We start from the raw sequence: 126860 nt of genomic DNA on the forward strand, positions 1-126860 counted from the left end.
GTATCCCTAAATCAATCCCTGATCTGGCAAACCTTACAGCAGTTCTCAAGCATGCCTACCCGTCCAGGATCTAGAGATTACCCAGTCGTGTCTAAGGTGTTTTTAGAAAAAGAAAAGAAAACAAAAAAAAACCTTAGACACATTTGGGTAATCCCTAAATCCTGGACTGGCAGGCGTGCCTTGAGGACTGGTTGGGGGAAACCACTGCCTTAGAGGCTTCTACTTGAGATTGGTGAAGAAAATCTTTTAAATTAAACATCCCATCAATTTTATGTAGAACTGGGATTATTTAAATTCAGTTCAGTAATGTTGTACATGTGGTATGTGGTATAATCTCAATGAATGCATCATATTTAGTTACTTTTGTACAATAACCGGGGGAGCAACCTTTTCACCATCCCTTTCCTATACGCCTTTCCGTTTCAGTTGGCTACTTTAACATGAAGCATATTTGAGGCATTTTATATTACTTTTGTACTGCTAAATTATGCTCTTCACTTATCCACCTATGGCATGTATCTACACAAAATGTTTGGCTTACAATTGTCTCTCTGATTAAAATATCCGATATTTGCACTTTTAGAACATCCCCATCCAACTCTACGGATATTGTATGTTAAATTTTAATGTTTTTCATACTAATTCACTTTTTTTTTATTATAATATATAATGGTATGCATCTACACCCACACAATACTGTTGTAACTCTGTTTATGTACTGTAAAAGCCTGAATTTACTGTATATAATCTTTGTGTACATATATAAATTGTGAATTTGACATGATTGTAAAAATTTAATAAAACTGTAAATATTGTAGTTGGATTTGAATTAAACAATTCAGTTCTTTATTTTTATTTTTTATTGTTGGAGATAGAACATATCAATTATCTTTGTAAAGCCTACATGGCTATACAAATCTCTAGTATGCTTGGTAAGGAAATAAATTTGAGGAACGGTGAAACCTTGTAGACCATATCAGAATCAAAAGGTTTTGTTGACATGCAAACATTTTGTTATATGATTTGTAACATGATCATTGAATGTTAGTTTCATGCTGTATAATGGGCCATACTGCCGGTCTCCAAAGAGGGCCAGTTGTATTTTATTTATTTTTCAATTTATTGGGAAGAGGTTTTGATATTTTTATATATAGATTTATTAAAGACTAGGCCAAATCGGGTATTATTCACTACTGGTGGGCAAAAAGGTCTGGTTCTTATTTATTATGAACCATAATCACTGGCGCATGCAAAAGGGTACACCATGCTTACTCATGCCTTTATAAGCAGTGGTGACACTGGCAGCTTTGCTCTATTGAACTTTTTTGTGCAATAGACAATCACTTTTCCATGAGCTGGAATGTTTGCCTTTTTACAGGGTTATTGAATAAAGTGAGAATTCAAAGTGAATTTAACATTTTAGCCCAACTACTTTTTCCTGTTTGGCCATTTTGGTCTTAAAAAGAAACTATATGCTCTAAAACAACTAGCGTAATGATGCCATCTTGGTGTAAAGATCATGCCCCTGCCGTCTCATTGCTCAATTCTCTGCCATTTAGGAGTTAAATCACTTGTTTCTGTCCATGCAGCCATAGCCACACCTCCCCTGGCTGTGACTGACCACCTACATGGAAAAAGAAAAAAAATAACTTTCAATCAAATGTTAATTTGCTTTAGAAGTTTTTATCTCCTGCTCTGTAAAATGTAATCACACAGAGGAGGCTCCTGCAGGGACTAGAAGCTTATTAACAGAGCAGAAGATACATTCTAAATTACCAGAATGTGCAATGAAGGAAGTTGAAATATAAGATCTCTTTTTCCAGGAAGTGTTTAGGAAGGTTGTGTAAGTCACATGCAGAGAGGTGTGATTAGAGCTGTTAAAAACATGTGATTTAACTCTTAAGCAGTGAGACTTCAGGGGCACGTTTAGGTTGCAATAAAAAAAATTATTATAAAAAGCATAATGTGTTGTCGGTTTGGTAGCGAAGACGTAACCTTAAATGAAAACTAAGCGGTATAACCTCTACAGCATACAGTTGTGGTTACCACACTATATATTGTTACCTTAAAGGGCAATTGTCACCTAAAAATGTTTTAATATAATAATCCTTTCATCAATGTTTCATTTATAAAAATATTTTTTTTTAGTATATGACGTGATGAGAAAACTACATGTCTACCTTTAGTATATGACCGGATCCTTCTGCCATATACATACATACATCTTGTGTCGGACAGTGTTTATGGTCTCCCCTGATTATGTGCCCAGAGTGAAGCAAGGAAGACCATAGAGACTGAATCTTGGTTTTCAAACACTGACGCATATTTATGGCAGAAAGATCCTGTCAGATATTTAATGAAAGTATTATTGTATTAAAATACAATTTTGAGGTGACATTTGTCCTATAATGTGGATGGATGTCCATAAAGTAAATGAGAGCGAGAGTGTGTGTATATCTCTATGAATTGAATCAGAAAGTTTCAAAATTACAGTAATTAGTTAAAGGGACCCTTGAGCTCCAGAACTACAAAATCCTAATTTTGGTGCAAGGACCATTTCCTGCGGTCTGAAAAACATAGGCATTCCTTGTTTGTGAGAAACTGCAATGTTTACCTTCAGCATGTCTATAGTGGCTGTTAATGAGAAACTTCCTTGAATTGCAATAACTGAAAGTGTGTGTGTTGGTCATTGCATTGCTTCTTATAGAGAAATAATGAACTGCACACATGCCCTCTTAGGCACTGGATGGCTCAAGGTCATCCATCAGGATGATCTCAGAAGAGAACTTTTTTTTTTTTTTTTAAACCAAAAATGTAAATGAATAGGGGAGCATTAACATTCTGAATAAATATTTATAATCGTGCATTTTTTTTTGAGTATGCAACAAACCACGATTTAGATTCAAACAGCTGATGATCTAACTAGCTCCCTGTTCAAAGAAGAGGAAATGAGTGATTGTGTCGATGTCCTATGGGGGAGGAGGGTTGCGGTGAGCCCATTAATCAGCTGTAATAGTTATTTTTTATTTTATATATATATAAATACAAATCTGCTGAACAGATTTTAGAAGCATTATCCACAAGATGCCAGCCAATTTTACACTAATAAAGAATAACAATTAAACAGTTGTTCAAATAAGACCCAAACTCCATGAAAAACATACGAAGCAAGTAGGATTTTATTTTAAAGTAACTCTTCAAAAACAAAATAGATGGTTTAAATTCTGCTTTATGAAAGCAAAATAGCGGTCAGATTTTCAGGAATACATTTTATATGCAGTTACTATCTGTATATAATCCGATATACTGCAATGAATAAAAATACACTAAATAAATTATCACAGTGCAATTAAATGTACAAGACAGTCCATACAAATAGTGCAGTAAATGGAAGATCGGAATACAAAATATTACAAGATTACATTTTTATTTTTTTTAAATTTAAGTCTTTTCCATCCTAAAGCTTTCAGGTTATGTACAATTTATATATATTAAAATATATAATTTTATTTATTATATATATATAATTTTTTATTATGCCTGAATTTAACACCAGCATCGGTGTGCCTCCATCCACACTTATTTCGCCCTTTTAATTATTTGCACATTAAAGTAACACTCCAAGCACCACAACCACTACAGCATCCTGTTGTGGTTCCAGGGCTGCAGGGCTTAGCTCAGGACAGCAGTTCCAAAGCAGGAGGTTTTAAACTACTGTTATGATGCTAGGTGGTCTTGGCCAAGCTGCGCGCACTCTTGGCTGAGAAGCAGCTGCAAGCCTAAGAACTGCGACTTTTGCAAGCTACTTTTCAATGTACCCCCAATGTTAAAATGCATGCATGTTTTCATTGGCGGTATAACTACTCAATAGTGATTTATTTTTTCATTTAGTGTGGAGTGTTCCTTCAAGGAATTAAACAGTTTACCAATACTTTAACCCCTACGATGTGAAGACGTCTCCTGTCTGCTCTGTCCCCTGGTTTCTGGCTATCTGGCTATGTCATTGAGATAAAGTTATGGTGGCCGGAAGGTACCTTTAAAGTAGAATAGGCTACTATGCTGCACATTCTGCGGGAGAAGAGGAGTTCCAGCATAAGCATACTACCTGGACATATTACTCGTTTAACTTGTGTGTAGGAAATTAATCTATTGCAGTAAATATCATGACACAAGCAGTCAAATAAATGTGGGGATTGGTCATTTTCTTTCTTCTAGAGGGAGTGCGTGAGCGAAAATGTCATACAAGTAGTTCAGCTTTTCTGAGCTTTCTGGGAGAGCCTGTATATATAGACATAACGTTCAAAGGTTTCATTCATGAAAAAGCATGAATGAAACTGCACAGTGGATAGAATATTGACTAGTGCAACAAGCATGAGTTTAAGGAACCTGAATTGCACTTCCGTTGAGAACACTGGAAGAACTAGATGTGGCTGAGAATCTCAATCACGTCACTTCCAGGTTCACTACAAAATAGAATGGTTTGCACAGATAATTCAGTGATGTCTCTTAAAAACTTACTACATTTTTTCTTTTTTTACATTTAATGAATAATATATATATTTTTTTATCTCTATAATGCATTCCTATGATGGCATTGCTGCAACTTGTACTGTTCGACTAAAACAGCAATATGCAATGTAATTCATAAAATTATTTTCTTGTTTTGAGGATACAATTACCCACTGTATAAAATACTAACGCAATTCAAAATGCTAAATGACTCTTTCCTAAGCGGCACATGATGTAGCTGTTTAAATACTAACAGAGGAAGGGCATAAGATATTTTGGTAACAGATGTATTATCATCAATGATTAATCGAATATAGAAATATAAAGTAATTTAAACAATGTAACTTACTGCTGACGAAAGTCTCATGATAGCTTAACAGCAGGATACCGATTCTCTACTTAGAGCAGGTTTACCCAAGAGGTAGATCTGCAGATATTTTAAAACTACAGCTTCCATGATGCTTTCACACTCTAAGCCAGGCTTCCCCAAACTCCGGCCCTCCAGATGTTGCTGAACTAGAACTCCCATGATCCTCAGCCTATTTCATTAATAGAATCAGCAACATCTGGAGGGCCAGAGTTTGGGGAAGCACTTTAACCACTACAGCTTAATGTATTGCTTCTGGTGCAAAGAGACTGTTCCTGTAGTCCCAACAATGCAAACGGTAATCATTCTGTGAAAAGTATTAACATTGCTTACTAACGCAACCTCTAGCGGCTGTCACTTACAACTAGAGGGTCTTCCTGGTGCTGTCCTATAATGTTTCCAGAACCAATGTTCAGCATCTCCATGCTATAATGAAGCATCAGATCGATTGAGATCATCAGCTGTTATTTTGGGAGCAGTCTAAATAAAGGGACACTATAGTCACCATAGTTGTTCTGGTGAGTATAGTCAGTCCCTGCAGGCTTACTAATGAAAAGGCATGGTTTACATTACAGCCTAGTAACACCTCTAGTGGCCACTACAGGTGCTTCCTGGATCAGTGCTGCACAAAGTCTCCATGTTTCCCCATAGAGATGCACTAAATCAATGCATCTCTATGAGGAGATGCTGATTGGAGCAGCGTGGCGTTTTGCTGTACATACACAATAGCCTCCCAATGCTTTCCGTTGGGAAAGCATTGGACTGGCTAAAATCTTCAAATCTGATGATGTCAGCCAAGGAGGCAGATCGGGAGTGAGGCCAGACATGAGGAGCCCCGTGTGGCACAGTAAAAAAATGAATCACCTTTCTAACCTGAGGTAAGGTGGCTGGCCACCTAAATAGTGGTTTCAGAACTACAGTATCAGGAAAACACGTTTGTGTTCCTGACACTATAGTGCCCCTTTAATATAACACCAAGGTTAGGAATACATGTTTTCTCCTTTAAATGTAATTCCTTATTATCAAAGGTGAAAGGGTGACCACGTGCCAAGAACAGCCCTCCATTTATATCAAACTGCTCTTAAATTGTTTGATATTAAACTACAATATAATCACTGACGCAAGCTATACATCACCATGACAAGTGTAAGGTTTGTTTGTTTTTTAATCCTAGCTGCATTTCAAAAATACCAGCAATAACCAGGATCACCTTGTACACACAAGACAAAAGAGCTCCATCAGCAAATTATTCCATTCACCTTAAAGTAAGCAAATGTTGGCTTTCATTTTCTGGTTGTTAAGTAAAGGGTTTAAGCTTTTCTTATATTCGTTTTCAGTCGCACCGTTCCATCTGTCTCTGAACTAAACAGTTGCAAGCTATACAGTCTCTATAGGTTTCTGGACTGTATTAGACATCCCCACTCCACCATACCTATACTTGGAAAACTGACACTGATGTGTCAGAGGAACAGCCAATAGAAACGGGGAGTCCAGCATAAGTGCACGATTCATTTCGCCTTCATTCACTATTCAGGTTTTCAGTTCACTATTAAACAGTGATTTGAAAACAATCTTGTAAAATTCAGACTATAATAGTCAAGCTGTGAATATAGGGAAGCTGAAGATTTTTTTCAGTACAGCTATTTTAGCCTTAATGTGCCATGGTTATAGTTGCTGCATTTTACTGAATAGATGTACAGTTGATATTTGGTGAACCAAAGTTAAAAGTTAATGGTGATCTAACAAATACCAAAAACTAAAATGAGTTATTTACTTAAATTACTTAATTGAATAACGTTTGAACATATCTGGCCATTTGCTAGTCTAGATCTAAGTAAAAGATCACTTGATGTCAACCTCTTCATGACAAAAGGTTAAAGGAACACTATAGGGTCATGTATTCATGACCCTATAATGTTTAACATATCATCTAGCCCCCCTCCCCCCACATATAGTACATCCTTACTTTTATTCCAGTCTGCTGCTGCTGGCACTGCCTGACCCTTGAGACCCCAATCAGCATCTCCTCATAGAGATGATTTGAATCAACGCATCTCTACGAGGAATGTTCAGTGTCTCCATGCAGAGGGGGGGGGGGAGACACTGCATGGCACACTGTGCAGCACTGCCCCAGGAAGCACCTCTAGTAGCCATCTTAGGTTTGACCAGTGGCTGTAATGTAAACACTGCACTTTCTATGAAAAAAGTGTTTACAGCAAAAAGCCTGAAGGGGATGATTATACTCACCAGAACAAATAGAAAAAGCTGTAGTTTTTCGGGTAACTGTAGTGTCCCTTTAAGTATTTCATACCATGACATTCTTGTTCAAATTCCTGTCGTTTAAAGGGACACTGTAGGCACCCAGACCACTTCTGCCCATTGGAGTGGTCTGGGTGCCAACTCCCACTACCCTTAACCCTGCAAGTGTAATTATTGCAGTTTTTTTTTAAACTGCAATAATTACCTTGCAGGGTTAAGTCCTCCCCTAGTGGCTGTCTATTAGACAGCCACTAGAGGGAACTTCCTGCTCTATAGCACAGGTTTTCTGTGCTAGAGTGTCGCTGGACGTCCTCACGCTGTGTGAGGACCTCCAGCGTCGCTCAATTCCCCATAGGAAAGCATTGAAAATCGCTTTCAATGCTTTCCTATGGGGTGCACTAATGCGCCGGTGGGCGGGATCAGTCTCGCCCACCGGCCGACGTAGGCAGAAGGTGGAGTGGCGGGGGAGGAGCAGGCAGCGACGTGGGACATGTCGCTGCCTCAGGTAAGTCACTGAAGGGGTTTTCACCCATTCAGCAACTGGGGATTGGGGGGTGGGAGGGAAAGGAATCCTGTAGTGCCAGGAAAACTGATTGTTTTTCTGGCACTGGAGATTCCCTTTAAGTTTTCAAAAACTGTTTAAATATTAAACACAAAAAAAGGAAAACACAGCATTTACTTTCTAATTAAAAGAAATAAAACATTTCACATGTACAGTCTCTATATACACTCTCAAATTAGTAACTGTAATATACATATATATATTTGCTGCAAAACAAGTGTATTATTTTAAAACTGTCATTTTTACACAAATTTGAAAAAAAACAAAAAAAAACGCTCTTATGAAAATAGACCTGAATGGTTGTTGGAGCTGAAAGGATTAAAAGGAAAACTATAGTGTTAGAAATACAAAACTGTATTCCTAACACAATGTAGTGTTTCGCTGCCCCTTTCCTCCCCAGCAGCAAATAAAGGGTTAAAAATTTTATTACACTTTCCTGATTCCACAGCCAAGATCCCTGGCACTAGTTTGGGCTCCTCCTTCGACTTCAGCCAATGAAGGGAACCTAATGCACATTATGACATCCCCATAAAAAAAAATTTAATCAATGCTTTCCTATGTGGATTTAGATGCTAGCGTCATTTCAACGAAAAAGGTCAGGAAGCGCCTCTAGTGGCTGTGTGGTAGACTGCCACTAGAAGCAGGCTTAACCTGCAATGTAAACATTGCAGTTTCTCTAAAACTACAATGTTTGTAGCTGCAGGTCTAAAATGACAAGGACACTGCAACCAGACCACTTCAATGAGATTATGTGGTCTGGGTGTCTATAGTGTCCATTTAAACATTCATCAAACCAACCCCAACAGACCTGGGATCAATTATGTAGAATTTATTGAGGTCTTTCTAACATTCTTAGGCACAGGGGTTACATAGCTGCAGTTTTCCCCTTCCTACAACCATTATTGTGCACTAGATTAGTGTTTCTCTCCCCCCCCCCCCCTCTTTCTTTTTCAACCTCCTTTTTAAAAAAACATTTGGCTAAATATATTGACTAGATACAAAATATAAAATAAATGTTTACAGATATAGAAAAATATTTAATTCATGATATTCTATTGAACTGTGTATGTGTTAAAGGTAGGTTTTATAAATCACATTTAGGACATAATGGTAGAATTTATCAACACAAACATGGTTGGACTGTCTTTCTGATGCCTTGCCTCTACATTCACAAGTTAGCACTGCACCTGCAAACATTTTGGAAATAACATATATACACACACACACACACACACACACACATTGACTGTATTCGTACACATATACACATTTACATATACATGTGTAGTAATTTTGATATACATTTAGTTGCAGGAAATTACATATGTTACACAACACTGTTCTCACTGTACGTGTAATATATATATATACATACGGTAATAAATAAAAGGCAAGGACTCACAAAAACATAAAAACTCACTAACTTTTATTTTAGTAGAAAAAAAGGGAGGATTCAAATGGTCGCGGACACTTGTATGTGCAAACAGAACAAGCTGCAGGTCAAACATCATCAGTATAACATCCTATGTGTACACCTCTTCCTAAAACGGGGGGGAAAGGACCAAAAAAAAAAAAAAAAAAAAGAGAGAGAAAGAAAGAAAAAAAGAGAATCCACCACAGTCCTATTGATAACTGGACTAAAAATAAAGTTTGGCTCAGCCAAGTCACCACTCACTCCCATAATTCATTGCACAGCCATCTATTAACGCCCCATTCTGCCAGCAATGCTTGCAAAGAGGGCCCCTTGAGCACTGAAGGGATTAAGTTTTGGAAGCAATTAAATCTCTTACCACAGTATGCCAGCTGCTTTGTCAGGACAGCCATATCGAAGATCCAAATCAATAAGCGTTTGCAAAGATATAGCATTAAAGTCAGCAGCAAAATGATTATAGAAGTCCAATGTTCATTAGTTTTTTTTTGTTTTGAATACTGCATTTTATGATGGTAAGTGAGATCTATTTGTTGTTTATTGTCTTATAGAAAATATCCAGCGGCATTCATCAGATTATTTCACCGTAAATCGAAGCTATGTGATATCTTCCTCTTCTGAGCAGTAATCCCGACCCTTTAAAAAAAAAAAAAAATTAAATAAAATAAACATTGGTTTATTTTGTAAAAAAAAAATAAAATAAAAAGTCCACAACATAGCGTCTGCTACAAAAAACCTAAACCAAAATTAAAACACAAACAAAAAAAACAGAGCATTTAGAGTCCTAGCCTTTTATCTTCAGCTGACACTAGCTAGCTCTGCCTTTTTGTCAAGCTTTGTGTAGTGAGGGAAAACATAAAACAAAGTTTTAAAGGGAAGTAGTAAAGCTATGAAACCCGTCGTCTCTGGTCCGTAAACTTATGGATCAGAGGGTAGGGTGAGAGGTCAGGGTGGTGGTTCCAGTTCCACCTGAATGCGGGCTTGAACCCTAGTATATACATAAAAATAACAGAGAGAAATGTAGATTGGTTAGCTCCCCCTTAAAAAGAAGAAAAGGAGAGCTCGCCAATCAGCCTGGTATTTAGAAAGGAACACTGATTGATACAAAAAGATATCAATAGGTATATCAAAAGATACCACACATCTCTACAGGAAAAGCATATACTGGAAACACTCGATACAAATGTATCCTAACATAGACAGTGAAACACTGTAACTTTATTAGACAGACTGTAGAGAGGATACAAAGTGTCAGTGTCCAGAGAAAGATGCTTAAATCCTTCTTTTTAAGGGGGAGCTAACCAATCTACATTTCTCTCTGTTATTTTAAAGTTTTAAAGGGACATTATAGTCACCTGAGCAACTTGAGCTTAATGAGGTTGTACGATAGCTCTCTGAAGCCTTTTTCATGTAAACACTGTATTTTCTGAGAAAACACAGTGTTTACCTTGGAAACTAGGAACACCTCCAGTGGCAGTCACACAGACTGCCACCAGAGGGACTTCCGAGTAAAGTGCTGCCTAATTTGCATTCATCACGTTTGACGTCTTCACGCTTGGCTGAAGACATCAAACGTGCTATCAGGACACAGGAGGCACTGTGAACGCGCCTACTGTGTCCTGTAGTAGCCCTGAGCCTGTCAGCAATCATAGCTGACAGTGTGAGAGATAAGGACCTCCTGCACACAGCATGGGCTCTGGCAGACAGGCTGACAGGCTGAAGCCAAGAGACCCAGCAGGAGGATCTACTGACTTCAAACAGTAAGTAAACTTATTTTAAAAATTGAGAGAGAGTGTGAGAGATGGTGAGTGTGAGACAGAGAGAGTGAGTGTGTAAGAGAGAGAGAGTGAGAGTAGATCAAGATAGATAGATAGAAATAGATAGAAAGATAGATAGAAATTGCTAGAAATAGACAGAAATAGATTGATAGAGATAGATAGATATAGATGGAGTGTGTGTGTTTACAATATTTATTCAATGTGTGTGTTTGTGTACAAACACTATATATAGAGATTTATATATATATATATATATATATATATATATATATATATATATAGTGTTTGTATACAAACTTTGGGCTGGAGGGTTGCTGTAGGAGGGGGGCGGGCATAGACAGCAAGCTGAGCTCTCAGTCAGCTCAGCTCGCGAACACCGCGCATATGTGCAGTAGAGTGTTCAGTGTTCATTCATAGGGCGGCATTCAATGCCGCTCTATGAAGAACGTGACTGGTGCAGCGCGAACTCGTGCATGCGCACCAGATCTCTATGACGCTTCTTTAAGAGAAGTGGCTGATTGAGCCCTGCTACTTTGTCATTTTGACGAAAAAGGGGGCGCAGCCTGCCAAGGATCTCGCCCTGGAACGGAGGTAAGTTTTAGCTATAATAAGGACTCGAATATATTTTTGATTAAGGGGAAATATCTAATATATAAAAGCAAGAAAGAAGGCTAGGGGACCTGTCTTATTTGCTGACTATAGTACTCCTTTAATGTGAATTAGGGATTTAACCCCTTAAGGACACACGACGTGTGTGACACGTCATGATTCCCTTTTATTCCAGAAGTTTGGTCCTTAAGGGGTTAATGGAACGGCATTTCAAAAATTAAATAATGGGCTAAGACGGACAATGTTATTTACCAAATCAAAAACAGTCAGGAAATGACCAGGAATTGCAAGTTTTAGGTCAAAATAGCTGCGCTGGAAAAATACTCCGCACACCTCTCAACAATGGAGGTTTGCTGATTGTGAAGGTATGCCAATGGGGGGGCTACTCAGAAAGGAAAGCATGTTAGCCTGGCATTAAGGTGCATTCCAGGCTCACTGACAGCCTCCAGGCCGGCCTCACTCACAGAAGACCATGCTCAGAGCATTATTGAAGCACTCCACTCATGGTCCTAGTACCCGCCATACAGTGCAAGCACGTCTAATGATGTTGTGACGGCAAACCGTTTCCTGGTGTTCACAGAAGTGGGACAGCGGGGAACAAAACAACGACAGCAGGAAAGAACCTTGAAAAATTTGTGAGGGCTGTTCTTTAGCTAAACTATGTTTACAGCACAGATATTTTGGTCAAGGATTTGCAATTCCCAGTGCTTTGAATAACCGTGCAATTGCCCATAGTTATGAATCAGGAAGTGTTTATGCCCGATGATAAACTATAGTCAACATACCAATGTCGTTTTGCAAACAGTTCCTCTTAGCAGTCCACACTATATGTGTTCCTGCTTGTCACACTACCTGGAAGAACAGAAATCTATACAACTTCTGCATTAATGCTGCTCAGGCCCATTTCTGTTGATCAGGCTAATGCTTCCACATGAGCCAAGCAGGAATGGTTGGCAGTGATAGATTCCCATAACTGCTATGAGTTGGTATGACTAAGGCGAATTGTAACTTTGTCTTAATCCTAACTCTAGTGGAACCAAGCTGCATGTAGTGGGGGACAATTATTCAATTAAACTGCTCACCGTTTTCGATCAATTTAATAGTTAACATAAACTCTTCAATGAAATGTGACTTCATGATATACTGATAACCATTAATGTAACAGATAGTGGAATTTAAAACAAGAAGAATGTATCTTATTTCTAAGCAGATAATTTTCAAGGTTATTCATTAACCTTGTAAATACTTTTATTCATTAACCATGTAAATATTTTTCCATATTGACTCTTTGGATCTAAAATGTTAAATTCGTAATAACTTTGTATGAGGAATACTGCTGCTCAGACACACCAAGAAAGTGGAGCTTGTAGGATAGGAAAGAGATTTGGGTCAAAAATGGGGATTATTTATACCAAAGGTAGACACTTGGTAAATGTAAAAGGTTTTCTTGACGTTAACACCAAAACAATATTGCAGTCATTTTTTTTTTTTTTTTACCTTATCCTCTCTCAATTCCTTGTGTGCGTCTCTCCATTATGGGTCTCTTTTTACCCCCTCACTCCCTTGTATGTTTCCCCATTTTCCCTTTGCCTTATTGTGTTGTCCCAACCCATATTGTAGGGTGGAGAGCAAGACCGCGCCACTGGGTCTTCTTGTTCCTCTGCCAGGACTCTCAGGGCTGCAACAGGTTCAGAGCAACAAGCAGCATACAAGGTAATTAGAGAGAGGGCAGGACGTGATGCTCAGTCATACTCCCATCCCTCACACTGCTGCTTAGAGCCTGGATCAGCCCCGACAAACCAGGAAGAGGAACATGAAGATGCAAAGATCATCTGCCTTGGTCCTGCTGTCCATGCTACAAAGAGGGACAGGTTGGGAGTGGTTGCTCTGTGCACCCCGTCCTGCCTGTCAACTGGGAAGACCCCTCCCTCCCCCCATCCCCAATTTGTGCACTACTGGTTTGCTTGCATGGCTAATTTGTGTGTTTATTTGCTTTTGTGTTTTACATAGCCGTGTTTATCATGCTTTCTCTATTTTAAGACGTTTGTGAGGATACCCACTTAGAAATTGAAAGCAGCAAATAATATTGTCAGAGTAGGACTCCTCTAAGAAGTTTGCCTTGATATTGGCAGATGAGTTCACACTTTAATTACCAACCAATGTTATTAAAGTGTGTATGGGGTTTGGAATAGTGTGCAGCTAGTGGGAGGATTATATACAGTTATATTTAGGAATTTACCTTTTCAATTTTCTCATCCAGCATTCTGAAAAACTCCTGCTGACTCTCCGAGATGTGTATGCTGGAGAAAAAAAATTACAAGAATCGTCAAAGTGTTTTTCCTTTCATTATTGAATTACAGTCAGCCAGACACAGCAAAAGTATGTTTTAGTGATATTGGTGTCAGAGTTAATAAGTCTTGCACAGATAAAAGGTTCCCAGTTCACAAGAAGTACATGATTCGTTTACAAACTGATGAGACATAACCAACATGACTTTGAATCAGCAACCTAATTGTGAAGCATGTAGAACGTTAATCTGTTTAAAAGGAAAAGGGCAAATGCATTATACAAAATAGAGAGCTTTAAAAGAACACGCGTATTCTTTTTGTTGGGAGTATCTGCTGAATGTTTAAAGCTAGTGACTGGACAGCCGTGCTCCGACCGGTGGGCGTCAAGTGGGGAACTTTAAAAAAAAAAAATAATGGTGGTGGACAGCTATCCCCACCCATGGCTAGTGGATGGGGCTATTTAATACAAGAAAACAGAGGTCATTCTAATGTCACATACATTAGGTTTTGTAAATATACACAATTTTAATTTGCAGGACACCCCTGACCTGTAATCTACATGTACACACAAACAAACAAAATTAAAGGAACCTATAGTCTCAAAAATAATATTCTTCTTTTAAGCACTATAAGTTTCCTTCCATTACAGTGACCGCTGTCCACCCCTTTTCTGCTGAAAATATAATAATATATTTTTACCTTGTTTCCAGTGCTGAGACACTGTTGTTGCAGCCACTCGCTCCTCCACCTTTATCATCAGCAAGCATGCGGATGTCTTCCATCTTCTCGTCCAATACAATGCTTCTCAAAGAGAAGCATGGAGGATAAGAATGGCCTCACTCCTCCAATCAAATCTCTCCATGAGAAGCAATGAGTGAAGAACTAAATCAGACTATTGCAGTGGAGGCAACCTCTTGTTGTTATCTGGAAGAGGGGTGTTTCTCCTTGCAATGAAAACATTGCTATATATACCCAACATGGCAATGTTTTACACTGCGGGACTAAAACTACATGGCCACTGAACCTAGACCATTTCATTGAGATGAAATGGTCCTGGGGCATATAGTATTCCTTAAACTTGCGATTTGTAAATCAAAAGAATGGTGATTCATTAAACGTTACCATGCAAGTTAAATGATTATTTTAGGGCAAATTCTACAGATTTAATTACAAAAGTTTAGAACATACATATTCATTTATTTCAGACTAGTGCTTATCTTAGGTACTTATGAAGTTGAAGTTAAGAAAAAAAATGAGATTTATTTTTCCATTCTCTGAAATATCCTTTTGGATGCAAGACCTTGAGCTCCCATGAGATGGCGTCAGGAAATAAGAAAGAATCATCAAAGAAGTCTATTCTGAAAAAGTACTTTTTTTTTTTGTACACATACCAAAAAAGCATAAGGTAAAAATATTAACAAAAAAAAGTATTTTTGGGGTCGGGACCGGACCGACTGGACGCCATCCACATGGGCTCCAGAGCCAAGCAAGCAAAAAGGCACTGAAAATAGCCCCAGACCGCTCATAACTGTGATTCCACGCCATCCCTGAACGGAGAACGGCACCAGCTCACTCCAGATGCCCGCACAACACTTACCGCACGTCGGGCAAGCAAAGAGGACCGGGCCTGGCCTCCATACGGCCGAGAATCAGCGGCCATTACATGCAACATGGCGCCGCGGAGCAGCATATCACCGAGACACCACGCCACGTGGAATTCACCCCGGTATGGGGAGGCCCTCGGCCGCCTCCCCCCTCTTGGCCGGCGGGGGTTATCCCGGTCCCATGGCGGTGACATGTGCCATAGCGGGAATCCCCGCTTGAGTTGGATGCCGACCGCCTGCACTGGTGAAGGCCATGTGAAGGTCAGCCAGCAACAGCAGACACAGTCACGGAGGGGAAGCTATACCCTCCAGAGGTGACACCCTGATTGGGATTAAAAGAAGCCTGAGCTTCCACAGAGGTTACTGAAGCTAAGGACCGGGAAGGGCTGCGCCCCACAACCTGCAAGCACACTCCTTAAAGGCACCTTGACAACACCAGAGAAGGAGTAGCTGTGCAGAAAATGAACCAAGGGGAGCTGATCTGGCCGTCCTGAGTGGACTTGGGCGTAGCCAAGCGCTGGATGGATCCTCCACGGTGACTACCCGCCTGCTGGGAAAGTGAGTGCCCTGGCCTCTGGGTCTGAGGGGTCCCCGGAGCGCCAAGTCCCTGGTGCCGTAAGCCCGGTGGGGCGGGCCTGTGCGGCCCCTCTGGCGGACCGGTGGCCGGGGGGGGGGGATGTGCGCCGGCCCCAAGTATGCGGCCGGCACCAGGCGAGACGTCGGGCCACGCGCTCCCCTGAGTCTTGGGTGGTGATGGGGAGGTGCAGGGAGAGGGAGGCCCGTGGACTCAAGGTGTGGGAGTCGTATGGACTGCCTCTGCTCCCGAGTGCTCACAAAGCCACGGAGGACTCTGGCGATGGGCTGGGGTTGCTGCGGGGAGGACAGACTGAGACTCGGCGGCCCAGGAAATACACGGCAGCTGTGCCATGAGGGTTCCCCACCGAACTGATAATAAGGCCAACCTTGCTCCTGTATTGCTAAAAGTTTTAAACGTTTACAAGATTATTTTTTACACATTCATTTATATTGCATGCCTCTCCCACTGCCTTACCAGGCATTAACTGTTTTAATTTGATCAATAATGCGCTTAGTGGTACATGCCTCTGACGTATGATTACAATGCAAATGAGCGGTCTCACTAACACAAATCAGACTCATATTTTCATGCTTCCAAATTTGTATAAATGTAATATGCCCTTATAAGTTTTCTTTATAACTCTGCAAGATACTAGGACCGTGTAATAAGGGTCTTCACATATGGTGATAATAATAATGCAAGATCCGCTTACCAGCCTTTAAGTTGACTTGGTACATAGCTACTAGCCAACATATATGCATGTAGTAAGGGATGATAAGACTAGGTGCATACTTTAACATGGGCATAAGACATTGCAATGCTATAGACCAGGCAGTTATGAATTCACTTCATGCTGGATGTAGAACATTTTCTTGCTCTACTTAAGATTGGCCCGGTAATGCAATAATATATAAACCTAGGCCAAGGCTTAGGTGTCAACTATATTTGCAACTATGCAGTTATAGCAGCTGGGACACAGCGTTTAAACGCGGCCTCCCCATGTTCGATTCAAGTTAAGAAACATAAGTTATCGTAAAGTTACTATATGTTTAATATACAAGACAACAGCATTTTATATAGGGTGTCCAAGTATATAACCTTTACCAGTACTGCACTGTTAGCAACAGACTATATCAGACCACGCATTATAAGTTAATTACTTTAATTAAATGAGCATTCACACGTTTACATGCCTACAGATTAATATATTTTATTTGGCAATAAATATGCAAGATAGACAGATAAGAATCAGGCAAGGCAGCAGGGACTCAATGATATGTTATCATTCAATGCCAAATGACTATTAGATACTGCAAAGTCTGAACAATGCCCTAATAAGAAAGACGACAAAAACACGCTCAAATGTGATATTATAGTAAACGCTGTAGAACAATAGACATGATTGATGAGCCTCTGCGCAGCCAACGATTTGAATTTCCATTCATGCAATGAAAACCAGGCCTCTGCGCAGGCACTAACCCGCTTTAACACCAATACATTTGCGTTGGAATATGTTATGAAACAAATAAACATATTTAAAACAAAAGCTTTCAGCAAAGAGAATAAGTGTGGGAGTCTGTACGCAAAAGGTACAGGTGTATTGATTGTCACACATCAATGGACAGATAGGGCTCATATTGATCATCTGTCATCAATCTTGTTTTGTTTAGAGATAAATCTATAGTAGAATCCCAATACTGTATATTGCAGTGAATACAATACCGAGAATTGACACTTATATGGAAATAAATGCTTTACACATTTAAAAAAAAAAAAAAAGTATTTTAGTTTATTTTATTTATTTTTTTCTCAATACAACACTACCTTATTTTAAAACAGTGATGACTAACCTAGAAACATGAATGTTTTGTTAACTATGTTTTAAATGAAGGTCAGCCAGCCAGAAGGGTTAGTATTTACAGGACCACAAAATGCACCCATTCCACGATGATGTGGTCTGGGTGTAGTAGTTCTGTAGGTTTAATCGTGCAATGTAAAGCACTGCCGATTTATAGAACGGCAATGTTTACGTTGTAGGATGAAGTCACTAGAGGTGCATCCTATGCATCAATATACACATGACCAAATGCAGCTGATATAAAAAGCACTGAGGGCAGCACAACCAAGGGAGTCAGCACTGAATAAAAGGTAAGCAAAACTTTTTTATTTTTTGTAAATAATTGTTAATGTGTCATCTGGGGGAACCTAAATCTAATTCGGGACAATGGCACTGTAGCATTGGGAATACAGGTAATGTCATAGTATTCCTTAAACATATCAAAAGATAGTAAACTACACATACCCGTGAGAAAAGGCTAAATTAACAAACCTATTTCGGTTTTATGATGGTGGCTTAAATTTAGAAATAAATGTCTGTACCATCTGTGTGCATGGAATTCACTGTTGGAGAGTAACAAATGTATAGAGCAGGAAGGCAGAAGCCTGACACTTTCGGCTACAGTTTTCTCCACTAGAGTTATAATTTGACATTATCGGTATCGTTTTTTTCCCCCAACTTGGGCTTTAATTTAATTCAGTAAGCAAAAACAAATTAAATTAACAATCAACTGCTTTTGGTTGAACATTTTCTTGCAAGTCTTGAGAGAAGTGAGGCTTGCCTGTCAGAGCGCTCGGATTGGTTGGCAGACAGAGACTGCATAACAAAAAATAAAGAGCATCAATTTAGGTGGGATAAGAGGAAAATAAATGTGAAAGTAGGGGGGTGCCCAATCATGTAACCCATATGGAAGAAGGATAAGGGGAGATACTTTAAGAACAGCTGCTCCAGAAGTACAGCAACAAAAGCCAGTAGTCTGCATTGTTTATACTTGGGCTACGTCATGTTCCACTTTCTTGTACTTTGCATTTTCGGTTGCTAGCACTTTATTACTTTGACTTATTCACTAAACCGTGACTTGTGAAAACCAACAAGGGATTTGTATATTTTAGGCGAACCGGAAACAATCTAAAATCCCAGCTTTTTCCACTTGTCTATTTGTTATAAATGTCCATTAAGTTATTGGCAATTCATGAATAATCTCGTAAACCAGCAATCTCTGTTGAAGGGAAACGAGAAGCTTGCTAATAAAGGGAGTGGAAATGGACATGACCAGTATTTGAAACTTTATTGTAACCAGCTGAAAAAAGCCTTGTTTTCCCCAAACTGAACATTTTCTATTTTATGTACGATGACCTACTTTGCAGCAAAGAATCACAAGATACAAGAATACGAAATTTGCTCCAAGGTTGGATTCAGTGTTGGATACACTTTTGTGATGTCCATGTAGTGTATAAGATGGCTGCTATGAGCTGAAGGCTGATGATTATCTTCCAACTTATGAAATTAATAAAAAAAAAAATCAAAAGAAATACACTGTGGTTGCTGAAAAATTGGGATAGACTGATCATCAGTCCCACAGTGTATCAGAGCTTATATTCGGCATCTTTAATATCTTCGGCATCTTTAATATCTTTAATATCCCGATAACTTACTCACCTCTCCCAGTCTTTGCATGCAGTCTTCCAAATCCAGAAACTCCAGCAGCCAGCCAACCAGGCACCACGCCATGACGCCACGTCCATGTGAATCTCCACATGCAGGCAGTGAGGTGAGACAGTGAATAATCTACTGTAATGTACTGGGCTGGCTGACAGAGTTATAGGAGTGTGATTGGTGACCGCAATCACATTTCTATCAGTAACAGCACCGTACACACTGGATCTCCCTGATCCCAGCATGTACCAGATGCCTGAGAGTGACAGGAGTAGGATTGCGGTCAGCATGTTTAGTTAATGCCAAAATGATGTAGAAATTGTTACTTTTTCAAAACTTTAAACGTACAGAATATCGGCACCGGTAATTGGCAATCGGCCTAAAGGCGGCCGATAATGTGCATCAGCATCAGCTATGTAAAAATGATAATCAGTCGATCCCTACTGGAAGATGACTGGCAGTGCATGGCACATGGGTCGGACCATCCATACAGAAGCATTGTGGAAACACAGGACACGGGAAGCATTGGACATGCACCCAGTGTCTGCATTCTTGCGTATCGATGCCAAACGTAAAAATAGATGCAATTATTGAATCTATTTCAATCGGGAGCCCAATGAGAAAAGAAAAATGTGCTGTATCTCAGAAACCACACTATCTGCAATAATAAGGCTGCAGGGCATGGTCTATGCACCAAAATCACTTTATAAAGATAGAGTGATTTTGATGCTTTGACTAAATAAAAGAAAAACAGAGATTATATATGTAGCTAGAGTATGAGATCAGTTTATTCATAACATACAATGCAATGCAATCTTCAATATACTAACAGAATCTTTAGAGAATTTACAATCTTGTCCATGACATGTGCTAACTGGCTCCATAACGCTGAAACAGAACTTGGGGACGGACTTACTTTATCCGATGCTGATGTCCTGGTCCTGGTGCTTCACTATTACTTTTAGGTCGGACATTGTAAGTGGCACTTTTTTCCTGAAATACCAAGAATATGCACAGTTACCTCCTGATGGATTTGAATTGCCTCAGGATTACGTAGATTTGCATGCTACTTTTTAAAGGAACACTCCAGGCACCAAAACCACTACAGATCGCTCCCTCTCCCCTATCCCAAGTAGTGAAACTTGCAATAATTTTCACAGCTGTCTATCAAAACAAAGCACAACAAACATCAAATGAGAACAAAATATAACAAACATCATTTCACAGTGAGGCAGAATATATTGGTAATGTAACAAAAATAATAAATAAAATAATAGCACTAAATAAGTGTGCCACAGTAGTTCTGAATAAGAAAGTAAAGGTGGTCATGTCTTGGTAATGCTTTCATTAAGCCTTTCCTAGTGTTTATATCTGAGGCTGTCACATGACATATCACATGACATACTTAAAGATAAAAATGTATGGGAAACATAGCCAACATTGTAGGGATGTAATTATGAACCACATTCCTTAACTACATTTTCTAATGTAATTAGACTTTTTTGTAATGCTGAAAAATCAAGAATATATATTTTTTGGAAAAGATAGCTCATTAACAAAATGTTGAATAATTGCAGAGCAGGTGCAGGGTTATGTAAGGTTTACGGAAACAGGATGCTTAGAATAGAGTCACGTCATTTAGGTGTGTGTGTGAGACACATATATAACTGGTTTATATCTGATTGTCTATATTTGACAAGGACAGTCCCCACAGCGAGACCTCTGTGCTTGCCCAGTGCCAGTTATAAAAGTGAAACGAGAACTGTATACTCACAAACTGTTATATTTCATTAGCATGCTTAGAATATTTGTACAAAACCAAGCGTGATCAGCTAAATGCTGCCCAGGAAGCATGGGCCTAATTGCAGGGTGACATTATTAGGTGCCATCTTGGCAGCTGTTAATTATAAATTAAAGTTTTTAATATTACTAGCGACAACTAATTTTTTATTTCTTTTTTTAAATTAAACTTCACCGTATAGTTTGTTTACATTTTATTAAAGGGACACTGTAGGCACTATAACCATTTCCTCCCATTGCATTAGTTATAGTGTCTGCAGTCACCTGGCACTGTCCCTCCATTCAGTGTTCTAACTTTTGCAAGTAGTTTAAATAAAAGTTGATGGCTGTCCACAGCTTAGCCCCTAATGGAGGTATGTTTATGGCATAAATTACATACTTCCTTATAGCCTTACTGCTTCATACCTGCTACATTTAGATTAGCCAAGATCCCTCCCCCCAAAGGCTTGATAGTGGGATATTGTACCCAGACCCAGGGAGGGGGATCTATTCCCTTAGGGATACTACTATACGTGTGTGCCTTTCCTGACCCATATTGTCATACCCTATGGGGAACAATACCAAGATCTCCTAAATGTATACTTTCATGCATTTTTTTTTATCTCCTCATACTACTTAGCATACTTATGTGCCCATTGTGCTTTCTCTACAAGATACAATTGATGCCCATAACCACGGACACAATAGTCTGGTCCTTCTAATTCCACTGAAGTGCCTGAATCTGACTGCCATATACTTGTATCTTGTTTGGCATACGCCTTCATCAGTTGTTGTGGCATAGCAGGCTTTATGGTTATACTCTGCACAATAAAAATAAAGAATACAAAAAATATATATATATATATATATATATATATATATATATATATATTAAAATGTTTAATACAGAAAGGAAGGACAGTGACTCCAGACACTACAACCACACCAAAGTGACAGTTAACAGTGCCGACAGTGTCCCTTTAATGATATGTTAACTTGAAGCCTTTTTTTTTTTTAAAGGAAAACTAATTAAAATAAATATGCATTTATTTTTTATTTGTGTTCCTGATTACTTTTAAAATACTGAGCTCCCTAACAATGCTGGGCACAGTCTCGTCACTGCAGCCTGATGCTCCTCCTCTGGTGAACTCACCAAACCTGATATCTTTTGTCCCATCTGCTGCTTGTCATAGAGAAGCATTGAGGACACATGGCACATGACCGCTAGCCCTCTGCCACTTTAAAGCTTCTCACAAAGCAGCGGAGGATGCACACAGCGCTCAGCATCAACATTTTTAACACACGGAGGCTAGACGTCAAAAAGTTTCAATAACTGAATCTATTTGTGTCGGAAGCCCATAATGTCCGTCAGCCACTTGGTAGCCATGGACATAATACAGAGTTCTCAGAAACTGCACTGGTTAAGGCTGTAGGGCAGCATCTGCATCCCAAATGCCCTCAATTAAGATGAAGTCATTTTGGTGTAAGTAATAAAGCAGTCATTTGCCATTTTAAGAGTTAAACATAATTCATCAAATTCAAGCTTTGCAGACAGTTCCTATTAAATACGGCGGCAATTTCTGGGTTTTGGCAAAGAAGTAAAACAAAAATAAATGTATAGGTTAAATTGTAGGCCTTGGGTCTTCACAAGGAAATAGGATAGAAAATAACTCAAATATTAAATATTTAGGGAAATATTTCTTGTTTTCAGTTGGTGTAGTTGGTGATAAAATGTTAAATATTCAAGACAAAAATGTGACAACTGGCAGATATATTTTTCCCATTTGCTTTGAATTGTCTTTTTGTAACAAGGTGACCTTCACAGACAAAAAAAAAAAAATCAAATCTGCTTTTCTTTTTTTTTTAAAGCTGCAAAATATTTTCTCACTCAGTAATGCGCACTTCGGAAATCTTATTATACGTTTTGAAAAAATATCAGTTCCAGGGTCATAGCTTGCCCCAGCTACTATTATTTTCCCTATAACTTGAACTGTAGGCTGCAACTGACTGGCTGCCTTAGACATTTTTCTCTGAAGGTGTTCCTTTGATCTTTCTTAGTCTAACAAGATGCCTTTCTTAAATATGACCTCAATTAACCTTCATGGGCCTTTGATGTTCCTTCACCTCAATGCTGCTTGTGCTGTGAATATGCAGCACATATTGCTGTGCTGTGCAGCCTTCCTACTAATACCCATTTTACCCATTGATGCCAGCAGAAGTAAGAAGCATCTTGTATTAGGGTGAAACCTTAAGCAATCAATGATGGTTTTATGAACAATCACTGAATGTTTCCATACCTCCCAAATTGGGACACGTCTCGTTGTTCTGTTTTATTTATTTGCTCACTATGCACAGCATCCCAGGTGGAGTCAAAGAATTAGAATTTCAGGTGGAGTCAATGAATGATCACAGTATAAACATTGTTTAAGTTCACCCCACTAAGGTACCTGAAGACTTTAAGAAAGAAGATTTTGCACTACGCTACAATGTGCAATAAGAACAATACAAATGTGATGTAGAATTCTCAGCCGAAATGGGCAGTGTGTTATCAGATTCTACACAAAAACAATGTCTCCATGTGTTTATGAAAGCCACAATAGTCATTTTGAAGGCAACATCTATTTATATTTTTTCCATCTATAAATGGATTGCAATCATCTGAAAGACTTAAACATAGAAACATAGAAACATAGAATGTGACGGCAGATAAGAACCATTCGGCCCATCTAGTCTGCCCAGTTTTCTAAATACTTTCATTAGTCCCTGGCCTTATCTTATAGTTAGGATAGCCTTATGCCTATCCCACGCATGCTTAAACTCCTTTACTGTGTTAACCTCTACCACTTCAGCTGGAAGGCTATTCCATGCATCCACTACCCTCTCAGTAAAGTAATACTTCCTGATATTATTTTTAAACCTTTGTCCCTCTAATTTAAGACTATGTCCTCTTGTTGTGGTAGTTTTTCTTCTTTTAAATATAGTCTCCTCCTTTACTGTGTTGATTCCCTTTATGTATTTAAATGTTTCTATCATATCCCCCCTGTCTCGTCTTTCCTCCAAGCTATACATGTTAAGATCCTTTAACCTTTCCTGGTAAGTTTTATCCTGCAATCCATGAACCAGTTTAGTAGCCCTTCTTTGAACTCTCTCTAAGGTATCAATATCCTTCTGAAGATAGGGTCTCCAGTACTGTGTACAGTACTCCAAGTGAGGTCTCACCAGTGTTCTGTACAATGGCATGAGCACTTCCCTCTTTCTACTGCTAATACCTCTCCCTATACAACCAAGCATTCTGCTAGCATTTCCTGCTGCTCTATTACATTGTCTGCCTACCTTTAAGTCATCAGAAATAATCACCCCTAAATCCCTTTCCTCAGATGTTGAGGTTAGGACTCTATCAAATATTCTGTACTCTGCCCTTGGGTTTTTACGTCCAAGATGCATTATCTTGCACTTATCCACATTAAATGTCAGTTGCCACAACTCTGACCATTTTTCTAGTCTACCTAAATCATTTTCCATTTGGCTTATCCCTCCTGGAACATCAACCCTGTTACATATCTTAGTATCATCCGCAAAAAGACACACCTTACCATCAAGACCTTCTGCAATATCACTAATAAAAATATTAAAGAGAATGGGTCCAAGTACAGATCCCTGAGGTACCCCACTGGTGACAAGCCCAAGCTTCGAATATACTCCATTGACTACAACCCTCTGTTGCCTGTCACTCAGCCACTGCCTTACCCATTCAACAATATTGGAATCCAAACTCAAAGATTGTAGTTTGTTGATAAGCCTTCTATGTGCAACAGTGTCAAAAGCCTTACTGAAATCGAGGTAAGCAATGTCTACTGCACCACCCTGATCTATAATTTTAGTTACCCAATCAAAAAAATCAATAAGATTAGTTTGGCATGATCTCCCTGAAGTAAACCCATGTTGTCTCTGATCTTGAAATCCGTGTGTTTTTAGATGTTCAACAATCCTATCCTTTAACATGGTTTCCATCACTTTCCCCACTACTGAAGTTAGGCTTACTGGCCTATAGTTGCCCGACTCCTCCCTATTACCTTTCTTGTGAATGGGCACAACATTCGCTAACTTCCAATCTTCTGGGACTACTCCTGTTATCAATGATTGGTTAAATAAATCTGTTAATGGTTTTGCTAGTACACCACTAAGCTCTTTTAATAGCTTTGGGTGTATTCCATCAGGTCCCATTGACTTATTTGTCTTTACTTTTGACAGTTGAAATAGAACCTCTTCCTCTGTAAACTCACATGTAATAAATGACTCATTTATCCTTTTTCTTAACTGAGGTCCCTTTCCTTCATTTTCATCTGTAAATACCGAACAAAAATATTCATTGAGGCAGTCAGCTAGACCTTTATCCTCATCTACATACCTTCCTTCTTTTGTTTTTAATCTAACTAATCCTTGTTTTACTTTTCTTTTCTCATTTATGTATCTAAAAAAGGTTTTGTCCCCCTTTTTTACTGACTGTGCTATTTTCTCTTCTGTGTGTGATTTGGAAGCTCTTATAACTTGCTTAGCCTCTTTCTGCCTAATCTTATAGGTCATTCTGTCTTCCTCACTCTGGTTTTTTTTATAATTACTAAATGCTAACTTTTTGTTTTTTACTATTTTGGCTACATCTGTGGAGTACCACAGTGGTTTCTTGAATTTTTTGCTTTTACTGACAAGCCTAATGCAATTTTCTGTTGCCTTCAGTAGTGCAACTTTTAAATAATCCCATTTCTTTTGGACTCCATTTAAATTGCTCCAGTCTGATAATGACTCCTTTACACATATTCTAATTTTGGAAAAGTCTGTTTTTCTAAAGTCTAAAACTTTTGTTTTTGTGTGGTGTGACTCAGTCACTGTTCTTATATTAAACCACACTGACTGATGATCACTGGATCCTAAACTTTCACCTACAGTAATATCTGATACCAAATCTCCATTTGTTAACACTAAATCTAGTATGGCCTCTTTACGAGTTGGCTCCTCAACGACTTGTTTTAGAGACAATCCCAGTAGGGAGTTTAGAATATGTGTGCTCCTGGCACAAGTAGCTATTTTTGTTTTCCAATTTATATCAGGAAGATTAAAGTCACCCATGATGATAACTTCCCCCTTCATTGTCATTTTAGCTATTTCTTCAACTAGTAGATTATCTAACTCTTCAATTTGTCCTGGGGGCCTATAAATCACACCTACACGAGTTACTGTGTGATTACCAAATTCTAACGTAGCCCAAACTGACTCTATGTTCGCCTCACTAACCTTTATTAGGCTAGATTTTATGCTATTCTTTACATACAGGGCCACCCCTCCCCCTTTCTTGCCTTCCCTGTCTTTTCTATATAAAGAGTACCCTGGTATTGCTATGTCCCAGTCATTTTTCTCATTATACCATGTCTCAGTAACAGCGACTAAATCTACACTATCAGTTGCCATTATTGCCACAAGTTCATGGATCTTATTCCCTAAACTGCGAGCATTTGTAGACATGACTCTAAGCTTATCATTTTTTAACACACTTGCTACAGGCACCTTCTGTCCTTGTTTTGGGGGACAATTGGATTGATGTTTTATCACCCTTTTGCCCCCCCCTCCTAGTTTAAATACATCCTAGCAAAACCTCTGAACTGCTCACTGAGAACATTTGTTCCCTTTTGAGAAAGATGCAAACCATCTTTTTTGTACAGTTTATTTCCATTCCAAACAGAGCTACCATGAGCAATAAAGCCAAATCCTTGCTCCCGACACCATTCACCAAGCCACAAGTTAAAGTCCCTAATACGCATCCGCCTGTCATTCTGAGTGTTATGCACAGGCAGAACTTCAGAGAATGACAATGTGGAAGCAACCTGCCGTATATCATTGGCAAAAACACTAAAAACTTCCTTAACCTCTGAAACCTCATTGCAAGCCAAGTCATTTGTCCCTAAATGGACAAGTACATCCAACTCCCCTTCCTGCTTTGCTTGCTTAACAATATTACCGATACGTCTCCTGTCTCTGTGAGCAGTAGCTCCGGGAAGACACCTCACAAGACCACCATTGTCCATCTCCACACCTCTTATGATGGAATCCCCCACCAACAACTGCTTTCTATTAGGCCTCACCAAGCCTCTCTGCACAACACCACTAGCCTCAGTGCCTCTCTGCACAACACCACTAGCCTCAATGCCTCTCTTCACAACACCACTATCCTCAGTGCCTCTCTTCACAACACCACTAGCCTCAGTGCCTCTCTTCACAACACCACTAGCCTCAGTGCCTCTCTGCACAACACCACTAGCCTCAGTGCCTCTCTGCACAACACCACTAGCCTCAGTGCCTCTCTGCACAACATCACTAGCCTCAGTGCCTCTCTGCACAACACCACTAGCCTCAGTGCCTCTCTGCACAACACCACTAGCCTCAGTGCCTCTCTGCACAACACCACTAGCCTCAGTGCCTCTCTGCACAACACCACTAGCCTCAGTGCCTCTCTGCACAACACCACTAGCCTCAGTGCCTCTCTGCACAACACCACTAGCCTCAGTGCCTCTCTGCACAACACCACTAGCCTCAGTGCCTCTCTGCACAACACCACTAGCCTCAGTGCCTCTCTGCACAACACCACTAGCCTCAGTGCCTCTCTTCACAACACCACTAGCCTCAGTGCCTCTCTGCACAACACCACTAGCCTCAGTGCCTCTCTGCACAACACCACTAGCCTCAGTGCCTCTCTGCACAACACCACTAGCCTCAGTGCCTCTCTGCACAACACCACTAGCCTCAGTGCCTCTCTCCACGACACCACTACACTCTGAAAGTGCAGAAAATGAATTATGTAGAGCAACAGACTGTGCAATATGCCTTTTATCCACAACTCCAAGTCTACCAGATCCTACAGTAATCCATCTGCCATTCCTAGTATGTCTCTGCGGCAGTGGCTTTGCAGCAGTTCCAGCCTGAGTTTGTTTACCAGATAATTTGCAAATATCAGACTTCAAAAATACAATCTCCTGCCGCAAAATAGAGAACTGTCTACAGATTAGACAACAACCAAACCTCCAAAAAGTCTTGTACAAGATTGATAATAAGTAACAAGAAAATGTATGCAGTAGGATCAAATCAGATTCATATGGCAGATTTGCAGACAGCATAAACGTTAACACTTACAGTTACAAAAGATGGAAGTGCTCCAAATCTTACCAAGTTTTCTTGGTTCTTTGACACAATTTTTTGCTCTTCCTCTTCCCCATTTTTCATGTATTTGACTTCTTCAACTGGCTTGATTCTGTATTCATCTGAAATGAAACCACATAAACACCATCACGTGCAAAATTTGTTCAAAACAGAGAAGAGATATTAATGATTTTATATAGTTCCCTTTAGATTGTAAGACAGTGTAAGCGGGACACTCCACGTCATGTCTGTCAATATTGCAAACTGAAAAACAACAACAACCAAACAGCTAACAAAGCCCCCAACCAAAATGTGATAACTTCTTATACCAGGTGACAACATCATATACACTAATTGTTTTTCAGAGATAAATACACTGTTAAAGAAAGAAAAATTTACAAAAACATAGAAACTATTTATTTACCCTTTTGGAGCATATCATAGAATGTCTGTAGCTATGTTTTTCATCAGATTTCAAAGTGACTTCAGCAAGATGGGCTTTTAATGCATTCTGTTTCTATCTATAATTACAGTAATTTACCAGGAACACTCAGTGTGATATATGTCTAACACTCAAGATCTACATCAAGATCTACCAAAGCAAAGTACAGGATAAAACCATATATAAATATAAAAATAGACCATATGACATCACCGTTTCAGTCACACAATTGTTATAATGGCTTTATATATGGAATAACCAAATTTATCCTGCGATATATTGAAGGACATTGTCCAAGGTCCCCAAGTTGCTGGATAGGCATGAGGAGATTTTAAAGGATCACTATAGTGTCAGGAAATCAAAGCAGTTTTCCTGACACTATAGTGCCTTGAAAGTGCCCCCACCCTCAGGGTCCCCCTCCTGTGGCGCTGAAAGGGTTGAAACCCCTTCAGCAGCTTACCATTATTCCAGCGCCAGGCTCCCTCGGCGCTGGTGACCTCTCCTCCCCAGTCAGCGGAGCCGAATGCGCAGGCGCGGCAACTGCCGCGCTCGCATTCAAAGTGTCCATAGGAAAGCATTTCACAATGCTTTCCTATGGACACTCTGTGTGATGGAGGCGAAATATGCCTCCAGCGTCGCAGATGCGCCTCTAGTGGCTGTCCGGATGACAGCCACTAGAGGCTGGCTTAACCCCAAATGTAAACATAGCAGTTTCTCTGAAACTGCTATGTTTGCATCTGAAGGGTTAAAACCTGAGAGACCTGGCACCCAGACCACTTCATTGAACTGAAGTGGTCTGGGTGATTATAGTGTCCCTTTAACAGAAGGGGCAGAAAGGAGTCTACACATATTCTGTAAATTATGTATGCTTTGTAAACATAGCCTTTTCTCTTAAAAGACAGTGTTTACTGCAAAAAGCCTGCAGAGACCGACTATACTCACCAGAACAAATACAATAAGCTGTAGTTGTTCTGGTGAATATAGTGTCCCTTCAATAGGGACTTCTATAGACAAATTATGTGGAAAGTATTTATAACAGTACTGTACCATATTGGAAGCTTATTAAAAGGGACACTATAGGCACTGTAATCGTTCAAGTCATTGAAGTGACCACAGTGTCAGGAGTCCCCCGGCACCATCCTTCCATTCAGTGTTAAACCTTTTTTAATGTTTTAATGCTATACAAGAGATCCCAGCCAAGCATTTCCCATGTGCTGTTCAGGCTAATGAGGAAGCATTAGCCTGAGCAGCAATGGACAGCTATGATAGACTGAGAGCCATCAACTGATACTCTCAGTCAAACACAGTGCCCGTTCAGATATTAATTATACGGCTAGCAGGAAGTGTATAATCTCTGCCTTAGCCATTGGGGGAGGGGCTATGCAATTCAGGGACCTTAATTTAGTGTTATACTGCTCAAAAATTTTTTAACACTGAATGGAGGGACAGTGCCAGGGAACTCCAGCAGATGTGTTAATTTTTACTTTTAATTTGGCCATTTGTTCCCTTAGAGGAGGTAGGAATATTGGTAAAATATAATCCCATTTGAATGAAATACCCTGCACCTTTTCTGAAAACAGTTGTGATGGGAGTGTGAATATATATATATGATGACTCCTACCCATGGCCACGAACTTGCATGCAGATGACTCCTACCCATGGCGTACCCATGGCCACGAACTTGCATGCAGATGACTTCTACCCATGGCGTACCCATAGCCACGAACTTGCATGCAAATGACTCCTACCCAAGCCATAACAGTGATGAAAAGCAGGAATATTACAGGCTTGACAAAGGCTCATGCAAGCCGAAACATAGCTGCTGTATGTACACCATTCCATAATCAAGGAAACTACTGGGTGTGTCTGTAGTTCTGTGAAACTTGTTACTGGCAAGGAAGGCATATCAGAGCAGACAGGCAACACACATGGAACTGCAGAGGTGCTCAAGCAAAATTCTGCAAGATCCCAGGAAGGATTTCAGGAAGACTCAGAACACTTGGGAGTTATACCAGAACTCTTCTCCATATATAACTAACTCAATAACTTCTATTACATACAAAAGATCAAAAGCAATTTGTTAAAAATGACTCCTGAAAATGAAAGAGGACAAATTAAAAAAATACAGCTTCCATCAGTTTGCTTGGAACAGCACACACACAATAATTTGCAGGGACACACAACTCCCACACAACATGTGCTTATATTTTATGTTATTAATTTTCAAATGCAGACATATAGGGCATTGGGGGAGGGAGACTAAACTGGAATAGCGTCAGTACCATTCTAACAGACTCTATACTCTGGGAATGGGTTGGGTGTTCAATTTTCTCCTTGTGCCAATTTCAGTAGAAATACCTTCGTTTTTATAATTTTTACAGAAATTCCCAAAATAATGAATAAACGTGATTGTATGTCAGTTTTATTGTGCAACTGCACACATGACTATGTAACCTTTGTTCACACAGTACTGTTAGAAATAGAGATTTAAATAAAATAAAATGAAAAATACATGTCTTTGCATATAATGACTTGCACCTTCATAACTAACGATTTATGCTCTATTTTGGGTCCAAATCCCTCTGTCCCTCTTCTCTGGGAGCTCCATATTATGATTTGTGTCTCTGAGCTCTACATCAATTGTACTCCCAGTAAAGTATCTTTAAACTACAATAAATGTGTTTAGAACTCACTCTGTGTAAAAAATATTTGTTCTATGTTGAGTAAAAAGGAGATGTAGCAAGGAGTAGAATTATTGAGGGCTTTGTAGGTTAGAGTTAGTTAGCAATTTGAGTTGGATCCTGAAGGTTACAGGAAGCGGATGTAATGATGGTCCGCTACTCCCACACCTTTCCAGTATCCAAGTCAGGAAGATGAGCCTGGCGGCATCATTTGTTACAGATTGAGGAGAGGCATTGTGGGTATTTGGAAGGCCCATGAGATGCAAGTTGCAATAGTCAAGTCGGGAAATGATGAGTGTATGAACAAAAGTCTTTATTTTTAAACCAATTCCAACTCTCTCCTTGACTCCCTTCAATCTGGCTTCCGCCCTCTCCACTCTACAGAGACTGCCCTTATCAAAGTTACTAACGACCTAATCGCAGCTAAATCCAAAGGCCACTACTCCATACTAATTCTTCTTGACCTCTCAGCGGCCTTTGACACCGTTGATCATGCTCTCCTTCTTCAAACTCTTCAATCGCTTGGTCTCTGTGACTCTGTCCTCTCGTGGTTTTCCTCTTATCTCTCCCAACGCTCATTCAGTGTCTCTTTTTCTAATGATACCTCCTCCCCTCGCCCTGTCTCGGTTGGAGTCCCCCAAGGCTCGGTCCTTGATCCCCTTCTATTTTCTCTTTATACTGCCTCTCTTGGCAAACTTATTACCTCTCTTGGATTCCACTACCACCTGTACGCTGATGACACCCAGCTATATCTCTCCTCCCCGGACCTCTCCCTGCCGTCCTGCAACGTGTCACTGCTTGCCTTTCTTCCATCTCTGACTGGATGTCCTCCCGCTTTCTGAAACTCAATCTCTCAAAAACTGAGCTCCTTGTCTTTCCTCCTCCTAATACTGATCCTCCTCTTTCGCTCTCCTTCAAGTTTGTACTACCCACATCAGTCCATCCTTGCAAGCGCGCTGTCTTGGCGTCATACTTGACTCTGGTTTTACCTTTGAGCCTCACATCCAGCATGTTACCAAATCCTGTAGATTCCATCTTAAAAAACATAGCCCGCATCCACCCCTTTCTTGCACCAGATACTACCAAGGAACTTGTCCATGCTCTAGTAATTTTGCATGGATTATTGTAACCCTCTCCTGATTGGTCTTCCCAAAAGCCGTACTGCACCCCTACAGTCTGTAATGAACACTGCTGCTATACTGATTTTACTCTCTAGTCGTTTCTCTCACACCTCACCCCTCTGCCAGTCCTTACATTGGCTTCCTGTATGCTATAGGAGTCAATTCAAGGTACTAATTCACACCTATAAAGCACTGAACAACTCTAGCCCCTCTTATATCTCCTCACAGATCCATAGGTATGTCCCTTCTTGGTCTCTCTGCTCTGCCCGTGACCACCTCCTGTCCGTTGTCCGCACCCGTATGGCCAACTCGCGCTTGCAGGACTTCTCGCGGGCGGCTCCCTTCCTATGGAATAGCCTGCCTACCGCCATCAGACTCTACCCTAGTCTTTCATCTTTTAAGAAGTGCCTTAAAACCCATCTTTTTAGGAAAGCTTATGGCCTCCAAGACTAACCCCTACCTCACATACCTATCTCTTGCCCTCTCCTAAAGGGCAGCCCACCTTATTTGTTTGCAAATTCCTGTCCTAATGTGTTTTACACCCCACCTCCTATAGAATGTAAGCTCGATTGAGCAGGGTCCTCTTCAACCTATTGTTCCTGTAAGTTTATTTGTAATTGTCCTATTTATAGTTAAATCCCCTCTCATAATATTGTAAAGCGCTACGGAATCTGTTATAAATGGCAATAATAATAAAAATAATTTATGTTACAGAATTTGGAGACAGACTGGATGTTAGGAGAAAAAGAAGACCAGAGTCAAAAGTAACTCCAAGGGAATCAGCTTGAGGGTGCTAGAAAATTAGATAGATGGAGGTTGAGTATTTGAAGGAGGAAAGAGGAGGACTTCAGTTTTGGATAGATTAAGTATTAGAAAAAGGAAAGATATCCAGTTAGGGATGGAACAGAGGCAGTTGTGACAAGTTCTGGGAAGGTGGGAGAGCAGTCAGGAGAGGAGAGGTAAACCTGAGTACCGTCAGCATAGAGATGGTATTGAAATCCAAAAAAGAGTTGATAAGGTTACCAAGAGAGGCAGTGTAGATGGTGAATAAAAGAGGACCAAGAACACAACCTTGGCAAACACCGAATGAGGCGGGCAGTAAGGAGGAGGCAGTACCACAGAAGAAGACACTAAATTATGAAAACCAGGAAAGCCCAGAATCACAGATTCCAAATTTGTGGAGGATTTGAAGGAGAAATGGTATCCTGGTGCATGATGAACGGTATTAAAAGCAGCAGCAAGGTCAAGGAGAATTAAGAGAGAGTAATGACCTATAGATTTAGTAGAGATTAAGTTGCTTGATTTATTTATTTTAAATCATAGTCTTCCTTACTGGGAACATTCAGCTTCCACATTAGAATCTTCACGATTCAATAATTTAAAACGATAACGAATGTACCATATCTTCACCTACCGGATAATCCCAGAAATTTCATAATGAAAGATACAGAATATTAAAAAGAGAAGAATTAAATGGGACCTAGATAAGAAAATACATGGAATTGGATAGGGTGTTCAGAGGAGTATGGTACTGCAGTTCTGTTAACAGCATAATGGTGTCTGACCATGGTACATAATTCACTTTCGACTCGCATTGCATCCTCTTTAGCTTTTCTCCACTTTGCAGTTGTCAGTTGGTAAGGGACTCTATTCCATTTTATTTTTGGATGTCTTATGCCAGAGCTTGACAAATTTGTTTGGAATCTAGGAGCCAGCTAAAAAAGTTAGGAGCCAGTTTTGTTTTTTAAAGGGACACTATAGTGGTGCCTATAGCCTGTCCCTGTAGCCTTTTCAATGGAAACGCTGCATTTTCAGAGAAAAGCAGTGTTTACATTGCTGCCTAGTGATGGACGGCCACTAGAGAGTCCTGTGTCACTGCTCTGCATGGAGGCGCTGAATGTTACCCATAGAGAACATGTGCAATATCTCTCAATGCTTCCCTATAGGAAAGCATTGGCTTGGCGGATTTAATAAAGATTGATGATCTCGGCTATGGAGGCTAGACAAGCCGTGGTGAAACCGGTACGGCGTGGGAAAAGGTGAGTAAAAACACCTCCTGTGATCAGAGGGAGCCAGGTACCTAAACAGACACACAATCTGACAGGCACACACACACATTGACAGAGACACACACAAACTGAGATTTTTATTTTAACCCACTCAGCCTCCCTACCTTTGGGAGAGCTGAGTAGATCTTTCTCTGGGGTCCAGTGGGCTACTCTCTCTTCCTGCATGCAAGAGAGCAGTGATCTTCCTGCAGCTCCTCTCTGCTCCCTGCGCGCTCTCTGTAGTAATGCAGGGGCCGGAGTGATGTCAAATTCAGGCTCCCGCCATTACTATACAGTGCGAGGACACAGAGAGGAGCTCCAGGAAGATCACTGCCCCATCGCACGCTCCCTAAGCCGGCCACCTCCATGCTCCCCAAGGCCGGCGGCCAGTTCCATTGTTTCCCCTGCTGTTTCCGCCAGGTTGCTATGGCGACTAGAAGTTTCACCCTGACGCCTGGGATTTATGCCCAATAACATACAGAAGTTGGTAATTCACAACTACCACCTCATACTGCTGAGCGCTTTTCATCTGACCATCTTGTACAAAGTGATAACATGTTATAGCGCTTCACACAATATGCCGCCATCATCTGCACGTAATCCCTATTTGGGTCCCTAAGAGATGGCTTTTTAATGAAGGAGTTACATGTTTGACGAAAGAAATCCCTCTGTCCATCTTTTCGAGGAGCTCCATATTGTTGTGTGTCTTAGTGTACAACAGAGCTCCACAGCAATAACACTTACAGTAATGTTTCTAAACTACAATAAATGTGTTTATAACTCTGTATGTCTAAATAATACTGTAACTAAACTAATATTAGTAAGTTCCTTAAAATTTCTCAGTACATCCCCACTCCTGGCCACACCCTCCACACCGCTAAAATAAAAGTGTCTCTCTTTGTTAATTTATGTTTGGAGGTATTCATGGTGGGGTTTAACTATTGTGCCTAAAAACGGAGATAAGATTATCACCTCAGGTATCGACCCGAATACTCTGTGGTACCCTTTAAAGATCAATACAAAATGAATACACTGGGTCCTGAACTTCTTAAAGGAACGCTCTAGGCATCATAACCACTGCATATCAGTGGTTATGGTGCCTAGAATCCCGCGACCTCTACCAAGTGTTCAGTATAAAACCGTTTTCGAGTGCATTAGCACAGCATAAGAGACTCCAGAATGCTCACATCCCTTCTCATTGTGGAATATATGGCTAATGCACAGAATATTCAGCTGGTATAAAATTTATAATTGCAGTGGGTATCAGTCATAGGCCGAGAGTTGTCAGCTAATGCATTAGCAGCAGAGGGACTGGATTGCAGGTGGCCAGGGATCCACTACCAGTGTCAACCCAATCAGAAACAGTGGGTACTCTAGGCACTATAACAAATCAATGGGATTAAGTGGTTGCTCACAGAGTCAGAGAATTCTCAGAGATCCGAGACTTCTGAGAGTTTTTACTTTAATTGTAAATTAAACACATTAGTCCGATTATTACAGTTATTTATATATATATATATATATATATATATATATAGACATTAAAATTATGTAAATTAAATAAAAGCTCAGTCCTGTGATTAAATGATGCAAAAGACTCAAATATCATTCAAATATATTTACAAATATATATAACATATTGAAAGGCGGTTTAAAGGGAAACTTCAAAAAAGCCATAACTGCTAAAGCTTATTGTAAAGATCATGGTGCAAAGAGTTTTTTTTGTGTGTGCGTGTCAGTGTGTGATGAACACAGACACAGTTTACACACACAAAGTATACATACAATGACACATTGCTTTACACACAGTATACAAACACTTATTTAGAAACTAAACACACAACAACACATACTGCTCTACACAGATCATGCACATCACATATTACTACTTACACATTCACACACAGTAGACAAATAACATACACAGTGTGCTATAAACATACGATGACAGACACACAATGCTACATGCACAGTCAGACATAGTACACACATTGTACACCGTTTTTTAGTGATTACGTAATTTTCCAATTCCAATTATTTTTTTTTCCCTTATGTCAGTCTCTTATTAACATCTTGGTGACATAATTATGCAAATTAGAATGGCCGATATTTATTTTCAAGAAAGGTGGAAACCCTGGATATACAAATACACATACCAATAATTAGGGATAGAGTGCCTTGCCTATGAGCTTACAGTCTTAAAAAACTCACCACAAAATGCATCCCCATTCTGGAAATTCTTGCCATTCTGAGCATCTTCCTCGTTCTGTACTGTAGATACATGCTTAGCCGAAGCACATCCCATATTTAATCAGTCAGCTCTAGACTGACTGATTGGAAAAAACATTTCTAATGAAACGTTGGCAAGCTGTGCCAGGAACTCAAAGATGCATCCACCATTGTTGAACCTATGGGTGAGAAGAAAAAAAAAAAGGACATCTGATTAAACCCTAGATATATATCTTTTCTTCCTTTTCTTCTGGGATGCAGAAACATTTAACTATATTGTTCGTTTCTCAACCAATGACAGAGTCCAATAGTATTTTTTGGAAAACAGTGGTCAAGGTGGAATGGATTTCTATTGGTTGTTAAATACCTCCACATGTTTTAGGTGTCCATATACAATCCTTCTGCTTTTGAACATAAACTCCCATAATTCTCTGCTAATCTGAGGCTAATTGACATGGCTGCCTATTCATGACTTATGGTCAACATCCACTTCAATTATATGTACTTTCAAAATTGCTCTGAAATCAAATAATTCTGGGAATTGCATTAAAGCGGCACTGTCACTATCTGTGGACTTGGCACACTTTGCAAACAGCCCCAATTTTGAATTTTCCGCTGGGGAACCGGTGGCCGGGAGGGGGAGGGAGCAGGCAAAGGGGAGTTTAACTTACATTAGCCTGTCCCTTGCAGGTGCCACTGTCTTCTTCTGGCTGGTTCTCTTTGACAAAATAGGAGCTATTACTTCACTGCCAGGAGCCGACATCACTGCTATACTCTTCTTCATGCGGGAGAGTACAGCATTGAGGTCTATGAAGGATCTTTTGAAACCGTGGATTCATCCATAGATAGAGGCAATTCCCTTGGAGGAGTGACATTTTAAGATGGAGGTGGCTCCGTCCTGGGTCTAGGAGTTTATATCTTTTAACTGGGATGCAATTTCAGTGAAATTCCAACACAGTCAACATGAATATTTCATAACGATTATATCTTTAGAAAATACTAAACTTTAGGTCAAACTAGTCAAGGTCATTGGAAACGTTTGATTATTTGGGCCTAAACTTTGAAATTTGCTTGGTAATTTTCCACAACTCCTGGTTTAGTGAATATGCATTTGGTTTACAGAATGTCCCCTCTTTACTGAATGTCCTAACTGAACTTATAGATCATTTCTCCTCAAGGTCACTGAGCTAAACCTCTCTCACATGGATAAACGGATGGAGATGAATTTCGTTTCTCCTGGATATTCCTTTTTAATATTTCACATCCTTTCACGCCCATTGCCCTCCTCCCTACTTATTTCCGTTCTTTTTTTAATGTGCTGTCTGAATTATTTACTTTCTATTGCCTTTTGTACATGGTCTGTTCATAAACAGACCGTTACAAGATTATATCCTATTCTCCAGACCTTTAATAGTGTTTTATGTCTGGGAGGTTCTTATGTTCTTTCCATTTATGTTAAGCAACCATTTATGGCAACGTACCCAGTTCGTAGATTCTTGTGACAAACATAAAAATGTGTAACTCTGATATCCAAACTCAAGGTTTTTGCTCCCCCTCCCAAAATGTGGTTTTCTGTTCAAAGGTTTTACAAACAACATGAAAAATGTATTAATACTTTATATAGTGATAATTAAAAAAAAAAAAGTTAATAATTATATTAAAATATGCTTTTTAACTGTTTTAAGCAAACTAAATTTGTGATATGGTAGGTAATATATTGCAGCTTTGGAGTGGAGGATGACATTTACAATGACAAGGAAGAGTTACAGCGTAGTCTAACACAAAGTACAGCACAATGTAAGAATCACAGTATAGAAGTTAACCTACAAGAATGCAGATATTGTTTGAGTTATTTCTATTAAGCTGGGGGGAGTGTGGTGGGGAGAGGGGGGGGGGGGGGATATATCGTAAGCAACTCTTACTTCCTTAAAAGGGCACTGCTATTTAATAAAAACCCAATTAAGAATGTTAAAATATAACATTTTTTTTTAATCCTGCATTGTAAATACGTAAATTTCATTTGAGATTTAACATTTTCAGTATGTAGTGATCCATGAAAATTTGAAAAGGTTTCTTTTTTATTTCATGGACAACAAATTGCATTTTTTTAAATTTACTTGCAGGATGCAGTCATGTACACCAACACCACTTGTGAGCTAATTCATCATGGTCAGGATTCCAAATGCGCTTCTGTGAAATCCATTGTTTTTTTGGGGGGGAGGGGGAAGGGTTTTTTTTTTTTTTTTTTTTTTACTGAAATTTCACTTAAGTTAATGTGAATACCAGATTTGGACGGGGGAAATGTATAAAATATATATATATACAATAAACAATACACAAGATCCAGCGCACTCTCCTATCTACTAAACAGCAACTTCAATGTTGACAGATTTTATTCGTTTTTAAAAGGTTTTTTTTTTTTTTTTTTTTTTTTTTTTTTAAAAACACCTAATCTAGGCAAAAAATAATGGGGATTTAGTTACATTATATGATCATACATTGCATAAGCCTGCCACAACGTCAATGTACCCCATCTTTGGCAGGTCCTACTCTCACAGTCTAATGTCTGCTCTTATGAGATTAACCACTTACTTGGGAAAAAAATTCCATCTGAGGCTCTCTGCAGTACAAGGCTAAATAGGGACCTGAGATGAGGCACCTGTGACAGGGAGGGGTGCAAAACCAAGGAGTTGGCTAGACTCCCAAATATATACATATGGAACATGGGGGGGTGGCTGCACTCACCTGAACCATTTAAGCATGTTCAGGTGAGTGCAGCCACCCCCCCATGTTCCATATATATATATATATATATATGTTTTTCTGGATAATGAAAAGGAATTCAATTGCAACACTGAAATGAACTAAGTATATATAAAAAAACAACATTCTCCATTATACCACGACAATGTGATAGTCTGTGTCTTCGATTACATTTGACATTGAAGGGGTATGTACCAACATGTTGCAATGTAGTGAATTATTTTGCCTTCTTTGCTACTATAACCCTAGAGTTGGATTGAGATGCTATAGGACTCTACGTAGGTTGACAGGGTCCACCCTTCATTCTTCATATGGGCATGGTGAAAGTAGCCATAAGCAGTCAACTAAAGTCACCTTATGGTTAAAGGGACACTATAGACACACAAACCACTTTATCTCATTGAAGTGGTCTGGGTGCGGTGTCCCTGTCCCACTTGAGGCAATGCTGTATTTTATAAGGTATGCAGGGGCTGGATTCAGAATGGTATAACGTACGTGGGGGCCAGATTCAGTATGGTGTAAGGTATGCGAGCGCCAGATTCAGTACGGTGCAAGATATGCGGGGGCCGGATTCAGTATGGTGTAAGGAATGCGAGGGCCAGATTCAGTATGGTGTAAGGAATGCGAGGGCCAGATTCAGTATGGTGTAAGGAATGCGAGGGCCAGATTCAGTATGGTGTAAGGAATGCGAGGGCCAGATTCAGTATGGTGTAAGGAATGCGAGGGCCAGATTCAGTATGGTGTAAGGAATGCGAGGGCCAGATTCAGTATGGTGTAAGGAATGCGAGGGCCAGATTCAGTATGGTGTAAGGAATGCGAGGGCCAGATTCAGTATGGTGTAAGTAATGCCAGGACCAGATTCAGTACGGTGTAAGGTATGCAAGGGCTGGATTCAGTACGGTGTAAGGTATGCAGGGGCTGGTTTTAGTGAAGTGAAGGAGATAGTAGAGGGCCAGATATAGTACAGTGAAGGGATTAGTAAGGTGAAGGAGAGAATGAATGGACCAGACTCAGTAGAGAGTTCGAGGGTATGAACCTGGCAGTTTCAGTAATGTGAAAGAGGTGTACAGGGAAGTGATCCAGTAAGGCAATGAGTGTCTCCAATAGGAGGTAGAGAACGGTATTGAGCGGTGAGACTCGGTAAGATGGAGGATGAGAAAGTTTCCATATGGTGGAGAAGTGTATTCACTGGCGGGATTCAGAAGTGTGTAGCAGGGCACCATAGGCGTACGCAGCCTATTGCATTAGGGTGTGGCCCCTAAAGCACACACACGCCGCGTGTATATGTATGTATATAAATATACACTACCAAGCCTCTATAGCAAACCAGTAACCAACCTCATGCTGATGATTTGCATTAACAATTAAACAGCTGTCCATGAGTGGTTCAATGGCTTTGCATTTTTTCCTAAGTTGTGCTTCAAATTTTCACATTCACTGCGACACTCCCACTTTGCATTTTTTTTTTTTTTTAAATTCTTTATTTTTGTAGTGCAGAGAATAACATACGGCTTGTCATGCCCCAATAGCAATGAACAAAAGAGTGTAAGATACATAGTTTACATGCAAACAGGCATTACGTTTAAGATGCACAATTTTTTTTTTAAAATAGGAATAACAGGAATATAAACAAGCTTATTTAGAGATCTCTCTAGATTAAGATTATGACAGCTACAGTCAATGTATAGATGGACCGCTAGGTATGGAATTGAGTAGTAGAATACAAGAGATTATCACCTAGCAATGTTTGCTTACTTTTCTGTGTTGCTTTATGTTTTGTGCTCGTAGTGGACATGCGAATCTGCGTCGCCATGTCAGCTGCCGTGAGAGGGTGAAATTTACATATTAACATAGCTATAGTATTAAGAACAGTGGATTAGCTAGGTCAAGGCTGTCTGAGCCGTTACCTGGTCGGCAGTGCCCAAGCCAGTTATCAGGATTCGGGGAGGGAGGGCCAAGATGGATGCTTGTAAGTTAGGGCCTGGAAATAAATGGGTTGTGGATGAGCATGCTAATACACATGTATGTTGAATTGGTGTTGAAACTGACATGCATTTCCCTCTCTAAACACCTGGCTAGGCATACAAAAGAGTACTTGGGATAGCTGCTAGTCAAGACAAAGCACCTGGGAACATATACAATGCAATTTTTGCGTTAAACCCAATTATGGTGGGGAGAGTCCTTATAGCTGCAGACCCAGGTGTCACCTTTTACTGTGCTTCGGCATAGACTGTGTGGTGGATCCTTGGAATGTCTCTACATTTAGTCCTGTGGGGACACAGTCTACCCCTGGGTCAGTCCGCCTCAGTCAGCCGATACCGGCTCGGAGGATTTGGCATGCGGGTTTGAAGCGGTGGCAGAGTAGGTAGCTTGATGGGATTCCTTCTCTCGGGTAGGTTCTCCGCCATGTTCGGATCCCCGTGTGTCCCCGTGTGTCTTCTTTGCCGTCGGCGTGGGTGTCTGGATGCAGGGGTGAACTCCGTTGGCTGAGAGCCCTGCGTGCCGCCGATTTTTGAGTGATTCGGCTACACCCCTGGGTCTCGTGCTGGCGAGCAGAAGGGTCAGCATCAGTTGCCAGCAGGTATGTCTTTGCTTTGTGCCATCTTGGTTTTTCACCTCTCCCCCGTCTGAGGGCCTCTCTAGGGGCTCGGGGCGGGTGTCCGTTCAATTGGCGCCGGGTGGCTGGGCGAATCCATGCCGCCGTTGCCTTAACCACCTGTTTGTAGAGCCATCTCTTGGCGTGGAGCTTGTTCCACATACCGGTGCAGAGCCGGTCGTAGAACTCCATTGCACAGTCGGGTGGTTTAACCAGGGGGCACTTAATCGCGTGTCGTGCTTGTGGCACCTTCCTGTGTGGGCCTTGATAGCCTTGCGTTCCCGTCGTTGATAGCGGTTGGTCATGGCTTGCTTTGGGGGTATTCGTCCCCCACGAGGACCGGGATATCCCCCGCCGGTCCAAAGGGGGGGTTGCAGGGCTCTGTGCGTTCCTTGCATGCATGCGGGTTCTGTGCCGGGAGATCGGCCGCCTCTCCCAGGCTCCAGGTTCCGCCTCAGTGTAGGCCGCATGGCCGGGTCGTGTGCTCGAGTGTCGAGGCGGTGCGTGTTTGGTACCGTTTTGGTCCTGGTGTGGTCTAGTGTCTTTCTCTTGGCACCATGGGCTAGTGGCTTAGGTAGATTCTGCAGGGTACTCATTTTTAAGCCCTTAGGTACACGAGCTCACCCGAGGCACGTCCGGCCATCTTGGCTGTCAGGCCCCGCCCCCCCCACTTTGCATTTTTAATTTGTTCTTACAAGCACTTTAACTAACAGTAAAAGCCTAATTTGCATGCTTGCACTTTGACTTGAAATACAGCAATGATGTAATCTTTTTGATTGTCTAGGATTTCCTAGATACTGCACTGAATTTGCACTTAGTCAGGGCCGGCGCTACCATTAAGGCGGACTAGGCAGCCGCCTAGGGCGTCCCTTGGGAAGGGGCGCCGCCAGGAGCGCCGGCCGCCCTAATGCTGCAACCGCCCGAGCGCTCTGTAGAGCGCCTCAGGCGGCTGCAGCTTCGCCCGGGCTGGTGCGTCCATGAGGGCGCACCGCCCGGGCGCAGCATGAGGAGAGGGGCTGACAGGAGGGAAGCGCTCAGCGCTCCCTCCTGTCACTCCCTCACTGTAGCGTGGCCGAGCCCTGTATGACCGCCGGTACAGGGAGCATTTGTCTCCTGTACCCGGCCGGACTAACAGGAAGTGAACACTGAGTGTTCACTTCCTTTTAGTCCGGCCGGGTACAGGAAACAAAAGCTCCCTGTACCCGCGGACAGTACAGAGCTCGGCCACGCTACAGCATAGGTAGGGGAGGGTGGGGGGAATAAAGGGAGGGGGGGGGGAGAAATAAATGGAGAGGGAGGGGGTGAAATAAATGGGGGGGGAATAAATGGGGGGTGAAATAAATGGAGGGGGGAGAAATAAATGGAGAGAGAGGGGGGCCAAATAAATGGAGAGGGGGGGGCATAAATGGAGAGGGGGAGGGGGAGGGGGGGCAGGAGAAATAAATGGAGAGGGAGGGGGGAGGAGAAATAAATGGAGAGGGAGGGGGGAGGAGAAATAAATGGAGAGGGAGGGGGGGAGGAGAAATAAATGGAGAGAGAGGGGGGAGGAGAAATACATGGAGAGGGAGGGGGGGAATAAATGGACAGGGAGAATAAATGGACAGGGACGGGGGGGGGAATAAATGGACAGGGAGCAGGGGGAAATAAATGGACAGGGGGGGGGAATAAATGGACAGGGAGGGGGGAATAAATGGACAGGGAGGGGGGATAAGTGGACAGGGAGGGGGGGATAAATGGACAGGGGGGGAGGATAAATGGACAGGGAGGGGGGGAATAAATGGACAGGGAGGGGGGGATAAGTGGACAGGGAGGGGGGGATAAGTGGACAGGGAGGGGGGGATAAGTGGACAGGGAGGGTGGGGGAATAAATGGACAGGGAGGGTGGGGGAATAAATGGACAGGGAGGGTGGGGGAATAAATGGACAGGGAGGGTGGGGGAATAAATGGACAGGGAGTGGAATTGACGGGGTTAGGAGGGGGAATGAGAGTGGGGAGGGGAGAAGAGAGTGACAAGGGAGGGGGGAGAAGAGAGGGACACACAGGGGAGAAGAGAGTGACAAGGGAGGGGGGGGGAAGAGAGGGACAAGGGGGGAGAAGAGAGGGACGAGGGGGGAGAAGAGAGGGACAAGGGGGGGAGAAGAGAGGGACAAGGGGGGGAGAAGAGAGGGACAAGGGGGGAGAAGAGAGGGACAAGGGGGGAGAGAAGAGAGGGACAAGGGGGGAGAGAAGAGAGGGACAAGGGGGGAGAGAAGAGAGGGACAAGGGGGGAGAAGAGAGGGACAAGGGGGGAGAAGAGAGGGACAAGGGGGGAGAGAAGAGAGGGACAAGGGGGGAGAGAAGAGAGGGACAAGGGGGGAGAGAAGAGAGGGACAAGGGGGGAGAGAAGAGAGGGACAAGGGGGGAGAGAAGAGAGTGACGAGGGGGGGGAGAGAAGAGAGTGACGAGGGGGGGGAGAGAAGAGAGTGACGAGGGGGGGGGAGAGAAGAGAGTGACGAGGGGGGGGAGAGAAGAGAGTGACGAGGGGGGGGAGAGAAGAGAGTGACGAGGGAGGGAGAGGGGGAGAAGAGAGTGACAAGGGAGGAGGGAGAGATTGACATCCATCACACACACACAATGCACCCCTTGCACACAGAAAAACACACAATGCATTACACACACAGACACACACACACAAGCAATTCAACCCTTACATACAATGCATCCCTTACACACACAGAAACACACAATTCATTCCTTACACACACTCAATGCACCCCTTACACACACTCAATGCACCCCTTACAGACGCACACACTGCATCCCGTACATACACAGAAACACACATTGCAGCCCTTACACATACAAACACAGATTCACACAATGCATTCCTTACACACATATCAGGACATCCCCTACTCCTGTGAACAAACTATTTGGTGGAACATGAAGGTGGACCCTGGGGCCCAGACCATGAGCTGTGTAAAGGGCCTTTAAAAAAATGGAGCTGCTTTCCGTTCTCCCAGAAAACAAACAGCCTCCAGAGAGCCTGTTCTACACCAGACGAGTGGAGCCAGACTGCAGCTAGAGCCCATCACCATCCTCATCTGATTGTAAGTAGGCAATCTAGTATATTTATTATTCGTGGCACTAATCTCTAATTTACCTCACATTAAAGGGAGGGACACTTTAGTCCCCAGAACCACTGCAGCTTAATGTAGTGGTTCTGGTGTCTATAGCCTGTCCCTGCAGGCCTTTTAATGTAAACACGGCGGCACTGCAGCACTTGCGTTAGTTAACATGGGGCATTGTGATGTCATATGGGGGGGGGGGGGCGGCTAACTTTACTTTTGCCTAGGGCGGCAAAAATCCTTGCACCGGCCCTGCACTTATCCATCTCTTACAATGGTTTAACCCGGCACCGGGTGCTCACTGTTTTATGTACACGTTACCACAGTGACACCTAACAAGCCGCATCACTATGGCAACGACGGCGTCATCATGACGTCACAATTAGGGGTGTAGTCATCTGGCGCATGTGCACGGAATCCAGCAGGACTCCGGTCTGAACACTTTGCGCCTGGGGTAAGTCAATAACCTCATTTATCTTTCCTATATACACACACACTCACATTGTCTGTTATGTGTATAAGTATGATCCTGAAGAAAGTCCCTATTTGGGACTGAAACGTTGATCCTGATTTTAATCATTTTGGAATAAAAGTTATTTTTTTATCGAAAGACGTGAGTGCAGCTGTTTACATATAGAATTTCTAAAGAACGAACACACACACATGCACGCACTGTTGACGTCAGCCGTCAGGTCACAAGGTTTGCAGAGAGGGGGGGGTGGACAGCCAATGGAAGGGAAGGTCAACCGAGCGTCTTAAAGGCAAACCGACATTTGCATCCTCCCATTGCGAATTGCCGTCCCTGCGGTCCCCGCCTAATGGCGGCATACTTTTTTTTTTTAAAATAGCATAGCAGCACGGAGCCTCAATTTTGAGGCTTGATTATCAGGGAGTGCCCAGGCACACCCGGCACACCCCGAGCGCACGCCTATGCAGGGCACCCAGGGGCTAGATGCACCAAGGTGGAGGAGAGGACAGACATTGTAAAATTGAGGAAGGTATCATGACCTGGTGCCATACTATTTTTTTTTTAATGGCCTATTGTTTGTACAACCCCAGTCTAAAGAAACCCAAGTGAAACATTTAGTTGTGTATAGAGGATTGGAGTGGGTTTGTTGGAACAAAGATTTGATGAGCTCATGTTCAATACACAGGAACAAAAAAAATGAAAACGCAGTAGTAAGTATACTGGGAGTTATGCAGAAAAATGCAATATTTCTACAAAATGGAAATTAGAAGCCGATTTTTCATGTGTCATGACATTTTAACAATATGCCACATATCAACCAGTTATCCGTCAGGATAATCGACTCTGTTCTCCCCCTTGGGCTATGGATGACATGTATTGAATAAACTCGATTGAAGCTTGTGACAGACTCACACATGGTCTCAGAGGCGCAGATTGTGTTTTACAGTAGGTCACATCAGTAAAAATCCCAGCCTTCCCTTTTATACCGGAATGTATTCCAACTCCTTGAGTGTTAATAGGTCTGTAGCTCAGCTTCCTTGCTCTAATTAATCCCCCATGTGATGGGCTTACCCGACCATGAACAAAATCCTCTCCCCCTTTCATATATTTTCATGACATATTACTATATGTGCAGATCACGTTTTGAGTACCATGAGGTCATCAGTGCAATTTATTTTCACATAGATGAAGAAATAATGCATTCATCGTATCTGAGCAGTTTGGGGTCCCTAATCCGCTTGAGATTCGTGGGAGTTACAGTTAGCTTAATAATGACGGATGCTGTAGTAGCAGCCCCCTGGCTCTCTAACTCCTACTAATTTCAGGCAGCACTTGGACATTTATGTCCTAGTGCTGATTTTACCATAACATCTTTCTTAATACCTGCACCACTCAAACACACTACACTATGCTATCACTTTAACCATTAACCCCTTAAGGACCAAACTTCTGGAATAAAAGGGAATCATGACATGTCACACATGTCATGTGTCCTTAAGGGGTTAAAGGTCCACTATAGGCACCAAGACCACTTCAGCTTAATGAAGTGGTCTGGGTGCCAGGTCCCTCTAGGTTTAACCCTGTCTGCTGTAAACATAGCAGTTTCAGAGAAACTGCTAGGTTTACTTTAGGGTTAATCCACCCTCTAGTGGCTGTCTCACTGACTGCCGCTAGAGGCGCTTCCGCGCTTCTCACTGTGATTTTCACTGGCTGAATGCGTGCGCGGTTCTTGCCGCGCGTGCGCATTCAGCCGATGACGGAAGAAGAGGGAGGAGAGTCCCAGCGCCGAGGGAGCCCGGCGCTGGAGAAAGGCAAGGGATTAACCCCTTCCTCCCCCTTCAGTGCCACGAGTATGTTTTCCTGGCACTATAGTGGTCCTTTAAGCCCTATACTAAACATTGACCCATGCACTACAAAAACCTAACAAAATAATGTAACATGAACTATACAGAACGGCAAAGTCTTTATTATATGAAAATAATACCATTTCAGGGTTGTAGGGGGAATTAAAAAAAAAACTTGGCCTTCTGTCTTATGGTTTATTACAATGAACTCTGAACATTTTGATGGCATGATTTTCCCATAATACTTGGTCCTCTATATAATAACTTTTGGTTTCATATGTAATTATATTTGGAAGTCTGGGCCAACTCCCTGGTTTGGGAACCCTCCTTGTTACAGGTGCCTCATTTCATGGCCCTGTTTAACCTTGTCCTGCAAAGAGCCCCAAGAGGAAGGTTTTCCCAATCAGTGGATTAATTGAATAGTTACATAGTTAGATAGCTGAAAAGAGACTTGCGTCCATCAAGTTCAGCCTTCCTCACATGTTTTTGCTGTTGATCCAAAAGAAGGCAAAAAAACCTAGTCTGAAGTGCTTCCAATTTTGCAACAAACTAGGAAATAATTCCTTCTTGACCCCAAAATGGCAGTCAGATGTCTCCTTGGATCAAGCAGCTATTACCCCACTAATTAGAAATGATATCTCTGTATGTTATGTTTTATCAAGTATTTATCCAATTGCAGTTTAAACATCTGTATGGACTCTGATAAAACCACCTCTTCAGGCAGAGAATTCCATATCCTTCCTTATTACTCTTACTTTAAAGAAACCTTTTCTTTGCCTTAGATGAAATAATAATAGGAATAAGAGCAGCCATTTGTTTGCTAGAATAGGACCTGTTAAGAATGGGGTTCATTGAGGTTGTGGCAGGCTTATGCAATGTATGATCATATACTGTAACTAAACCCCCATTATTTTTGGCTAGGTGAGGTTTAAAAAAAAAAATAAAAAAATAAAATAAAATAAAACACACCAAAAACCTTGTGAGCTTTGAACTTTGTGTTTAGTGAATGAGTGCACTCGATCTTGTATGTTATACCCACACACACACACAAAGCATTATGGTGAATGACACTGACAAAATAAGCCAGTGACCAAGTTGGAACTTTAAAAGGTTTAACTTCTTAAAAAGGTGGTTAATGCACTAAGAAATTCTTATAAATAAAAAAAAATTACAAAATACAAAAAAGATGGTTGTGTGCCAGAAAATAACGTGTATTCAAAACACTGCAATGTTTTTAAAACCTCCCAGACCACTTAATTGAAATGAAATAGTCTGGGTGACTTTGGCGTCCCTTTAAAAATGTTAAAGGGAAGAAGAGAAAAAGTAAATCTGACCTAGTAAATCTGTGGTGTACTTTGCTGATACTTCACAAATTTCAGAACCTGTTTGATACAATCTGATACTGCATGCAAATGCTTGAAAAATCAACTTTTCTGAATCTCCTTAAAGGGACACGAGAAAATTCATAGGACATGCAAGGCTGTAAATTTATTGATTAAGAATCCTCCTTCCAGGGAGACCAAGAGAAACTCCAGTAGGGTTTCATTAAAATGCACGTGCACTGCCCAAGGCACCGAATGATTCCAGATGCAAGATTTTTTCAATAAAATAGATATATAAAAAAAACCAAAAAAAACTGTTTTGCTATCCTACATCCTTTTCTATCACACACCTAGGACCTAGTTATTTGCTGGTGGCTTCCATTCACTTGCGTGAGCACTTTCCAGTCATCTTTACCTGTAAATAAAACATCATACCTTAAGAAGTTAAAAGGGACAAAATAGGTACCCAGACCAATTTATCTCAGTGAAGTGGTCTGGGTGCACTGTCCCTACCCCCCTACTTTGCAGCTGCAAAAATTGCAATTTTAGAGAAACTGCCAGACAGCCACCAGTGGAACATCTTGAGGTTTCACAAAGTTTAATACTCTGTCAAACAACGCTGGAGGTCCCCAGGCTTTTTAGAGGACATCCAGTGTCTTCTAAATCCCAATAAGAAGGCATGGTTTCAATGCTTTCCTATGGGGAAGGCCTAATGCACATGGCGTTCCCTGCACACAAGATTCCCCCTCGCAATGGCGTCAGAGGAGGCAAAGACGGAGCTAACGCTGAGGGACCTTCATGCTAGAATAAGGTTGGAAGAGGAGTGTAGGGGTAAAAGGTACATTTTAGTGTGGCTCTTTATATTCCTAACACTATAGCATTAGAGATACAGACATGCATTCCCAAGACTAGTTTTAATCCAACTAATATGGTATCACCCCCCATCCTGCTGTGTGAGGGTTTGAAAGGTATTACTATTACTCCCTTTTAGCCCTCGCTGAGCCAGTCTTGTTAGGCTAGTGCGCATGTGTGGCATAACGCCATGCTGCGCCAATCCACTGGTCTCTATGAATCCATCCAAATAAATAGCCAAATTGAACTCTGTTATAGGGGCAGAAACGCCTCTAGTAGCTGTAATGGAAACAGCCACTAGAGGCATTTCAACCCAGCAATGATTTCACTTACATGGTTAAAACCTCAGGGACATGGCACCCACACCACTTCATGGAGATTAAATGGTCTGGGTGCCTATAGATTCCCTTTCAGTCTATAATCTTTGGCACAGACGTATTTTTTTTTTCTCTGAAATTCTGGCCTTCTCTAAACCACTGGCCTCGAGGATGAAAGATCCTGTGAGGTAGCTCACAGAATTGACATATTCCTTCTCAATTCCAGTTTAGTGAAGAGCTCGGTATGATAACATCAGTCATTGATAATGAGACGCTAAATCATATGGGTTTATTTATTTTTTTGTCTTTTTATTATACTTGATAAAAAGTAATCCTTTGTTTCAATCATAACTCCAGTAAAATAAAGAGAAAAAAAATTCCAGTGCAAGAAAAAAAACAAATTAGATTACCTAGAGTAATATATATTTTTTATTGATACTTTGTATCATGTCTACACAGATAGATATAAATAAAACAATGAACAAATTATGTCCATGGATCATATAAACATATTTATACTTTTTTTTTTTAATTTAATTCCTAAAATGGTGATATTTGCACAGTTCTACAAACACAAGCGACTATTATATTTAGTCACAACATGCAAATGTGTGCTTAGAAAAAAAAAAATTAAAAAAACTCCCAGCTGTCTTTGCATTTATAGCAAAGTTCTGTCGCACCCACACAGTGACGCAGGCCTTGGTAGCTAAAATCAGTATACATTCTGCTTTCAAAATGCTGCCAATATACGTTGTTATGGAAACATCTAATTCATGACTATTTATTTTGCAACGCCCTCTGTTAAGTGTATCCAGCTATGTCACAAATTCTTGATGGGAAAACAGGTTCATGGTTATAGTACCTAGCTTAATGGCAGTGTAATAAGAAATGTTATAATAAGGTTTGCAAAAGACTAGTTTTGTACAGTGCTGCAGAATATGCTGGTGATGAACTTATATTACACAAGGGAAGCTCTCTCAGTGTTCTTTCTCACCCCATCCTGTTTCAAAATTGGTCACTGTATGCCTCATGTGCAGGGTAGAATGTGAATCATGAAAGGATAGACCATTGTAGAGCATGTTAAAGTAACACAACAAGCAGCATGACAAATACAGCATGTTGTAATGATTATGGTGCCAGGAGTGCCCAATAGCTTTCAAAATTAAAGCAAACCGTGCAATAGAGGAAGTCTAAACATTAGATCTTACTTTACAGGAAGTGTTTAGGAAGGCTGTGCCCGTCATACGCAAAAAGGTGTGGCTAAGGCTGCATCCACAAAGTGATCTAACTCCTAAATGCAGAGAAATGAGCAGTGAAACTGCAGGGGCATGATCTATACACCAAAACTGCTTCATTAGGCTAAAGTTGTTTTGATTACTATAGTGTCCCTTTAACAAACACGCTCTTATTGGTTATGCATGAAATTAACCTTTTAGAGTCATGGGTAAGCAAAACAGGATCAACATTAATACAGACCACTAAACAGAAATGTTTGGGCTAAAAGTTGCCTTTGACAAACCATGAGGTTTGTCCAGTCTATTTTGGGTGCCTGGTACTTTGTCACGCTCCAATTTGTGTGACACTGGGTGAGCCGTCTTATTATACACGTGTTTTTCATCAATGCAAGTTCACAAGGTTCATATGGAAAGCTAGAGGTGCTACGGGTATGATCTACTTTAACCCGATTATCTTTTCAACTCCAGTTAGCACAAGACATATATTAGAATATTACAATATTAGGGTATTTAGACGGTCCTTTTATTCTGCAACTTGTGTGAATTATCAAGTTCTTTGCGCATTTTAGACATCTCTAGCCCACCCATTTGTGTATATATATTAGCCGTATTAGTCCAGTAGCAATATATATATATATATATATATATATATATATAATGCTACTGGACTAATACGGCTAATATATATATATATACACACACACACTTTTTTTTAAATGCACAAGTAAACATATCCCATAAAGCCCCACTTGGCATATATTCGTATACGGAGCTTTTGTAGAAATCAAACTGCAAACACGGTTTCAGTGACTGAGCCTCTTTAGCTGAAATAAATTACATTCAAGATCTTACAAAATGCTCCTTTGGAGAAAAAAAAAAATCTATCGGGTTTTGCACATGATGGTCATTGAAGGTGCAGCTTTTCTCTAGGAGAGAAGCAAGTGACGTAATTTGTTCCACAGATGAGGTTGGACGATGAAGCAACACTCTATTCCTCATTATAGCTGAGAGAGAAGCGGTAAAATTGGATTTAGGTGTGGTGCAAGCTTCTTTAAAAGAACACTCCTAGTCAACCCCAGTTTTGTTATGCATTATATAATGCTAAATAAAAAAAAGACAAAAATTTAAATATCCAGACAGCAATCCTAGCCCTTCTATGATTTTCTAAGGGAATGCTGAATATATTCCTTGAACGCTCATGCAATTCAGCAGCAGATCTATTCATCGGAAAAAGAAGAATTAAACTTATGCCTAAACTGACAGCAGCCACAACTGCTATCATTTTACATACAGCACCATTATTGAGGACAAACACAAATCTGTAGACATGACACACAAACCTTACAACTTCCTGGAGTGAGAAGATTGGCGTGTAGATCTGGGGAGTTTTGCAAAATGTTGCAATTATAAAATAACTTTGTATAGACAGACAGGGACAGAGGATCTCCTTGCGCCCTAATCTAAAACTATGAGCCTAGTTGTCTCTGGTGCTTGGGGTGGTACTTTACAGTAAACCTGTAATGCAATTTTGGACTTCATTTAAATCCCCCCCGCCCCGTCCACTCTTAATACATCATATATCACAAGGATTGTCATGTAACAACCCACCTCCGGTCCATCCAGTATCCGGCAGATCCTTTATTTATTTAGCCCTGCTTGGGGACACGTCCATAAACAGGGCAAGCCTCCTGTGTGACGTTGCCAGCATGTTGGCGTCTAAACAGAGTGACATCTTGACATCAGTCACTCTGTTCATATACTCCCCAGCCAGCACAACCAGGTTCAGCTAGGGTGTTTCCATAGCAACTGCAGTGCATGTGCTGTGTTTGCTATGCTTTGGAGGGCAGAAGGACACTATTGTTGATCTCTCTGCTCTCTCGTCAGTCAAATACTCAGAGTCTAAGCTGAAGACTTGACTGAAAAGTGGTATAAAAACAAAATCTATTTTTAAATAAATGTTTCCCCCAATCTGTACATTTGCTAGCAAAACTGCTAGTACAATGTATAGATTAAATCTTATTTTCTTTAAAATGAGCATGTTGTAGGGGTGGGTTACCTTTTACTTAAAAGACTGGGATGTGTACTTGACTTGTTATAAAGAGGAGTACTACAAGATCTTTTAATAATGGCTTTCTTCACTCAGAGGCTTTCTGTAACACAGCCCTGCTGGGTTTTTTTGGAAAATGTTTACATTTCAGAATTCTTGAACTTACATGGGAAGTGCTGGGTTATTTATAAAAAATAGAAAGACTACTGGAAAGGTGCCCAGTTTATGTCCAATATAGCAACAACACGTTTTTCGTCCACATCCGAATGCTTTTACTATCATTTATACAGCACCAAGATATTCCACATCACTTGATAATACGTTGGGGATATAAAACAACAAGTATTGCCATACAATATAGGGTTGACCTAGACAAGAGGTGAGGAGAGCAATGTCCAAAAACAAGATCACAATGTAGGAGAAAAGAAAAGGAAGGAAAAAACAAAGGTATGGGAAGAGAGGATGATGAATATAATATTTTGTGTTTAGTAAATAGTCTGAGAGAAGTGAATAGAGGGAATTTAGAGTGGAAGGAGAGATAAAGCTGAGTGGACCGTGGAAGCATAGGCTATACGTGTGGCTTGGGGGGACTCTTATGATGAGAGAAAGTTACTGAGGAAGATGGTAAGCATTGCTAAAGATATGTGTTTTTAGTGCTTTATGAAAGGACTGAAGGCTAGGAGAAAGTCTAATAGAACTGGGTAGAGCATTCCACAGAATATATGCACCCCTTGAGAAGTCCTGTAGACCAGAGTTAGCAGAGGTTAGTTTTAACAGAGAACAAGAGAAGGTCATTGGCGGAGCAAAGGGAATGAGAATGGGTATATTGGTGGATTAGCGAGCAAATGTAATGGGTGGTTAACATTAAGTTGTTATAGTGCCCGAAGGCTCGCGGGTGCACTCTTACCATCAGTGGTTAAACAGTTCTTGAACAGTTATGCCCCAAAGTTGCCTACAGTGCCAATCTCAATTCCAAGGTGGCAACCGGCTTCTGAAATTTCAGTTTCAGGAAATGCGGAGTGCCATCGGGCAGGGGTGCTGCTGACTGGCTACATTCTCCCTGCATATTGAGCCCATTCACCCCAAACTGTTACAATCATGTAACTTCCATCTATTTGCTCCTATCCATCACAAGATGTTACTAAAGCACTTGTTCATACTCTCATCATTTCAAGTCTTGCAACTCACTCCTCATTGGCCTTCCCCATATTCATACCCATACAGCCCCACTCCAATCTGTTATGAATGCTGCTGCCAGGCTTATCTAGGTCACCCATCTCACACCTCACCCATCTTCCAGTCTTTACACTAACTTCCGTTATCTTTCAGAATCCAATTTAAACTTCTGACATTAAAGGGTGTCAGGATTATAGTTGATCCAGCACGCAGAATAGTATCACACCTAGGACTAAGGATAATGTCTAACCGGACCTTAGAATGGCCAGACTTCACGTACCTGAATATAGTCAAAATACTTGCCGAGGTCAGGGACACAGAATAAGACACAATGATGAGGAAAGCCAGAAGTCAAGGATACCAGATATCAGGGAAGTCAAAACAAAGCCAAAGTCAAATACCAGAAAAACACAATCAGGAACACACTCTCGGATAACCAGCTAGTGGAAACCACGACAGGGCACTGACAAAAAGGTAGTTTGGGTTTAAATAACCCTCCTTAGGCTGTAATTGGCTGTCTATGACCTCTGACTCCAAAATGTGCATGTGCGTCTATGACGCTGGCGCCATCTTTGATGTGGGTGAAGGGAAGTTTCCTATAAAAATCCGAAACCGCAGCGGCTGGCGTTCCTAAGAACGTCGCACCCGCTGGGAACCGGAACGAAGGGAGACCAGGCAGCTGCCCGCTGGGACCAAGGTAAGTCAGAAATCTCTCTGTCGGCGTGGCTGCTTAGTTTTTGTGCAGCCACGCCGGCAGAGGAGCAGGGAGCCGTGACAAAGGGTCACCCCAGGCACCTTTATATAAATTATTCACCTTGCTACATCCCCCCTGGCTGTCAGTTAGACAACAGGTCCTGTTACTTCCTTTTTTTTTATAAAGTCTGGACTATGAAGAACAGGAGAGCTTGCCAATGTAGCAGACAAGAGATCAGCAGCCTTTGTGACTATTTTTTTTTTAATGTACCCCAATGGGCAATGTGCGTGCGCATTAGGTCCACCCAATCGGATGACGACAAAAGAGGCTGACCTCGGCGCCTGAATCGGGAAAGTGAATAAAAGGTTATTCAACCCTTTACATTGCTGGGAGAGGGCCACGGGGGCTGAGGAACAAGTTAGTGTTAGGAATACATCTTAGTTCCTTTAAAAATTCTATATGAATTCACCATAAATTCACACTTTAGTAAATAGCTATGATAAAGTATGGATCCTCTTTCACTCTCTTTGTGTTCAAGAGGAAACGAGACGATAAGACAAATTAAACACAGAGTTGTACATTTCCCATAAATCTTTAGTGCAGCATTGTCCATGGTGCAGAGGTTTCTGAGACATGAAATGTGTTTTCAATTAAGACAACACAAGTAGTAATTCCAAAATCAGCCACTTCCTCTATCCTATTTACATCAATTTACGGAAATGCATTAACATATTTTTTCCCAATAATTATTACGTATTTAATAAATGTGCATGGTTTTGTAATGCCACAAGGAATCGATTCAAAGGTCCCTTTAAATGTGTTTGGCTACCATCAGCATGTAGACATGATGTAAAACATGAACATTTTAAATCAACATGCTCTTTAAATGCAAAACACTATACAAGCAAGGCTATCTCTGAAGATTAGAGAATTGTTTTCGGTCATGAAATATTCCAACAGACTGGTTCTGATAAAGAGGTTTATAGCCTAATTAACCTTTAAACACACAGTCGTGTAGGGAGCAATTATGTGGTGTAACTCAACTTAACTTACAAACAAAAAAATGGTGATGACATCACTAATATGCACATGGTCAGAGACGCCACTTGTGATGGAGATACAAAGTTTTCTGTTTTAAAGAATTTTTTTTAAATTTCGAGCTGTTTATTTTGAATAAAGATATTACAAAACAAAATGTCCCAAAGAAGGATTTTTACATATCGACTTCGAATTAGTATGCCGACTCAGATAATATTTCTGTTTGAGCTAGAGATGCAGATTTAAGGGAAAAAAGTTACCAAATTAAAACGGGCTATTCTGTGGCAAAGTGTTGAATAAAGATGACTTGCAACATTCAGCACTTTGCATTCTGAATAGCATCCAGTTGCCTTGATAAATCTTCCCCTTAGTGTCTACATACAATCAAACTTTGCTATAGGATCAGCATGACAAACAGCAACACCAGGCCTCCCAACATTCCCAGTTTCTGCCTGATTTCAAGGTCCTGTCTCAATGTCCTAGTTTCTGGGGAAACCAAGGAATGGTCATCAAGCACCACTATGCAAGCACATCATTTAATATGCTCGTGCTATTAGCAGGAACCTGGACCACGCATAGAGCACTTCAGCAGCTCTCTCTGCATGGTCCTGCACGTAGGGGACAGTCAGACTGCCATACCCCTTCAGTCGAGCTGCTTATTATGGTTTTTCACCACTGACGTGAGTCGTGTCAGTGGTGCCAACCCCTCGCAGGTCATGTCTTATCCCCTATATTAAACAAATATGTATTTGTGAGGTGTGAAAAATAAAATTACAGAAATCAACACCTCTTTATTCAAACAATGGGTGTCTCCATCTTATTTATCTGGCAATCATAAACTCTGTACTTTGACCCTAGCAGGCAACATAGGGAAAGCATACAGCGAGATCAAGAAATAATGAACTAGGTTTCGATTTTACCTACTAAAAAAAAAAGTTAACATAACTGCCGATGACTTAAAATATGTTTTATTCAGAGTTGTAATTGCCAGATAAGTGACAATTCCCCTTTAAGCTGATTAATTGGTGAATTTGTGTGCATGGTTTAAACATGGAACGATTTAAAAATGTAAGTGTTAAAAAAATAAAATCAACATGTTCATATAAAATATAAATAAATAAGTAGATACTGAAGTGCAATTAGATGTTCAGTACTGTACAGTCAGATGAGACAGACATGTAAAAAAATAAAAAAAATATATATATTTTTTTAAAATCATCATTTGGCTGTGGCGTTCTATATTCTGATAATATTGTTAGATACTGTTAATGTTCTTCGAAGCTTCCTTTAAAAATTCAATTAATTTCCCAAAGGGCAGAAATATGCAAGAAATGATTCCACATGACGCGAGAGTCATGTGCTTGATTGCCTTTTCTTGCAGAGGGTCATCCATTATCTGTCGATCTATGAAGCTTTCTGTAGACATAGTAAATGTTTACAGAGCATTTTCTTCTCTTTTTTTTTTTTTCCTCCTTTCCCCTTCTTCCTTGGATGTCCGCCAAGACGACAAGGCTCTCTCCACAAATCTGTATTCATTCTATAAATAGCCATTTTTCCTCATGTACCATCCTGTTTAGCATTGGATTTGGAGAACGCCAAGATGAAATTAAGTTAACGGACCTAATCAGAAGAAAATTGCTACAAAGTCTATCCAATCATTTCTTAAGAGACATTATTGGCTAGGGTAGTTTAGATTACTACAAGGTTTTCTGCTCCATTATTACAGTTTTATAACAAAATCACTAGACACAGTTAAAGGTAAACTATAGTGCCAGGAAACCAAACTTGTTTTCCTGGTACTATAGCTTCCCTCTCGGTCAACGGCCCCCCTAATGGACGCCTGAAGAACATTTGTTTGCTGAAACTCTTTGTGTTTGACGTTTGCCCTCTTTTTACATTAAGTTAAAATTTCAATACAAATTGGCTCTCCTCTAAATCAACCTGGTTACACCCCCACCAGCTGCCAGTCCTGTTACTTCCCGATTTATTTAGCTCAGTGGAACTAAACTCAATAGGCAACAATTACACAGAGCCCTTCTGGGCCGTGAAGTATCCCTTTAACACAAAATAAAATGCAAATAACACAATGAAAACATCATGATTGAATGACACAGTGTCATGCCAAGGCAAAGATAATCTATTCCCATTGCCAACTATGGCCTGAAATCAAGGTAGACTGCACAGAATTATTTTCGAGGAATTAAAGAAAGTGCACCCAATTACATTTGAGATGATTCTTGAATCAAGAGAGTATTTTTTTTTTTTTTAAATTACAGATTAGCCTGCAACAAACCCAATTAACATCACTCTACAGTGTCTAGACAGCAGTATCGCTTTACCATGGCAGCATAATTTAACACAGGGCAATGCTTCAAAATTTGGTTAAATTACTTTTAAAAAAACACTTTTCTACATACATCTCAACAGCTGGATCCGTGAGGCAGCATCAGTTAGGAGAAAGGTTAAACCCATCCTGGAATATCTGGATTTCTACTTCTTCTGGTGACACCATAAAAACATTTTGGCCATTCGTGGGCATCTAAATCGACTACAGGGTAATTTTGCCTATTCAAGTGTCCACTGCACAAGGACCCTGGGTAAAGGTCTGCATGCTGGTTGTCTTAAAACCTTGCATCACCAATGATAGGTATTCTACTAAATAATGGGTTTAACACTATAGCGTCAGGAATACACGTCGTGTTTCTGACTCTTAGTGTTCCTTTAAGTAGAAAAGTCACCAAATGAAAATATAAAACGTATAATAGTTACACACAAAGGACACTGGCACACACTCACTGAGACACACTCTCACTTATTGACACACACTGGCAGACAGACACAAACTCACAAAATTATTATTTTTTACTATTTTTATTAAAGTTCACCCATCCTTTGGGAGAGCTGGAGTGGATCCTTTCCCTGGATTCTAGTGTGGCCCTGTCATCTTCATGCAGGGCCAGATTAATAGCTTATTGGGCCTGGTACTGACATTTATGATGGGCCTAATTACAGAATCTTATTGACAGAGAACACTAAAACCGTCATACCTCCCAAGCGTCATGTATATGGTGGAAGTGGTGCTGGAGGGAAGCTCACAGGATGAGCTTCCCTATGCTAATCTCTCGCTTTCACTTTTCACGTTAATCTATACCCCCTAAAAGCAGTGTCCGCTGAAGCAGGATATTGGTGGGCGGGGTGGGGACTGGCCAAAAAAGGGTGTGTGTCTGCCCAAAGAATTAAAAGGCCAGAATGCATGTTAGGCTGTCTTCAAATCATGTGGGATGGCCAACTAAGACCTCATTGGGCCATAGTTGCGTACTATGCAGACAGCACCCTGAGCATGGCATAAATGCGTCTGATGATACCCTCGCTCCACACTTTCTAAGGTCTGTCCCCTAGCACTCACTGGTCCACTCCTGTCCTACCCTTCTTACTAGCAGGCAGAAGCTCCTGTTATTCAGCTGGGACAGAGAAAAAGTGTATATAGTAATTGTAGAAGAAAGTGGACATGCCACAGTGTTAGAAAGACTGAAGAATCAGCATTTGCATAGTGTGCAAAGTCAGCTTTATCTTAACTAATTTCATTGTCAGCCCGTCAACACCAGTTTTGTTCCCCTACACCCCTCTTAAGTTTCCATAGAGTAGTAAATAAAAAAATTGAAAAAATTTCAAATAAATTAATTTAAAAAAAAAATCCATGGGCCAATTCCATGGGCATGGGCCTGGAGTTGCATCTCCATCAGCCCCTATATTAATCCGGCCCTGTCTTTATGGTCTTCTTACTCTGCTCCATCACAAGCGGTTTACTGATGCATGGTGTGTAGTGACATCATAATCTGGCACCCAGCATCACAACAGGGCGTACATGGGAGCAGTGCTGGAAGAGCACAGAGATTACAGCTCCCTCGCCATCCGGCTACAGCCTCCTGCCCAACACTGGGCAGAGTAGTCACCTGCCATCCGGGTAAGCAATGTCTACTCTGCCTTAGCAAACGTGGCCGTCTTTTGGCGTACCACCTAATTTTTGGTGATCGCCTGGTTTATGTGTACCACAGGTGGAGAAACAAGGTCATAGATTCAGCGCTGCGGAATCTGTTGGCGCTTTATAAATAGCAATAATAAATCAATAGAAGACAGAGGCTAGACAGTGGCTTAGTAAATTTGCTCAGGGTGACTGAACCAACAGAGCCTAGACCTCTCTTGGAGTTTAACCCCTTAAGGACACATGCCATGTGTGACATGTCATGATTCCCTTTTATTCCAGAAGTTTGGTCCTTAACCCCTTAATGACACAACTTCTGGAATAAAAGGGAATCATGACGGAATATATCCGTCGTCTGTCCTTAAGGGGTTAATGGGTTAATCCACAGTGTACAGAAGGCATCGCTATAATGGCAGGATTTCAAAAATACTCTATACTCCGCTATGAGTGGATCTCTCTAAGATGCTCTATATACATGACTGTGTGTGTGTCTCTCTCTCTGGTATATTTGGTTTGTGACTTTACTTTATTTTAATAAATCACTTGTATTTGATCAGCAGTGGACAAAAGATAAATGCATAGATAAATGATATAAGCAGCCATTTGGGGGCAGGGTGTTTGTGGTGAATGAATCTATAACAAAAACAATTAGTAAGCATTAGAAAAAGGTGCCATTGAGTGCTTTTTAACTAGTTTCTGCTGTAATGACACCTCTTCTAATGAAGTGTTAATTTAGCGAAGAATAAAGGAGAGTAGGTCTTATACTATACCAGCGTCAGCAGGCTGTAAAAAATACAAATCCAGCAGGATTTCACTTGAAGGTAGAAAACAGAAATGTACTTAATGATGCAGCAAAATGACTAAGTCAACTTGCAAAGAGCGTCGTCATCAGCCATGCGGTGGTAGGACGATAAACCAGAAAACTGTTTAAAGGGGCACTTACCTGAACCTGTCCTTCGGTCGTGGCGCCATCTTCTTTCAGGTGGTCCTCTTCATCTCACGCACATAGGAGAGAATACAGCATTGAGGTCAATGGAGGATCCCGCAAGACCGCAGGATCCTCCATAGAAAGACCCAATTCCCTGCAGCCCTCACTGGCCACAGTTGGGAGGATTGACACTTGAAGACGGCGGTAGGTTCGCCAGTTGTCTAGATGTGTCAGGCATAGGAAAAATACATATGACAAGGTAGTCTTTGCTTAGTCTTGTGTTTTTAGTAAGAAATAGATGAGAAAAAAAAAAGGCCAGACAGAGCAGGAAAGAGGAAATGATTGGGAAAAAGTATGTCGCTGTAATTGACCAAGCACACTTGTGTACATTGCTCAGTCTGTTACAGTTAAAGGGACACTCCAGGCACCCAGACCCCTTAGCCCAGCAAGTGTAATTATTGCAGTTTTTATAAACTGCAATAATTATCTTGCAGGGTTAAGTCCTCCTCTAGTGGATGTCTATCAGACATCCACTAGAGGGACTTCCGGGTTTTTAAAACACGAAAAGTGTTTTAAACAACGCTGGATGTCCTCATGCTATGCATCGCCGGAATCCCCATAGGAAAGCATTGAATAATACTTTCCTATAGGGAGGTCTAATGCGTGCGGCCATTGCCGCGCATGCGCATTAGGTCTCTCCAGCCGGCTGACGGCGGGGAAAGAGAGTGGGCAGAGCCTTACCCAGCACCAAGGGGCATTGGCGCTGGATTCGGTAAGCCACTGAACGGGTTTTAACCCCTTCAGCAACATGGGATGGGGGTGGGAGGGAGAGGGGCACTGCAGGATTCTGCAGTGCCAGGAAAACTGATTTATTTTCCTGGCACTGGAGAGTCCCTTTAAAAATAAACCCAAATCTATTATAATCTAAACCATTTTAAAAATATTAGGGGAACACTTGAAAACTTGTATCACTTATTTATATACTTTCAATTATGACTGCTGTGTTAGTTTCATATTTTTGATTGGTACATATACCGTCATCACAATGTTGATTTGGCAATATATGTAAAAGAGCTATACACCAAAAGAGATTTTCCTTTTGTAAATATCTTTATGCTTTTCTGTGAACTGAAGAAAGCATGATTTTTAAAAACAATTTCGGTGTATTAGACTTAATAATTCTTTGACAGCCAGTTACCAAGAAAATTCCTCACAGCTCAACAATTTTTGGAATAATTTATTATTTTTTTTGCATCCGCCTTATGGAAACTTCATCATTGTTACAGAACCTTGTAAACGAATTGCCTAAATTCAAACAGGAATGTGAACAATCTAACATGTACCAAAAAATATATATATTTATTGGGGTCTCATGTATTAGTAAATAAGCATAGCTCCCAAGTGTCCTGATTCTTTCAGGACAGTCATGACTTGTGCCCTATGTCATCTGGTCCCTTTTCTAACAAAACAGGAGTGAAAATCTGAGATGGTAAAATCATTGTGGAGTAGCTGGTTGTGGTCATTATGCACCGTCATATTAACAGGTTTAATTTAGTTGAATTGATAGCTCACTGGCATTATGTGAGAAGGTTTATCAGTGCATTCAATGCTGGCTGACAGCTCACCAGTTCAAGAGTTAAAGGAGCACTATAGGGTCAGGAACACAAACATGTATTCCTGACCCTATAGTGTTAAAACCACTATCTAGCCCCCTTGGCCTCCCTAAACATAGTAAAATCTTACTTGTATTCAAGTCTGAAGCTGCTGCCTCTGCCTGTAAACTTCCTTTGACCTCATCAGATGTGGTGGCCTGAACCATTAACACGGCTTCCCCAAAGGATTGGCGGAGACTGACAAGGAGGCAGATCAGGGGCAGAGCCAACACAATTCTAACACAGCCCTGGCCAATCAGCATCTCCTCAGAGATGAATTTAATCAACAAATCTCTAGGAGGAAAGTTCAGTGTCTGCATGCAGAGGGAGGAGATACTGAATGTCTGGATGCATTTTAAGCAGCCATGACCCAGGAAGGATCTCTAACAGCTATCTGAGGAGTGGCCAGTGAAGTTATCACTAGGCTGTAATGTAAACACTGTATTTTCTCTGAAAAGACTGTGTTTACAGCAAAAAGCCTGAAGGTAATGATTCTACTCACCAGAACAAATGCAATAAGCTGTAGTTGTTCTAGTGACTATAGTGTCCCTTTAAAAGAGTAATCCAGACGTGGACCCTGTGCTCACTGTGCCTAGAGGGGTATCAGTTACACCTCACTGACGAGGCCCAATGAAGGCTGAAACGATTGTCTGGGGTTGCTGTATCTCTTGTGCAGAGGGAGCTTGCTGGCATTTCAGATCTGGACTGCCCGTATGGGTGGGACCAGTGTGATATGCTTAAACTATGTTCTCTATGTAATGGCACAAGTTAGCAAAAACTATTTGGAGCAGGGATTTAGCCAAGGGCAAACTACTGAGTTTCACTAAGCTTTTGTCCGTCCTCAGAGTTCTCATATTCTTTGTTCCTGTCTGACACATACCCTGATAAGGTCACACTCTCCTTACCAAGTTTGAATGGTACAAAATAAATTGGAAAATGAAAGAGTCAGCTCCAGATTATGTGCCCATACACCACAATACTTCAAAGATAATCCATATAAAGCTTTGTTCCAGATACACCAGTCTTTTCATTGTCTGTTACAAGAGGTCTACTATTGTGAAGACCTGTAGAAGTTTCAGTTTAAATAGTCTATTGCCGCGCGGGACTGCCCCTCACCACTGAGATCACTGAATTGCAGGGGCAAATGGCCTCTTTATAAAAAACTAATTTCTACAAAATTTTGACTGATGCAATAAACAAATTATGAATTTCTCAAAAAGACAAAAGAAAAGGCCAGCTCACTCTTTTCAGGACTTCGATTCCCAAAACACCCAAAAAGATGATATTCAACATAGCAAAACACAAACAATGAAACCAAAGACATAACTGTGCAAATGCAAAGACTAAGCATCAGTTTTCTAAAAGCTTGCACTCAAAGCATTTCTTTCTCCAGTTATATGTGTTAGCAGTGATGCTGTGTAGAGTGTAAAGAGAGGCCTTTCATTTTATCAATGCTTGCAATGGAGAGGAGAGGAATTTCCGATCAGTAAGCGGGTTACTATCCTCACTTACAAGGCAGAGATTACATGCACTCACTGATCAAAGACAATTAGTTCAGACATTAGGAAAGTAGAGGATAACAGGATGAGCCGCATACAAGATTTAGAGGATAAATTACATCCGCTGACGGATCACGATGATCTCGCAAGTGCAACAGTGTCATGACATTAGATATAACTTGCAATGTGGGTCTGTTTTCTGGTCTTTCAAGAGGTCAAATGGAGTCCAAACCACTGTGTATTCAGGGCCAGGTTTATCTGTAGACAAAGGAGGCAGCTGCCTACTGGTGCCTGTTAGCTAAGGGTCCCCCCACCAGTGGCTATTAGTGACTCCCACAGTCACAGTGCAGAGAGAGTCTGAATCAGCTACGATGTCAGCAGAACGTGGATGGTATTTTCCTGATAGACACAGGCCTTTGGTAGTTTTTTTAATTTTATTATTCATTTTTTTGCTTTCTTATTTTACCATTACCAGTGACATTACACACTGCGCATGAGGACGCCCAGCGTCTTGAAAACCCCGCAGGAAAGCATGGAGTCAATGCATTTCTATAATTACGGCTTAATGCACGTTTTTTTGTTTTGATATATATATATATTTCTTTTTGCAGTTCATTTGAAGAATGCCCATGTGGCCAAGACAGCAGAAATAATCAAAAGGCTTCAATACCGGTAGTTACGGATTCTCGGCATGTGATGAATTTGCACCTTTTTGGGGGTTAATAAACATAAATAACAACAACATGTCAGTGGCAAAAAGAAGAAAACAGAGGATATGGGGTGCAGGATGGAACCTGCTACCCAGACTCTGAAGTGGTTACAAGGGGTATAGGGGGCTTAACCCCGGGGAAAATTGAGAGAGAAATGAAAGAATGGGCAGACTGACCACCAGACATAAAGCTATATGAAGTTGGGAGACTGCTCACTCAATGGTCTATACCCCTTTGAGTAATGGTACTTGTAGGGAAGAGGAGGGCACAAATATACAACAAAAAAAGGGAACAAATGGGGAAAAAAGGGGGGAAAAAGACGTGGGTATTAAACCTTTAATGAAACAGTATCTACAACTAGTAGTGAAATATGTAAAACTGGCTCCACCGGTAGCCAGGGGGGGGGGGGGAGAAATTCCCCTACTAGGGTATATTCGTAAGTGAGGTAAGTGCTCACAAATGCTGACTAGAGCTAATGCAGTGAATAAGTACTAAAGACCAATGGAAAAAAGGTCCCTAATAGTAATGCACATTCATATGTCAAACTTAGCATAGTGGTGTTGCCAGGAGCCTGGCAAACAGGGCTGGGGGCTAGAGTGGATAGGGATAAATAGTAAATCTTGGTAGGTGAGGTACCCCTGGGAGAAGCCAGGTAGTCACTAGAATGGGCTAAAGTCCTGGTGTGAAGGAAAGGGCAAAGAAAACAAGTGGCCAGTTCAGAAAAGTGTATACATGCCCCAAAGAGCATAAACGTGTAGCTTACTGCCAAGTGGACCTTAGGATCGTGCCCAATCCTCACCCTAAGTAGCCCTGGACTAACTGACTGTCTCCCTTAAAAACAGGGGACTAGGAAACACTACCTGCTGCTTCAAGGCAGCCTCAAGGTTATCCCTGTCACTGTGCCCCACTCGCCCAGATTGCTCCTAAGTAGTCATGGAGAAAACTGCAAATTAGTTAAAGTCAGAATGAAACAAAAAAGAGAGAACTAAATGAAAAATAAATAAAACGTAATAAGACAGGAATGCATCGGCATTCTGTAATGCTCGACGCGCGTTTCGGCATTTAAAACGCCTTTGTCAAGAGCTGGAGGAGATCTGCCTACCTGACCGTGTTTAAAAAGGTGGAACTGCCCACCTCTAAGGTCCTGCCTGCCAATCGCTGGCGTTGGCTCCGCCCAAGTGGGCGCGTCATGGTCCCACCTCCCGGAAACACCCACGGTCCAATGGGGAAAGGAGGGAGGTGAAAGGAGGAGGGGGGAACGAGGACACGATCCGCCCCACGTGGGTGACAATTAAGTGTCCATTTCAAACTACCGCATAAGCCCGCCCCTCCGGGGGACGTCATAGCTTCAATTCCCCATCGTTAACTGGAGAATACGGACAGAACATACAGTCATTTCAGAAAGAGATGATACATTGAATGTATGCCTGTAACCTCTTATATATGCATGTTACCTTCATAAGGCATCGTACAGATACCATACAACCTTTATGTGGATAAGTATGTCATCTAAGGGTGGAGACAGTGGCATAGACCTCAGTTGGCTATGTCATATATAGCCCCCAGGGTACACAGAATACATAAGGATGTAATAATAAGGGCAATAGTAAGAGCTGTAAATGTCCAAATGTCAGGTAGGAGGATGGTGGAGGTAGTGTATATAGTCCACCATTACTCCACTTCGGCTGTGGGGTATTGCAGTGAGGCAGCCTTGTTACGAAGATCAATAGGGAAAAATAAGCTATATACTCATATAGAGGTATTAAGGACAACGGGCAGGGGATTCGTTCCGGTCCTAGTTAGATAGTCAGCACATAGGTGAATTCCAATTTAGGCAGAAATACTCCTAAAAAAAGGGGAGGGGGGGAGGGGGGAGAAAAAATAATAAATAATAAATAATAAGAATAAATAATAAATATAAATTTGAACCCCCTATGTGTTCTGTGAGTACCTTATGACATCACCTTATATAAAAAGCACCAAAATGAATTGTGGCCTTGAACAATAATGAGAGACAAGGGTAGGGTAGGTGTGGCCATCTTACTAAGGAGGGGCACCTACCGCTTGTAGAGAAAGGTCAAGTGTACAGAGGGGAGAATCTGGACATTTCTCATATTTGGGTATTTGGTCAGGGCCTACCCGTATGATATTTCAAATGAAAGGGGAGAAGGAAAAACCTTTGTTCAGGCCTTTAGGATGCAGGGTGTTATAAATCCACCTGCACTCCCTTTGGCGCAGAATTTTGTCAAAGTCGCCCCGTCTGGACTCGCGTTTAACTAGCTCGAGACCGCAAAACCGTATATTTTTAGATGAACTGTCATGATGTTCCTTGAGGTGTCTCGAGATAGGAGTCTCCACACGGTTTTTGGTGCATCTCGCATGTTCTTTTATGCGCTCCTTAAAGGGCCTGAATGTCTTACCCACGTACATCAACTTGCAACTGCACATGAGGAGGTATACCAGCCCTGCTGAGTTACAATTGAAAAAATGTGCGATCTGAAAAGATTGCTTTTTCTCACTGTCCCAGACTATCTTGGAGTCCCTTAGAATTAATTTGCTCGCTACGCACCTTCCACATTGGAAGGTGCCCACTGGTATTTGGCGACCCAGCCATGAAGTCTGAGGGTTCTGTTTATCAGTGAAGTGACTGGGGGATAGCATATCCCGAAGGTTTTTGCCCCTCCTAGCGGTAGGACTTTAGCCCATTCTAGTGACTACCTGGCTCCCCCCAGGGGTACCTCACCTACCAAGATTTACTATTTATCCCTATCCATTCTAGCCCCCAGCCCTGTTTGCCAGGCTCCTGGCAACACCACTATGCGAAGTTTGACATATGAATGTGCATTACTATTAGGGACCTTTTTTCCATTGGTCTTTAGTACTTATTCACTGCATTAGCTCTAGTCGGCATTTGTGAGCACTTACCTCACTTACGAATATACCCTAGTAGGGGAATTTCTCCCCCCCCCCTGGCTACCGGTGGAGACAGTTTTACATATTTCACTACTAGTTGTAGATACTGTTTCATTAAAGGTTTAATACCCACGTCTTTTTCCCCCCTTTTTTCCCCATTTGTTCCCTTTTTTTGTTGTATATTTGTGCCCTCCTCTTCCCTACAAGTACCATTACTCAAAGGGGTATAGACCATTGAGTGAGCAGTCTCCCACCTTCATATAGCTTTATGTCTGGTGGTCAGTCTGCCCATTCTTTCATTTCTCTCTCAACATGTCAGTGGCATAAGCCATTTTTCCACAGTTCAAAAAAGTGTACTGAACATGAAGTGTAAGCTATGTGTAGAATTATTGTAGATGAGAGGAAGGCCAGTGTGGCGCAAGAGGCTCCATAGAAGGTATATAGGTTCCTATTCAGGAGCTAGCTGGGGAGCACTTGATCCAGAGTGCATCCTCATTCAATAGTTGTCAGTATGGAGTAGGGTCCGTGAACCGTGTTATATTTAGTGGTGAGCCATGCACAATAAAGAATCACGGGTTGCACAGAGAATGGTGTCAAGCCAATTAATTTGGTCGTGCACAGTTAGGAATAGGGGGTAGCTGGAGGGGGAGGGGGGAGAGAGAGGTAAAGTAAAAGCGTGCTCATGTGTGCTGTGTACAGGTTGTCTGTAACGTCCATAAAGGTTTGAGTGCTGTGTCTCTATAGAATGGGGTAGTGTTCTTTTGCTGAAAGGACCTATCAGTATGTGACATAAAAGAATGGGTAACGTGAACATAACATAAAATTAAACAATTTAGGCTATTGTGCCGATCTGAACTTGATGGTATGGTAGTCGGCAGGAACAGATACCGAGTATTATCGCTTTTTAGCAGTAGATTAATAGAGTAGCGGGAGCCGACAGATATGGCGTACGTCTCATCCCGCTAGCAAGCTCTGCCCTTCGTTTAATGCGCGTTTACGCACATTAGGTTCCCCCTCGCAATGACATTGGAGGAGGCCGTAACGAAGCCAGTGCAGAGGGACCTCAGCGCTGGAATAAGGGTTTTTAAACCTTTCATTGCTTTGGGGTGCAGCTTTGCATTCCTAACACTGTAGTGTTCCTTTAATACACAATTCCATATTAATGCCCACATACTGCAAATGTATTTCTATATGGATTATACTTCTCAAAGAAAGTTAGCGCACATGATCCAGCTGGAACCATGTTTTTTTTTATCTGTATAGAATATTTCTGACCATTGTGATTTCTTGGGCATGGTGGGCATGAAGCATTAACAACTGTTTCAAAGGGTGAGGAAGGAGACGGGGGCAAACAGAGGGATCAGAGAAAGTTAACGGAATGCTCAGGAACACAAACATGGATTCCTAATATTAGAGTGTTATACTAGATATTAGAGACAGACCAGTTATTGGTTCCGATAATTGTTCTATTTATTCAAACCTTATATCTTTAATTCTCTATCCAAACCAAAGGAACTGCTGATATATTTTCATTTTTACCAGCACGAATATACCAGCTACTGTACCCGATTAAATTTAAAATGAATTGCTTCCATTAAAATGGCTTGCATGTACGATTTATTAAATACATGGCTGTGTGCCAAGATGCCTTATCTCATCAAATTGAATAGTAAATAATATATCTTATTTTAAGAAACACAAAGAGGGAGGGAATTTCAGAAAGCTACCTCTAGATCAATGAAACATTTTAGACTGATAGAAAACGGATTTCCAACCCTGGATTCAGAACTTGATTTGTCGGATGACCATTTTTTTTTTTTTCCGGACCGTGGGATTCTTATGGTTTTCACATTCTATAGACCATGACTTTAAAAAGGCTAGCTGGCAATACACAGAATTCAAATGCTTCCAGTGTGAGATCAATTAACTAAATATGGATGAGCTCTCAAAAGAGCTAGCTTGATAACCTGACATTACATTTTCAACACAAAGATTTGTGACCGGGGCATCTACTAAAACATTATCGTATTACCAAACACAAACAAGGACTAGTAAAAGCTAGCTTGTTATGGAAAAGATCTTACAATTAATTTTTTTCTGTCCTTTTCCTGCTTTATTAAAAGTTATTTCACTCAAGCAAGGTCTGAGGGAATGGGGGGAGATTCATACTTTATTATGTACAAGTAATATTATCTAAGCAGCACGATTCTTGTTGGCTCCTGTATATGCCCTTGGGGCTCAAATTCCTTTATAACTATCACACAACATCTTGATACACTCTTTTCGTGTTATCCAAGACAGATACAGTAAATGAAAAGGGCGTGATTAGTTAAGCAAAAGGTAAAGCCATTAGACTTTGGTCTTGAACAGGAAAAAATACAGTTTCATTGGAACAGCAACAATGCATATTTTAAGCGAGAAATAGGTGTGTCTCGAAGTCTGAACTCATTGCAAGAGATTTATTATCGAGGTATGACTAAGGATTTAAAGTAGTGTTTTCACTGTTCTTGTTGCCCCACATTTTCCTGCTACACCCTACCACTCAGCTGTAGACTAAGAAAAAAAAAAAACAACAAAAATAAAAATAAAAATAAACACAAAACAATCCAAATATACAATCTAAACGCATTAATGAGGCACTTTCAATATAAAATTATTATTTAGCTGCTCTAAAAACACCCAAAGTGCCTCTGTCAAAATAATATCTAAATGTTCCCATTCAAGAAAGGGAAACGCTCCACCCTTTAAAGTAAGAAACATAAAAACAATCGACATACATAATTATATGAGAAGAAAATAAAAAAAAATGTTTTAAAAAAAACCACACACATACAACTGAACTACAGAATCTGGCTTCTTTGGCATCCATACAAATGTTTTTTTGTTTTTTTTTAGGCAATTAAAGAAAATAAAGAGCATTTTTTTTTCTTTTTTACCTTTTTCATTATGCTAATCAAAAGGTCAACAGGAAATGCCAAAAGACTTCGATATGTTCTGGGGTTGCTTAAAATAGTAACGCTATAATAGACCATCACAAAACAACACACCAATCTAGGTAGCCTAGTTGTTCCAATTCCACACCTCTCAAATAATCACAATGCTGTGGGACGGTTACAATGTAGGACTCTTGTTCCACTGTTCTGAGAGATTATTCCTTGCTTCTGGGGAATGCTAAAAGGGACCCCTGAAAGCATGTGTGTACATTGCCGAGCTCTGCATATGGATGAATGCCTTGTTGACTGGCAGGAAACTTGTGAATCCGTTACACTCCAGTAGCTTATAATATCGCCATGAATCCGTAAACTGACATGCTGTACCCTTGTGGTAAAAAAGGCGTCATGCCTCCCTGCAGCAGTCATATATATCCCTCCTGTCCCAGGCCAGTGAAGGATGAATTAGGAAGATTTAAAACAATGGTCTGTGAAGACACCATAATACGTTAGTATACAAAGAACATTTGCTCAGTCTTATTTATGCCTGGGTAACCTTACTGGACCTCAAGCACCAATATGGCATAGCAAATTCAGTAGCTCTAGATAGAGGATGGTCTCGTCAGATTAAATTAATCCATACACAATGGAGAATTCAAATGCATTTAATATAGAAATTAGCCACAAAATCCTTGTTTGCTTTTTAGGAATTGCATAACTTCGTTTTTGTTCTTGTGTTTAATTAAATAGGACATGGTCGTGCAACTGAAGCATCTTGTTTCATAGGGAGTACATTTCAGTTAAGTGGCTGTAAACAAAAATAAAAAGAATCGCTAACACCTTGTATCAGTCATACATGGATATGTGCAGTCATTGGGCCATTAGTTCATAAATAAATAATAGGGTTGAATATCCCATTTTAAATGCCAAATCACACCATTCCTTGCATGCACACACTCTACTTGCTAACATGCAAGTACAGACATTTAAAAACAATAATGAGGTTTACTGCGCTGGTGTTCAGTGATCTATAAACACACAAATACTTTAACCCCTTAAGGACCAGACGCATGTCATGTGTCCTTAAGGGGTTAAGGATGTGGATCTTTTAGAAATAAGACAGTACAGCATCAAAAAGGACACTATAATCACCAGAACCACTACAGCTTAAAGAAAAACTATAGGGTCAGAAACTCAAACATGTATTCCTGACCCAATAGTGTTAAAACCACCATATAACTCCTCCTGGTCCCCCTTGCCTCCCTAAATATAGTAAAATCTTACTTTTTTTTCAAGTCTGCAGCTGCTGCCTCTGCCCCTGGCCTGCCTGACATCATAAGAAGTGATTCTTTGAGCCAATCACAATGCTTTCCCATAGGATTGGCTGATACTGTAAATGAGGCAGATCAGGGGCAGTGCCAGCACAAGTCAAACACAGCCCTGGCCAATCAGCAACTCCTCATAGAGATCCATTGAATCAATACATCTTTATAAGGAAAGTTCAGTGTCTCCATGCAGAGGGTGGAGACACTGAATGGCAGTACTACCCCAGGAAGCACATCTAAAAGCCATCTGATGAGTGGCCAGTTGAGTTAACCCTAGACTGTAATGTAAACACTGCATTTTCTCTGAAAAGACAGTGTTTACTGCAAAAAGCCTGAAGGGAATGATTCTACTCACCAGAATACAATAACCTGTAGTTGTTCTGGTGACTATAGTGTCCCTTTAATGTAGTGGTTCTGGGGTCTATAGCCTGTCGTTGCAAGCTTTTGGATGTAAACACTGCCTTTACATTGCTGCCTAGTAAAAACTCTAGTGGCAGTCACTCACATGGCCACTACAGGTGCTTCCTCGTCCAGTGCTGCACAGTGTACAGCACCTATGCTCAGCGCCAAATGCTTCCCATTCAATGCATCTTTATAAGGAGATGCTGTTTGGCACAGCGCTGTATTGTGACTTGCATGAGCAATAGCCTCCAAATGCTTTCCTATAAAATATATATGATGATGATCTCAGCCGTGGAGGCAGGGACAGCTGAAGCGAGGGAGAAAGGGCGAGTAAATTCACCTTTTATTTCAGCAGAGAGGCGAGCTGGACACAAACATTTATTCCAGCACTATAGTGTTAGTAATACATGTCTGTATCCCTGACACAATAGTGTTCCTTTAAACAGGGACTGAGAGGTTTGTATCCCAAAGATGGTCTGTCCCTCATCATAGGAGATGCTTGGAGGTAAATCAGCACCGAATGGAGCAACTTACGATAGGATACAGTGTGTCACAAAGAGATATAAACATTAGGGATGAACTCAAAAAGGCAGATACTGTTAAAAAGGAAATGCCTCTCCAAAAGTAGAGAATATGACAGCAGTAAATACAGAAGATGGCCTGATCTAACATAATAAAGAAAACCTATCCCTCCACATGAGACAAGATAATTTCTTGCACGCACACACGGAGATTGAAAATTCCTGACAAATGGTCTCAAACTGCATTACTAATGGACCTAGACAGTATATCTCGGCTCATGCACAGATGTCACATTAATTTGTCTAGTCATTAGGATTCTCTAGCCATACAGGAACACGTCTATTCTTAAAACCTGTCTCAAGTGCATCAGGGTTTGTTTGTTTGTTTTGCTAAATAAAATGCTGTCTACTAATTATTTCTAATATCCTACTGAATAAATTAGGGGGTTAATTTTCCTTATGGGCTTTTCTGTCAATGTGAAAAACCATCCTAATATTTATCCATTCCCCATTTTCTAGGTCAGGAAATTGGCAATTTGTTTGTTTGTTTGTTTGTTTGCTTGTGATTTGCCACAATTTCAAGTTAACTGAATAAACCATATTTCAACTCCTTCTGCTGAAAGCTGTTCTGTTTTCACAGTGGCCCATGGCCCTAGGTATGGCCTTATTTTGGAAATAGAATTTTATAAACATACAATGATTAAATGACCCCTAAAGGCACCCACACCAACTTTAGTTTAGTAGGTAAGTAGATGCTTACATTTTAGGATTAAATATGCCACTAGTGGATGGATACCTGATAGCTACTAGAGGAGCTTCCACTGTTAGAGTAGAGTAAAACTCGGTTCACAGCTATCCTCCGATTCACTGAAGGAACGCAGTGCTGGCCTTGCCTAGAGGAGCATTGGGGATTAAAAATGCATGCATTAGATTGGACATTTAGAACAGCTGATATGACGTCGTGGGAGGTGGATAGAGTGGCAGCAGGGACTAGAAAAAAAAAGGTAACGAATACCCTTCAATCCAGCTTTTATTTAGAATTAGGGAAGGCCTGTATCTAGATAAAAAGGAAAACACTATAGCATTAGGAATACATGTTTGTATCCCTAATGCAATGGTGTTCCTTTAATTTTCATAAAACATTCTTAGCAACCGTAGGCACTCCGCTTTCCCTTAGCATGTGCCAAAAAAGATTGAGGTTTATAAATTCATAGGCTTGTCTTAATATCAGCAATAATCTCTTATTAATAACAAAACAAGAAGAGAACCGTTGTGCCCCAAATACCGGTAAATGACTATTTATGTATCACTTGGAGTACTCAAAGGCCGAGCATGTTAAAGGAACACTATAGTGTTAGGAATACCATAAAAATTTTTTTTTAAAAAAGGTGTATTCCTAACATTATATAGTGTCCCTTTGCCCTAGCAGGCTCTCCAACCAGTGAATAGAGAGCTAAAAAAAACAAACAAAAAAAACCACACCTCTGTTTACACATACCAACTCTGACATCAGCGCGATCCGGGAACCTACTGCGCGAATCGATGCTTTCCTATTGGGATTTTGAAGACACTGAGCGTCCTCATGAAATCTCTATGTAAATCAAGGAAACACCTTTAGTGGCAGTCTAGAAGACAGCCATTATAAGCAGCATTAACCCTGCAATTTAAACATTGCAGTTTCCCCCAAAAAATTTAATTTTTTAAAATGCAGGTTTAACCTGGCGGTCTGATTATGAAAGTATTTTTTAATGTGAAAGCGGTACATTGTTTTTACACCAGGGGCTCGTAGGGACAAGTTAAGTGATACTACAGTACCGCTTTTGGTACTGAAAATTAACCCCGAGCCATGCTCGGGATTACCGCCAGGGAGGTTAAAGGTTAAGTGAATCATACAGGGACATTCTACCTACACCAATTCAATGAGATGAAGTGATCTGGGTGCCTAGTGTCCCTTTAAAGGGACACTATAGTCACCTGAACAACTTTAGCTTAATGAAGCAGTTTTGGTGTATAGAACATGCCCCTGCAGCCTCACTGCTCAATCCTCTGCCATTTAGGAGTTAAATCCCTTTGTTTATGAAACCTAGTCACACCTCCCTGCATGTGACTTGCACAGCCTTCCATAAACACTTCCTGTAAAGAGAGCCCTATTTAGGCTTTCTTTATTGCAAGTTCTGTTTAATAAGGATTTTCTTATCCCCTGCTATGTTAATAGCTTGCTAGACCCTGAAAGAGCCTCCTGTATGTGATTAAAGTTCAATTTAGAGATTGAGATACAATTATTTAAGGTAAATTACATCTGTTTGAAAGTGAAACCAGTTTTTTTTTTTCATGCAGGCTCTGTCAATCATAGCCAGGGGAGGTGTGGCTAGGGCTGCATAAACAGAAACAAAGTGATTTAACTCCTAAATGACAGTGAATTGAGCAGTGAAATTGCAGGGGAATGATCTATACACTAAAACTGCTTTATTTAGCTAAAGTAATTTAGGTGACTATAGTGTTCCTTTAAGCAAGTTTTAGCCAAAGTGAGTTATAAATTAGTAGACTTTCCCAAATGTCCCTTCACCTTAAACATGCACCTATATAAAAGTTATGGCTAACATTAGGATTTGTTATCCACACTTATAGATACTAAAAAATATATAAAATCGCACCAAAAAATTACTGGAACAAAATACCTAACAAATAAATATATATTTTTTAAATCATACTATACGAAAATTAAAAATTAAAAGAGGTTAAAAAAAATAATTAGTTGCCTGGGGAACAGTCTGACCTTTTTGTCCTAAGTAAGATGAAATTTGTGCCGCATTTGCAGTACATTCATTAGGGCCGATCAGCAGTTTTTGCATTGAGGAATTCTACAAACCCTTGTAAAGCTGTCAGGGAATTATTTGTATAGGCCTAATATCACCATATTCCTGAAGAAATTTGTGACAACTGCTAAGGCAGTATAAACTTATACCCACATAATATGTGATATCCACTGGATAATAATAAACTTTGACACTTTTAGAAAAAAAACTTATTGCACAAGTATGTCAACCACAAAGAAAACTTCTGGAAAAGACACAAACTTATTCCGAGCACAATGGATAGTCCAAGTCCTATTGTTTACATGAAATCTACTTTGGCATAAATACATCTGTGGCAACTGGCCCACAAAATAAATAAATAAATTCACATAAAAATAAAAAATAAATAAAATGATCTAAAACATTAATTGGGAGAGATGATCAAAGTGTTCTGGAAAGTGGTGTGACGTGCAGGACTGTGTTTTCCACTCAATTGTATCAGCTGCCTTCCAAGACTTTGGTATCCTCATTCATACGATTGGTCAAATCATATTATGACACAAAATGATAATTTGATGATAACCCAAAAGTGGTTCCTCAGAAGTTATAATTTTTTTTTTTTTTAAATACCTGAATTTAGAAGGAGTCCAAATAAAGGTCAAGTATAAGCTGTTCTCATCAGATTTCTAAAAATCTGTAAAATTATAAGATCTATAAAAAAAAAACAAAAAAAACAAAACATAAGCAAACATTTAAGGGGAAAAAAAAACACACAAACCATAATCGATATAGGGTCTCAGCTCAGTTCTATAGGATACATAGCCGTGTAACCCTGCATCATTAATGTGATGCTTAGAATTATTTAAAACCCTTGTAGATGTTCATAGACTGCATAAAGTGCTTTCAATCAGGAACACAGAATGCACCTGTAGCAAATGTATTCCGCAGGCTCGATGTTACACCAGTTATTCCCATTTTGATTGCAATATATAAATGTTTAGCAAAAACAGGTAACTTATCATATAAAACATGGGGATCTGTGAAATTAGCTTCCTCTAGTATTAGTCCACTGCAGAAGCTACAAAAAATGGTGGTTTACAGTAAATGTTGGAATTTAAATGTGAGATGGACTTTATGGGTGCAGTGATGGTTTCAAAAAGTTTTACTACTACAGAAGTCATGACGTTGTATATAAAGGTGCATCTGGAGTTCCCTGGTGTCCCCAAAATAGGGATTCTGCATCCCTAGCCACAAGCCTTCTATGTGTGATTAAATTTCAATTAAAATGTACACTATAGTCACCAAAACAACTTTAGCTTAAAGATGCAGTGTTTGCGTATAGATCATGTCCCTACAGTCTCACTGCACAATTCTCTGCCATTTAGGAATCAAATCACTTTTGTTTGTGCCCATGTAGCCCAAGCCACACCTCCCCTGACTTCCACAGACTGCATGAAAAAAATGGTTTCATTTTCAATCAGATGTAACCTACTTTAAAATTTGTTGTTTTTTTTTAAATCACCTGCTCTGTAAATTGAACTTTAAAGGGATACTGTACTGCCAGGAACACAAAGCTGTATTTCTGGCACTACCGATCCCTCTGCCTCCCCCTCCATAGCACTCCCCTCCCAGGTAAATAAAGGGTTATAAACCCTTTATGTTTACATACCTTAGCCCTGTCTAGTAGACAACCACTGAGGGCAGACTTAGTGCTGCAATGTAAACATTGAATTTCTCTGGAACTGCAATGTTTAACATTGCAGCACTAGGTGCAAAAGGGACACAGCACCCAGACCACCTCAATGAGCTGAAGTGGTCTGGGTGCCTACAGTGTCCCTTTAAATCACATACAGGAGGCTCCTGCAAGGTCTAACAAGCTATTAACAGTGCGGGAGATAAGAAATTCTAAATTAAACAGAATTTGTAATACAGTAAGTATAAACATTACATTACTTTTTACAGGAAGTGTTTAGGAAGGTTGTGCAAGTCACATGCAAGAAGGTGTGGCTAGGGCTGTATAAAAGAAGTGATTTAACTTCTAAATGGCAAAGAATTGAGCAGTGAGACTGCAGGGACATGATCTATACATCAAAACTGCTTTATTAATCTAAAGTTGTTTTGGTGACTATAGTGTCCCTTTAACAGAGCAGATGATACTCACTTCTAAAGTAAACACACTGTGCTGTCAGTGCTTACTGAATATAAAACCATTTTCATGGAGTCTGTGTGAGTCAGAGCCGGAGAAAGTGTGGTGACAGCTGCATAAAAAATGTGATTTAACTCCTTAATGTCCCAAAATTGAGCAGCGAGACTGCAAGGGAATAATCTATACACAAAATTGGCTTGCAAATATTTCAGTTGCAAGGTTAAAACTACAGGGGCATTGCACCCAGGCGATGTCCAAAGCAGGAAAACGGAAGTTGTGTCTTAAGGGGGTTTAAAGTAAGACTGCTAGTAAACTGTTGTGATTGTGACTTCTACAAACACACTTCTCAATATACAAATATAGTGCACAAAAATGAAAATTGTTTAAGAATGCCAGTTTATAGCCTCCAATGTTATGGGAAAGAACAGTCTTATGATCATATTGAAGTGTAACGCTTAGTGTCTGATGTGGAAGAGAGAGCCACTAGAAATCCCACAAGAGGAACTACACCTTTATCAGATCAAAAGCCTCATCAGTTTTTAATACACAAACAAGCCCAATAACACATTCCTGTTAATGATTAGCATCCCACTTGAAATGTGATCACTCCTGAAAGCCTGATAAGAGGAAGCTTATGCCAAGCATGGTGTCATTGTCATCAATCCTACTGCAACTAAATGACACCAGGGTATATACATATAGTGACTGCCAAATACAAAACAAATATACAAGAAAAATTTGCAAGTGTATCAAAATACACCTCTCAAAAGTGAGCATAAACACTCCAAACACTAGAAAAACCACAATAATATATCACTAGAGGACTCCAGCCTGTTGAAAAGCTTTATGGGTGCAGAGTATTCTATTTTTTTTCATTTTACAAAAAGTGAAGATTTCAATAGAAATTGGCACATTTATGAATTAACCTTGTTATACCAGTCACATGTAGCAATATGTCAGCTGGATAGAAGGTAACAGTTATTAACATGTACTCCAAATAGACCTTTGAGTGCTGTAGAGCAGCTGAATATGCATCTAATTGCTGTCTAGAAGCATAGTTAAAGTGTTAAAATAGCGATCAACATGTATGTATGAATACTACAGGGATACTAATAATAAGAGGGTAAATAGGCAGTGGGTGTCTAGAAGCCGCGGCTGGTAGTGAAAATAGAACTTAAATAAAAAGTCTGAGTACTACCCAACCTCTGGTTCCGATTATGACACTTCTGTAGGGTCCCTCACCAGATAGATAAGAGGTAGAATACAAAGCAAGTATAGAGATATTGGTCAGACAGGTCCTGCTTAACAGGAAAAAGTCACATGAAGTTCCTGGGACAAATCCAATCCTACTCTAGCTTCGTTCTATGTAAATCCCTACATAATCTGTAACCGGGCTTGTTATGTAAGCCGTATAGCGATACAGCTAAAACCCCAATTCGATAGTGCTCCCCGAGTATATAGTAGCCCTAGATCAAGTGAAATACATACTAGGTAAGGTCAACTAAAAAAAGGGATGATCCTAAGTGAGATAATTAGTAATCAAGTAAGAGGCAAACGCTCAACGCGCGTTTCGGCACAAACGTGTGCCTTTGTCAAGAGCATTACCCGAATGAGAGGATAGCGCCACTTTTTAAACCCAATATACTCCGCCCCCGGTTCGTGACGTCATGATGATCTGACGGAAACGGCGAAACAGAGGGGCGGGGTTAGGGGGGTGAATGAGTCTAAGGATAGGGGACTATTAACCCCTTGTGGACTCAAAATTAAAATACAGAATAAAACGATCCCTCCATGAGGGGACCAATTGTGGTGTAAATCAAAATCAGTGAAACAATTAGACTGATCAACAAGTAAGTAAAGTAGAGAGAGAGACAACAGGATTAGGTGTACACTGGTAACATGGATAAATAAGCAGAGTCATCCAAAGTCAACAAAATGTTTATTTTAGACTGGACATAAACTCAGTTGAACCTTTAACAATAGAGGTCAATTAATAAAGATCCAGAATACATAATGTGATTGAAATCACCTAACTGAGGAACCTAGGGATGGAGTTGTCTCCAAGGAATATGACCGCTATTGTAAATAATATAAACAGTAGCATAAAGTGTATTTGAACCTGGAATAAAAAAGGTTCTGCTAAGAAGCTAGTATTAATTCCAATAATGGTTCCAAGACAATCCCAGTCCACTTGATGTAGACTGCGATCCATAGTTATCTAGGGTTCTCCTAGTGATTCCTAACATCCAAAAAAGTAAAGTGTATACATATTTCCCATTTGTTTAGATGATAGTTATGAATTTGTTGAATTTTAGATGAATGGTGCAAAAGAAAAGCCCTCATTCAGCCCATTGGGTTGTAATGTTTTGAGACGGTAGATCCAGAAGCTTTCACGCTGTCTTAGGAACCTGTCATAGTCACCTCTTCTCCCATTACGTTTCACCAATTCCAAGCCACAGAACCGCAGGCCACGTGAATTACCTGCATGGCGTTCCCTTAAGTGACGTGCAATTGGTGTTTCAATGCTGAGTTTAGGTGACCTGACATGTTCCTTGATCCTTTCTTTGAAAGGGCAAAAAGTATTTCCGACATATTTGCAATTGCATTCGCAGGTAAGTAAATACACTAAACCTGCGGTATTGCAATTGAAAAATGAAGAGATGGTAAAGCATTGTTTGTTTTCACTGTCAAATACAGTTTTTGAATCCCGTTTGATATACTTACAGGCAACACAGCGCCCGCATTGGAAGGACCCAAAAACAGGGGTGTTAAGCCAGGAGAAGAGGTGACTATGACAGGTTCCTAAGACAACTAGTATAAAAGTAATCAAAGAGAAACTGCAACACAGTTTACATTGCTGGGTTTACATTCCAGACAGCCACTAAAGGAGATACCTGGCTTCTCATGGAGTTTAACTTTGCAAAACGACATTGGACTTTGCAAAACTACAGTATGTGCACAAGTTCCTCCATCGGCGTGATGTCACTGGAGGAGAACGGTCCAGTGCCAAGGGACCTCGGCACTGGATTTAAGGCAAGTTTACAAAGGTATTTAAATCTTTTCTTGCTCGCGGGCAGGTATCTAAAGCTAGGGACAGGGGCTTACTATAGCGTTAGGAATACAGTAAAATATTTTACAGCACTCTTTCAGAACAATCTATAATTGTGCATTAGCTTCCTTTTTATCAGACTTTCAGCACTGATCACATTTAAAGTGAGAGGGGGAAAAAAAAACCTCTAGGAGTTCTTATATAATAGGTTTTAGATTTGTTTGCCATGATACGATAAAAGTGCTACGGAATTTACTGGCGCTATATAAATAATAATAAAGAATTGGGGTGGGGTGGGGGTGGGGTGGGGGTGGGAGGTGGGAATCCTTTCACCCATAATACAGATTGAGGAAGATAAAAATGCATATGCAAATAACTGGTCACGTGAAATGGAGTACTTTGCGTGTCAATCCGGTGCTTTGCATGACAATATTTCAATATTGCATGTTCATTATTCACACTGATTTTAATGGAGACATTTCTAATCCGCACAGTAATACACAATTAACAATAATCCACCGAAACGTAAGCAAAGTAATCCCACACTATTTAAGTCGATTTAGAAAAACAGATTTTGCTTCAACAAAAACAAAAGGCATATTACCCACTTGCTGCTGAACGATCCATTAAAACAATTCAGCAACGGATAAATATTAACTGAACATCATTTTCTGACCTACATTTGATGCACGGCATCTGCGCCCTGCAGTTACTCCACATTCACAATTCAATATCAATGAATAATTTAGTCTAGTGTATAGAGACTTTAAACAATGCACTAGTAAACAAGACCATTTATCAATGGATTATTAAATGCAGAGAGCAATCACTGTTTGAGTGTTTCAAATGTTTCATACAACCTGTTGCTTACAATGGTGTTTAAACTGCAAAGTGTATATATATATATATATATATATATATATATATATATATATATATATATATATATATATATACACACACACACACACACACACACACACACACACACACATAAATACATAAACACACACACACATATTGACAAGATTCTTCTATAGGGGAGTGGGTCAATATATATATATATATATATATATACATACATACATACATACATACACACACGGTACCAACACATATTTTGTAGCACTGTACAATAAATAAACAAGGCAGACACTAAACAACAACATTCTAATAAAACATAATTAAATGGAGCAATAGGTGAAAAGGGCCCTGCCCAATCGAGCTTACAATGGCCCATATTAATAACAGATTATTTTTTGTGATGGTTCAATTGTGTGAACCATCAAGACATTTTAAAATATTAACTTTATCAGTGGGTGTTTGGTATGAACAATGGTTTTAAAAACACCTTTAAGCTACTGGGTGATATGGAAACTATATTGACAGCACAATGTCCTTGAGTGGCCAGCGTGGAAACACAGAATTCTGTAATTACACTGACAAAGTAAAATAAACAAAAATAGACCAATTGCCATGAAGTAAAAATCTAATACCAGACTGCAAGTCCATGACATTTTGTTCATTTTCCCAAAGACCCTAAGAATAGAGTAAATAGACTCTGGTCAAACGTTCGACAGTTCCCAGGCCAGATGTGAACATATTCCACAGCACTTTTATTTTAGCTAAGTCACAGGCCTCAGGCACAAGCTGGTGACAAATTGGATGTGAATTCACACAAAAGAGTCACTTCCTGTCTTGACAGTTGTATATAACCATTAAATACAGTGTTTCAGCAATGCGGAGATTAGATATAGGTGGCAGCTACAAAACTAACTTTTGTTCATTGGGGTAGAGGGCCTGGCGAATTATATGTATTAACATGCTTTTAATGAGAAGCAGGAACTGAAGAGTGTGAGTAATTTTTCTGAAACTAACACCATTGAATAAAACTATAAAAACTATAAAATAGCTTATAACTTGCTAATAAAATACATTGGGGAGATGCAGTTTTCTTTTACATTTACATTAAAGATTTAGCAAATGCCATAATCCAGTTCAGACAAGGCAAACACCGCAGATGAGTTGGAAAGATGTAAACATTGTTTTTTTTTATCCTCCTCCGCTTTGTATACTTTCTCTATGATGATTGCCAGGTGCAAAAGACAGGTTACAACAATGCAGATCTTACTTAGCTCATTGGCACATTCAACTCAGGAAAGATAACGGAAGCTCCCTGCCTCTACTACTTCCTAAGGTGGGCGGAAGCTTCAGTTATCTTTCTTGAGCTAAGAGTGCCAGGTAATATGTCATAACAGACTCCTAACAAGGGAGGAGAGGGGGGGGAGGGGAGAGGAGAGGAGGGGGCAGCAAATTCCTGACACTATAACCACTATAGCACAAGAGGTTAAGAAGAAGGCCCTGCTCAAAACAAGTTTACTAACTATACTTTTTTATATAAATTTTTATATAAAAAAAAATTTTTTTACCTAACAAAAGTAAAAAACACTGACATACTGCAGACTAAGCAATCTTTTCCCATTGTACAGCACTGCAGAATTTATTGGCGCTTTATAAATAATAATAATATTGATTCTTGCAGTCTATGGCATTGAATAAGGATAGACAGACTGACCAATAGATCAACATGTGTAAAATAAATCACAATCAAAAAATGTGAAACAGCTGAAAATTCTCTCTCACAGGAATTAATGAGAAGATGTAAAGAGACAAGCCACAATCTAATTAAGAATAACAAGCAAGGGATGTGCCCATCACGGTCTCATTAAAGTCAAAAGGTGATGTATTATACACTGACCGGCTGTGAATAATTTTCAGTTTGATGCTATGGACGGACAAAACCACCATAGTTTCGTGTAAAATAACGGATGATTTTTTTTCTTAGTGTAAACTGAAACCTGGTTTTAATGCATGAAAGTAAAGGCAAATATTATACAGCATTTTTTTTTTTATCTATAGAATCGGTTTTTTTTTGTGGAAATACAAACACAGACTTTATTAATTGCTTATTTGGGAGAAAGAAAGGAGACAAACATGAAAATATAATAAAAATAAAAATTCAATAAATAAGAAAGTTAAGCTGCACATAAAATAAATGTACATGCTATCTACAAAATAAGAAGATAACACAGTCAGCTCCCATAATGTGTCACAATTCAATCCATACATTGGACTTGCAACAAACTCAGCAAATGTATCAATGAAATGGTATCCTTGAAATACGCTTCCAGCTTGGGAATGGGCCTGCTGGCTGCTGTGAACATACTCCCTCCTGCAAGATTCAGTACCTAGTTTTAACCCAAATACAGACAGTACAGAGATAAACGGTCATCTTAAAGGGCCACTACAGTCAACAGAACAACTACATCCTAGTGAGTATAATCATCCCTTCAGGCTTTTTGCAGTAAAAAATTTCTGAGAAAAGGCAGTGTTTACATTACCCCTAGGAATACATTTACAGGCCAACCCTCAGGTGGCTACTAGGGGTGCTTCCTGGGGCAGTGCTGTACATTGTGAAGCACTGCCATTCAATGGCTCCACCCTCTGCATGGCTAGATTGTGTTTTTAACACTACAGGGTCAAGAATACAGGTTTGTGTTCCTGACCCTATAGTGTTCCTTTAAACTAGTAATAAACTAACTTTAATCTGTACTATTCTGTGCTGCCTATTACCATACACTGATCAGCCACAACTTTTAAACCACTGACAGGTGAAGCGAATAACAGTTATATGGCTACAATGGCACCTGTCCAGGGGTGGAATATTGGAAAGAGGAAAAATGGGCAAGCGACGACTGGGTCAGATGATTTCCAAAACAACAAGTCTTTAGGGTGTACATTGTCGTGTCTGAATTCTAGCATGAATTGCTGCCCTCCCCCTCACCAAAACCGCTTTCACCAAAAATACACCCACATTGTATGCATATTGGGCACAAGAAGATCTACTGTAGCTCAAATTTCTGAAAAACAATGCGGATGATAGAACAATGTCAGAACACATGCATCACAGCTTGCTGCATATGGGGCTGTTTGTCCCCAGACCGATTAACGTGCCCATGATGATGGTAGCAGGATGCAATATAGGAAGAAGGCAGGTCAGCAGAGGCAGAGTTATGCTCTGGGCAATGTCCTGCTGGCAAACCTTGGATCCTGGCATTATTTTGAGATGCACCATCTACCTAGAGATTGTTGCAGACCATGTACACCCCTTCATGACAATGGTGTTCCCTGATGTCAGTGGCCTCGTTCAGCAGAGTAATGCACCCTGCCACACTGGAAAAAAATGTTCAGGAATGGTTTGAGGAACATAACAGAGTTCAAAGTGTTGCCCAGACCTCAATCGGATTGAGCATCTGTGGGATGTGCTTGAACATTAAATCTGATCAATGAACGGCCCACCTCGCAACTTACAGAACTTAAAGGATCTGCTGCTCTTGTTGCCAGATATCACAGGATACGCTCAGAATTCTTGTGGAGTTCATATTTTGGCGTCACGAAGGGACCTACACGATAATAGGCAGGTGATTTAATGCAACCTTTTGTAAATTATTGTTACTATATGCTACAGTTAGTACAGATAGAACTGGAATAAAAATACAAAATAAAAAGATGTGCACAGCGCTAGATAAATAAGATATAAGATCATCTGCAGTAAAAGATGATTACATATATCAGATATTAAGGATGTTTTCAGTTCCGTAAACACACACACTAGCCTTACACAACAGGTGATCAATAACTTAGTTTCGTATGCATTTCTCTCCAGATTCCTAAAACATCAAAAGGGTATGTATAAAAAAAATAAAAAAAATAAGGTTACCCCACCAGGGATGCGCTGTTCCAAACCACATTGAGCACAAGCTGGAATGATTTCATGTTGCTTTGGTTAGTGATGCTATTATCTGTATTGATTTCTGTACTAGGTCACCGCACAGCAAACAGTACTGATGTAGACAGCACATGCTGCTATAAATATGCACAGAGACAGACAGATTCACACATCAGGAGTGCTTGAAGCTGTTACTATAATATAAGAAAATGATAAAAGGCACAAATTACAACTGTTTCCCGTTAGCTATCATGCACTTGAATAATATCTATTATGTGCTTGTCCACAGCACGGGTACGCAGCTTTGAAGACGCGACACTTGGCAGGCAAAAAGTCTCATGCTCATCTGACAGCCTTTTGGGCCGCCGGTCCTTAATTCAACTTCTACACAAGGGTCCCATATATAAAAATGGGCAAAGTTATAGAAGAGGAGCAATCACCATGGAAACCAAAGACAAATGGTTGACAATTGGTCTCCGTAGTGACAGCCCCCACTTTTAGAATGATGCACCAATTTTCCATTAGTGACACTATTATGGTCATTAGTGTTGTTTGCCTTAATTTCCTCTGGACTAACTCTTTAAAAATGCCAAGCAAATACAATCACCATTTTAATGGATGCACTTTCTTTTCTAAAGTGAGATTAATACAATAAAATATAGTCCTTTAGCGGATATATTTTTCCATTAAACGTGAGAAAGTGCTTCTACGTGGCGTCTCTGATTTTAAGCCTCATTTTTGGTACAAGAGATAACAGAAAATAATGTTAATCAAAATTTTAAAAATTATTACAAAACACCCAATATTATGAGGATGACCGTTGCAAATTGGGAAATATGCACATCTGGGTAATACTTATGAATTATTTGAGATTTTAATTACCAAGACATAGATTGGGTTAGAATGACTTGTGGTTCTGGTAGGGGATTCAGGGTTTTGAACCTGTTAATTGACTCTATGTCACAATTAGTAGACGCACCAACTAGAAAGATGCTTCTTTGAATCTAATTATAACGAACAATGCAGATCAAACAAACATTCAAGCAGGGGAGCCCTTGGGGTATAGTGATCACAATATGGTATCTTTTGAAAAAAACTCAAAACAAGCATTTATCTTCAAATAAAGATTAGAAATGTACACTTCTCCGTATAAACTATTGGGTAACAAATATAAAAGAAACAAGCTGAAAGCAATGCGGCTAGGAAGGTAAGCCAAAAAATAAAAAACAAAATGTCAATTAAAAATCAGATAAACTCAAAGAATCTTCTATAAATTATAAGGAAGTCAATAATCACTGTAAAAAAGGCATTTAGAGGTGCTAAACTTGAATTTTTTTTTTTTTAAAAAGTCAAAGCCAAAGAGAACAGGACTAAATTGTTTTTAAGTACATAAATTCTAAAAATACCAAAAAGAGAAAGTGTAAGTTTACAGAGATGACTGTGTTAGTAAATAGAGATCAGGAAAAGTCAGAAATTTTAAATAATAATATTTTTCTTTGAGGAACCTATGGCAAGAGAAATTAAAATAATTGTGCCAAAAAGACTTACATAAACATTGGGATTGGATGACTCATAACAAGGTGCTGAAGTAAGTAAAGAAACTGAATATAAACAAAACCATGGACCAGATGGTATTCACCCATGAGTACTTAAGAAGTGTGGAATTAAGCTAAACTGTTTTTAATCTTTCAGGATTCTTTTTCCTCAGGAATCATTCCAAGTTTTGGAGAAAGGCAGATGTGGTTCCTATATTCAAAAAGGGTTCACAATATCTACATGAAACTTATAGACTTGTGAGCTTATCTTCTGTGTCTAGGAAAGCATTGAAAGGGTTAAAATAAATAATATTCATGAACTCAATGTCATTAGCAGAAATCAGCATGGTTTTATGAAACATGGATCATGTTGAACTAACTTAGTTGCATTCTACAAATAGAAGAAGCATAGCTTTAGCAGCAAATTTAAACATATGTGTGTTTGTGTCTATGTACCTGTGTCAGTGTGTGAATCTGTGTGTGTATATCTGCCAATGTGTGTATGTGTGTATATCTGTGTACCTGTGTTAGTTTGTGAATCTGTGTGTGTGTTTATGCATCTGTGTGCACCTGTGTCAGTGTTTGTATCTGCCAATGTTTGTGTGTGTGTATCTGCCAATGTGTGTGAATATGTGCATCTGCCAAGGTGTGTGAATCTGTGTGTGTATGTGTCTATGTGTGTGTGTGTATCTGCAAACGTATGTTAATCTGTGTGTGTATGTGCCAGTTTGTGTATCTGTGTCTGTGCTAGTGTGTATCTGTGTGTCAGTGTAGCTGGAACAGGGTTCCATAATGTTGATACACTATGTCAATGGGTTCCACAGGAAAAAATAATTGGGAACCCCTGGTCTACATGAAATTTCTTGTCCTTTGGTAGAACATTGGGTTCAAGGCAGAGTACATAAAGTTGTCATTAATGGTAAATCTTCACGCTGACAAAAGTGTTAAGTGGTGTCCCTCAGAATACTGTTCAGTGACCATTTCTATTCAACCTAATGGTAGATGATCTTGAAATAGGCATTGAAGACAATGTGTCAATCATTAAAGATGACAGAAAATGAAGGAAGTACAATGTGAGCATAATTTTACTTGGTTTCAGAGGGTTTTAGATAGTTTAGATGATGGTAGAAATGGCAGATTAAATGTTATGTAGATAAAAGCTAAATTATGCGCTTTGCTGGTGAAGAATGCACAAGTAACTAAAACCATAAATAGTCATGAGTTACGGAAAACTCCATATAAGAAGGATTTGAGAATTGTTATAAACAACAAACTAGGCAAAATGGTCCAATGTGAATCAGCAGTTGCTAAAGCCAGTAAGGTATTGTCAAGCATTAAAAGGGGCATTTATTCTCAGGATGAAAATATAATTTTGACAGAACCTTGAATATGCCATGCAATTTTGGGCACCTGTTCTAAAGATAGATATTATGGCACTAGAAAAAGTAAACAGTAATTCAAAAGTACTATACCAAAATCTTTCAAGCTATAAGGCCGAAACACAAGTCACCAACTCCCAACGTTTCGGCACCAACTGGTTGCCTTTATCAAGGGTACCTGTATCCATGTTGCCCTTCAGACTCATCTTGTTTGTGTATATATGTATATTATTTTTTAAGATTGTTCATATTTGAACGATAGACTTGGGGGCACTATTGACACGATAGTTCCGATTTTGGACATAGCCATCAAGTAGGATGGTGTTATAAGCTTTTTCCCCCTTCCTTGTCATCATGGCAGTAGGTAGGGATGCACCAAAATGAAAATTCTGGGCCGAAAGCGAAAATTTAGGATGCCCTTGGCCTAACGCGAGACGATTTCATTGCCAGAGATTAAGATGGCTATAAGATATTACACGCCATATAGTGCGCATGTGCGGTAGCAATCTGCATGGACGTAATAATTAGCCTTTGCTTAATGCTACTTTCTGTATATACACAATGCTATTATGATAATTAGCTATATATATATATATATATATATAAATAAAAAATATATAGATATTATACATTACATTTTTTTGTATATGAATTTGGGGTATTGTACCAGCACCCGAAGTGATGATGTCATTTCCGGGGGTGATGATAATTTTGTGCTGATGGCCATCAGCTGTATGAGGGCTTTAAAAGTAGACACATGGGAACATGGATACAGGTACCCTTGATAAAGGCAACCAGTTGGTGCCAAAATGCAAGCAAGTGGGCTGGAACAGCGAGTGTAACAGGGGCATAGTCTTTTGGGGACACCGTTTGCGACATATAATATATCACACAAGGTCACACATTTAGACTCGAAAAAAAAAAAAAAAAAATGAGATTTAGTCTCATGCAAAGAACAACCGGAGTTGATTTATCAGAGTCTGTACATATTTTTAAACAGCGACTGGATGAAATTTTACCTTTATCCCACCACTGCTCCAGTGGCGATCGAGCTGCTGCTGCCCAAGCGCGCACATTCGGGAATACGCGTGGTGCGCCGTGACCTCGGAACTTAGATTGGGTCACGCAGTGGCGTACATACCAGGGTCGCAGGGGTCGCGGCTGCGACCGGGCCCGGCCGCCCCTGCGACCCGGTATGTACCCACAGGGCCAGCCTCTTCTGCTGGGGGGCCCAGGAGCCGGCCACCTCCGGGCCCCCCGAGGCTGGCCCTGCTGTCACCCGGCTGGCGGGCGCGCGAGGGAGCACTGTCCCCTGACTGCTCCCTCTTCAGCTCCCTCGCGCACCGCACTGAAACCGGAGCCGGAAGATGACGTCATCTTCCGGCTCCGGTATCAGTACGCGGCGCGCGAGGGAGCTGAAGAGGGAGCACCCAGGGGACAGTGCTCCCTCGCTCGCCCGCCAGCCGGGTGACAGCACGGCCAGCAACACCACTGGACCCCAGGGAATCCCCCCAGCTCTCACACAGGTAAGGAGGCTGGGGAGATTAAATTTAAAAAACCCCAGAAAAAACGTGTGTGTGTGTTTAGTGAGTGTGTTAGTGAGTGTGTGTGTTAGTGTTAGTGAGTGTGTTAGTGAGTGTGTGTGTGTTAGTGTTAGTGAGTGTGTTAGTGAGTGTGTTAGTGAGTGTGTGTGTGTTAGTGTTAGTGAGTGTGTTAGTGAGAGTGTTAATGTGAGTGTGTTAATGTGAGTGTGTTAATGTGAGTGTGTTAGTGTTAGTGAGTGTGTTAGTGTTAGTGAGTGTGTTAGTGTTAGTGAGTGTGTTAGTGTTAGTGAGTGTGTTAGTGTTAGTGAGTGTGTTAGTGTTAGTGAGTGAGTGAGTGTGTTAGTGTGTGTGTTAGTGAGAGAGTGTGTTAGTGAGAGTGTGTTAGTGTGTTAGTGTGAGTGTGTGAGTGTGAGTGTGAGTGTGTGAGTGTGAGTGTGTGAGTGTGAGTGTGTGAGTGTGCGTGTGAGTGTGTGCGTGTGAGTGTGTGCGTGTGAGTGTGTGCGTGTGAGTGTGTGCGTGTGAGTGTGTGCGTGTGAGTGTGTGCGTGTGAGTGTGTGCGTGTGAGTGTGTGCGTGTGAGTGTGTGCGTGTGAGTGTGTGCGTGTGAGTGTGTGCGTGTGAGTGTGTGCGTGTGAGTGTGTGCGTGTGAGTGTGTTAGTGTGAGTGTGTTAGTGTGAGTGTGTTAGTGTGAGTGTGTTAGTGTGAGTGTGTTAGTGTGAGTGTGTTAGTGTGAGTGTGTTAGTGTGAGTGTGTTAGTGTGAGTGTGTTAGTGTGAGTGTGTTAGTGTGAGTGATTGTGATTGTGTTAGTGAGTGTGTTAGTGAGTGTGTTAGTGAGTGTGTTAGTGAGTGTGTTAGTGAGTGTGTTAGTGTTAGTTTGTGTGTGTGTGTTAGTGAGTGAGTGTGTGTTAGTGAGTGTGTGTTAGTGAGTGTGTGTTAGTGAGTGTGTTAGTGTGAGTGATTGTGTTAGTGAGTGTGTTAGTGAGTGTGTTAGTTTTAGAGTGTGTTAGTTTTAGAGTGTGTTAGTTTTAGAGTGTGTTAGTTTTAGAGTGTGTTAGTGTTAGTGTGTGTGTCTGTTACTGAGTATGTTTGTGTGCGTCTGTCAGTAAATGTGTGCGTCTGTTCATGAGAGTGTGTGTGTGTTTCTCGAGCGCCGGGCTCCCTTGGCGCTGGGGATCTCTCCGTCCCGATCCGCCTCTCAGCTCCGAATGCACATGCGTGGCAAGAGCCACGCGCGCATTCAAACCTGCCCATATAGGAAAGCATTACTCAATGCTTTCCTATTGGACGTTCAGCGTCTTCTCACTGTGATTTTCACAGTGAGAATCGCAGAAAATCCTCTAGCGGCTGTCAATGAGACAGCCACTAGAGATGGATTAACCCTCAGTGAAACATAGCAGTTTCTCTGAAACTGCTATGTTTTCAGCTGCAGGGTTAAAACTAGAGAGACCTGGCACCCAGACCACTTCATTGAGCTGATTTGATCTGGGTGTCTGTAGTGGTCCTTTAAGTGTATGTGTTTATGCATGCACTGGCGTACATACCGCGGTCGCACGGGTCGCAGCCCTGCGACCAGGTGCCCGCCCGCCATGTGTTGCGGCCCCAGCCCGCGCGGGGGGGCCCACAGATCAGTTTTCGCACCGGGGCCCCATGGGTTGTGTGTACGCCACTGGGGTCACGTCTTATAGGCAACGGTAGACACTTGGAAGACGTGCGCGATCATTCCATGCTGCAAAACTCACATGCAGATGCGGCTGGAACCAATTAATGCAACTAATGCACTCCATGGCAACCCCTGTAACAGACAGCTACATACACCAATAGGGTGTTATAGAGACTAACCAAAATAGGTGTGTTTTACAGTTAGCACCCCATTTAAACACAGAACAGCTGAGTCTTCATTGCTCAGTTGTTCTGTGCTACCTTTCATGTTACTTTACTGTATTCTACTTGCTCTCCTGGAAATTGCCCTTTGGCTTGTCTATCGTCTGTGAACCTTGATGTCTGAATTTTGACTTTGGATTGCCTGATCTTGTCTTCACCTTGCCCCTTATCGGACTCTGTTTGCATTGGACTTTGTTTGTTATTTTCTGCTTATTTTTCAAGTACTGCATTTTGGGTTCCATAACCCCAAAATGTGACACAAGCACTGCACTAAGTGAGTGCTTGATTGTTCTGGTTCCTGATCCGTGTGTCATGATCCTGGTTCCCGATGATACTGCTCAGCTTCTGATCTTTGGCTTTGACCCTGACCACGCTACTTGTCTCCGACCCTTGGCTGCTGACGTTCCGCTCTCTATTTGTAGATCTCCGGGCTTCTGACCTTCAGCTTGACTCCTGACCTTACCCCACTGCTGCCAGCCCTGAGCATCAGACCACCTGACTCCGCTTCCTCTCTGCTCCTTTCTGGCTTCTTAGATTCCTCTGTAAATAAAGGCACTCATGTCCTAATAGATATCCAGGTTCCAGGCACCAGACAAGGTTGTGTTTGCAAGGGACTGCTGTTCCACTGCAACCGAGTTCCTCTTCAAGAAAACCAACCAGTAGGTTGTCACAGAAACATACAAAGCTCTTTTGTGAATGGAGGTTACTGGTTGGTTCAGAACGTCAGCTGACTGCGCTCAGCCAGGCTATTAACATAACATGACATAAGAAATTGTAAATTAAACAGAATATGTAACAAAGGAAGTTTAAACATTAGACATCACTTTACATGAAGTGTTTAGGAAGGCTGGGTAGGTTACATGCAGGGAGGTGTGACTAGGACTGCATAAACAAAGTGATTTAACTCCTAAATGGCAGATAATTGAGCAATGAGACTGCAAGAGCATGATCTATACAGCAAAACTGCTTCATTATGCTAAAGTTGTGTTGGTGCCTATAGTACCTGTCATGCCCATAACAACTTAAGCTCTGTTTAAAGCACATACAATTCAGATTTGCTAGCAAATATATAGAGTGGGAGAAAATCTGTCAAATCACAGAAGACTACAGAAGGCGGACCTGAAGACGTCAGAAGCCAGACCAGAGGTGGGTATTACAAGAAGACTAACACCCACAAAGCTCAGAATACGGCAGCGCTGGAATGGAGTTGAGGTGAGCACATCTCATTGAATACATTATGTATCTCAGATTCGATTTTATTAAAGGGACACTATAGTCACCAGAACAACTACAGCTTAATGTAGCTGTTCTGGTGAGTATAATAGCTCCCTTCATGCATTTTCATGTAAACACTGCCTTTTCTAAGAAAAGGCAGTGTTTACATTGCCCCTAGGGACACCTCCAAGTGGCAACTCCTCAGATGGCCACTGGAGGGGCTTCCTGGCTCAGGGCTGCACGGTAAGCAGCCCTGCTGTTCAGCGTCCCCACTGAATTTTCCTCAGACACATGCATTGATTCAATGCATCTCTATGAGGAGGTTCTGATTGTCCAAAACAGTGTTTGGTCCGCCCCTTTAGCCAATCCAATGCTTTCCCCATGTGAATTTTGATGATGTCACCAAGGGGACAGGAACAGGGCCAGCGCCGGCGGACCCGTTGAGAGCTGGAAATAAGGTGAGTTTTAACCCATTCTCCGGCGGGCTAATTGGGGGTGGAGGGGGGGGGGGGGGGGGCAAGCCACCTAAATGGAAATGGTGGGTTTTCACTATAGGGTCAGGAACACATGTTTGTGTTCCTGACTCTATAGTGATCCTTTAAGCTAAAAGTTGTTTTGGTGCTTATGCATTATCTAAATCAGAGGTGCCAAAAACATAGACCCCTAGATGTCTCAAAAATACAGCTTCCATGATTTGCCATTCACCATGTGAGGATCTATATTTTGGGTACCTCAGATAAACATAATGGATAAAAATCAGTTATCCAACAATTAAGGGACTGGTGCATGAGATTAACTTTACATTTATATGCAAGTCTCTTAACACCTGCAATTAGATAAAAAAGTTTTCAATCCCTTTTAAGAAAAAAAACCAAGGGACTAAAATCATTTTGTAACTAATAATTACTGTCATTATACAATGAATTGCATTTTGTTTTAAAGAGACAAAATAACAGCTTGCAACATAAGTATATCTATAAATAAAGCCATAAAAAGGCTAAAATCACACAGATGGTTTCAGTTGCCAAGGCTCAAGAGGAACTATATTTCATAAAGGAGAAGTCATGAGTCAGTACGTTATATACTCTGAAACAGAGATACTATTTATTTCTTCAAAAAAGTCAAACATTAAACATACAAGTTCAAGCTAGAAAAGCAAGGTGTTAAGAGAAAGTGCACTATTCAAAATTCTGCACTTCCCCAACGTGAAACCGTACATTCAATCAAAACAAAAAAAAAACAGCATATGAGAACTCTAAGAGCAGGCAAAAGCTCAGAGAAACCTCAATATCTTACCCTACAGTTACACTCCGTTCAGGTCCCAAAAAGTTTTTGCTTATTGGAGTCATTACAGAGAGAACCTCACCTTATTTCTTAGGGGAAGGACTACTGGTGAGTAGAAATGGCGAAGTATAGGTAATCAAGGTAATGAAGGGATGAAAAATAAAGAGCTTTTGGCTTAGATGAAATTAAAGGGCTTAGGGAAATTAAACCACTTCTGCCCATTGGAGTGGTCTGGGTGCCAACTGTCATCACCCTTAACCCTGCAAGTGTAATTATTGTAGTTTTTTTATAAACTGCGATAATTACCTTGCAGGGTTAAGTCCTCTTAGAACATGAAAAGTGTTTTAAATGACGCTGGACGTCATCACGCTATGCATGAGGACCTCCAGCGTCGCCGGAATCCCCATAGGAAAGCATTGAATAAAGCTTTCCTATGGGGATGTCTAATGCGCGCATGCGCATTAGGTCTCTCCCGCCGGCGGAATTCGGCGGGGGAGAGGCGTGGGCAGAGCCTGACCCAGCACAGTGGGACATCGGTGCTGGATTCAGGTAAGTCACTGAAGGTGTTTTAACCCCTTCAGCAACATGAGATGGGGGTAGAAGGGAGAGGGACACTGCAGGGTCCTGCAGTGCCAGGAAAACGGATATGTTTTCTTAGCACTGGAGAGTCCCTTTAACCATATAGCAGTAACTTAATATGTGTTTGTTTTTTTCCATTTCAAAGTATGCATTATTGAATGAACATGTGTTTTGTTTTCTTTTTATCTATGACATGCAGTTAAAAATGTATGGAGGCCAATTGTCAAAAAAGGATTTTAAAAAATACAAAATACAGCGAGAACCTCTACCATGTGAATATCAGTTTATCCCACCCATAAGACATATCCAGGTCTAAAATACTGTCATGAAATGCTTTTAGAAGTTGTTATGGTGCCATCTGTATGTGCAGCGTTTCAGCTTAAAATGCCGCCTATACAGAGAAATCAGTGAATTTGGGCTGGAATGTAGTTACACCTTCAGCACACATGGCACTCTGTTCTGGACTGCTAGTTCTGTGACACTATGCGCTGTGAGCGGGCCTCAATGAAATATTCACCTTCCATTCTTGATGCCCTCCCAATCGCCCTACTTTATATTTAATAGATTTTCCCATCCACTTGTCAGCTTCCTACACCACCCTCTGTACAGCCCACACAAGGTGGAAGGGGGGTGGCTGTAAGGGGAAGAGCCATCTATCTAGTAGAAGCTGCTCGCGGATCACATCACTCATTGCAAGTGCGCACAAATCCAACAATATTTATCATGGCCTAGTGCTGGATAAGGTAAGTTTTGAACATATTCTACATATTTTTATAAAATAATATTTTAATTTATTTTTTTAAATAAACAAAAAATGGCGGGGAATAAGTGACATTACATAAATAAAACAAATATGGAAAGTTTTGAAATAGTTGGAGAAGTGGCATTTTAAGATCTATAATCACTACTACATCTCAACACCTTCTCTAATGAACCCATTTTATGAGCGACATCAGGGTTCATTTTGTCACTCTGAAACTGTACCCTTGTAGGCAGCACTTATAATGTGATGATTATACTTTTATTTAATCATGCTCAGTTCTGTCCAATTTGGATGGCAATAATAAGCAGAAAGCAGTACATCGTGGCAGGTTGGGGAGGAATTGCTTACTTTGTACATTAGGATTGAGGCTCCAGGAGGGGCACACCAAGCTTGGAGAGGACAGCTTAGTATAAAAAGTATAATAGTAGTAGTTATTGTAGTTAGAATGCCCCTTTAAGTCCGGCAAGTTTAACCTGTCACACATCTCCATTTCTTCTGCTGATCCAAAAGAAGTCGATAAACCCAATTTGAGGAATTGATTTGCCACTTTGGATTCCTAAGTGGCAAATCAATTCCTCCTTGTATTAACTAATTAAAAGGGACACTATAGTCACCCAAACCACTTCAGGTTATTGAAGTGGTTTGGGTGCAGTGTCCCTATCCCCCAATTACATTACAGGACTAAGACTACCTCTAGCGGCTGACAATCAGACTGCCACTAGAGGCACTTCCTGGTTGCTAACTGACTTTTGGCCGCCTAACTAATGGTGGATATCCTCACTCTCTGCATGAGGACATGCAGAGTCAGTAAAATCCCCGTAGAGAAGCATTGAATTGAAAGTATGCTTTCCTATGGGTAGGGCCTCATGCCCTCACCGCGCATGGGCATTAGCCTCTTGTCAGATGAGGCAAAGCTTTTTAATACCCTGCATATTAACGGTTGCCCAGAATGTCCAGCTTCGCTCTATACAGCAATCTGGATTCTCTTGCAGGAGAATAATATATATATATATATATATATATATATATATATATATTATGCAGATACACATGGATGGGCGGGTCATGGGTGGGTATAGCCAGTGACACAGCTCACATTACTGGGCACACCCATAATTGCCATCCACTCCCGCCCACTGATAGGACCTGCCTGGCCAGCCACCAACCTACAGGACCTTGCAAAGAGCACTGCTAAAACCCTCTCTGCAGGGGTCCTAGTACCCATTCACAGCATGGACATCTAATCACAAACCCGAGATAGCTGCCAAACTACAGTGCCCTGGTGTCCCCAAATGCGGAACACCAGGGAACAAAATGAAGACTGTGTGACAGGACCCTGAAATCATGACTGTTGTGGGGGCCTGTATCTACTGCAAAATGAAATGACAATATTAGTGCAGATTACCAGTACATGGGCAATTTCTGCAAACTCCAACACCAAAACCAGCGATAAAACAGTGTAAATACAAAGTACAGCTCGTTGTGCATATTGCATACACTAGATATAAAACATCAGACAAATTAGACATAGTGTCAAAAAATTGCTGGACTGAAAAAATATTTAGCAATTATTGCGGCCTATGCTTTTATTATTGTTTCTGTGGAATAAAATATATTGTGAAAACACAGCAATCCACGGTTTACTCAATAATTTGCTACCAAGACTCTCAAAATAAATACAAAAAAATTGTATTGCTATTGGCAAAAAAAAGTAAATTCTAAATCACTAGCGCGTGACACAAATAAAATGTTTTAAAAAAATAAATAAATAAAATCACAGCACGTTACTTATAGGAATATGAAATCTGCCCTAATTTAGGTTAATGATTTAATAGACAATAAGTTGCTAACTTCAAAGCCAAGACTATTTATAATATTGACTTAATTTCTCATACAGTAAAAAAAAATAAAAAAATACATACAACAATAGAACATCGACAGCAAAACTTGGTAGCAAGCTAAAACACAAATATATACACACACATTTTATGATCATAAAGTGGCAGAACAGAGCAAAGCAAAGTGCAGCTGGGGAAAAAAAATAATCAAGAATGAAATATATAGATATGATATACCTCACATAAACAAACACGTACCTACATACAGACACTGACAATACATGTGAAAAGGAGCTATTGTATCTAGGAGTGAATATTTTTAGTTTAGCAAAACACTGATTACCAGCATTCTATTAATAGAGACATTAGGAAACCTGAGAATCGCAGTCTTACTGTCAGACTGAAGGCCTTCTATAGCCTCTAACCTCCCCCCCCCCTCACAGAAACAGCGCACAAGTCAAATCACAACATACCCCCTCCTGGGCTCCCCCGTTACCCCCCTTGCCCCCCCTTTGACAGCGCCTATGCTGCTGCTGCTGCTGCTGCTGCTGCTGCTGCTGCTGCCTTCCCTACCTTAAAGAGATGCTGCCTGCGTAAGATGAGATTTAACTCCAGAGTAGAAGGCAAAAAATAGATTTCAAAGGGGAAAAAAATTAAAAAAAAAAGATTATAAAAATAATAATAAATAGGAAGTTGCTGTGACGTTGGGATGAATAGACGTTTATTGCAAAGCAGAGCTTGAACACCAGTGGAAAGGCTCCTCTCAGCAGGAAAGGCAGAGAGAGGGAAAAAAAAGAGCAGGAGAAGGGGGGTGATGGGGAGGGAATGAGAGGAGAATATGGGAGGGGTGAGATGACAGCTACCCATTTAGACAGCCGGTCTAGCAGGCCTTCCTAATGCACAGCAAAGACACAGCTGTGGATTAAATCAGACAGACCTGCTTCTCATCCCTTCCTATGTCTATTCTACAGACCCATGTTTTAATTCGGAATCCGAACAGTGGGATTAATTAAAAAAAATGTTTATAATAAGCATTTTACAAGGCATTTTACAAGGCAGGGATTAAAGCAGTACTGCTGCAGGCATGGTGTATAATATGTTTCCTAAAGGGAACAATGTGAGGTGTATTCACTAAACTTGGAGTTTTATTTCGTTACCAACTGCAATTTGTGCCCATTGGGGCGCCTGAATTCCCAAATTCATATAGACTAATCACTGATCAAACAACTCACGCAGTGGGCGAGCATTTTGTTTTGGTTCGGAATTACACCAGTTGGGGCCAAAAAAATTAGATGACTGGGGTTAAAATAAGATGATTGATGGCTAGGGGACATCACAGATCAAGTGAGAAATGAAATCGAAACAACTGAGGTAACGTATAAAGGGTAATCCTGAGAAAGTTTTAAAACTGGAGCAATCAGCAGGAACATTCAGTTGGTCCCCATGGTGACGTCTCCACTTTTAGAACTTTGCCTCTGAATTACTCTCTCTTTATATACCCATTGTACAGCGCTGCAGAACTTGTTGGCACTTTATAAATAAAAATTATATATAACCTTCAACGTTTCACTTTCTCTTTATTTGCAGTGTATGCTCCGGCTCTTGTGATGTCACTTGCTATATCCTTTAGTATACAATTAAAAACGCAACTTTTCTTTTTACCTAAAAAAATAGCAATTCTCTTACCAGTTTTTCACACAATGCACTGATTTGCTAAAAATAATCACCAAAAGGGATTTGGCAGACGAGCCAGCGTCCCAAAGAGCAGTATCATGCAGTTTCACAGGGAATTTGTGTGTTAAATGTTAGTAGTGGGAGGAAGAGATTTTCTTATTTTAACACATTCTGCCGTACATGTTGTGATTCCTGAATTGTTTGCAGTCTTGCTCCAACATGTAGAAGCTGGAATGTTTTGATGTCTCCTCTGGCTAACGTTTACTAAACACCAGTAGTTTAATGGGTCATTCCTTCCCTGAAGCACTGACCTCCCAAGTGTCCCTATTTAGGAGTAACAGTCCCTGTTTTGGACCCAAATCCCTCTGTCCCTCTTTTCTGTCCCAATGTCCCTCTTCTCTAGGAGCTCCATATTGTTGTTGTGGCTGAGTGTATAACAGAGCTCCACAGCAATAATGCTCACAGCAATGTGCCTTTGAACATCAATACATTGTTCTTCCTCTGAGTTAAATTTTAGATCAATACATTATTAGTAAGTCACCTAATATTTTTCAGAATAGATCCACCCCTGGCCACACCTCCACTCATTACCCTAACATGAAAGTGTCCCCCTTTGTCCATTCAAAATGGTGGGGGCTATGCTATAGACTTAGAGCAGCGTTTCCCAAACTGTGGTAAGCATACACCCAGGGGTACAATCCAGTTCCCCTTGGCCTATGTAAGAAAAAAAAGAAACAGTAATGGGGGTTCTACCGCCGCTGCAGACGAACCATACAGGTTGGTAAAAGCAGGATAAGGGGACCCATCGGGTGTCCCATGCCACCCAAAAGACATGTACCATCACAACCGGGTCGTGTGCTGCGGCGCTTTAAGAGATCAACAAGAACCCTTCTTAGAGAGCCCGTTACTTCCTCTCAGCTGACTCAGATCCAGCCAGGGAGGCAGAGGAGGGCGGGGTGCAGACTGGGAGAGGAGCAAGTCCCTAACTCCAAACATCCCCAGCAAGTCCGTGTGTGTATCTGTATGTCATTATTTGTACCTTAGTATCTGTGTATTTATCTGTATGTGTATCTGTGTGTCATTGTATCTGTGTATGTGCGGCAGTGTTTGTATCTGTGTGTCTGTACATTTGTATGTGTGTCAGTCAGTGGCGTACATACCACGGACGTCATATTCCGGCTCCAGCATCAGTAAGCGGCGCAGCAGGGAGCTGGGCAGAGAGCGCTCAGGGGAGAGTGCTCCCTCGCGCGCCCGCAGGACCCCAGGGAATCCTCTCAGCACTCCCAAAGGTAGTGTAAAAAAAATCTGAGTGTGTGTGTGTTAGTATTAGAGTGTGTTAGTGCTAGTTTTTGTGTCAGTGTGTGTGTGTGTGTGTCTGCTAGTGAGCGTCAGTGAGTGTTAGTTTTTGTATGTGTGTGTTACTGTGTGTTAGTTTGTGTATGTCTGTTATTGAGTGTTTGTGTGTCAGTGAGTGTGTATCAGTGAGTGTGTTACTGTGTGTGTCTGTTACTGAGTGTGTATGTGTGTCTGTCAGTGAGTGTGTATGTATGTCTGTCAGTGAGTGTGTCTCTGCCAGTAAATGTGTGTGTCTGTTAGCTAGTGTGTATGCATCTGTTCGTGAGAGTGTGTGTGTGTGTTTGTGTGTTTAAAACCCCTTCAGCACTTACCTTTCTCCAGCGCAGGACTCCCTTGGTCAGCGCCGGACTCCCCTGATCTGCCTCTCAGCTACGAATGCCCATGCTTGGCAAGAGCCGCGCGCGCATTCAAACTGCCCATAGGAATGCATTACTCAATGCTTTCCTATGGACGTCCAGCGTCTTCTCACTGTGATTTTCACAGTGAGAAGCGCGGAAGCGCCTCTAGCGGCTGTCAATGAGACAGCCACTAGAGGCTGGATTAAACCTCAGTGAAACATAGCAGTTTTCTAAAACTGCTATGTTTTCAGCTGCAGGGTTAAAACAAGAGGGACCTGCTACCCAGACCACTTCATTGAGCGGATGTGATCTACGTGTCTGTAGTGGTCCTTTAAGTGTATGTGTATCTGCATGCACTGGCTTACATATACCGCAGTCGCAGGGGTCGCAGCCCTGCAACCTGGTGCACACCGCCATGTGTTGCGGCCCCGGCCCGCGCAGAGAAAGCGCGGGGTGGGGTCCATGGATCAATTTTCGCACCAGGACCCCAAGGGGTCGTGTGTACACCACTGGTGTCAGTGTGTATCAGTGTCAGTGTGTATCTGTGTTAGTGTGTGAATTTGTGTCTGTATGTTTGTCAGTGTTTATATCTGTGTATTTGCATGTGTGTCTGTGTGTGTGTATTAGTGTGTACGTGCAACTGCATGTGTGCCCATTTTTTTGATCTGTTTGTCTGTGCATCTGCATGTATGTCATTGTTTGTGTCTGTGTATCTGCATGTGTGTCAGTGTTTGCATCTATGTGCCTATATCTGAATGTGTGTCAGTGTTTGTATCTATGTATCAGCGTGCATATCTGTATGTATCGGTGTGCGTGCATCATTGTTTGTATGCATGTCAGTGTGTGTACCTGTATCTGTGTGTGTGTACGTGTATCTGTTTGTCGCTGTATCTAGATGTGTCTCATTGTTTGTATCTGTGCAACTGAATGTGTGTCAGAGTGTGTATCTATGTGCCTGTGTTTCTGTACGTGTATCAGTGTTTGTATCTATGTATCTATATCTGAATGTGTGTATCAAGGTGTCTGTGGAACTGGATGTGTGTCAGTGTATCTGCATGTGTGTCAGTGTGCATATCTGTATGTCTGTATCTGTGTATTTGTATGTGTGGCAGTGCTTGTACCTGTGTCAGTGTGTGTATCAAGGTGTCTGTGCAACTGTGTGTCAGTGTGTGTATCAGTGTCTGTATCTCTGTGTCTGTGCATCCGCATGTGTGTTAGTATTTGTATCTGGTGTCAGTGTGTGTATCAGTGTCTGTATCTCTGTGTCTGTGCATCCGCATGTGTGTTAGTATTTGTATCTGGTGTCAGTGTGTGTATCTCCCTATACATACTTTAGATATATATGCCTGAGGTACAGGTGAAGCTAGGGGAGCCTGGGCAGACAATGAGCAGGGGAGCCTGAGGCAGAGGAGAAGCAGGGGAGCCTATGGCAGATAAAAATGTATACATTTGAATTAACAACAACTATATTAATTTCAAACATTTAGCATATATGAGTGGTACAATTTATAGAAACTGGATGCCAAGGGGTACAGAAGTGAGAAAAGGTTTGGAACAACTGACTTAGAGCCAGAAAAGATAAGCCAGATAAGCCAGAAAAGACATTGAAAATAGTTATTAACCATTTTTAAGCTATGAATCATTTAGTTTTGGAGGATAAGTAGCATATGTGACCAAAGAGCAGCAGCATGCCAAACTGGGGTCCTATACACACAGAGACAAAAACCACATGTTAACTTTTATTGTATTGTACAATACAGATCTCTACTTTCATCCCTGCTTTCTCCTAATTACTATTAGGAAGATCAATAGGAGGATTAAGATCTCACATGGCTCTAGGCAGGTTATCAGATTTTATTATACAGAGTTGTAACAAGAGGTTAGATACAACCAATCCCTTATAATTAATAAAAATGAGAAGTGAGGGAGGATGGGAAGATAATTTACATACAGACCTATGTACTAAAGTGAATTTCAAATTTAAAGGGACACTGTAGGCACTCAGACCACTTCATTTCATTGAAGTGGTCTGGGTGCCAACTCCCATTACCCTTAACTCTGAGCATGTAATTATTGCAGTTTTTATAAACTGCAATAATTACCTTGCAGGGTTAAGTCCTTGTCTAATGGCTGTCTACCAGACAGCCACTAGAGGGATGTCCGGTTTCTTAAACAACTTTTGGTTGTCTAAACGGCGCTGGACGCCCTCACGCTATTGAATAATGCTTTCCTATGGGGAGGTCATTGGAGGCCATTGCCACACATGCGCATGGAGCATGGGTGGAGCCTGACATAGTGCCGAGGGACATCAACGCTGGATTCAGGTACGTGTTTGAAGGGGTTTTAACCCCTTTAGTGACGTGGGATGGGGGCACTCTAAGATTATCTAGTTTTGTTTGTTTTCCTGGCACTAGAGAATCCCTTAAAGGCCAATGTAGCTGAACTGGTAGCACAGATGACATAGAGAACTTTTCCTGTTTAGCTACTTTGGCCTTAAAATCGAAAGTCACTTTAAATACCTCATTGGAGATGATTTAATTTGTTGGAGTAGAAATTAAAAATGCAGTATATGAGCAGGGAATTTGTTCGTTGCATAGGCTTTTGTGTAAGAAGATTGCTTATCAATGTGCCCCTGCATACAGTGACTTAAAACAAATATGTACGTAAAATGCTGCACTTATAAATCAGAGGTTACTCTATGACGTGCAAATATACCTCCCCCACCCCCCATCTAATATTAGAATTCTTCACGTCTTTCTCTGAAAGAGCTACAGGTAGCTCCTTTTATAACAATATGGCAATGCCTCTGCTGCTGTCAGCTCGAATATCAGCTCCATTCACATTTTCTAATTAATGGAACTGCTGCTTAATTACTGAGCACACCCAATAAACAATATGAAGTGATTGATAGGTGTCAGCTACCTCCTAGTCCATGCAGATTTTAAAGCAGGAAGATGAAAATACGGAGAAATTATAGCAAATGCAAGAACTTGTAATTATGCATTAAAAACAGGTCCTATTATCATTAGAAAACCTGGACTGAATTAGGATCTGGTGTTTTGGGCACTCTTTACTTTGGTGAAACCCTTATTTTGGAAACAAATTGGCCTTTTCATCTTACACTGCTCCAGATGTATATATTACCTAGTAGAGTAACACTCACAGACACGGTGAATTGCAAAAGCAGGCAGTAAATCCAGAATATGTAGAAACAATGTTAGGATTAGCAAAATATGATGAGAAACAAACTGTCCCTTTAAAGTATGTAATCATTAGCTAACCAATTATTAAAGGGACACCCCACTGCCCAAATAAAATGCAAATCACTGTTCAGTAGATATACCCCCAATGAAAACATGCATGAATTTTGTTATGCATCTTTTCATTTGGACTATGTATAAAAACAGTTTGCAAAAGCAGAAGATCTAATTTCTGCAGCCTTTGCAAATCCTCCAGTTCTAACCCCACCCAGACTTTCTGCGGCTGTCCAATCACAGACTTCCCAATATGGATCAATAAAAAAATCTTTGCAAGACAGGTGCTCTGGGCAATTGTTGCCTCCTGAGTTTAACTCCATTGAGCCAAACAAACCAAGACGTAACAGGACCGGTTGTCTGATTGACAGGTGGGTGGGTATTAACTTCTAAAAGTGCCAGTTTCTATTGCAATCTGTACTTTTATAAATTTAAAAAAAAAAAAAAGAGGGTGCCCTCTTCACACATAAATGAATCACTATATGGGTCTATTGTGTTCCTTTAAAGACCTCCCTTAAAGGAACACACCAAGCACCAAAATCACTACAGTGCACTGTTAATTTTAAAGAGGAAGTCTAAGCATCACAACATTCCTTATGGTGCAAATAATCATTGCTATTTCTATCAAGAATAAATTTGGCATCCTTTTCAATTTTAGACGCATGTTTGTTTTTCCCTGCCCCCTCTCCTTTATTCTTACCCTGAGACCCCTTTTTCCATGGAATATATGCTTTCACCTGGTATGACTTCATTTTCTCTCAGCTAGAGGCCTCACACACCTTATCCACTAAAAGCAATAACCTGTACTGTCTTTTTCCCCTGACTGTACAGCACTGCGGAATATGTTGGCATGTTATATATTCCAATAATAATTATAATAATATTAACTAAAAAAAGAGATGAAGACAGTTTGAAATCCCAAAAATTGACCCAAAGATGCCTTGCATTAAAATAGTAGTGGTTGTGGTGCTTAGCATACCCATTTAAGCTAGTTATGATTAATATTCTGATAATTTCAAATTATGGATGTTTTCCCTGTACCACTGAAGTTTAGATTTACTTTGAAAGGACCTATTTAAATTTCTGTACATTAACATCACTACTACTTATTTATCTTGCTAATAAACTATTCCACTGAGGAATATCTAAACTAGCACTACAAGGATAATAAACTTGCTCACATTGATTTCTGTTGGTTTTACTGAAGAATAGCTGGTGACCATGAGAAAGCATTTGCATAATATCATTTTAACAAGCAAAGCATTAAAGGGACATTGTAAAAAAAAAAAAATAATAATAATAAACACAATGTTTTATTAAATTTGTTCCATTTTTGTTTATTATTACTGGACCCTCCTTTTAAAAAAAATAAATAAAAAAAAATAAACATAATATAAAACATAATTTTATATCAGTGCAGGAATAGACTCACCGTTTAGGTTATTAGTTGTGATGACTTTTGTCCAGTATTGAGGACACATAGTGAATGCCCAGTATTCTGCCAATCCAACGCTTCTCTCGTAGAAGGACTAAATCTAATGCTCATAAAAAGCATTAACCACATTCAGCATCTTCACCCTTCAAAGAACTTCAAAAATCAAAGGATGTGAAGGAGGAGGCGGCTAGTGATTGCCTATCTGATGGCCACTAGAGGTGTGTTTTCAGCCAATGGTAAACATTGCCATTTCTCTGGAAACAGCAATGTTTTGTTAGTATTAATTTACCGGAAAAGAATGACAGCATCTGTGCACCAAAAACCACTTCAATAAGATGTAGTAGTTAGAATGTGTCTCTCTCCCCCCCCCCCCCCCCCCCAAAAAAAATGTACATTTAAATTCCATTGGTGATTTATTTACATTTAAGGTTATGCAATGATAAACTCTGGTCTGGATTTTTGTCTTTGGATACACTCCGATTGCCCAGGATATATATAAAAAAAATTTATTTCTAAAAAAAAAATTTTATTTTTTTTTTACCCACGGTTATAGTTTAGATTCAGACTTTTCTGGAAAACAACTATACATTTTCATTTAATGGTTGTATTGTATGAAGATGCATGTAAGTTCTTTTAATGCAGTGGAGTAAATTTTGTGTTTCTCTTTGGATTTGACTATTGGGATGTCATATTGAGTGTGGAGGAGTGAGACAACTTGAGCTGCAGCTGGGAAATTGTGACTTAGTTTTGGCTTTATTTTGCACTCATTTATTTCTAAGCTTCTCACACTTTTCTGACTTATTTTAGAATTGTCTATTGGTCTGGCAGTCTCACTGCTCAATTCTCTGCCATTTAGGAGTTAAAGGGACATTCCACTGCACTTATATAAAAATATATAACACAAACAATGTTTAGTAGATATGCCCTCTATGAAAACATGCATTCATTTATTTATGCATTTCTTCATTGGTGGTTTATCTAAAAACAGTTTACAAAATCTGCAAATCTCTTGACACCCTTTAATTAACCCCTTTAGGACACATGACATGTGTGACATGTCATGATTCCCTTTTATTCCAGAAGTTTGGTCCTTAAGGGGTTAAACGCCCTCCCCTTCTAATCCCGTCCAGACTTTCTATGGCTGTCTAATCACAGACTTTCCAATGCAGCTCACTGAGAAGTATGTGCTCTACGTAAATGCTGCCTCTTGAGTTTAGCTCCATTGACCTAAACTACCAGGAAGTAACAGGACTTTTTGTCTGATTGACAGCCTGTGAGGGTGTAACCAGGTTAATTTGTAAATGTGCCAATATCAACTGAAATATTTTTGTAGCAAGCTAAATGTGCTTTGGGAACTTGGAGTGTCCCATAGCCTTTTATGTCACCACTGAATTTCTACAGGCTCCAAAGAAACATTTATTTCTTGTCAAACTGCTTGAAAATAGTTTGACAAAAAACAAAAAACTAGGGAGTGTACAGGCAGAGACCTTGCACTATAACTACTATAATGGTAGAGGTTATTGTACATGTAGTGTCCATTTAAGTTCACACAGACACTTTAAATTGTCTTGGAAATTATTATCTTAGTTTCAGACTGTGCAATTTAATCAATACATACAGATAAGAGGATTTGTTTGGAGACACGTGTACATGGGCGTAGAGTGCTATAATTCCACACGGAGAACCCTTTCATCCAGCCAAAAGTATCCTAGATATTTAGAATCCATTAGAAGGGATAAAATAGATAGGTTAATACTTGTCCTATTACAATATCTCAATGTTCTCACTCTAATGATATTTTATCAGATGTCTTGCAGATTTCAACTTCTTCTCAAGACCCAAATATGTTCCATACCTGTTGGAAAAGTGTGTCAGTTTCATCCTCTTATCTTTTTTTTTTTCTTTGCTTTAAATGAATTAAAGTTATTTAAAACTTGGTATCACTCCAGCTCTCTCTGGGGTAATCTGAAGAAATAAAATAATAGATGCGTTGCTGAATGTATTAACGTGGATTAGCCATTTACACAGGTACCAAGAAAAAAAACAGATATTGGGGTAAAGCATCTATTTAGTGTTGCAACACTAGATGGCAGCCTATGTACAATATTTTCAAAGACACGGTCTGAAGTCCATTATTTTATTATTACGTGACATGACAAAGAATTTCCTTTTTTATATGTCGTGCATTTATGACTGACACATATTACAGAGCTGTATAAAGTAAGTAAAGGTAACAAATCTATTTTTAAAGGAATACTCCAGGTTCACAACATAGAATATCAGCAGTCTATTTTGCCTCCTAACCCAATCTCTCACGTGTCCCTTGCAGCCCAACATGTCTGACAATACCCAGGGACGTACCTAAAGTATTTGGCACACACAATCCCCCCCCCCCCCCCCCACTTAAAATGTAATTTAAAAAATATATATATTTTCAAGAATATTTATAGCACACATTTATAAACTATATGTTAGAAAGAGTCTCCAAACGGTGCCATTAGAGACTGCAATGGCATCTAATGGGCCCTGAAGAGGTTCTCTCTAACACTCTAGCACCCATTCACAATATAGTTAAATAAGCTCTCTGATGGGGGGCGGGGCTTGACCTCCAACATGACCAGACGTGTATGCCTGTAGCTCCCACGGTCTGGGCCTTTATTACTCAAAAACGGTACACATCTCGGCAGAAAGAGACCCTAAACTACAAGCTGACACACCAAATGCCGAGTGGGGTGGGGTGGCATTTCTGTGCTCGTCAGTGGTAGCCTGGCTGCCATTAGGTACCGAGATGATCCTCAGACCCCTTTTGTGAGACCATATGCTGGTGCGGTTGGCCCTGGGTTCCTCCTAAAGCAAGACAAGGCTAGACCTCATGTGGCTGGAGTGTGTCAGCAGTTCCTGCAAGACGAAGGCATTGATGCTATGGACTGGCCCGCCGGTTCCCCAGACCTGAATCCAATTGAGCACATCTTGGACATCATGTCTCGCTCCATCCACCAACGTTGCACCACAGACTGTCTAGGAGTTGGCAGATGCTTTAGTCCAGGTCTGGGAGGAGATCCCTCAGGAGACCATCCGCCACCTCATCAGGAGCATGCACAGGTGTTGTAGGGAGGTCATACAGGCACGTGGAGGCCACACACACTACTGAGCCTCATTTTGACTTGTTTTAAGGACATTACATCAAAGTTGGATCAGCCTGTAGTGTGTTTTTCCACTTTAATTTTGAGTGTGACTCCAAATCCAGACCTCCATGGGTTGAAAAATGTGATTTCCATTTTTTAATTTTTGTGTGATTTTGTTGTCAACACATTCAGCTATGTAAAGAACAAAGTATTTCAGGAGAATATTTAATTTATTCAGAACTAGGATGTGTTATTTTTGTCTTCCCTTTATTTTTCTGAGCAGTGTACAACTGGTTACAACCCTCCTCCACTGGAAGCTCTTCTCCTCACCCCCACCTTCTCTTCTTTGCAAATATCCCTATGGATTTCTTGCTTTTTAACAACCTAACCTTTTTTTGTTTAGTTTTTTTATTCTTAACTTTGCTTGATATGTCTCGTGTTTTTTTTTTTCAGCAATTTGTTTTCTATTTTCTACAATTCACTGCATAATGATTGTAAATTACTGCTTAACTAAGTTAAACATAGTTACCATACTGAGTACTACTACTTATTTAGTGGCACACATACGGATCATTTTTTGTTACTTTCTAATAGTATTTTTATTTTTCAGACATTTGACTCAATGCACATTTTCACTCTAGCCAGGCCTTTGTGCATAGTATCTTGCAGGAAAATGAAGTCAATGGCCAGGGTTCTCTTCTCCTTTTGTATCGGTGTGTAAATATATATATATTGCCCACCTATATGGTCTTTCTACATCCATTGTAAATTGCTCTGTATACAAATGCTACATCATAAATCTAATTATATGACGTATTTTTGTATTTGTCAGGTGTATGATGCAAGTTTTTTGTAAATATATATACACACATTTGCATCTTAGCTCTTGACTATAAATAGAACACTGTATTGCAGTGCTTTAACAATAGCAGGGTGGAGGTTTCTTTTTTTGCTTTTGCACCTATGTCTTGGGAGAACATTTATGCTCTAATATCTGTACCATGATGTACCTTTTTAATGTAAAAATATAATTTCCTTTCACAGATAAATGTCTACCCTGAAAGTAACCTTGTTTAAATATACCATTGCTTCTGGCATCCATTTTGAATTAGGCCTGAAGCCTTTCTATTGTTTTCAAACAATACGTCTGACGGAATCTAAACAATTTCAAACATAAAAACCATGCAATTTTCTTTCTTGTCATTACACTTTATTTGAGAGGAAACTCTCAACCCACAGAAACCCACAAAATAAGTTACAGGCCACTTAAAATGATTGATAGATATATAACACAGACTACCATTGTCACCCAACCTATAATTTACAGCACAGGAAGAAGGGGACTTTGAATATTAAAGACAAATGATTATAATGTATGAAAATATTGCTGTTAAGATTAAAACTGTCTACTAGGTTAAGTAATCTTGGGGTACATGTGGTCAGTATGAATTAAAAAGGACTGTTATAAAATTGTTAACAAAAATCTAAAACACATTCAATCTTATTTTTGCCACAAGTTAAAGGGGTGTTGTTGCTAACATGTTCTTACAAAAAATCAGTTAAAAACAATATATGAGATTAATATATTGTTTTTAAAAAGATATTATTGGGGGCGGGGCCTGACCAGCATGGAGGATAGACGTGCCACTGCAGAGCTCCTCAGAAACTAGAGCTAAAAACGACCACTCACCCCTCCAAACTTCGTTTATGGCAACCCCAAAAGTCTCCTCTGAACCAAGAAGGGGAATAGAATCGAACCAGCAACCTGAGAGCACTCTGAAGCCGGCTGGCAGACCGGCTTGCGCCATGAGGCTTGGCGACCGTAGAGCGGGAGAGGCGGCCGATCCCCCGGTCCGGTGCCACGAGAAGCTGACACAACGCAAGCGGGAACCCCGCTACCCCCCCCCCTGGACCGTCGGGGGTGATCGCGGTCCACACCCGAGCAACAACTTGAAACCAACGCTTATGCAGAGGGAGAAAGCACTGGGTCGTAAGCAGCATCAAGCTACACCCAACATGGCGGACGCCACGTGTTCCCCCGGGCCTACTGGCCCACAACTTGGGACCCGGCGATCTATTGAAGCTATCTTTGAAAACTTCTGGCGCAAGCTGGAGGCCAAACTAACTTTGAATGCCTCACTACTGAAAGGGAAGAGCCACGCAAGCTACACTCATGGCGCTGCCAAGAGGGCCGTCGAACCTCGACTACACCAGAGAGCTAAGTCTGACTCTCCGGTCAAAGGGGCATGCAACGCTGCTAACCTGCCAACCCGAAAACCTTCTGGGCTGGGAGCCCATCAGGGATTAACCCCAAGCCGTCCATACCCCCGTGGGAACACCCGAGACGGGGAGAACCCGCGGGCCCCCGAGCCGACCGCCGTGTCTGGGAGGCTCCATGGACACAAGGCGAGGGCTCTCGCTAAGGCCCGGAGCCAGAGGACCGGGACGTCAAGCCGCAGTGGAACCGCCAGAGAGGAAAGGCGAGCCCTTAATAGCACGACGGGTCCCCCTTTTGCCAGAGGAAATCTGCACCCGCAGCCACGTACAAACGGAGAAGCATTCTGGTACCACTTCTATTACAAAGTACGAGGTACTCATGACAGACCGGGGCGACTCGGAGGTTTACCAACAAGGCCACAACTACAGCCAGAAAGGAGGAGAGGGATCCCCCCAAAAGCGATCGAGGAACCAACCTGCCTGCCTGCACCTAGCAGCTTTGCCATACAGGACTACCACTCATACCTGGACTGTATCCAGCACCCAAAAGGTATTGGCTGATCTGCTATGGACACACTGCAGGCAAAACAGCCAACACACTCCTTTGGGGTTGATCGCCTGCCCCCTGGACTGACTCTGAAACACAGCAAGCTGCATCTTAACACCGGTTACCTGCAACACATCTGCACCCGATTATCCGCAACAGTATGATAATAATACCGTTATGCTTAACGTTCAGCCTAGCACACACCTATTGTATAAAAGGGAGACTTGCCTTTGCACTACAGGGTTACTCACTGAAGCACTTGATAGCCTCACTTGTCTTAGACTAGCACCTAGCATATGGCAACGCAGCCATTACGCACATAGCCCACTCAGCCTGTTACTACTACACTTCAGTGCAGAAAGTACACTAACCATGTATGTTCCCCCCCCCCCTGTATAAAAGTTAGACCTAGCCTGAATCAATCGGTTCCTATGTTACTATATGGCACTCACAACTAGCCAATTTATTTACTGCTTGCCTAAGTTTTTTTTTTTTTTTCTTGTTAATAACTAATCTCACTAGCCTGGTGCAGGGCAGCGATGTATAAGCTACTGTTCTATCATACCTCTAACGCATTAGCCTTGAATTTTTGACATGTGATTGTCTTAACCTATGTGATGTTTTCGCCTATGGTTCTTCGCACTTCTAACCTTACTGCTAGGACCTCACCTATTGCTTACTAACTATGTGCCTAAGCTTTGTATAGACCACCGCTACCCTCTTACAGTCTAACAGAATAGGCATTGATATTAGCTACAACAAGCGTGTGTTAACATAATTTAAAAAAAAATGAAGCATTCTCATTCAGGAAATGTATTATCCTAAGCTACCGATGTACTTACCTCCTAATGTAACCCATTTTTACATTTCCCTCTCTTTGTTTCTGTACCCCGACTAATATGCTTCAATAAAAGAAAGATTTACAAAAAAAAAAAGATATTATTCTTTGGGCTGGTTAGAGCTATGATCGTGACCAGGGCCGGACTGGGAGAAAAATTCGGCCCGGGCATTTTTTTATCACGGCGGCCCACTAAGAAGGGGGCGGGGCAGAGAGGGTGTGTTTCGTCATCATCAATGACAAACACGCCCCCTCTCAAAGTGAGCATGTTGGTTCAATGCTCTTCCAGGGCAGACCATGTGCAGAGCTCTGCTAAAGAGCTCTAGCATGAGAAAAAAAGCCCTGTATTTGTTCTGCACAGTGCAAGCAAATTTAACCCCTTAAGTCCGGCAGACGTATATTTACGTCCTTTTAAAAGCGGCTCTAAACGCCGCAGGACGTAAATATACGCCCGCCGTTTTTTTTTAACTTACCCGGTCGCCGGTGGTCCCACGCCGGCGATCGCGGTTGGGGGGACTCCCAGAGAGCCCCCCCCGAGGCAGATCTGCCTCCTCCGGTCCCTCCCGGTCATGTGAGAGTGAGGTCCTTGCGAGGACCTCACAATCACATGGCCGGTATAGCTGGCTTCTGTATTGCCAGCAGGGGGACCAACTGTAATGACAGTTGGTCCCCCTGCTGGCTGAAAATAAAATAAAATAATGTTAAATAAGTGTAAAAAAAATATTTATACTTAGATCATATATATATATATATTATATATATATATGATCTAAGTATATATATATATACACATATACATACACCCACATACACCGTCTAGGTGTATTTTAATATTAATATATATATAATTATATATATATATATTATATCAAATTACACGTAGACTGATACTGATTAAATATATATATAATTATTGTTATATATATATATTTATAAATAATATAAAAAAATAAATATGTAAATACGTAAAAAAATAAAATAAAAAAAATAATTAAAAATAAAATATAAAAAAATATATAGATGTGTTTTATTTCGTTCTAACTGTATTGTGATATTAATATATATATATATATATATATATATATCAAAATACACGTAGAACGAAATAATATATATATCTATATACATAAATATATACGTATATATCACTATATATATACCTATATATAAATAAAAATATTTAAAAAAAAATATACATATATATATATATACGTATATATACACATATGTATATATATACATATATTAATTCTACACATATATTTATGTAATAATTTTACATAATTAGGTATCCTTATTAATTACAATTAGCGGGACCTGCCTGACCACCCATGCCGAAAGTATAGGGAATTTAATTTGCTAGCACTATATTTAACCCTATAACTTTCCAAGACACCATAAAACCTGTACATGGGGGGTACTGTTTTACTCGGGAGACTTCGCTGAACACAAATATTAGTGTTTCAAAACAGTAAAATGTATTATAACCATGATATCGCCAGTAAAAGTGAAGTTTTTTGCATTTTTCCCGCACAAACAGCACTTACAGGGACGATATTATTGCTGCAATACTTTTTACTGTTTTGAAACACAAATATTTGTGTTCAGCGAAGTCTCCTGAGTACAACAGTACCCCTCATGTACAGGTTTTATGGTGTTTTCAAAAATTACAGCGTCAAATATAAGGCTTGTGTTTAATTTTTTTCACATTAAAATTCGCCAGATTGCTTACGTTGCCTTTATGACCCTATGGTAGCCCAAGAATGAAAATTACCCCTATGATGGCATACCATTTGCAATAGTAGACAACCAAAGGTATTGCAAATGGGGTATGTCCAGTCTTTTTTAGTAACCACTTAGTCACAAACACTGGCCAAAATTGGCGTTTTTTGCATTTTTCACACACAAACAAATACGAACGCTAACTTTGGCCAGTGTTTGTGACCAAATGGCTACTAAAAAAGACTGGACATCGCTTATTTGCAATACCTTGGGTCGTCTACTATTGCAAATGGCATGCCATTATGGGTGTAAATTTATTTCCTGGGCTACTATACAGTCTCAAAGGCAACGTAACCAATCTGGCGAATTTCAATTTCAAATGTAACATGCTATATTTGACCCTGTAACTTCCCAAAACACCATAAAACCTGTACATAGGGGGTACTGTTTTACACGTGAGACTTTGCTGAATACAAATATGTGTATTTTATTGCAGTAAAAGCAAACAGTATTATGACATTGACAGTTAAAATGTCATGTAGAACGAAAAAAATAAAAAAAAAAATCTTATTTTCTCCCATTTTTTTCATATTAAATTATGTTTCATAGCTAAATATTTGATATTAAATGAAAGCCCTGTTTCCCCTGAATAAAATGATATATAATAAGGGGGGGTGCATTTAATATGAAAGAGGTGAATTACGGTTTGACAGACATATAGCGCAAATGCCAGGTTTTGTTTACATTTTGTTTCGTTCACAACTTGTACATTTGGCTGCGGTGTTAAGGGGTTAATAACATGCTTGCACTGTGTTTGCTTGCAACTTGTCTCTGGTGTCTCTATAAATGGATACCAGGAGACAAAAGGGCCAGGAAAGAGTATTGTGCATGTGTTTGGAGCCTGCTTGTGGTATTGCTTGTGTGTAGAGTGAGCTGATTGTGGTGTGGTATTGTGTAATAAGGTCGGTTTTAGTAGTGTTGTGTTTTTGGTGTAATGTAATGCATATATGGCTAGGGGCTGTAGAGAATGTGTGTGTATAGGGGATGTAGTAAGAGTGTGCATACAGGCTATAGTGTGTGTGTGTATATAGGTGATGTATTGTTTGTAGGGGTTGTAGAGAGTGGGTGTTTTGGGTTGTAGTATGTGTTTGTTTACAATGAATCTAGTGTGTTTATAAGGGATCCAGAGTGTGTATTTTAGGAATGTAGTGTGTGTGTGTAGATGGCACAGTGTTTGTGTATACAGGAGTCTAGTGTGTGTTTGAAGGACCCATAATGTGTAGGAGATCTAGTGAGTGTGTGTATATAAGGATTCAGAGTGTATAAAGGGACCTAGTGTGCGTATATGATCCAGAGGTGGGTAAGGGATCTAGTGTGTGTCTGAAACGTAATGTGTTTAGGAGTGCAGTATGCGTGTGAGGGGTGCTGTAGTGTGTGTGTGTGTGTATATATATATATATATATATATATATATGTGTATATATATGTTCGGAAGTATTGTGTGTGTTTGGTGCAGTGGGTGTCTGTGAGGGATGTAGTGTGTATGTGAAGGGTGCAGTATGTGTGTGCGATGGATGCTGTGTTTGAGGGGTGCTGTGTGTGTGATGTGTGGGGATTGTGTATGATGTGTGTAAGGGTGCTGTGTGTGATGGGTGCGATGTATGATGGGTGCTTTGTATGATGTGTGTAAGGGTGCTGGGTGTGAGGGTGCTGTGTGTGACGGGTGTGAGGGTGCTGTGTGTGAGAGTGCAATGTGTGATGGGTGTGAGAGTGCTGTGTGTGATGGGTGTGAGAGTGCTGTGTGTGATGGGGTGTGAGAGTGCTGTGTGTGATGGGGTGTGAGAGTTGTGGGTGAATATTAGAAGGGATTGTGTGTGTGTGTGTTTGGGGGGTAAAAAAATAAAAATAAGTAGGCATTATGTCCCCCCCCCCCCTCCCTTTAGTCTGGGAGGGAGGGACCGGCATGCTGGTGAGTGGGAGGGGGGACCGGCGCTCGCACGCCATCCCTGGTGGTACAGCGAGATCCGGTCGTTGCCATGGCAACGCGCCAGATCTCGCGAGAGGAACCCGGCGGAGCTGCAAGTTAGAGCTCCGCCGGGTCCTCTCCCTCCCCAGCCACAGTTCTATTCAAGTGGGCCGGTGAGGGAGATCTCAGATCTCCCCACCGGCCCATAAAGTCACACAGCAGGGCCGGCGCTCGGATAGTGCCGGCCCTGCATAGACCGGCAGGGGAGATCCTGGGACCTTCCCCTGCCGGCCTCGGCCCATGGCCACCGCGGCCCACTGGGCATTTGCCCGGTGTGTCCGATGGCCAGTCCGGGCCTGATCGTGACGGGCATAACAAGCTATGCAAACCTAGGGAAAAATTGGCAATTCCTGTCCAGTGTTTTTATTAAATCTTCATCTATCTCGTTGATGTTGGTAGGATCCAGTAAAATAGTCATACTGAGGGTCTTTCTTTTCCTCTGACCTTTTATGTTTGATCAGGACTGATGGGAGTAATCTGCTTTCTCTCTCTTAAACTATATTGCAGATTACATAGTTGAAAGGAGACTTGTGTCCATCAAGTTCAGCCTTACTCACAAACGTATTTGCTGTTGATCCAAAAGAAGGCAAAAACCCCAGTCTGAAGCGCTTCCAAATTTTGCAACAAACTAGGGAAAAAAATCCTTCTTGACCCTACAATAGCAGTCAGATATATCCTTGGATAAAGCAGCTATTACCCCACTAATTAGAAATTATATCTCCGATATCATATAATTCACCAAGCTTTTCCTTTTCTGCTTTTTTTTTTTTTTCTTCAAACCTTCATTCAGGAGGTCTTCAAGTGAAAGGGGAATCTAGGTTACTTGCATTAAATTCCTAACCACTAAGTCTTTGGTCTCTTCACAGCTGTTGCATCGAGTTTCAAAAGGTGCAAACAAGAGGGGGGCATGGTCGGCGGCTGAGCGAGCTGGATGTGTCCGGGTAGAGCTCTGCTGAGACCACGGTGCCAACAGCCTACAATAGCCGAGATACATCCGCAAAACTAAAGATATCGGTGGGTTAACCAAGATGGATAAACGGGCCCCGAGAAAGCAGCCCAAAAGAAATCTACAGAACCAGGTGCCACGGTGATGGAGCTGTTTGCGGCCTACCGCACCATGCGTCTGAGCACACAAGATGGCGGACGGGACGGCCAGGGGACGCCTCACTCACCCTCCAGTCCGGGGAGCGGTGTCTCCACGTGGGCTCCGGAGACCGATACAGGCCAAATACTGACAAAGCTGGCTGAAGTCCACAACTACCTGGCCACGGAGATCGTCAGGAATACCGCAGAGGTCAAAACGGAAATACAGGCCTGGGGCGTCAGGACGGCTGCTCTGGAACAGCGGGTGGAGTCCACTGTGGTGGCCCACAATGAAGCTGCAGCGCAAGTCAACCACCTGATGTCCCGACTATTCCAAGCCGAATCCGCTATCGATGACCTCGGCGATAGATCAAGGAGAAGCAACATTCGCCTCCGCGGCCTACCAGAGCAGGAGGGGGAAGGGTCTCTAATTGAAGTGGTGGTGAGCATCTTTAGGCCGCTTCTCCCCGATATACCGGAACATCTCTGGCACATTGAGCGGGCCCATTGGGCGCTACGAGCCCGGCGACTGGATGACAGGCGGCCAAGAGATGTGATCATCCGGTTCCTATCATTTCAAACGAAGGAGTCTATCATGAAACATGGTAGGAACAACAAAATTGTCTAAAAAGGGGCCGAATTGGCCGTGTATCAGGACTTAACGCCAGCCACGCTGCAGAAGCGGCGCGAGTGGCGCCCTGTTACTGAACTGCTTCAGCAACACGCCATTAAATACGCTTGGGCCACCCTTTCCGACTAATGGCATTTAAGGATGGTCGCACCAAGATTTTACTTGCGGACGGCGATCCAGTACCTTTCTTGAAGGAGCTGGGCATACCGGTTCCGGAGGATCTGGCGGTGCAGGCTGCACCGGTAGGAGCCTTAAATCCTCTACCTCGCGACTGGATCAAGGCGGGAGAATGACGGTGTCGGCTCATCTTGTGATCTGCTGTTTCGGATGTCCGTGGCTCCGGGTGATCAGGTTTTCGGGGGGGGAGGGGGGGAGGCTTGGGAAGGTGGCCCCGGGGGGTCTCCCTAATTTTTTCTCCATCCCCCTCTCCCTTCCCACCTAGCCCTGGTGCCTGTCAACCCATTCCTACACAATTGGCAGCTTTTCTTTTTGATTGGGGATGGGATATCCTGAATTTGGGGTAGGTTAGGGCTTTCATCTGCTGTGGCCTGTCGTTCTCGGCCCACCGAGCCCATATATGAGAGAATACTGGTTGGGGGCAGAGGAGACCGCGATCCCCTGGGAGATCGATTTTATTTTACCCTGGCACTCCCACCATCAAACACATTGTCTCTATGGGACATCGGCAGGTTTTTGTGGTGCTGGGTTTATTATGTGTAGCGTGCTGTGGGCGGCGGGCAGAGGGTAGCACTGGATGTGGCGGGCCGGCATAATATTCATGATTGGTAGAATTCGAGTACTGTTTGCCCATCAAGCTATGCTTTTGTTTCAAACTGCATATGTTGGGTTGACCTGGGCGGTGGGGTATGCTGATATGGGGGTCATATGTATATGTCTCTGTATCACATTCTGATGTATTGTGCGGTCTTTCTCCCCACGTTCCTCCCTTTGCTCATTGTTGGGTATGCCGGGTTGTCGCGGGAGGCGGGCTACGTCTTCCATAGTGGTTCCGGGAACTATGTGTGAGCTATGTTCATTATGCGCTTTTAGGGCCTCTGGCTAATTTTGGCTGGCTATGCTCCGGGAAGTAGAAGGTGACCAGGCTGCTCAACAGCGTTTTTCTCATGGGGCTGTTCATGGTCGGGTGGCAGATGCCAGGGCGGGTGGGGGATTTGTTGGGGACATATTCATATTGTTTGATAGCTGTTCAAGGTTTATTATGTTATCTGATTCTTAGAGCTTTAGCATCGAACTGGTGTCCCGGAGGGGGTGGGGAGGAGGGTGTTTGGGCGCCCCGAGAGTTATATCCCCTGTAGCTGTTTTTCTCCCCCCCGGGTTAGTCGGCCATAAATTGCAGGGAGGCCCAGGTTCCGCCGTGGAATCGGATGGATTGCCCTTTGGGGGATGGGTGGAATTATAAATCCTTTGCCCTCGGGAGGGAACTTGGGGGGGTTCGACGGGGCGGTTCTGGCTGGAGGGGGGAAGACCCCCTAGAGTAGGGGTTTATCCGCAGCACAGTGGCCAACCAAACGGTTGTGCATTTAGTATCTCACACTTAGTTCAAATTGGCACCCTAGTGGTGCGTTAATTAGTTGGTCTATGTTCCTACTCCTGTGGAGCTTCCTGGAGGTTCCGAGGAGGACGGAGTTTACACCCCAGACACGCCTGGCTATAGGTAAGACCAGGCATATATTGTTCTTTATGATCTCTGTTTCATTTTTTGTCTCTCTCTCTTTTCCCCCTTGCTCTCCCTTCCTTATCCCTTCCCTTGTGTACTTCCCTCTGGGCCCCAGGGCGAACTGGTACACTGGACATGCTATGTAACGTATAGAATCCAAAGCCTCTAAAGTTACTATCCCTGAACGTGAAAGGCCTCAATGCTCCGAATAAACGTCGCCTTATGTTTCGGGAACTTAAGCGTCTTAATCCTGACATAGCGTTCCTGCAGGAGACACATATTCCGGCAGTGGCTAAGTTTGCTCTGAAGGACCATACTTTTCGGATAGTTTATGAGTCTAGGGCCTTAAACAAAAGGAACGGGGTTGCAGTTCTTATTCATCATAGATGTCCGATCAGGGTGGAAAAGGTACGGGCGGATCCGGGGGGGCCTTTTATTTTGGTAACGGGGAGTGTTCATTCACACCCGATACATCTACTCAATATTTATGCGCCGAATATGCCCTCCACCGATTTTTGGAATGATATGGCACAGTTAGTGAATTCTCTACCACACGGCATGGTGATAGTTGGAGGTGATTTCAACGCGGCTCCATGTCCGGCGGTAGATAGGGGCCCCTGTGGTGGACTCCCACGGTCCCATGGGAGAGGGGGACAGGATAAGTTATTATACTTCTTTATTCGGCGTACGGGCCTCCTAGATATATGGAGAGCACATCATCCTGACGATCGGGATTACACTTTTAATTCAGCACCCCACGATACCTACTCGAGGATAGACCTTTTTCTGGTGAACCCCCAGGTTGTGCCCAAGGTCTCCGGTTCCACGGTAGGATCGATAACTTGGTCGGACCACGCAGAGATTACTATGACCTTAGATAAACTGTGCACGGCATCTCCATGGTCGTGGAAGTTGAATACTTCCCTACTTCAGGACCCGATCGTGGTGGAGAAGGTTCGGGGAGAACTGACTATTTCACTAGAAATACTGAGGTTGGCGTCCGGCCATCCACGGTGTGGGCAGCGCACAAGGCGGTTATCCGGGGCATCCTGATCCGGGAGGCCACCTTAAAAAAGAAAAGAAAAACACAACGGCCCTGGGGAAAGCTGAAACGAAACATAAATTAAATGCATCGCCTAGCACTTTGGCTGCTGTTAAGACCGTACGGGCATCGGTACACAAAACACTCCTCGACGAGACGGCTAGAGCTATTGTATGGTCCAAGAGGACATACTACGAAAAAGCAAACAAAATGGATACGCTCTTAGCAAGATCTCTCCGACCGAGACAGAGAAATGCGCACATCACGAGCATTAAGGATACTTCGGGTACGTGCCACTCTGACCCCACCAAAATAGACCAAGTCTTTACGGACCATTACTCCAAGCTATATAATGACTCTGGCGGGCCGGTGACGATCCCTCTAGAGATATAGATAACACTCGCTCTTTCCTGTCCCGATTGACCCTCCCGGCCTTACGGGGTGCGGACTCAGAGGCTCTAGGAATGCGGATCTCGGCTGAGGAGATTGATGCGGCTATATTCTCGATAAAAGGCAATAAAGCTCCGGGCCCTGATGGCTTTGAAGGCAGTTACTATAAGATCTTTCGGGAAGAACTTACTCCCCATTTGGAAACGTGGTTCAATGATCTTATGGAGGGGGGCGCACCGGATAGGGACATGTCATTAGCTGATATCGTACTTCTGCCAAAACCAGGTAAAGACTATACGATCCCGGAAAACTTTCGCCCTATATCCTTGATCAATCATGATTGTAAAATTCTGGCAAAGGTCCTGGCTCATAAACTGAACCACCGGTTGCCACGCCTAATACATCCAGACCAAGTGGGCTTTGTTCCCGGTAGGCAATTGTTTGAGAATACTAGGCGCAATGTAGACCTTATCTGGCGGCAAGCCGCTAGGAACACCCCAACCCTGATACTATCGCTCGACGCCGAGAAGGCCTTTGATAGGGTGAAGTGGCGATATCTGTTCGAAGTACTTCGACATTTTGGTTTCCCGACCCCGTTTGTATCAGTGATCAGAGCCATGTATACAGATGTTAGGGCTCGGGTCAGGATAGCGGGGGCCAAATTGGTGCCTTTCAGCTTGGGGAATGGAACCAGGCAGGGCTGCCCTTTGTCGCCCCTGCTGTTCGCCCTCTCCTTGGAACCCCTTCTGCAAGCTATCGGGGATAGCTCGGATGTTAAGGGAATTACGGTTGGAGGGCAAGAGTATGTAGTGTCGGGTTTCGCTGATGACATTTTGCTGACTCTGACCGATCCAATGGAGTCGATGGAGGCATTGACGAATATACTGGAAACATATAGCGGAATAGCTGGATATAAGGTAAACATGGCTAAATCTAGCGCTCTTCCTATAAGAGTAGGAGACCCGGAAACGGCCCTTATAGGACAAACTCATAAAATACATATAACGAGGGACTATATCACATACCTGGGAGTCCGACTAACGGCGGACCCTGCTCAGCTGTTCCAACAAAACTACGTCCCCATGCTACGAACACTGATAGACGATATGGAGAGATGGGTGGATAAGCCGATATCTTGGATTGGCAGGATACATTCAGTGAAAATGAATGTTCTCCCTCAAATTTTGTTCCTGTTTCAGGCACCCCCGGTCCGGCTGACTAAAGCGGACTTGGGAGCGCTTCAACAAGCTGTGGGTAAATTCATTTGGCAGAATAGGAAGCATAGAATCTCGCGTAATGTTCTTTTTAGAGCGAAAACGAGGGGAGGCTTGGGGCTTCCTAACCTCTACTTTTATTATTTGGCAGCCCAACTAACTCAGATAGCTATGTGGCACTCCCCTGTGGGGGAGAGGCGATGGGTAGACTTGGAATCTGCTCTTCTGGGCTCAGACATGCCACAATTCTACATGTGGGTACCTCGGGACCATAGACCATTGACAAATATTGCGTGCCCGGCTATTAACAACTCCCTAAAAATATGGGACGCTGCATCTTCAAAATATGGTTTGTCCCCCCGCATATCTCCATTGGCTCCTTATCTGAGGAATACGGCATTTCTCCCTGGGATGGAGGCAAGGGACTTTAGAGGCTTAGAGAGTACTGGGGTACAGCGTTTATATCAACTATATGAGGGCAGATCGATTATATCCTTCGAGGGATTAAAATCCAGAGCTCCTTTACGTTCGTCTGACTTCTTCAGATACCTCCAACTTAGGGACTTCGCTCAGACCCCAGGGGTGAAAACAGCTGCGTTAGCCCCACTCACGTTTTTCGAGCAGATGTGCATGAAAGAACAATTTCCAAAAGGTCTGATTACGAATTTGTATGCGCATTTGAGCACGACTACGTCTGAGTGGGGGGAACTCACTTATATTGCCCAATGGGAGGCGGACTTAAACGAGGAGTTGGAGGGCGTTGAATGGCAGGAGATTTGGGAGGCCACGGCGACCTCGTCGATGTGTGTCTCCATGCAGGAACAGGCTTATAAGACCATGTTCAGATGGTACGCCACACCGGTAAAGCTTTGCAGAATGAATAAAATATCCACAGATTTATGTTGGAGAGGCTATGGCCAGAAGGGGAATTATTATCACATGTGGTGGGATTGCCCAGAGGCACAAAAATACTGGAAACAGATTGCGGACCTGCTGCGGGACATCTTTGACAGAGAGGTCCGCCTGGACCCCTGGGTCTTCCTCCTGACCAGGTCTATGGACAACTGGACTAGAACTGAACAGAAATTAATACTTAATGTAAACTTGGCTGCTAGGAGGGCTTTGGCACAGGTCTGGCTGCAGAGAGGGATCCCCTTGCTAGACCTGGTTATACAAAAGATTAGAGATAACTTCTTGAAGGACAAATTAACTGCACAGGTCCGGGGTACTTTGTCTAAATTCGAAAAGGTCTGGGGCCCATGGGTAGATAGCGGAGTTGGCGGCTAGGAGATGTGGGGGTGGGTGTATTGCCCCCGGCCCCCTTATCTTTTGGTGGCTGAGCTACGCCGATTTTTGGCTCGCCCACTCTGCGCTCCCGCAGGGGGGCGATCGGAACTTGCGGACTACCCTCACGAGTTAGTCCTCTACATTACAGTCGCGCTGTTGGTAACCATTATGGAACCCCTTTACGGTTGGGTCGTGTGGTCCCACCATGGTCATGGCGATTGACTCCCTGTTCCACTCCCTCCTGTTCCTCTCTCCCCTCTCTATCCCTTCTCCCTCCCTCTCTTTCCTCCCTCTTTCCTTCTTGGAAGTTTTGTCTACTTCTATCATTCCTAACATCACTTTCTTCTCGGATCTGACCGGTACTTGCATCTCAAACGCACCGAGTATGAGGGCACCATTTTTCATCTGTCGAGCCACAGGTGGTAATAATAGGAAACTGGAGGCACTATGCTGGAGGATCTGTGAGCGGTACTAGCTCTCTCAAACGATACGAGCCCACATGTGCTCTATATAGGTCACTAAAACATGGGCGCTGTATGAAAAGGTCCTGCTAACACTGGTTGGTCAGATCCTCACTATTTTATCTTTTTATTATTATACCTGTATCTAAAATCCTGGCAGGACACCAATGGAGGACAAGATATGGCAGTTTGTACACAACAGCCTCATACACTTGAAGAATGACTTTGTATACTATGCTCGTTTATTTCACTTGTGCACTTTTGGGTGTATATTCAGTTCTTTGTATCTAACTGCATTACTATGTTTGTATACTTGTGGTGTTTTGCCTTGGAATAAATAAAGAATAAAAAAAATAAAAAAAGTGCAAACAAATCAATCCACTGCAATATACCCACTGTATCCTTGTATGTTCCAGCGTTTCGAATGCTAGTAACAGGGCTTTCTACTGGTTTGTTCTGTGCTTGTGACTATGTTTGCTGTACTAAATTCTTGCCTTCACCAATGCTGAATCCCAACGTGTTCATTATTCTGGTTTTACTGCAGCCTACATCAAATCTTGGCTGTATACGGACAATGAACTTTCCTGTGAAACATGACATACTCAAAGCTCTTCCATCCAGATATTCTCCACTGGGGCCAGGTCCATTTGTTGTTCTTTGAAAGAACACTTCATATACATTAAGCACTTCACGGAAGTCCTTTTATATGTCAGGACATGCTTATTTTAATTGTACTTAGAAATCTGCACTTTTATAAATTATTTCAGAAACATCTCCCCAGCTGTCAATCAGACAGCCAGAGAAGTTATCTTCTGTACAGAGCTAATGAAAGTGGCAGGCGTGCTCTGCTAGAGCGCACCACCTTCTCCCCATGTTGGCGGACTCACTGGCTTGCCCAGCTAGCTCAATGAGATGTTTTTAAGTTGGAAAGCCGCTAGCGGCTCCTAATCAGAAGCTTCTCAATGAGTTAATTTTGACTTAAAGTCTGTTCAGAGGGAAAAGGGGAGGTTCTTTAAACGCTGAAGACAAGAGATCTGCAGCTTTTTGTAAGTGTTTTTTATGTATACGACCGAAAAAAATGCATGCATGCTTTCATTGCCGTGTGTGCATGCGCATCTAATCTGAGGTCTGTGGAGGAGCCGAAGGACGCTGATCTGAGATCTGTGAGCAGCAATTGAAGATAGGAAAGCAGGCACACTCAAGTAGCTATCTACCTGGCTGCATAATTCCAAAGATAAAAGTTCAGATTGTTTGCTCAAGTAGCTAACAGGTAGAGGATAGCTGTATAATCCAATGATCAAAGTGCTGATATCAGAAACAAATCAGCACTTTTTTAAACAAGCGTTAAAATCGGATACTAGGATACTCTATAGACATAAATTAATACAGCAAGCTAAAGTGCTTTAAGGGTGTGGAGTGGTCCTTTAACTGCCTCAGTTTTGGATGAATTGTCCAAGCTTGTTATTGCACACCAGGGTTAATCCATTTTACACTTACCATTCGTCCTCTGTGTTGTCTTAACACAGTAGGGCTGTAGGCAGGGTGTTGAGAGGATGTTTTTAGTCCACAACATACTACTGAAACACACCCTGGAGCATGTAAAGAATGCATTCAGTCATAAAATCTATATGCGCTAAGCATGCTCACCACATGGTCTCTTATATCTTATATCCTGACCACTTAAGCTCTCTTTTTCCCCTTTTTATTATAGTTGAATCCACAGTTAAATTACCATGTGTTTCACTGTGGAAAAATGCAGTGAGTAACATCTGTTTTTGTTCCATGTCAGAACTGGTCAGGAATGTGCTAAATGCCTCCAACACATTGTATATGGATTTATAGGTGCTATGGCATTATGTGGGTATACATGCCAGTTAGAAACATAATTAAGAATGACTAATTTTCCCATTACATTAAATGTTACATTTACTACAAAAGAAACAAATAGTACTACTATGAAAACTGGATAAACTGCTCTATGAAGGCACAAGTAACAATTTCATTATTAATTAAAAAAGGCGTATTTTAACAAAATACCGTTTTACAACTGTAATAAAAAAATAAGTTCAAGAACGAAAAGTAAAATACTTTTGTTCTAGTTTTAACCAACAATTTACAAACCGCATATTTTCGGAATTATTTTTTATTAATTAGATAATGAGCTAGCTGACCAACACATTTTAAAAATGATTTTGTATGCAAACTTGAGGTGGATGATTATGATCACTGAAACAAACCTCAAAGTATCTGTACAGCATGTAAACACAGCCTTTGTGATGTATGCAGAGACACAAAGGAAAATCGATGTCCAAAACATGCATGTATGGGTGGATGGATGATTTGATTGGGATTGTCTGTAGCCCTCTTCTGGGAGATTGAGATTGTTGCGCACATGCTTGATGAATGGGGGATACAGATGTTCCCCTTATCCCCTAGTGGATAAACCTTACAGAGGAAACTGAC

The 126860-nt window shown here is 41.2% G+C and overlaps 1 protein-coding gene across 2 annotated transcripts; it reads right to left on the reverse strand.

Annotated features, from left to right (window-relative positions):
• Window positions 1-9102: 9102 nt before the first annotated feature.
• Window positions 9103-98856, reverse strand: C7H1orf21 (chromosome 7 C1orf21 homolog). 2 transcript variants are annotated; one of them, XM_063427372.1, is made up of 7 exons: window positions 98653-98856; window positions 76708-76788; window positions 36943-37139; window positions 28467-28561; window positions 20392-20468; window positions 13753-13813; window positions 9103-9762 (listed from the first exon to the last, which is right to left on the reverse strand). In XM_063427372.1, exons 3-7 carry the CDS (start codon window positions 37034-37036, stop codon window positions 9724-9726), a joined length of 366 nt encoding a protein of 121 aa, XP_063283442.1. In that variant the 5' UTR covers window positions 37037-37139; window positions 76708-76788; window positions 98653-98856; the 3' UTR covers window positions 9103-9723. The 2 variants fall into 2 exon arrangements, with proteins under 2 accessions (XP_063283442.1, XP_063283443.1); XM_063427373.1 differs by lacking the exon at window positions 76708-76788.
• Between the last annotated feature and the right edge of the window lie 28004 nt (window positions 98857-126860).

The sequence above is a fragment of the Pelobates fuscus genome, chromosome 7 (assembly GCF_036172605.1).
Source record: "Pelobates fuscus isolate aPelFus1 chromosome 7, aPelFus1.pri, whole genome shotgun sequence".
NCBI lineage: Eukaryota > Metazoa > Chordata > Amphibia > Anura > Pelobatidae > Pelobates > Pelobates fuscus.

Bases quoted from the DNA above. Each gene is read 5' to 3' on its own strand.
- C7H1orf21 (XM_063427373.1), bottom strand. From the start codon at position 37,036: ATGGGATGTGCTTCGGCTAAGCATGTATCTACAGTACAGAACGAGGAA. The intron at 28,562-36,942 runs GTGAGTTTTTTA...GTTTCATTTCAG, and splicing joins GAATGGGGATGCATTTTGTG to ATGAATACAGAATCAAGCCA. The intron at 9,763-13,752 runs GTAAATTCCTAA...TTTTTTTTAAAG, and splicing joins TGGATGAGAAAATTGAAAAG to GGTCGGGATTACTGCTCAGA.